The sequence below is a fragment of the Oreochromis niloticus genome, linkage group LG7 (assembly GCF_001858045.2).
Source record: "Oreochromis niloticus isolate F11D_XX linkage group LG7, O_niloticus_UMD_NMBU, whole genome shotgun sequence".
Lineage (NCBI taxonomy): Eukaryota > Metazoa > Chordata > Actinopteri > Cichliformes > Cichlidae > Oreochromis > Oreochromis niloticus.
In genome coordinates, this window is record NC_031972.2 from 6,623,936 (window position 1) to 6,766,939 (window position 143,004).

At 40.6% G+C, this 143,004-nt stretch overlaps 8 protein-coding genes and 1 long non-coding RNA gene across 10 annotated transcripts in view; 5 read left to right on the top strand and 4 right to left on the bottom strand.

The window, feature by feature from the left end:
• Positions 1-5,139, bottom strand: part of znf319b (zinc finger protein 319b) — a 5,734-nt gene extending 595 nt beyond the window's left edge. Inside the window, exons 1-2 of the mRNA XM_013265057.3 lie at positions 4,998-5,139; positions 1-4,909 (exon numbers count right to left, since the gene is read on the bottom strand). The exon at positions 1-4,909 is cut by the window's left edge and continues 595 nt beyond it. Of these exons, the coding sequence (XP_013120511.1) occupies positions 3,037-4,909; positions 4,998-5,002 (1,878 nt within the window). The 5' untranslated portion in view covers positions 5,003-5,139 and the 3' untranslated portion in view covers positions 1-3,036. The remainder of the gene's footprint in view (positions 4,910-4,997) is intronic.
• A 2,145-nt stretch (positions 5,140-7,284) lies between these two features.
• On the top strand, positions 7,285-13,106 carry usb1 (U6 snRNA biogenesis 1). The gene is made up of 7 exons (XM_003439587.5): positions 7,285-7,601; positions 8,281-8,420; positions 8,514-8,697; positions 9,792-9,845; positions 10,433-10,538; positions 10,857-10,937; positions 11,945-13,106. Exons 1-7 carry the CDS (start codon positions 7,435-7,437, stop codon positions 12,050-12,052), a joined length of 840 nt encoding a protein of 279 aa, XP_003439635.1. The 5' UTR covers positions 7,285-7,434; the 3' UTR covers positions 12,053-13,106.
• A 969-nt stretch (positions 13,107-14,075) lies between these two features.
• Positions 14,076-22,582, bottom strand: pla2g15 (phospholipase A2, group XV). Its single transcript, XM_003439433.5, has 7 exons — positions 22,240-22,582; positions 19,733-19,889; positions 18,472-18,590; positions 18,255-18,353; positions 16,877-17,101; positions 15,577-15,689; positions 14,076-14,759 (listed from the first exon to the last, which is right to left on the bottom strand). The coding sequence occupies exons 1-7, from the start codon at positions 22,376-22,378 to the stop codon at positions 14,358-14,360; spliced, it is 1,254 nt and encodes a 417-aa protein (XP_003439481.1). The 5' UTR covers positions 22,379-22,582; the 3' UTR covers positions 14,076-14,357.
• A 5,054-nt stretch (positions 22,583-27,636) lies between these two features.
• lcat (lecithin-cholesterol acyltransferase) lies at positions 27,637-35,934 on the bottom strand. Its single transcript, XM_003439588.5, has 7 exons — positions 35,539-35,934; positions 31,747-31,903; positions 31,405-31,520; positions 31,091-31,186; positions 29,080-29,304; positions 28,808-29,003; positions 27,637-28,516 (listed from the first exon to the last, which is right to left on the bottom strand). The coding sequence occupies exons 1-7, from the start codon at positions 35,687-35,689 to the stop codon at positions 28,153-28,155; spliced, it is 1,305 nt and encodes a 434-aa protein (XP_003439636.1). The 5' UTR covers positions 35,690-35,934; the 3' UTR covers positions 27,637-28,152.
• Positions 35,935-41,442: 5,508 nt separating this feature from the next.
• On the top strand, positions 41,443-53,918 carry uba2 (ubiquitin-like modifier activating enzyme 2). Its single transcript, XM_003439434.5, has 17 exons — positions 41,443-41,583; positions 44,170-44,253; positions 44,364-44,434; positions 44,535-44,599; positions 44,690-44,790; positions 45,012-45,133; positions 45,950-46,017; positions 46,177-46,298; positions 46,679-46,778; positions 47,256-47,407; positions 48,251-48,344; positions 48,458-48,570; positions 48,998-49,153; positions 49,846-49,942; positions 50,652-50,757; positions 50,862-51,004; positions 52,593-53,918. Exons 1-17 carry the CDS (start codon positions 41,443-41,445, stop codon positions 52,793-52,795), a joined length of 1,938 nt encoding a protein of 645 aa, XP_003439482.1. The 3' UTR covers positions 52,796-53,918.
• Positions 53,919-57,382: 3,464 nt separating this feature from the next.
• On the top strand, positions 57,383-78,190 carry ca5a (carbonic anhydrase Va). Of its 2 annotated transcripts, none has more exons than XM_003439589.5 (7): positions 57,383-57,862; positions 64,016-64,213; positions 65,130-65,248; positions 69,849-69,944; positions 70,108-70,170; positions 71,751-71,909; positions 74,614-78,190. In XM_003439589.5, exons 1-7 carry the CDS (start codon positions 57,721-57,723, stop codon positions 74,782-74,784), a joined length of 948 nt encoding a protein of 315 aa, XP_003439637.1. In that variant the 5' UTR covers positions 57,383-57,720; the 3' UTR covers positions 74,785-78,190. The 2 variants fall into 2 exon arrangements, with proteins under 2 accessions (XP_003439637.1, XP_005449439.1); XM_005449382.4 differs by lacking the exon at positions 57,383-57,862 and adding an exon at positions 63,688-63,842.
• Positions 78,191-86,429: 8,239 nt separating this feature from the next.
• On the top strand, positions 86,430-103,047 carry slc7a5 (solute carrier family 7 member 5). Its single transcript, XM_003439435.5, has 10 exons — positions 86,430-87,229; positions 88,707-88,832; positions 95,317-95,422; positions 95,745-95,789; positions 95,890-96,013; positions 97,100-97,203; positions 97,360-97,456; positions 97,871-98,020; positions 100,202-100,379; positions 101,172-103,047. Exons 1-10 carry the CDS (start codon positions 86,635-86,637, stop codon positions 101,225-101,227), a joined length of 1,581 nt encoding a protein of 526 aa, XP_003439483.1. The 5' UTR covers positions 86,430-86,634; the 3' UTR covers positions 101,228-103,047.
• On the bottom strand, positions 93,730-95,917 carry LOC112847581 (uncharacterized). Its single transcript, XR_003221209.1, has 2 exons — positions 95,817-95,917; positions 93,730-94,762 (listed from the first exon to the last, which is right to left on the bottom strand). It is a non-coding gene; the product is annotated as an uncharacterized LOC112847581 (long non-coding RNA).
• Positions 103,048-137,082: 34,035 nt separating the features above from the next.
• Positions 137,083-143,004, top strand: part of klhdc4 (kelch domain containing 4) — a 9,009-nt gene continuing 3,087 nt past the window's right edge. The window contains exons 1-10 of the mRNA XM_005449383.4: positions 137,083-137,351; positions 137,530-137,621; positions 138,438-138,516; positions 139,282-139,380; positions 139,759-139,895; positions 140,021-140,113; positions 141,015-141,177; positions 141,263-141,341; positions 141,440-141,648; positions 142,739-142,952. Coding sequence (XP_005449440.1) covers positions 137,253-137,351; positions 137,530-137,621; positions 138,438-138,516; positions 139,282-139,380; positions 139,759-139,895; positions 140,021-140,113; positions 141,015-141,177; positions 141,263-141,341; positions 141,440-141,648; positions 142,739-142,952 — 1,264 coding nt within the window. The 5' untranslated portion in view covers positions 137,083-137,252. The remainder of the gene's footprint in view (positions 137,352-137,529; positions 137,622-138,437; positions 138,517-139,281; positions 139,381-139,758; positions 139,896-140,020; positions 140,114-141,014; positions 141,178-141,262; positions 141,342-141,439; positions 141,649-142,738; positions 142,953-143,004) is intronic.

The window sequence follows — 143,004 nt, forward strand, 5'->3', positions numbered from 1 at the left end:
GTCAGAGTGCTAATCACTGTAACAGTGCTGCCTGGCTGGCATTAGGTTAATCTTTGGCTTTGAACATACATTTGTACGTTGTTGTTGTTGTTATTATTATTAATAATACACATAAGTGAGGTCCTTATTCTGCAACTTGAGCAACTATATTCTATTATACACATCTAATGATGTGTCAGCACCGATTAACAAGTCCTTGCGTACTTGCGTTTCTTGGCAAAATATGAACCCAGCCCCAGTGATTCCTGATGTGTGTGTGTGTCATAGTAATTCTGCATTTCCAAAGCTGTGGCACACCTACCCCAAGGCCCTGGTCTCTCCCTCCAGGAATACAGATATTCATATCAATTCAAATAACATTAATTAAAAAAAAACAAAAACAAACAACTTACAGTACTTTTGTTATTTAAACCTCAAATCCACCTTGTTCTGAACATCGTTCAATGCCAGATTCATAAAATTAAAAAAATACTTAATGATAAAATTAATGATAATAATAATAATAATAATAATGATGGTGGATAGAAACAGAAAGGAGTAGAGGAGGCAGAGGCGGCCCCACTTTTAAGGCGAAAACAAAAAGAAAAGAACTGCAAGCTAGAATTTAAAAAAATAAAGTTACTTCTGTCTCCTCAGTGTGTACTCTGTTCTTTTCAATACTGCACTCAAACCATGAATCGAGCATTCACAGCGTTCACAGCCAACATGTAAACTAACTGGTGTTCCAGGACACTTTAGCACAACTACAATCTCATAGCTTTCAGAGGAGAGGAAGGAGCCATTCTCTCTGGTAATAAACCCACCCTGACAGACACGACGTCATACGTAGCAGGACAAACAGATTTAACAGGTCTTTCAAACCATGGAAATTATTCAACACATGCTGCAGGACAGTCCTGCAGAAACAGCTCTCACAAAGACCAGTACAGTTAGTAATAACAACAGTAATAACAAAAAAATTAGAAAAAGGCAGGTTGGTTGAAAGAATTCTACTACAATTCACTTCAGTCTGAATTTCCCTGTTTGACAGAACACCGTTTACATTCACGCATTCAGACTCATGTGCGGGTTTCTCTTTGAGACTCCTCGCGACGCACTGGCACAGTCACTACATGGACTACAAAAATGACAATGAAATACAAAAAAAAAGAAAAAAAAAAAGAGCATTTTTCATAACATTTCACGTGGTAAAAAGTAGCAAGAATACAAAAACAGCTCTTCAATACCTATTTTCATAAGAAAGACATTTCCAACTCATCTGGCTAAGCACACCCACACATCCAGAGTTATATACAGGATGAGGATGAGAGACTTTGACGTTTTTAAATGCACGACAGCACTGACCTCTGCAGGAATAGTACATTAGTGTGAAATATATTTTTCTGTATTGAAGGATTAGAACAGCTGGAGCTTTTACAGACTTAAATCTGGGCTGGTTGATTAGCCTACACACCACAGGGTGTAGCTTTTTACTGTCCACACATAGAATTATTTAACCGTAGGACCATGCATTCCTAAATCCCCAATGCCGTTTCACTTCACATACACCGATCAGCCATAACATTAAAACTGCCAGCCTAATACTGCATTGGAGCCTCTCGTGGTGCCAAAAAAAGCTCTGACTTTGGCAGCAGATCTTTGGGGGCCTGTGGGGCCTCTGTGGATTGAAACTGTTCCAATACACTGGGTCAACACCTTTGGCTGCTGTGTTATTGCTAATTGGTGTAAAATGAGGCTTTCCCGGCCACTTCTTTAATAAGAAGAGTAAAAATAAAAATGGAGGTTAAGGATACCCAAAGCATTTCAGACCACTCTTTACCCAAAGATATTAAAGTGAGTGCATGTGTGTCTTGGAGGGCGGTATGGAAAGTCACACTTTGCAAACCTCTGATACTAAACAGTGACAGGCTGAGTCAGGAAGCGCAGGAAGCAGAGGAAAGATGTAGGGAATAATGAGAGAGGGAGAAACTGAAGAGAGGCCAAGAGCAGTCATCACAAACCCATTTCAGACATGCAGCTTTTTTCCATTAAACTGACACCGTCGAAATGAGTAGACTTCATGTAAACGAGCACTCGGGTCACTTTTATGTAAAAATCGCAATGGCAATCCTACAAGATCAGACCTCGTAAACTCTTAAGTATCAGTTTTGATACAAGACAAGTGCACACGTTAACTGAGATTACACACGTGACTTCTTGAATTCCTCAGTTCATTGTGTACAAAACATTTGATCTCTTTAAGTCGGATTCTAGTTTCTAGAATTACAGTTAAATAATTCCTCTGTGATGCTCTTCTGCTTTTCCAATTTCAGAAGAAACATCTCTCTGCTGCAGCACACAGAGAGAAGAATCAAAAGTCTGGAGTCAATACTGATGACACTCAAGCTTTTTTTTCTCGAGGTATGAAAAGATTTTGCACGAGTACCATAGGTCTGATGCATGTCTGAATGAGACCATGGGCGCCAATAACGTAAATATGACCTATGCCTGAATGACAATCTGCTATCACCTTGTCACATTAATGAAATGCTTTGCATCCCATGTTTGAAAAGGGCTATAGTAGCAAGAGGGGAGAAGAAGAAGAAAAACAAGAGGACTCCACTTTAGTGGATACTAAAGGTGATGACTCAGCCTGATGAATTCACTCACTACTCTTTTAAACATCCTACCAAACTGTTTTAAAAACAACAAATGCTGTCTGACTTTTTACCGATGTAACGGGGATGCTTCTTATTCTGATTCTGCTCATTTCTGAGGGGAGGAAATTAGGGTGGATCTGCTAGATCAACCTGTGATATGGCACTTGTTCCTGGGAGTTAAGCGGTTGTGGTAAGGGTTGGGTTTATAAAAATAAGGACCAGATTTAAGAAGATGTTCATTTTTTTTGGAATGACAAGACTTGGAGTAACATTAACTGATGTAGCACTATTGGAATGAATACAACAATTCAGGACTCTCCTGAAAGTGTGGTTAACGTTAGGCTGAATAAATAGCCCAGAAGGGACAGACAAAAGTTCAAACTAAGAAGTCACGGGTTTATATGCACTGGGGCACAGGGTAACCCCCTCCATCTGCCGTGTGCTGCACCGTGTGGTCCTGCAAAGAGCCCAAATCACTGAAACGCTCTCCGCACCAAACACACTTGAACTGACCCTCTCTGGAGTGCGTGCTCTGGTGTTTGGTCAAGTGCTCGCGCTGTTTGAAGCCCTTATTGCAATGACCACACTTGTACGGTTTCTCGCCTGTATGCACGCGCCGGTGTCGGTTCAGGTCCGATGAGTACTTGAAACGTTTCTCACAGTCAGGGCACTTCAGTGGCTTTTCCCGTGATGGGTCGCAGCGATGCTGCACAAACTCTGAAGAGGACAGGAAGCGGCGGTCGCAGAGCGAGCACTTGAGGGGCTTCTCCTGGCAGTGCGAGTTCTGATGACGCTGTAACGTGGAACTCTTCTTGTAGCCTTTGCCGCAAACGTCACACTTGTATGGCTTGTCAGGCGAGTTGTTGGACGACTCCCCGCACTTGTGCCTGAGCAGCTCTCCTGACTGGCTGAACTCCTTCTGGCATGAGGCGCACTTGAACAAGTTGTCCATGCCGTGGACGTGCTGGTGGTAAAGGAGGTGAGAGGGCTGCATGAAACCCTTGTCACACAGATTGCATTTGAATGGGCGGTCTGTGGGGTCTTTATGAGTGCGGCTGTGGCGCACCAGTGCATACTGCTGCTTGAAACTCATCTGACACTCGTCACAGTGGAACGGACGCTCCTCTGAGTGCGTGCGCTCGTGCTGGCGAAGGTCAGATGGCCGCTTGAAACCCTTACCACAGGTGGCACAGCGAAACGGCCGAGAACCCTGCGGGTGGCAAGGGTGGTGAAGGAGCTCTGAAGACTCTTTGAAGTGCAGTTCACATAAGTTGCATTTGAACAAGTGCTCACCCGAGTGCACGTACATGTGGCGCACCAAGTGGGAGCGGTGCTTGAAGCTCTTTTCACAGACAGCACACTTGAATGGACGTTCGTTGCTGTGTGTTCGCTGGTGGTGCTGCAGGTGTGACGATTGGCTGAAGGCTTTGTCACATGTGTCACATTTGAAGGGCTTTTCCCCTGTGTGAACCCTCTCGTGCCGGGTGAGTTCTGAGAGGTGTTTGAAGCCTTTCTGGCACACAGAACATTTGTAGGGCCGGTCTCGGGCCGAGGGGAATGGCAGAATGGACGAGCTGCTGCTGGCTGACGCCCCGTCACTGCTGGGCTGCTGGGAGCTGCTTGAGGAGTTTGGTGTAGCGCTGCCAGAAGAGCCGGGCCGGTAGGTCTTCTCGCATATCGAACACTTCATTGGGTTGGTGCTGTTGTGCGATGTGTGGTGCTGGGCAAGAGAAGTGAGCAGGGAGAAGCCCATCTTACACACCCCGCACACAAACGGCTTCTGCTCCACCTGAACACACTGGTGCTCCAGCAAGTCTGTTGCCTGGTGGAAAATCTTCATGCACTGAGTGCACTGGAATGACCTGTCCTGAGTCACCATGCACTGATGTTCATGTGGGTTTGCCAGGTGGGAGATATCATGTCCACAAGCCCCACACTTGTGCCCTCCCTCTGTCCCAACCTGAAGGGACGTCTGCTGGGCCTGGGCAGGGTGCTGCTGCTGACTGTGCTGCCCACCTCCATGCTGCTGACTCCCACTGTGTTGCTGTCCATGCTGGCTGTGCTGTCCATGCTGGCTCTGCTGTTGCTGCTGCTGTAGCGACGTAGTGTCTGGCTGCAGTACGATACCATACACAGCACAGCCCAATGCGTTCTCAGCGCCCGGAGGGATGGTGTGGACAACCTGAGGTGGTGCAACTGCATGCTGCTGCCAGGCTTCTGTCATGCGGGCTCGAGTGTAAGGATTGAGCTTGGCAGCTGGTGTGGCCCAACTGCAGGAAGAGAGGAGAGCAACAGGTATTTCAAAGTACAAGCTAAAAGCTTCTGTGTTTGTGAAGGAGAAATGAAACATAAACTCACTCCATGTCTGCAGCTGGCACCGGAATGCAAAGGCTGCTTGGTGAAGATGCAGGTGAGAAAACAGCCAGGTGCCAAGGAGAAAAGATGACCAGGTGTGTGAAGAAGTAAAGGTAAATCAACTACTTTCACTTTATTCTTTGCCTTCAGGTGGTATCTGTATAAAAACAGAATTAAAGTGGGTTATAACAAACACTGCAACTGACATTCAGTAATGATAATAATGTTTTTAAGCTAATGATTCCAGCCCTACACCCAGACTGAACAATCTGTTCAGTCTTTATATGTTTAACCAAAATTTAAAGCCAGACCTACACCAGTACATCATCAGAGTACATCAGAGGGACGGGTAGGGTTGAGCGGTTTGGAGAGAGAAGTTAGAGAGGCAAGGCTAAGATGGTTTGGACATCTGCAGAGAAGGGATAGAGGATGTACTGGGCATTGATGATGGAGCTGCAGGCAGGAAGAAAGGAAGAACTCAAAGGAGGTTCATTTAGTGAAGGAGAACACGCAGAGGGTTGTTGTGACAGAGGAGGGTGAGATGGAGGCAAATGAAAGGGAGTAAACAAAAGGAGGAGGAGAAGGGCTCAAATATGAGACTTTACAGGTCTGCTTGAATTGGTTTTCATATTTAACTAGTGAGACATTTTTTATACCACTGTCCCAAATTACAGTTCCTGTTTTTCTTTTATGGTAAGAAAGGCTGGAAAAATATCAGGCTTTTATCTTCAATAGTTTTTAGCTATTTATGTTCAAACATTGCCTCAGATTTCAAAGTGTGAAAATCTTAAAGTATTTGCTATATGAAGCTAAAAATTTACAGCAATCATTAGATATGTCCAAACTTTGGATCGTGAAATCCTTTGGCAAACTGTAGATGTTCAAGCAGAAAATGGGATGAGCTTTATGAGTCCATCTGTGATGGGGCAATATCTGCTCAGTAAAAACTGCTCATTTGCTTGTGTGAGCTTCTTGCACTAGCTTCAGCAATCACTGTAGATTTAAGAGAAGCAAAGCTGTTGATGTGAGGTTTAAAACAGGTGAATGCCAGACTGTGCGGGTAGACCTCTAAACTACACATGTGGGCACTTTCTTTCATTGCAGTCATCATTAGACCATCACTCACATTTATTCTTCAGAAAGCATATATTCATGGAAATGACAACGAGATCAATGATACTGGTCAAGGTGAGGGAAAGGCCAGCGCAATTAGGAGGGTGCTTGAAGATATGCAACGTCTGTGAAAGCAGCAGCAAGTGAACTCATTAACATACACACTTAGATCGCAAAGATTAAAGCCGGCTTATATATAAATGGTATTATAGTGGCGGTGAAGTCCCCTCCCCTCTCTATGTACGAAACTAAATGCCCAGCGACTCGCGGTAAAAAGTGGAAAGCAGCGTCTGCGCATTATAATGTTTCTCGTCTCCAGGCAAAGATCACTGTAACCAGGTTAGCTTAGCTACCTAGCCTAGCCACTTGCTAACGCATCCACAGGAGATGGAGATTAGCAGGCTAGCCACAGCAAAATAAGAGCCAGGCAGCAGCAACAGCGACACGCTTGTTATACGAGCCCTGCATGTAAACAACGATGGGAAAATGCCAGGTTTACATACCCGGAGCGTCCAGTCAAGCCTGCTGAGTATTCTCTGTATGGTCGTAGGTTAGCTGCTCCCCATAAATAGCGCTGGGTCCCTTCCTCACATCCGCAAAAAGGTGCTCGGATGCTCTCTTGTTCAAGCGCTGTGGCTCCGAGGGGGCGAAAAAATTGTGATTTGCGGCTCATTAAAACACGCGGAAATTCTCCCGCGATTTCACCATCAGCCCCGCAAACAGCATCATTTCACGTAAACGTGCGTCCGACTCCTAGGGCATCCTCGCGGCTCACGGAAAGATGTGCATTTTGTTAGAAGTTGCTAGCCTGCTATCGACTAGCTACTGAGCCTCTGCCCGCGCGCACGGGAACATGAATAAAGCAAGAGTTAATTGGCATGCTCGCTCGCACACACACAAGCATAGAGCCCAGTGTGTAAAGGCTTTAATGTAAGATTTAGCAAAAACTGTTCTCCCTGTTCCGCATCTATGCTTTAAAGAATAGAAAAAATGTGATATTTTATAAATGGCTCTTTTAAACTTGGTATATTTTGTTCCGAATAGCTCACAGTGCATTAATACACATAACACACACAGCTGATACACTACATACCTACACATTTTCTTTAATCCACGAACCATCGAAAGGGGGAACTGATTTACAGCAGGCGTTATGTTACACCGGAACCTAATTTATGGTTACAACAGGTTGTTTATATCGGAAGTGAAGCGCAGAAGGCGCTGGAAGGCAGGCACCTTCCTTATGTGCATGGTTTAAAAGTTATATGTGCTGCCGTGAGTTGATCTTTTATTTCAAATAATGTGGCGGAATATCAGGTAGTTTAAAATGTTGGTTGGCTACAGCAGCAGCTCGGAGGACGACGGTGAGGCTGGCGGTGAAGCTGAAGGAGACAAAAATCAGAGTGAAACTACCTGCCGAAAGTGCCAAGAGGAAGATGATGGTTTGCCAACGAGGAAGAAACCCAAAACTGAGGAAGAGGGCCCCAAATCAAGGTGTGTCTCGTGGCTGTGTAACCCTCTCTCGGGTGTTAGCGTTGGTGATATAGCTAAGCTACGGAAGACCAAACCTGCCCAAACTATAAATAAATACGTAACACAATAAATCAGTATAGGCATGTTCTTTCATACCTCTCCTATCCACCTGCCTCTTTGTTTGCCTCCAAGACATCAAAACCTGGTTTTCCTGCAACTTTCTCAAATTGAATAGTCATAAAAACTGAGGTTCTCGTCACTGGCACGAAACTGACCTAACTACATAAACTGTGAAGGTCAATAATATCTATAGAAATCATAAACGGTGAACAAAAACCAAAACGATTTTATAATTGAAGACTATGAACTTTTTAAAATAATTACGTAACTGTTATTTTCCCACTTTTTAATTGTGAGGATTTGATGCTTTCCTTTGTCAAGCATGATTTTAAGGTGCCTCTCTTTGGATTTTTCACGCAGACAAAAGATCAAAAAACATAACTTTGCATCATTATAAGGCACAATTTTCAGATAAAATAACTTAAAATGGAGCAAGTAATTGTTCAATCAAGCAATAACAAAAGTGACCGTTTTTCCCAGGACACCCAGAATTCTTTACGTCACAGCTGAGGAAAATATAAATTATATTAAAGCGTGTTGGGTAAAAAGAATTACTCCATCCTGGCTGTGCTTTCTGCAGACTGCCTCTCCCTGGCTGTGTGTTGGCCATGTTTCCAGACGAGGTGGACTCACAGACTGAAGACAGCTCTCTTCATGGTGGACGCATCCGCTCCTTCAAGCATGAAAGAGGAAACTGGGCTAGCTACATTTATTTCCCATGTAAGGCAGTCACTGTGTACAGCAGATGACCGATCAACGAAGATGACGTCCTGATTTCTCACCTCGTGTCTGCTTTGCTCTCTGTCTCCTCAGATCATCCTGAGGAAGAGTTTGGGGAGCTGTTGGATGGGATTCTCTCGGCAGCAGGTGCCCGGGGTGTGGTTTTGACTGCGCAGGATGAGTTCCACCTCAGCCTGTCCCAGACAGTGGTGCTCAGACACCACTGGATCCAGCCGTTCACACAGAGCCTCAAGTCAAGCCTTACAGGCTGCAAAAGGTTGTTTTTTGTTTGTTTGTTTTATTTCTTTTAATGACATGGATTAATTATTTACTTCAGTGATGTCAAAAAGAGGGCTTCTTTTTTAATGTGTAGAGTCCAGCTCTGCTTTTTCTCAAAGCCTCCAGTTTAGTTTTTGTCAAACTCTTAACTTTAAACCTTAACAAAAACCCAGATGAATGACTTATTAAATACATTGAAAATATAATTTATAGAGTCAAAAACATTTTGTGTACCAGGCTGTAAACATCTAGATTTGATCTCTGAAGTTGGGCATTTTAACATGGGACTCAGTGGGTGTTGGTTTGCTTTTGTAGCCACCCTCAAGTGGCCATTGGAGGAACTGCAGCTTCTGGTACCTCTGTGTTGGCTTCATCCCCCAGAAGCTTCTGTGTGAATTTGATCACAGATGGTAAAACAAACAAACAAACAAACATGGATGCACTTCTGTGTAGGAAAAGTGAAGGCAGAGTGCCTAAAAAGCTGCATTCAATCTTTAGGCCACTAGATGGCGATAACTGTGGGGAAAAAAAGACTCAGGTCCTATAGAAGTGTATGGGAAAACATACTTCTGTAAACACTTCCCTGCTGAGTTTATGGACTCAGTCACTCATTTTGGTTCAGATTGAATAAGAAATTGTTGATTTTGTAAATCTAGGTCAATCTAGGTTTCAAATACAGGATTATCAGCTGTATTAAATAAGCCCACTCATGGGTTAGTGACTTGTGACTGCCAAATTTTTAGTTTAATAGCAGTTTGTTATCTTGGTGCTAATACATTAAAATGCACCTTGTCGTCATGGCACAGCTATATTAAATTTAATTTTAATAAAAATCTGAAGTATTATTGCATTTTTCCTGCTTCAAATGTCAAGCTTTCAAAGTGAGAAGTTCTGCTATTGTGACAACACTAATGTAGTGGTAAGTAAGGTGGCAGTATTTTATAAGATGCAAAAGAGTTTTAACATTTAAAAAGCTAAAATCAAAAGACCAGATGGTAAAAAGAGAAAAAATAAAAGAAACAGCGTGCAGAAAAATGCAGTTATCTATAACTCTGGTGACGCACTCATTTTGGTTGTATTGCTCATCGCCAGGTTCGTGTGCTCGGCAGGGAGACTGCGCGTGTACTCTAATGCAGAGAAAACGAGGTACAGTTGAGTTTTTAATCCGAACTCAGGTCGAACTGTAAGTATTTGGACCGTTACGCAGCTTCAGCACATTGACACCAGCTCACTGTCATGTGTCCTGATAAAACATGCTGGCTGAGCTTTGTTCGAGACGAAGCCACAAAATTGCACAGAAGCGCTTCCACGTGGTTCGATGTTGATTGTGAGATCATCTAGATTTTAGGATAAACGTTTAGATGTCTGTGAACATTAGAAGTAAAGAGGTGACCATGCAACTAAAGAAGATTAGAATGTGAAAGCAAATGTTCAAAGAAGCGTTCCTTCACCTAAACTTGAAGGTGGATAGACATCGATCCTGGACAGCTGAAAGTCAAATATGTGACTTAGCGGCACTTTTGCTGCAGCTCACAGCTGCATTCCTCAACAAGGAAATAAAAACCACCCCAGATCAGCCAACTAGGGGAAAACATAACATTTAGCATATCATCAAACTGGATGTGTAACGGTCCTCATACTTTACACATACTGTCATTGTTGCACAGAATGTTCAGATCTGCTGCCAAAAAGTATGCTGCTCCAGTTTCTGTGTGTGTGTGTTTTGCCTGCAGGACATTCCTGGGGATGGAAGTGTCAACTGGGCATGCTCAGTTGTTGGATCTGATCCGAACTGTTGACAGGACGATGACAGAGTTTCGCCTGGAGACTTTCTATAAGGTCAGTTAAACACACACACATACAAATCTGCAGCTTTACCAGCTATCGTGTGATGATTTTGAATGTAGTAGAACTAGTAATGCCACATTAAATGCAGCATCCTGATTACTGAGCGCAATGTTCCTCATTTGCACCGGCCTTTTCATTCTGATCGAAGGGCAGGCGTGGTGTTAAACACAGATACCGAGCAGAAATTTTAATATGACACATCAGAGAACAAACAGCCAATTTAAAAAAATAATAATAATAATTTTATAATCTCATCTTTAGAAAAAAAGCACTGAAAGAGCCTATAATGTTCTTTAATGTGTTTCATAGGATCCATCCTTCCACGTGAGTCTGGCCTGGTGTGTGGGAGACCAGACAGTGCAGATGGAGGAGTGCATGCAGGAGCTGCAGGTACTCGGACAACTTGTGATTTTTCCTAAATCCCACCACTGACATCTGTTTATGTTATCTTTATAGGATTTCTTTGTCCCTCCTAATTTGTTAGATCTTTTGTAGTAGTCTTTAGTTGATTTTAAGGGCCCAGACTGCTTGTCATAGCAAGGCGAGTCCAGGTGTGATTAATAAACTCAGTATATCTCAGATAAGAACCAGTCTGACTGAAATGTGTTTGAATTATTCTTAAAAATATGATAATAGTGGGTCACACATCAGTGCTGATATACCGCATTCATTTCCTGTCTGTGAGAAATGGCACTTTATACCCAGACAGGGAAATGAAAACCTGTAGTGGCCAAGCAGTAATTACACAAAATCAGTTTCTCTTCATTTTTGTTACTTTATTGTCAGCTCGTTGCCTTTCACTGTAAAGGATCTACTAAACAAGGATTGGTCAGCAGTCTGGCTTTTCACAAGTTATCAGTGAAGCTCGGATAAAAGGAGCATTCACAGTTACTTATTGATAAGATAAAACTGGATATACTGTAGTGTAATCCTGTATTTCACATATGCTTCATTTAAACAGGGAATATTTTAGTTATGTATTGTAATTGTTTGAGCTGCCGTAATGCCACAGAGTTTTGGAAAATTAATCCAAACGTGTCCAAAGATCTGTGTGTCCTTGGTCATGCGTGAAATAAGGTGTTCTGGTATGTGCTTTAGTATCAACATACGAATGAAAAGGTGTTACACTTTAGTCAGCTGCTTCAGGCTCGATGAGAGGGGAGCTCAGAGAGACTCAGGTTGAAGAAAACCCGACAGCGAGCAGGTTAGGTTAACAGATTCCCGAGTTAACTGACTGAATTTAAGTTAAAGTTAACCCTCTTTCTGGAGCAGAAGACCCAGAGTTTCCTTCATTTTGGAGTTATCAAACTCTGTTTTAACAAAATTAGAGCACAGGTTCTTTAGCCCAGCTGCAGTAGATGTAACTGAATTTGTTTTATTTTTTTAATATGTTGTAGAGTCTAGTAGACGACCATGAAGACGGACCATTTGTGTTGAGGCTGGACTGCTCGGAGCTTCGCTGCAGGACGGGAAACAAGACTTTCCGCTTTCCTCTGGAATCCTAAAACATCAAGTGACTAATGGAGTAAAGCTGATATTGTCTTTGCACAGCTATGAGGAAGACTCGTTACCTCAGCTCTGACTCCAGTGTTCACTGAAATGCTAACATTTTAAAGTCCTTTAAAAACTCCTGGAACACCCCAACAAACACAATCACGGCTAACTGCAAAAGTATTGAAATGTTTTATGTATTTAAATAAAGCTGTTACTTCTTTCGTACTTTTCCATTACGTATGGGACAGCGGTGAGAGCTCTGAAGAATTATGGCATATGCATTACTGCGTCGCTGCAGGGAAGTTGTGGATTTAGTCAGCATAGAAACCTCAAGTGTCACAGCTGTAAGTTTTAAATTTTAGCTCCATGTTTTTGTACATTTTTGATTGGCTCCCCCTGGCAAACAGAAATAATGGGGCTTCCTGTGGTTAGAGCAAAGGTTGTGTGGGCGCCTGACTTGATCATATAAATCACATAGTCCTAATCTTCCTATACAACATCCATACATGGAGAAAATAAAACAGAGCTTTAGAGTAAGGTATACAAGAGGGATTCACTGCAAATATTTGAAAGAATTTAATGAATAGAAGGCAGCACGTGAATAAGTAGATCATCTTGGTCTGGTCCGGTGAGGGGCAGCATGGCACAATACAGTCACGTCAGAACAGATTATTTGATTTTTAACTTTTCACATCCACAAAAGAAAAACCCATCTCATGGTCTTGAGTCATCCCCTGGTGGCTGTAATTAAGCTTCAGAGCATGAAATCCAGTGTCAAGAACTAATTTATTGAATCATTCTGTCCTGATGTATACAAAAGTCGTAGGATTTATTAAAATCAAATCTTTGTCCTGAACAAACCATCTTAGATTTTCAAAAAGCATCAGCTCTTTAAATGATGGCATTCAGTGTGATCAGTACCAGACACAGTCAGAAGGGGGCCCTCTTCCCCAGACTGGCCAGCCCAGGTTGGGCTCACCCTCTGAGAGAAACCCAAAACAGACCTTTTGATACGTCTGCACAGAGTAAAGTTTAAACCCACAAATGTAAACAATCAGTTGTAAAGTCAGTGTCATGTGTGGGAGACCTCTAGTGTTTGTCTGAGGAAACGAAGGTTAAACAAAAAAAAAAAAAAAAAAGTTTTAAGCCAAATCATGGCTTTTGCAAACCTAACCTGAAGCCTTCTTCCTGTTAAACAGGGCTTTCTTCCTCTCCACTGTCATCCAATGCTTGCTTATCAAGGATTGTCTGATTATTGGACTTCTATTTTACTGACTTTCCAGTGTGAAGTGCCTTGAGGTACAAACTCCTCTGATTCATATGAATTTAAAGTTTAAACCAGAAAAGCTTCCAGTATTAGGCAGAAGTGCCACCTTTAAATGATGAAACAGTCCCATACTAGCAGGACGACAAGAGCAACATGTGTCCTACGAGCACACGGGCTGGTCTCTAGACTGCACTGATCCCTCAGTTCACTTTCTGCCTTACATGCAGCCTCACAAAGAGTTTTTTGATTGGTAAATCTGAGCCTTAGGGTAGATTTTATGTTGCTTTGGCCACTTTATGAGTTTTGTAAGCCAATAAAGTTGTCCTCATGAGACCCAATTGGAAAAGTTTCACTGATAAAACAATTTTTTAAATCACTAATCAGTTAAAAAGTTTAAAAACACCAAAGTACATTTGGTAGATTTTAACTCTGTCTTATGACCAATAGTGTGTCATCTTTCCTCAGGAACAGTTTGAAGGCTTAAATTGGAGAAAGGAGAAGTCTTTACTCCAAGAACACATCAAATTCAACCATCTTTGAAAACGAAAAGTCGGATGAGTATTGTTCTAATCCTTCAGCATGCACTTTTTGTAACATGAATACTAACAACCAGCGATATACAGCTAAGATGAAATTTTGAAAAAGGCAGGATTTATAAAAAATAAAAATAAAAAAAAATAATCAGCTGGAATGAAAAGGCTATAAATACAGTATATGCTTTAGTTAGTTACAATTGTACCACAATACAGTCAAACGGAGGTCAGAAATCTCATTCAAGATCAAAACATCGCTCATTTATTAAAGCACATGTGAATCTAGTTAAAATCTTTGCATGTAGAGTTACAACTTTAGAGTAACAGCTATAAAAATCAATTTGAAAAAAAATATCATCCTGCATTTGTCCTAAAGAACCTTAATACTTTCCTTGAGCATTGCGGCATAACCGGAGAATATTTGGCAATCATTGTTCAGACAGGTGAGACGTCAGTTCCCGTCTGGCTCCGCGCGTCAGTGTAAGGCGAACAGAGCCGTCTGCCTGCCAGCCAGCATCACGGAGAAAACACCACTTTCTTAATATAGTCCACAGTTGTCACATTGAGCAGCATGTTAACGTGCTCATTTTGTGGAAGTTCGACCAACATCACAGGCTGCTTCTGCTTTCCTATCCAGCGTTTGCACTGGAGGGCGCTGTGCAGGTTTACCGTCCCGTCCCCCTCGCCGTTCACCACTGTGGGGTCCACGTCTGGGAACTTTTCGGAGTACTGAAATGCTTCAGGGGTGGGAATGCCTACACCATACAGACAGTGGACAGGCACGCCGGGGGGTGTAAAGTCAGCCACCAGCGATTCTGTGTCCTGCTGCATCATCCAGCCGTCCTCAAAATTGATGTCAGAGTAGAGTCGATGGTAGTCCTGCACAGTGTAGTTGGCGGTAGGTGTCTGGACCAAGACCTGGAGGTGGAAACACTTGATTTGGTCACCTCTGATGATTACAACAAAGTCATCATACTCAGTCTGTTAGCAATGCCAGCTTAATGGTGCCAAAAGTCCAATAAAACCACCAACAGTATTCCTGGAGCAATTTTTAGTTTTAATTTACCCCATTTTTGATCTGATAGTCACCACTCCCTCTTGGCTCGCTGCAAAAAAAATGTACACAGAGGCTTCTGATGCATCTCTTGACAAATCCCTTTGTTTAATGTGGACTTATATTCATGTCTGCTTCATATTTACTCTTGGACTCTGCTCAAATACCTTATATACATTTATATTTACACTGGTGCAACCCATCAGCTCATGCATGACCTGAAACAAGCCCTTTACCTCATCTACCTTTTAAACCAAAGGCTTTGTAGAGGTGTCACTACTGGGCAGCCATCGTGTAATACCTCTGGGCACTTTTGATACGTCTGTGCACATTATCTAAAGTAAAGTCATGTTCAGTGGTCACCAGCACAAATAAGACAAACTAGACTTTGGGATGAGCGGTAGTGCGTGTTGAAACTGAAACTGCTTTTCTGCATCAGACTGTCTGGCTTCCCTGTACCAATACAATGGTGAAGCCGCCACAATGCTGCAGCAAACAGAAGTGTTTACTGTGTGGGTACAGACGTACAGCTCGGCATGAAGTGACAGCTTACTGTTCAACAGCTTTCTTAAATCTAAAGCTACATCACCAACTGTTACTGTAAAGCTGCTCTAACGTGTCAGGAAAACCTTTATGTTGACATAGAAGGAAAAATTAATTCCCATTTAAACAAACACACACCTTATCTTTGGGCCAGGAGCGAACAAAGGGAAACAGCCAATTGGTGGAGACAGCAGAACGTTGCTGGGAGCGAATCTTGAGCGGGCTGATCACTGGGATGTGGTCATTATCACCTAGAAAGTGGAACAGAAATAAAGGATGGAGAATTGAAAGACAGCTAAAGCTTTTGTTGAGTGGTGACTTAGAAAAAGGAAGCATGTCCTGGCAAACACCTGATATACACCGCAGTCCTCAGTCTCTTGGTCGGGATGCTCTTGCAGAAGATATTTTATTTCAAATATTTGTTGTCAGTTTCAGGTTTAGTTTGGTGAACATTTCTCGAGTAGGCTAGCAGGAGAGCAAAGAGTGGAAGACTGCCGTTGCAGAGAATTTTAAATTCCTGTAAACTCCAGTGTAGATTTTAGACTTGGACTGGCATTAATAAACCAATACACTGGCCTGTAAAATTCAGTTACAACCTAATATCCTTTGTAAAACCAGACATTTCTTTGACAAATAAATGTTTGAAGTTTACACGAAGAGGGTCTTAACTGATTTATTTCTAGCTGATTATTGAATTTCCAGAAATGCAAAAAACATCTAGATTAACATGCAAAAACAAATGTTATCCATCTTTATTTTTCACACATTTTTAGTTTGAAGACCTCTAACTGCATCTGCTCTTTGAACTATTGTGGTTTAGTGACTGCATTGTGCTTGTAAATGATTAAACTATTAGAAAGAAACCAGTCAAACTACATTTTGCTGATGTAGTTTTGAGGGCCCTCAATTTGGTGCACAGCAGGGATTCTCATTCTGAATCTTTGGCCGATTACAGCAGCAAATGTCTGATAATTGTGATTAAGATGCTACAGTTCAGCATTAATTATACATATTATATAGTTTGCATAGAACTAACTATGAATGAGGAAGTTGGTTCAATTAGTAGGACAGTTGTTACAGTAACATATCTAAATATATAGTCAAATATATCTAATATGTCTGAATATTCCCATCTGTAAATGTTTAATCTTTAGTGGCCAACTGTGAGCTGGTTGAACAACCTCTCTATATTAGACATTACCAACGTACAGCATTTTAACTGGAGACGACTGATTTTACATTGTGAACCTCAGTTTTAATTTTATGCACAAATAAGCCAATTATGAGACTTTTTTTTTTTTTTTTTTTTAAAGCATTTCTGATCCAGAAATGTTCTGTTCACAGTATTCTGGTGCCGAGGCACAGAGTTTGCGATTGTGCTGGGTAATCACCAACATGTACATCAGTACTGTTTTTGCAATGCCGGTTCGTCTCTTACCAGAGATGACCACACGCAAGGTCTTCACTACGCCGGCCCATGGCGCTCCGAGAGAGACGAAAGCCTTGATGTACCGATCCTTCCAAGCCTGTGGCTGCTGGTTGAGGAAATACAGAGTGTACAGGTTGCCCATGCTGTGCGCTATGAGCACCACAGGCTCACCGGCCTTCTCCACCATCTCTTCAATCATATTTTGCAGCTTCAAGAAATAATCTTTATTCTCATCTGACGAAGAGACGAGAGCAGATGATGACACACACAAAATGTTCTGACACTCACTGGCTGTAAAACAAACAAAATTCTTGCTGTTTTAATTAGACGGCAAATCTTTAGTATGAGAAGAAATTTGACACACTGCAGAAATCCCAGTCAGGCCTCCCGGTTTAAACCATTTTCTCACATCCACTTCTACACAAGTCTACTTTTTCAAGAGACGAAGCCATCCTGGAAGACTTAAACCTTCCAAGGCTTTTTTTATGCGCAGGGCATGAAAGCAGAAATGCAGTGCATGACAAATGTGTCAGCTGCTTTATAGCACGAACATGTTCTTCAAAATACTGGCTACTGTGCTTTATATGTCCTTCTGTTCCAGTAAAGAGACGTATGTCAAGAGTTATGCAATCACCTCATAAGACTAGTTAATTAGAAAACTAAGGAAAGTCCCGGCCAACCAAATGTTGAGGAGTCACTCATGTGTTGCCGCAAAACAGCTGGCTGCATATAGATCTTTAATGCTTGTGTAATAAGCTAGTTGAAATATCACATGTCCAAGACACCACAGGTCATCACGCCTGAACAGTCTTGTTTCTAACAGACTGTGGACTGAAATACGAATGAGCTGGTGGTGGCTTCACTCCATTCTGGTACAGTTAGACTTAGAATATAAGAAGGCAGACTGCAGTTGCCAATTTGGAAATCGAGAGCGCCAGTCGACCTGGGGTGAATGCTTGGCCTGTTCTTATATCACAATGGTCTACAACCACAAAAGTGGTCTATGGAGGAATGACAGAAATGAGGCACCTTTTTTTAAAGACACCTGCTCAAAAATAAACAGTGGACGTGGGTCTGCATGACACGCTCACTTCAAGCACTCTGGGCATGGATGCAAAAGGAAATTTGACCCCGTTTAAGGGCAGAAAATATACAACTAATAATGTTAATCCCCATCATTATCTTCACAACTGCTGGAAACCAAAACTCAAGTGGTTTCTGGTAGAAGAATCAACTTTTGAAAGGCGAACTGGAGCAAAGCAGTTCCAGTAAATATATGAAATACACCTGTTACCCTTGTCAGTTTTGCGATTTTTAATTTTATTTATTTATATATGCACTACTTCTGGCCATGTTTCCGCCTGGTTTTGCAAGTGTGGTAGCTTACTGGGCGCTTTCCTCCAATCATAGGGTGCTCCTCTGACATCATCATCTCTGGTGTAACCCCAGTCTACCAGTGCCTGCACTATACTGAAGAAATACATTCCTGCAACACACATACGAGAAAACATTAAGCATTAAATATGGTATTAGAGTAAATTTGATCAGCAACAAAATCTGGTCCCAGTGAGAGCACATCAAAAAAATGTGGGCGTTTAACCCACCCACACTGCGTTTGCTGGGATCCAGGTACTCCAATGAGAAGGTCTTCCCGAACCCAGGGACGCGGATGTCCACACCTGGTGGGGAAGAGGTGGTGTGTGTGGTCTGGTTGTAGATCAGCCTGCACACACAAGTTTGCAATATTCAATTTATCTCAGTTCTGCATCTGCGGTCAATCAAAGACACACACGCACGCACTTTACGAGGCAACAGAAACACTTCCCGTTTTAGGTCTCCGTTATGTGTGCGGTTTGTAGATATACAACGCAGATGAAAGTAAAGATGTTTGGTGTGAAAAGCAGAAATGAGCATCTGGGAACATGCCAAGCTTTAAATGCTATAGCTACATTTGGTCATGTTCCTTATTCGAGTGAAATCCGCCATTACATTGTACTATAGAGGCTACAAGTGGAGGTACCCTGCTATAACCCCAACTGTCATTTTACTTTCCAGTTAATAATTCTGTTATGTGTCTGTAGGGCTGACTCCTTCAGCACTTTCCATCCCTTTTTGGAAATGTGGGTAAATAAGGAATGCTTTCCAACAAAACTGGAATGACAGTAAGTGAAGATCACTAACAACATTGGCAAATATAAGCACTTGTTCTCCAGGGATCTCTACAGCAGAGATGGAAAGTGGTATTGGCATGATCTGAAGTCACAGAGCCACAATAATGGGATACAATCACCCCTTGAAAACTTGGTAACCTGGTCAAGCTGCAGTACAAATGTGCTGCTTGGAGAAAATCATTCAGTCACGTGAGAACCGATTGAAGCTTACATCATCTATTCCCATTGCTTTGATTTCAAAATAAAAGCTCATGCTTTGTGAAAATAAATTTCAGCACAAATAAAGTCAGGTTAAAATTCCCATGATCGATTTAACCAACCCGGATTAGTTAATCTGAGTCCAAAGTAGGACTAGAGTAAGAATTTTTCTTACACCGTCTCTCTCCAGATGTTTTACTTTAGTACAGTCATAAGAATGATAAAGTACAAGTTTACTCAATTCCTGATATTTTTGAGCAGATTGCACTTTGTTATCCTAGAGACCTTGCTGATAAAGCCGAGGACTATCTTATCCAGGTATTGGCACCTCAGCATTTCTCCACCAAAAAACAGCACATTAAGATTTTATATTTTTTACAATCAATGAAGACAAACAGCAATAAAAGGGGCAACTTGGTTAATGGTAATTAATTCAGCGACTGACAAACAGTACTTTTCTCTTCTTCATGTGACAAATTCAGGCATCGACACCCACCTAATGTTGTCTATCCAGCAGTCTATGGCTACAGGCACCAGCAGCTCCAGGTTGAGCCACAGTGTGAAGTATGTGTTAGTCTTCTTGTAGCAGATGTAATGGACCACAGTGGGTTTGTCCAGCTTTGCCTCCAGCTGGTTTCCCAGATCTCCTGGAACTGCAACGAGCAACATTAGCAATGATTCACTTATCAGGGACATTGATCAGCACTTAGCCTCTAGACTATTAACATGCACTTATGTAACCATATAGAAGCTGTGCAAATTACTCTAAATCAGAAGACCTTGTTCAGTGGAGTGGATGAACTACAGAAATTTAATCTGGCATTAGGCATCAGTTAGTAAGCCATGGATCCAGCAGAGTAGTCAGTCTCATCATGCATGCATCACATCTGACTGTACAATCATTTTAAAAACATGCTTTAGACATTCAGCTGCAATTCAGCCTTTGGTCTGAAGCAATTGAGGAGTTTGTATTACTGTTCCCATACTCCAAAAACCTTCCCAGAACTTCCCCAGTGACACTTTAATCAAAACTATAGGTGGACATCATGGGAACTGTACTTTTATTCTAGTTCATTACTAGTCCATGAAGTAGAATACAAATATATCCTTTAAAGACTTATGTCAAAGGGACACTGAGTCTCCGCACACAGGTTCCACACGGGTGGACGTTAAGAGGGAAAACTGCAGTCTGTGTGAAGCAAGCCACAACTGACCAAGGCGGATGACCCACTGGTTAAATAAATGAGGAAAAATACAATCTAAAAACAGAGTTGCAAAAAAACAAAAAACAAAAAAAAACAACTCATGGCTTCAGCCAGATGTCAGCAGTTGTCAGCTAGGACATATGATCTGTCGGGAGAAGTCCCCAAAACGCCAATACGGTGCTTGCAGTAAGTGATTTTGTAAACCACACAGATCCTGGGACTACTTCAAATTAGCACAAAATCTGAATCAGAAACAGCAAAGCTGAGTGATCATGTGAAACTGTAATACATATGGTGAAGGAACAAAAATTCCCTTCTGACAAAAATCCGAACAAGAACTACTGGGGTGCCAGAGGCTGCAGATACAGATGTGTCTTGAAAATCCCTCGTCCTTGGGACCGTCATCAGCTCGTGACGGCATGGCCGGCCTCTGGAGGAGTCAACTCCCAGTTACCTCCGATAGTGTGGGGCTCTTGCCCCTTGGCATCAGGGCGAGGAGGGGGGAACAAATGGCCCCGGTCTTCTGGGCCTCTCTGCCTCTGGCATTGTGGTTTTTTCTCTTCCTCATAAAATGTGTTTCATGACACTCACACGATCATATCTATTTTTATTTTTCCCCCCTTCTGTCTTTCAAGTGCCATTTGTGTTTTTAAATCAAAAATGCAGCAGTTGGCACTCATCTTTCTCCTTTTCCCACTGCACTCTTTTCTTTCTAATCTACCCCTGCCTGTCTGTCAGCTGTGGCATTTTAATGCCAGACATAGTACTTGTAATGTGTACAGGTGTAATTACAACTCTTAACAAGCTATGCTTAAATTCAGAAGACAGGGAAGGTTTCAGCTGAATAAAACACAAGTCACTACACCTGTGCTTTCCCTTCTGTAAGCTGTATAAAAAAAGAAGAAATCTACAGTACAGCCAAACATGTACAAAACATGAAATGAAAAAAAAAAAAAGATTTTGAAGTAAAACCATTTCGTTTTTTATTCTTATTTATTTCAAAGTCACTCCTAAAGGTTACATGGCCCAGAAAGGTATGAGGAGAGACTCCCTCAGCGTCTGGAGGAGCTGATTGGCTGTTGAGATGAAGAGTCGCGTTCAGTCATATGACCTGATGACTGAGCTGTAAACAATTACACTTTAACACACACGCACAGACACACAGCTGGCAGGTTTAAATCTTTCCTCAAATAACGTTAATCAGTCAGTCTTGTCCACAGCAGTGCAGTTATATGTGTTTTTTTGTTTTCAGATAGATGAAGATAGCCGCTTTCTTATTTCTTAAGTAAATCGAACCAACCCTCGTTAAAGAATCCAACAATTTAAGGACGCCTCGCTTGAAAGCAAATTTTAACTCGGCATTTATTGTGGGAACGTGTTTTAGAGTTTATTTTGATAATGCACAGCTATAATAATGAAACGTCATATTATCTGATCATAAGAGTCTTGAACACCGAGATGCACACACGAGGATTTCTCTGTTTTGGCAGATGATGACAACCACAACAACAGGCCAATCATTTACAAAAGTTCAAAATGAATTGACTTATGTGTAATATGTTGTAGCCGAATTGAAGACTTGCCAAGTAGTATAATGATAAATACAGAATTATTTTTAAGTTAACATGATGGCTGATAAACATCAGGAGAACTTAAATTTGACCCCCTTTAAATGGAGTTTGGTCTCCTTTCGAAATCGCCAGCTGCCGATTAGCTAACTGACAGATGACAGCAAGTTGTGCAACTATTTGGCAACAGAAGACAAACTAAGAAATAAACTGATGAAGGAAACACTTACTGAGGACGACCGGGGGTTTGGGGGGTGAACGAGGCTTTTCGCCGAGACATTTCCCCGCCGGTTTCTCGGAGCTGGGTGCCGACAGCAGCATTAATAAAAGCCCGACACAGAAGGCAGTTACCCGGTGCCAACCCGCCATGACTCCTGATATCTCATAGCCTGAAGAGCATAATACCTCCGCGGTGTGTGGAGCCGGCTGCGGTTTGCTGCTAAAGCCCACAGCTGCGGGTAAACTACCTCTGTCGACGAGCACTCAACGGGAATGATCACGAGTTCCGGATTTTAAGAGCAAACGGTGTCCAGCAAAAAACAGTTACGCCTTTAAGAAAGTGCCCCCCCGCCATCCTCAGGAGGGGTAGGAGGAGCCACCTCTTTCAAAGTAAAAGCTTCCACTGTTCTGCAAGCTTCTTATTTCTGATATGCCTACAAGTAGAGGAAATAATAATATTAATATCAATATATTAATTGTACCGTTTGGATGATTATTTACCTTAAACTATACACTACCAAAATGTGTCCCCTCTTTCTATCCATATAATCCATCCTCTCTTTTCTACCACAATGTGTTTTATTTAGCAAATACATTAAAAAAAAACAACTTAAAAATAAAAATAAAGATCTTTTTCCTTAACAAGTCAGTCCAACTCCAACCTCTTAGATCACGTGGTTGTACCTGTCAGTTATTCAAATTAGCTGAGGTTTTGAAAAACCTATGTTTTATGCCACAATAAGTGGCACTGTTGTTGTTCTGTTTCTCTCGTCTTCCAGGTGTAGAGCTTCCACCTATTGGCCCATTCAAATTTAATTGGCATACATCTATTAGCTGATCTGGGCACAGTAAGCCCAATCCCTGGCGAGTAAGCCAACTCGCCAGGGATCATTACAAAAGGGCACCTCCCTGGCCAGCTGAGGCTGCTTCTGGCTCTCTGTGACTTAGTAGTTTTTGTGTGTGAATAGAATGTTTGTGTTAGGAGGCTGGACAGGTAAGCTTGGGGGTACCCTGTAGATATGTAACAGAGCAACAGTTATTAGAAACACTAGGTTGTGCGGTTGATACCTCTCGTGTAGTTTTGACTGACCCCTTGTGTAGATGGGCCTTTTTGTTTGAGCATTGGTTGACTTGACCTTTAGAGAAGCTGTAGGCACTATTAATTTCTTTGATTTGGCTCAACCACCTGGTCCTCCTCCCCCACATTTTTCTTTTGTTAACTTCATTATTTTTAACACATTATAAATCGCAAATAAACATTGCATGACTTTTACACCTGCCCATACCCTCTCTTTCATAAATTGTACCCTCCCCCCAAGCATTTTAGAGCTCGATCCAGAACACAAGAGAGACATATGCCAAGCTGGAGTTTGTGACACAAACATCCCACACAAGTGGAGTCTTTGCCACAAGTGTCCTCACCCTGATACATTCTACTTTTAATTATTGTAGGAACCACAAGTAAAGTAAACCAGCAGTCTGAGAGTAAACTTATCTGTTGAAGTGATATGATAATGTGGGGTCTTGAGTAAAGTAATAAGTGCAGTATACAGTATAAACTGTTTTTTTAAAAACATGTGAAACATGTGACAAGACAAATCAATGTCCCTCTGCAGGGAAAAACAGTGTGATGCTGGCATCAAGTTATTTAGAGTTCCTTTGAAATCTTATTTTAACTCTAAACTATTATTTTACAGATTCAGTGTGACATCAGTGTAAAATATCCACCAGCAGAGGAAGCTTTTATTTGTACTGCTTGTACATAATAGATGCACGATGACTCCTGAAAACAAAGAATAATAATATATATTTGTCTATGAATCTTAGCTTTGTCTAAAGATTAGAATTATGTGATCCTTACAAAATTCTGCAGTTGCAGGATGGGAAGGCACTTTCTGACGGGGGCAACTATTTTGGCACAACACCTGGTTGTTATGGAGGACCACAAGAGCCACGCACATCGAAATAAAGATTTCTGTGCTTAAATAATGAATTGTAGAATAAATTCTGCATTTGTAAATTCATTTTTGAATTCCAATTTAATAAACTGCATTTCAAAATCCTTTTTACAATTGCACTTTAATAAACTGCATTTCAAAATCCATTTCCCTTTCCTGTTCGCTCAGGGATTAACTTCTGGATTAGCTGCTAGATTAGCTGTTGGATTAACAACTTCATTTTAAAAATCGTGCGGCTATTCAAATTAGCCACACCGTGGGATGTAAGGAGCTCTCTGATTGGTTGGACAGACACAGGCTGTCTGCTTGGATTTTTCTAGCTCATAGCTTCACCTTGCTACGAAGCGTGTGTGATGGCCCAAAACTGACTCAGAGATGTAACACCATCCATGGCTGCAGTATGGAACAGATGTGGGTGTGTCCTCATCTCCCAGAGGAGTCCAAATCGTCATCAAACAGCCCTACAGACACAAAAACGTGAAAATATAAACAACCAGACTATCAGCAGTGATTTAAGTACTTTAAGACTTCTGTGAAAATCATTTACAGTATATATCGCAGAATTTAACGCCTTTATAATCACAGAGCATACAGAGAAAAGTACTAAACTGAATCAATTTCAGCTTTCATTTTTCATGATGTATATTGCATTAATAATTAAACTTCATTATCTGTGTCTTTACCACACATTTGCCACACAGGTATGGATACTGTAGGTTCAGTGAATGCTTAAATTGCACTGATTAGAATATACTGGACATTCAAAGCTAAGATTCAGCGCACTGTGCTAGAGGCTGGGATTTGATGAATTCATCATATATACAACCTTTGATCAAATTCTTGAGAAAATAGTTGCCACACAACTCCACTCACATTTAACTAATAATAATCTGTATGAACAGTTCAGTCTGGTTTTCGCCCCTCCCATAGCACTGAAACAGCACTTATAAAAATAACCAATGATCTTCTTATGGCAGCTGACTCCGGTTTACTTTCCATTCTTATCCTCCTTGATCTGAGCGCTGCCTTCAACACTATTTCTCACTCCATTCTTCTCAGTAGGCTAGCCTCCATCGGTCTCTCCCATACTCCACTAGCCTGGTTTAAATCATACCTGTCTGATCGCACTCAGTTCATTCAACTCAAATCCTTTACTTCTCAGCCCTTTCCTCTGACCACTGGCGTGCCCCAGGGATCTGTCCTGGGGCTCCTTCTTTTCATTATCTACCTTCTACCGCTTGGACATATTTTCCGTAAATACAATATCCATTTTCACTGTTATGCCGATGACACCCAGCTTTATCTGTCCACTAAACCTGATTCTGCTCTTCCCCCATCCTCCCTCACCCTCTGCTTAGCTGAACTAAATTCATGGTTCTCTTCTAATTTTCTTAAACTCAATAGTAATAAATCCGAGCTCCTCTTAGTAGGCACTAAATCAACATTATCCAGAACCAACAGTTTCTCTATTACTATCAATAACTCGCCGGTCTCCGTTTCTTCCTCTGTGAGAAGTTTGGGTGTCATCCTCGACAGTACTCTATCTTTCAATTCACACATTAATAATGTCACTCGGTCTGCATATTTTCAATTGCGCAACATTAATCGTCTCCGTCCTTTTCTCACCCCACATGCCACTGCCATTCTTGTCCATAGCCTTGTTACTTCCCGGATTGATTATTGTAATTCACTTCTTTTTGGTCTTACTCAAAAATCCATCCACAAGCTTCAACGCATCCAGAATTCTGCTGCCCGTATCATCACCATGACCCCTTCTATCCAGCACATCACTCCTGTTCTGCAGCAGCTTCATTGGCTCCCGGTCAAGTATCGTATCAATTTCAAAATACTCTTGTACGCATTTAAAGCTATTCATCATCTCTCTCCTCCATATCTCTCTGATCTGGTTAACATCACCGCCCCATCTCGTTGTCTCAGATCTTCTTCTTCCCTTTCACTCTCCGTCCCCTCTCCCCGTCTTGTCACCATGGGGAGCAGGGCTTTCAGCTGCTCTGCTCCTTGACTCTGGAATTCCCTACCTCCTGATTTAAGAAATATCTCTACCTTCCTTCTCTCTCTTTAAGTCCCAACTCAAAACCCACTTGTTCAAAATAGCTTATCCCACATAACCTCTCCATTCGGCTATTTTAAATTTGTTTATGTTTTATGATTGTGTAAACTCTTTGCTTTTATGTTGCTTTTTACTCTACTGTGTACAGTGACCTTGAGTGTTTTGAAAGGCGCTTTCAAATAAAATGTATTATTATTATTATTATTATTATCATTTATGTCCAGTTGAGAATGAATCTGTGCACTCACATATTAAATGAACTGAAATCAGTAGTGTGATCTCCAGTCTTTATATGTTGAATGAGATAACTGACAGCTGTTATTTTAATCAGCCTGTCTCAGTTGTTTTAACTCTAAGTATCATAAAGTAATGTAGTAACATCTGGACTGACGAATTTACTGTCAGCATTTTAATCGCTAGTTTAAAGGCTGTAGGTTGCAGCCATTGCTCTAACACTGTATAAATGTAACAGGCCTCAGTGCTGGTTCTAACAGTCTGAGCTGCTTCCAGCTTTATTTGTGAAGAGCACAGCAGTTTACAGAACACGTAGCTAACGTAGCTAGCTCGTACAGCTGCGACGTAAAACTTTCATAAGCTAAGATGACCCTAGAATAACGGGGCTACGTGTGGTGATGCTAGCGTTAGCCATGTTAGCACGTTACCTTCAACAGGTGGTCAGACTGTGAAAACAGGCACTCAGTCAGAGGTTAACTCTCCGTTTCGCTGTAGGGTCCCTTCATTCATCACATATCCGTGTCGAGCCGAGTGTAAATCCCGAGGCTGAACGGCCTTTGTACAAGCACACATGCTTCGTAGCAGGGCGAAGCTATGAGCTAGAAAAATCCAAGCAGACAGCCTGTGTCTGTCCAACCAATCAGAGAGCTCCTTACATCCCACGGTGTGGCTAATTTGAATGGCCGCACGAGTTTTTAAAATGAAGTTGTTAATCCAACAGCTAATCCAGCAGCTAATCCAGAAATTAATCCCTGAGCGAACAGGAAAGGGAAATGGATTTTGAAATGCAGTTTATTAAAGTGCAATTGTAAAAAGGATTTTGAAATGCAGTTTATTAAATTGGAATTCAAAAATGAATTTACAAATGCAGAATTTATTCTACAATTCATTATTTAAGCACAGAAATCTTTATTTCGATGTGCGTGGCTCTTGTGGTCCTCCATATGCTGTAACGCAACTTCAGCGAGTCAAAAGTCCTCAGCAGCAGATGCTGTCGAACAGATGAGATAAAGGCTTGACTTTTGTACTGGAACCAAACAAGTGACCCACACAGGTGGACTTTTGTGACCTTAAATGCTGTAATTTTAAGGTGAACCATTCAGACGGCCGCTTACTCAACAGCACTTCAAAAATATTCATGATCATTGCTCATAACTTATCAAAAATAAATTTTCTGAGGGAATAATCCAATAATCTCACACAACAAAATGTCTCATATTTATTGGGTCTTTATGCATGAAAATAATAAAATGATAATGATGATGTAACAGGAGGACATAGATGAAAACAAGAAAACTAAAACCATCATAAAAATTTCTTACTACATTTTTAATTACTGTGATTATTATATTTCCATAATTCCCACCAAGTTTCAGACGTAAGGTAACTAAATACATGACCTCAGTGTAGTAATAATCAGGTCAGGGTTAAAACCCACATTGTTGAGTCAGCAGCGTTTAGTTAAGATAAAGTGGTCAGGACTATTTGCAGGGGGGGTCAGGGATAGATTCTCTCCAAGTCCAGATTGGTTTTGAGCTGTTGTACCTACTTGAGATAAGAGAAGGTACTGATATTTGTTTTAAGCTTGATGTTTGATCTGGCTCAAAAGTCACCTATGTGAGAATCCAGCACTGTAAATGGCTTCAAACTTGTGAATGCCTCTATTCAGTGTCAGTTCTGACATCAACCTCTGTGGGTGTGTCCGATTTGCCCTCCAGGATGTCCTGGATTTGGTCGAGCACCTTTTCATGAAACACCATATCCAGATGGAACAGCCCTCTGAACTCTGTGATATGGACGGGCTTCTCCTGCTTCCCCACCCAGCGTTTACATAGACTCATGCTGAACGTGTCCACCGTGCCATCTCCATCGGCATAAACAAAGTCCACTGGGTCCCCATTGGGAAAGACCTCGTCGTAAATGTTTGTTACAGCAGTTGGAAGGCCCATGCCATACATACACCACACCTCAACGCCAGGAGGGTGGAGATCACTAGTGAGGTTCTTGGTGTCCTCCCACATATACCTGGAGCCAACAAGAGGGCATGATCATTGTTTGCTATTAGAAAAAATACACCAAAAAGATAAATATTTGATCTATATGCTAAAAAGGTATAGTTCAAGAAAAAGCAAGATGCTACAATTTATATAGAAATAGAAGTAGAGGACAAATAGCCCAGAAATTTCACACTTTCTGCTCTCAAAGGAGAGGTAAAGCAGTAAATACAGATGACCACTGATACTATACAATCTCTGGTCTGCTTTTTTAACTTTTGGCAATCAAGACTCTCTAAAAACCAACCAAACTGTTTCTTACCATCCTTCCTCGTTATCAATGTCTTTGAAAAACCGTTGGTAGTCCTTTGTAGTGTAGTTAAAGGTCGGCGTGGAGATGAAAACATGGTCACTTGGCCAGATGCCCTCTACAGGAAGCATCCACGCATTGGTGGTTACCATCCTCTGCTCCTCCCGGATCTTTAGGTTCGAAATCATCGAGAGGCCATCATTTACTCCTGTAAAAAGTTTCAGGTTCACATCCACTTTCTAGCCCCTTCATCTGTATTCTGTTCTGTGCGTTTTTATCATTACCTGAAGCCAGGACCCTGAGTACTTTTACTGCACCCCCCCATGGCGCTCCTAGGGAAATGAAGCCTCTGATGTATTTGTCCTTCCAGGCTTGAGACTGCTGGTTGAGGAAGTAGAGGACATAGTGGCATCCCATGCTGTGTCCCAGCAGGTAGACAGGCTCCTGGTACTGGTTGTACATCTCCTCAACCAGGTTTTGCAGCTTTGCTAAGTACTCCGCATTCTCATCTGTGGGGGGACGAGGGGAAACAAAAACATTACAGGCTCACAGCAAGAACTTTAAGAAGTGCATGTGATTAAGTGCACATCAAACGTCATTATGTAGTATAATTACAGTTTGCCCGCATGTGGTCAAAATACCTTGAGAACCTGCTGCCACAATCAGGACATGCAACACCAAATTTACTCACAGCCAGTGTGTGAATAAAAACTAGTGAGTTTGTTTTAGAGTTTTGGTGTCCTAAAAGCAAATCCATGCCCCTCCTAGGATTAGCTCTAAGAACCAGCTGGTAAATAAAAATCACCTGGTCCTTAGCGGGTATTAAAATGAGGTAACTGCAACCTCAGATGAAAAGCAACCCGTCAATATATATTTTTAAAAAGCTAAACCAAAAAACAAAATACACTCATTCTACTTCCAGAGGAATTAATAGGATAAGTAGCAGCCAGGTGCTGCTAATCAGAGCATTTGATTATTGAGATTTTGGCAGTTTGCTGGTCTGCAGCATTCACATGCGTGTTAACACAACGACAAGGAGGAAATATATCAGCAATAATCAATAAGGCCATTTCCATACAGTCTGAAGTCCATCAGGAAAACATTCATGATATCTACATGCCAGCAAATTTACCCCAAGAGCTACATCTCAGACTCTACAGGTCTCAGTCAGCATGTTAAAAAAAGGCTGTTCAAGTGTGGCTTGATTGCCAATAGAAAGCCTCTTCTTAGGTTTGCAAAGTTGCATCTGAGCAAAGACCTCAGGAACAATGTCCTTTAGACAAATAAGACCAAAGTGGAGATATGGACCATAATGCACAGCATCACATGTAGCATAAACCAAATACAACAGATCAGCACAAATCCCTCATATCAAATGTGTACAACTGAATCCAGTGGTGGTGGAGAGGTGATGATTTGGACTTGTTTTGCAGCCATAGCACCTGGGTACCTTTCAGTAGTTGGGTCAACCATGAACTCTGTATATAGAAGTATTCTAGAGTCAAATGTGAAGCCATTTGTCTGACCTCAACCTGATTAAAATGTGGCAGGACATCAAAAACAATTGCCCAAAAACTTCAAGAAGAGTTGTTATAATGTGAAGAGTGCGCCAAACTTCCTCTACAACAATGTAAGAATCTAACAAAGTCACACAGAAAACAAATACTTGAAGTTATTGTTGCTACACGCTACCAAATCATGGGGTGTACAATACTGTAGCATCAGCATATACTAGTATTTATAATGTAACTCGACCCACAACTTCATCACTTGGTTCAATCCAGCTTCTCCCACCGACATAACACCTTTCCAGCACCTTTCCAGCACTAAAGTCAGCAACTTGCTGATGAACATAGTGAAGCATATAGTTGTTAAAGTTTCTAGTGAAGAGTTTTCTTCTCAGAAGTTGGGAGACATCAAAAGTCGGAGTAATTATCACAATTATCTGTACTATACTAGGAAGCACATCTCAAAATTGGTCCTATCGTATTAAAAACAAAGAAAGTAAAGTGACTTCAATATATAATTAAATAAAAGCATAAGTTAATCTTCTTTAGTAATGTAGATTTTTATCATTGAAGCCCATAATTAGTAAAAAAAAAAAAAAAAACAGCATAAGCTGAGCTGCTCAGCAAACATCTTTTGAATACTCATAAGCAAACACATGCAAAGCACCATGCTTTCTCTCTTAACATAAAAATAACACAGTTATTAAATGTGTGCTGGGTATAATCTCAAAAAGGCTCTATTATTAACCAGTGACACTGAAGAGGAGTGTACAGTTTCCAGACTTACTAGGAGCTAATCTCCAATCATACGGTGCTCCGCGGACGGTCTCGTTTCGGATGTAGCCCACGTTGACCAGATGTTCCACCATGGTGTAAAAGTAACCTTCAGAGAACAGCAGCAGACTCAGTCAGTTTAAGAGTCCAAATCTAGTGTGGAAATAAAGCACTGGGCTACACAGCATGTTGAGTATGTTCTTTTATATTTTTGCCTTCATGACCATTAAACATTTCTCTGTTACTCAGTGTAGAAATACATGAAAAGATGTCAGAAACTAGTCCCCCAAATTTACCAGTTTACCAACACAGATGTATTTTTCTCACCAGCCAGTCTGTTATAGTCAAGATATTCAATGGAATAGGTCTGCCCAAATCCAGGCACTCGCACCTGCACCCCGGGTGAGTTGGATGACCGCCGAGTTGTCCTGTTGTAAGCGAGTCTGGAGCACGCACAAATGTGAAGACACATGACTAAGTTTTCAAATTCTGCAAAAAATGTATTCAGTGATGCAAAAATCTGACTAAAGATAAACAAAACCGACAAGCGTAAACATAAAGCATGAGAGTCTGTTCCTCAGCTGTCACCTACAATAAGTCAAAGTCGTAGATCAAAGGTGTTGTTAAGCTGCTTGAAAGTGGGACGTGAGAGCAGACAGCAGGTCTCACCTGATGTTATCGATCCAGCAGTCCACACCTATGGGTATGAACATGTTGAGGTCGATCCACAGCGGGAACCATTTCTCAGTTTTCTTGTAGCACAGCCAGTGGACCAGCGTTGGCTTGTCTATTTTGGCTTCCAGACGGTTCCCCAGGTTCCCCGGTACTGAGCACGAGGGCACATGCAAACACAACATTGTGTCAAATGTTAATTATGCTGCAGGAAAAAGTGGGACCAATACATAGCTCTGCAAACTGCTGCCAAAGTTCAGCAAACTTCTATCAAACGTGCATCAAGGAACTGATGAACTGATGGACTTCCCAGACAGCTGTCATAAATGAGTGAGTGTCACCAGAGGGAGTCAGAAGCTCTATGGTGGGATACAATATGAAACCGAGGAATCATTTCATTAAACTGAAAGAAATCAGATTAGAGAGATTATTCATCAATTAAAGCTGTGATAAGAGTTTGCAAAGTGACTTTTTGTATTATGAAGAGTCACCAGCTGAGACAGCTGGGAACCACTGCTATAGATCACTGGTCATTGGAAATAAAAAATAAAAACTACACTTTTAAAAAAGGATTTTGTAAACTTGGAAAACTCAGAAAACTCAGTCTGGAAACCATCTGAAACTAACCAGAATTCAAAACAAAAGGTCAAAATAAAATAAAAAATAAAAACTAATTAGAAAATACAAAGCTATAATAACTCCTAGCTACACTCTGTCTTATTGTGTTTTTCTGTTTCTCCTTGATATCCTGTAAATGTTCTGTCTCCTGTTTTGCAATTAAAAAATGTGCGCAGCTGCTTTGCTCTGGAGGATCCTGAGACCAGATGTTGATAAGCGAATTTCCTGCCACATTAAAGAGTTGTATAATTTAAGTTGGAAATAAAAACCACACTACAATTTAGAAAACAAAACAAAAACAAACAGTGTAATCCAATTTATCTAATGTTGTTATATTAATGATCTCATTTTCACTTTAAGAAGGAAACATCTGCAGTTGGGAAGGTCTGAGGTTTATTCTTTGGTTGCTCTCAGACTTTTAAACATCACCAGGGCTGCAGCGGAAAATAATAAAAACTAAAACTATCTTTTGCTTATCTAAATATTAGCAATAACAATTATAATACATCTGATTCTTTTATGACTTAATGAAAGAGCACTTATAGCACGAACACATACTTTAGGTGTTTTCAGTGCTGTAATTTACTGTCTGATTCTGACGCTCACATCGCTGCTTTTAGTCTGTATTATGTGTTTAACCTCTTATAATAACATAGTTTTGCCTGATTTTGTAAAATCAGTTGCTGTGCTCCCAGATATCGCCCCTTTCATAGGAACACACTCATACTTAGATCAATAAATCCTGGGTTAACTTATCAAGCTCATAATCACCTTTGATCGACAGCTTAGCCTGATTGCTAATGCTGAAGCCAGAGAAAGAAAAGTTACCCTGGGTATGTTGAACTTGCTTCATAGTACAGGGCCCATGTCATGACGCTCCCTCCACCATGCCTTAGAGTTGCGATGATGTGTTGCCGTTATTCCTTCAAACTTAGCATCTTTGCACACAAGACACTGCTAAATAGGTGATGTGAAACATCGAGGTGGCATTTTGCAAACTTTAAAATTTCAGCAATAGTTTTTTGTTTTTGTTTGTTTGTTTGTTTGTTTTTGTTTTTATTTTGAGTGGTTGCTTCCTTATGTGTCCTTCCATAACCACCATTCTTTTTCAGTGTTAAAGATATATTTCAGGAAGTTGCAGAGATTTCTCCAGGTGTTTCAGTTTGACTCTTTGGTACTTCTACTCTCGCTGAACACTTTTAAGGTCTTGTCAAAACTGTCGGTTGACACCTACCAGTCTTTCTTGAAACGAGCTGACAGTAATCTGCCTTTTTTATAGGTAGGGACATCTCTACAACCATCTCTTTCACTTCTTTCACTTACTATTTTCACAAAATCATATTGAAGTCATGGGTAAAACTGTTAGTGCTTGGATCTCCTCCATACCTGCTTCATGCCCTGGGGGATGGGGCTATGGCTCCCCACACTCCCTAGCAGATCATTACATGGAGATACCTTTTGAATACAAGCGCACCTGTCCACACAGGTGTGCACACGGGTGTACACACGAGTTTTCACAGACACAAGCTACACCTTTCTTGGCTGCTACCTCAAAGCACATTGTGCACTGTCGATCCTGCTTACTGCACAATAACATGTAATATTTAGTATCTACTGTTATCTACTGTTAGCTGGTTTATTGTGATGGTGTTGTATTTATTATGTTGCTCTGTTTTGTTTGTTTTCTCATCTGTTTTTTCTTATCCCCATACAGGTGATCCAGGTGTTTTGTTTGTTTTTCTTTCTTTTTTTCTCTCTTCCCCCCTTTCTCACCATCTCTTCTCTCCTCTATTTTTCTGTCTCTCCCTCTCTTTCTTTCATTTTTTCCTCCCTGTCCTATCCCCCAGTCATGTCTGTCCCGTCTGTAACAACCGAAAAATCAAATCAAATAAATACATAATTATAATAAAGGTCAATCAAATGGACCAATATGGCAAGGCCATGATGATCCAATTGGTAAAGTAAATCCGCTTGGCATCTTTCTTGGCCTTCAGACAATAAATTCTGATGGCTAAAGATCCAAACGGGACAGGCAAAAAAACAAACAAACAAAAAAAAACTGTTAGTGCTGTTTAGTCACATTGCTTTTTGAGTCAGTCGATTGTTTCATTTAAAGCAATCGATGTAGAACTCAAAGCATTTTCTTTATCTCTTTTTAGTCAAAATCTCCTCATTTTGTTTGCCTGTCCTTTACTGGGAGTTCCTGTGCAGTAAACTGCACAAATCCCTGATTGGACCATGACCTTTTGACTAACTGTGAGTCACAAGCAGCGGGAAGGGGAAAATGGTACAGTGTAAGCCTAAAAGGGATAACATCATCTGATTTCTAATAGCCCAAAACCTACCAAAATGGCAACATTTTATCCCAGGGTGATTTACGATGATTACCTTGATGTGGTCACATGTTCTCTTTTAGCCTTAATTTACCCAGAATTCACACAAATAAGGTGTATTTGACATAGCAGACAGTTTTGTGAAATGCAAATATTTGGATCTGTTTCTGAATTTGCGAAACTGACCCCTGACCCACAGGAGGAGCAGCTACACTATTTGCACGGCATACACGGCAGTTCTTCCGCGATCTGGTCAGTCCAGTGTTTAAACATCATCATATCAAAGACAATAAGAATACCACTTCTTCAAATGCAGAGGCCAAAATGTCTCTCTCTGGATGTTTGAGATTTCATAAAAAGGCAAGCTGAATTTTAAAAGAAATTTGTAAATAGTGGATGGGCTTGAGGGTTCTGGTTGGAAACTGAGAATTTTTAATGAGAAAAAAAAAAGATGGAGAACTCTTGAGGTAGAGAGGACGTTTTATTTTAAATTATATGTAGGAAAATAACAGGTTTAATAGTCTTTCAGCTGGAGCGTGGAGGTTTATCCAAAACACAGTCACTAAATCACGTTTTGTGTCCCTAAAGCTTTCCTGATGAGGAAACAGTGAAATAGCCTGCAGGGTCAAATGTACAGAGTGCTGTGTGTGGCCTGAAAACACAGCAACCCCCCCCCCCCCCCCCCCCCAATCTCCCCACCCCCCGACTGTACTGGACCTTCGTGCTGCATGTTCCCGCATAGATGTCCAGCTAAATCAACAATAATTCTCGGGAATATGTCACAGCAGTATATTTTAATCTTCCATACATCTTACAAACAGACAGACCCTGTACTTACCGATAATAAGCGGAGGAGTGCTGTTGCTGGGTACTTTAGGTTTGGCTGGGGGAGGAAAGACAACGTTGACGATCCAGAAACCTGAGGAGTGATGAAGCCCCAGCAGAAATGCAAGCAGCAGCACTGAGCTCAAGTGTCCTGCGGATCCCATCTTTTCCTTCGGGCAGCTGTGGCGCTCTGGACGGAGCTCAGTCTGTGCGCTGCAGCAGGAGGCGGAGGCAGAGGCGGGCCAGCCGGGAAGAAAACACGCGAGGTCACACCAGAGGAAACCCTGTGTTTACCATCTCTGAAGTAAAAGTGCATCCACACGTCCTGGACTGCTGAGTGCTGCGGGGACCACGTTTAATTCTCTCAAGGTCTACACTAAGAGTGTCTGGTCAGAGTGGCATGCAGGAGCAAATAAAACGTGTACAGTACGGGTACACTGCCCTATCGATCCCTCCTACGTGTGTTTATTTACGCCTCAGAAGGCAAATGATTGACAAAGAATTTTTTTTTTTTTAATGAAAATGTTCTGAAATCTTTTTTTTTTTTCAAATTAAAATAATTAAAGCAAACAAAGCCAAATGTGAAGTCTGCAACGTGAAGCTGAAGTGAGCGTATCCCACTTCTCTTCACAGACCAGCTTTGAGTGTATGCACAGAGAGATTTCCAAAAGACTTTAATATAAAAATGATCATCTGCCCCCAAAAGGTTATTCCTGATGTTTTACATTTTTAAAATGTCCAGTATCCTTATTTATTTTAGGTAATTATCTTATAGTCTACAGGATTTAAGAAGGAGTTATTTTTAAAATAATGAAATCACTTATTCTGTGTCCTCCAATTTCTGCTACCCTCTTGGCCAGATCTCTCTTCAAAAAAACACAGTTTTACTGTCAACGAGCCGTTTAACCTGGATAAATAAATCATAAGTCGTTCTGAGCCAGAAAGAACATTTTAGTCTTAAGGTAGATCCCCAATAGGTGTAAAGTCCCAATGACCCGAAAAATGTCATTTTTGACAGAAATTGCAACAAATATGACATCACAATTCTATAAAAATATTTTAATTGGAAAAAAGGACTGCAAATGATAATAGCTGATAATAATTTAGATAGAATAACGTCAAACATACTTACAAAAAAGGTAACTTCCCTTCGCAAATCCTGCTGAGTATGTCTATTTATCAGTATGAGCCATGATATTAGATGTCGGTGTAAAAGAACAAACAAAAAAACAACAACCCAGAAAAAAATTTTCAGCTACTGCTTCCTTCGCATTCCTTGTAAAATCCAGTATTTGGAGGAACAAATGGACGTTTGTGTGGAAATATTTCTTGTTCACAGGCTTGTCCAGATGTCAGTGGTGTTCCCCAGGGTTCTGTCTTAGGCCCCCAAATATTTATTATTTATCGTTTACCTTGAGGTAACATTTTTAGGAATTTTGGTATTCATTTTTGGTATTCAATTTTGGTATTTTCATTCCTATGCTGATGACATCCAGCTTTATCCACTAAGCCTAGTTTGACCCTTCTGACTTCTTTTCTCACTGACTGCTTACTTGACATTAAATCGTGGTTGTCTGCTAATTTTCTTAAATTAAACAGACACAAAACAGAAGTTATTCGGGTAGAAACCAAAACTGTCCTGGATAAATTCTCTCTGTATGATGTTCTAAAATCTCGCCTTCCTCCCATGTTAAGAGCTTAGGTATTGTTTTTTATGCGTCTTAAGTTTTGAAACACATATCAATAATATCACTTGATATGTATATTATGTATATTGTATATATATCGGCTACATCCTTGCCTTACAGGTAACAGTATTGCTGTTCTTGTACGTCCTCTGGTTACATCCAGTATTGATTATTGACATTCTATCATCTCTGGCTTACCACACAAACTTCTTCATAACTTTAGCTGCTTGTGTCATTACCAGAATCCCTTCCACAGAATATACTACTCCTGTCCTTCAACAGCTTCACTGGCTTCGTCTAAAATATTGCATTAATTTGAAGATCTTGATTCTTACTTTAAAATCTCTCCATAATCACTTAAGTTACAAACTTCTTTAGCCTGACAGCTGAGTTGATTGTTCAGTCATAAGCTGGAGATGTTTAAAATAAATTACAAAAAAATATTTGTTTTAGCAAAAATTTGGTCTGAGCATCACAACATCCTGGTCACAATACATTCTGTCCACCTAACTGTGCTTCAGTCAGTTACACAATCCACTCATAGGCTGCACCCCACTGTTAAGCTGTCCATGTCAGGTCACCACAGAAGGTACATTATTGTAAATGTTTGTGCACGTTAAGTAGGACACTGGTCATATCCTCATATGTCCTTCCACCTGGAATTTCCCTGACACCAACATAAACATGAGAATTTGAGCAAACAAAAAAAGAGAAAAAACTGCGAAGACATAAATATGTCTGTAGTTAAACAGGTTATTCTGAACATTGCTAGTCCCTTAACATATATCTGTAATTTATCATTTCAGTCCGGTTGTTTTCCGAAAAAAATGAAAATTGCAAAAGTAATACCACTATACAAAAGTAATGACAAACACAGTTTTACCAATTATAGGCCTATTTCACTACTGCCTCAATTCTCAAAAATTTTAGAAAAACTTTTTAATTCAAGATCAGAAAAATTCCTTGAAAAACATAAAATAATAAATGTTGGTCAGTATGGTTTCAGAACGCAAAGAACCACTTCTATGGCGATAATTGAGGCAGTAGAAGAAATTACCAATGCACTGGATAAAAATAAATATGCAGTTGGTATTTTTGTTGATCTCAAAAAGGCCTTCGACACAATCAATCACTCAATTTTATTGGATAAATTGGAAAGATATGGTGTTCGAGGGAAAGCTGGAAACTGGTTAAAAAGTTACCTAACGGGTCGGGAACAATATGTTAGCATAGGGCATTACCATTCAGAGAAACTTGGTATAACATGTGGTGTTCCCCAAGGGTCAGTGTTGGGACCAAAACTTTTCAGTGTTTACATAAATGATATTTTTGATGTCTCTCAAGTACTTAAACTCATACTGTTCGCAGATGATACTAACATATTTTTCAGTAGCGATGATTATACTGATCTTGTAATGACCGTAAACAGGGAGTTAAAATTAATAAAAAAAATGGATGGATATAAATAAATTATCATTAAATATAAATAAAACTAAAGCAATGCTTTTTGGTAATTTAAAATATAATATAGAATTACCAATTACTATAGAAGGTGTACCCATTGATAATGTGAGTGAAAACAAATTTTTGGGAGTCATAATTGATAACAAAATTTCATGGAAACCCCACGTCAGACACATAAAAACCAAAATTTCCAGAAGCCTCGCAGTTTTGAACAAAGTGAAACCATACCTTGATAAAGATGCACTTCGTACTCTGTACTGTACTCTGGTTCTTCCATATTTTACATATTGTGTGGAAGTGTGGGGAAACACATATAAAAACACAACTAATCCATTAGTCACAGTACAGAAACGAGCACTGCGTATTATTCACAAGGCTGGTTATCTAGATCATACTCACAAACTCTTTCTTCAGGCAAAGTTACTTAAATTCCAGGATCTGGTTAATTACAATACATCCATAATCTTATACAAAGCCTTTAATAAACTTCTACCTGCAAATTTACAATCTATATTTGAAATTCGAGAAAGGGCTTATAATGTGAGAGGCTTTGGACAATTCAAATTACCCAGAACTCGAACAACCCGTAAAGGTTTTTGTGTGTCTGTATGTGGTGTGAAAATCTGGAACAGTCTGAGTTTACAACTGAAACAATGCAAAAATATTCATAGATTTAAATTTCTCTACAAACAGTTGGTCTGGTCACAGTATAATCAATGATGGTTTTAGTGTGCTCTGAAATGTCTGTTCTCTTACCATTGCTGGTATGGATTCAAAAAAAAAAAGAAAAAAAAAAAAGTTTGTGTGTATGTATGTATATATATGTACATGTGTGTGTAGATATATAGGTATGTATGTATATGTATGTGTGTTTGTTACTTGTAATTATTATTGCCTGTTACCTGTGGTAACGCAATTTATAATTAATATATTCTGTATTCAGTTATGAAGGTTCTATTTGTTTTGCTTGGGCGTAGCTGCGGGAAGTTTATTATTTTTGTTGATAAGTGAATATAGGGATGGGATTTAATAAGTTTTCTTCATCCCACTCCTTTTCAGGTACATTTTGTTGTTTGTTTTTGTTTTTGTGCACTTTATGTTCAACTTTATTGTTGTGCCTGAAATGAACAAATAAAAAAAAAAAAAAAAAAAAAATAAAAAAAAGTAGGAATGGATCTACTAATTCATTCCTAACACAAAGTCATTACAGATTTTTGTAAAACAAATTGTGTCATGGTCCCTGTATATTCGACCCAGCATTAGTTTTTCTTTTTTTAGTTAATACTATCTTTAGATCATATTTCTGGGTTCTGGATTAATTATATTTTAGCTTGGGTAAAAGACCGAAACTGGAGGCACACAACGATGTGTGCCGCTGGTAAAGTTTCTGGGCTGCCTTTCCTCATAACAGCCGTCCCTCACGATTTTCTCCATTTAAAGCAATGCAGGGATTGTAACATCTAGCCCTTTTACTGAATCAGGATTTAGTTTCATGTCTAGTTCTGTTCTTGGTGTTTTGGTTTCCGCTTTATTCCTTGGGTCCCTGTTTATTCCCACCTCTCTTATCTCTGACTTAGTCTTCGTCTCTGTGTTTATCTTGTGTCATGTTAGTCTTGTCTCCCTATTCAGTTGTGACTCACTGACTGTTCTATTTTAGTGACTGTTTTTGTCTGTATCATGTGTCTACTTTAACTTCTTCCACAGTCATTTTGTTATTTGGCTGTGTGTGTTCCCACCTGTTTCCCATCTCCTTGTTATCCTGTGTGTGTGTGTGTGTGTGTGTGTGTGTGTGTGTGTGTGTGTGTGTGTGTGTTATCAAAGTCTTCCTTGTCCTTAGTCGTGTCATGCGTTACACCAGCACCTCTCTAGTCTCTAAGACAAGTTAGTTCCACTTTTCTTTGACCGCAAAGTTTTATATCAATTTATCTTGATAACATTTTGTCCCATAAAGTTGAATTGGTTTGAATTACACTTTTAATTAGTAGTATATCCATTTTAATGGATTCAATTCTGGAGTCTGAAAAAGCTATAGCACCATTTCACAACCACAGTCATTTCAGAGTGTTTTATATTGTAAAGACCCTACAATATTAGAAAGAAACTCTAACAATCAAACAACCCCCTATGAATAAGTATTTGGCAACAGTAGAGAGGAAAAAACTCCCTTTGGATAGGAAAAAACCACTGGCACAACTAGTCTCAGTGAGGGGCAGCCACCTGCAGTGAGCAGTTGGGGTTGAGGGGAAAGAGAAGATAATTGCTGTTAAGTATAAATAATAATGAAATGACAAGAAATTAGATTTAGACAATGCTATTCAAGGAGCTTTATCTTATATATATCTTATATAATAGGGATGGGCAACTCCACGCCTCAAGGGCTGATATCCTGCAGGTTTTAGATATCACCCTGGAACTACCAGGCCTCTGGGTCTCCAGAGGCCTGGTAGTTCATTACCAGGCCTCTGCAGAACTTCAAGACATGTTAAGGAGGTAATTTAGCCATTTAAATCAACTGTGTTGGATCAAGGACACATCTAAAACCTGCAGGACACCGGCTCTTGAGGCCTGGAATTGCAAACCAAGCTTTATCTTATATATCGTAAATACTAGTGGCGTTTGGAAGAGGGCGCTAAAATGACACACTACTACTTTTTCTCACAAAAGAAAAAGTGTGTGACCCGGAAGTGGGTGGGTCTTGGGTTGTGTAGAAGAAGAAGCTAACCGCTAGCCTCCGGGAGCTGCAGGTTCTGTCTTTAGCCATCAACATGGTCCAACTGGTGGGTTCCCTCCGAAAAGAGCTGGCTGATTCCATTTCCACCTGCAAGATCCTGGTAGTGGGAGCAGGAGGGATCGGCTGCGAGCTGCTGAAGAACCTTGTACTCACCGGCTTCAAAAACATCGAAGTGGTCCGTCCCGTTCACGCTGTTTGTTTGTGTGGCTGTGTCTTTGGTAGCTAGCCGGCTAGCATGCTAACTGGTTCTTTGTGCTGCAATGAGGGTGTCAAGAGGAGACGTGTGGGCTCAGGCTAATTCCTGAGACGTGGCATTCAAAGATGAGCTGTATTACTATCTCGCTGGTGGTTTGTTAACACCGCGTGGACAGGGTCAAGTGGACCGGCAAGGATATCTATCTGTGAGGGTGGAAAAAAGTCGAACGAGATCGTAGCGATGTTGCCGGGATGTTTGGCGCCATTATCACTGCTAAGTTAGCCAGTCAACTTCTTTGTAAGGACACCGCTGGCTGTGTGCTACCATGGAGGTGCTTGGACATCTCCGTGCTTAGCCATGGAGGGTGTATTATAGGAAAAAAACAAAACAAAACAACATCATCACTGTATCTATCAACGCAGAACGCTCAGTTTCTTTATTCATTTATTCATAGAATGTGTGTGTCTGCTGGTTGGGAGCTGAGCGTGAGGAGTTCACGGGTGCTCAAAAAGTGCTGTTAAATTGTGCATTAAATTCTCCCTTACGTACTCTGTGGTTTAGGGCAAAGGACCCCCTTCAAAAGTGTCTGTACCAAGTTTTGAACTGCAAAATGCAGAAATGGCCTATCTGACATTAATAAATAGAGGCTTTAAATTTCCCAACACCGGTAGGAGAAAAACACTAAGCACACTGTATCGTCATCACACTGTTGTACCTAAGATGTGAAAACACGACCGCCACATTGATTTAATAAATATGTGTTACTGAAAGTGGAAATGGCAAGAGCACTTTGGAACTGTTGGGATTTATTATATCATTATGTATAACAATTAGAGCTTACTTCTATATCAACTACCAGTTAATAATCTCATATTAATTGATTATATTATCAAGTTGTTATTAATTAACACTTAGGGCACTTAACCATGCATTCTTTGGGCATCATAATCTATACACTTAAAACTCTTTACCAACCTCAAATCAACGGGCAGTTTAGAATAATAAATTAACATAATGTGCATATCTTTTCACTGTGAAGCCAGAGTAAACAGGAAGAGCATGCAAACTTAACACAGTCACCTCAGCCAGAAGCCTGCATGCTGTGAGGGGACATTTCTAACTACTGCATTACTGTGCCTATTACAGATCTTGTCTGTGTCAGGGCACCCTCTGACCTCTGTTTCTTTTGTCACGGTCCATAGAATAGTAGTTTACACATTTGCCTGACAAGCGATAGATCTGATCAAACGATGTGGATTGACCCACTGTGGCAACCCTTTGTGAATAAGAGAGTACCCAAAAGTAGGTTTCGGTGTTTTGAGAGTCCTCCATGACCTCGGCAAGTGCCTTTCTTTTCAGGAAGCTGGGTAAATGTGGTGGGAACGCAGACATTTCCTTTTCACAGTGACAAGGTCTGCCTTGAACTTTGTCACCATTGAGGACCTGTGAGGCTTCTGGACTGATGTCTCAAGTTTGCTCCCACTCCTTATTCTGTTCTTGTTAGAAGCAGTTTGCACTGGTTACACTATTGTATTTTTTTATTTAATTATTATATTTTTGGTAACATTATAATTGATACAACCAAATAAGAACCTGCAGATTGATTTCAGGTTTGCTTACCTCTCTCTTGAGTGTGGAGTCCTGTATTTGAGGTATTTGGGGGACATTTGAGAATGACATTGACATGGTAAACTAGAAAAGCCAGGAGTGTCTAGTTTGTCTCAGGAAACTCTGGATGACATTGTTTGAGCCTGTGCTCGCCTTCTCTCTTATCTGCTGGTATCAGTCTCCCAGAGTCAAACATGAGACTGAGTGCTTTTAATGTCTGCAGCCAACATAACCGGCGCTGCAGTATTTTATTTATGAAAGTAGAATCCATCCTTTCTGTCCTTGCTCGTCACATAAACAGTTTCATTTTTTTGTTATCTGGCATCCACCACAGACTTCACACCCTGTGTGAAGTTTTTATGCTGCTTGTGCCTGTAATCCTGTAGTAGTTAACCAGCTACTATTTAAATAATTCAATTAATCTCTTGGGTAGAATTGAGATAACATTGTGAGACTTTTATTTGTCACCGACTGAATTGGCAGCAGTGCTATACACACACACAGCACACTCTGTCTCACCCTCTCCCTATCATCCTCTTCTCTCACACCAACCTTGTGCAGAACCTCTGCAGTCTTCCTCTTCCTCTCACCTGCCTGGCAGCTCAATATTCAGCATCCTTTGTCCAGTATATTCATATCTATCTATCCCCTGCATACGTCCAAACTATCTCAGTCTTGCTTCTCTAACTTTGTATCCAAACGCAGCACATACAAAACAAATTAATGGAAATCTAAAACAATTAAAATGCAGGAAAATAGTTATATGAAAAGACAGACATTCAGCAGAGAATTACTTGTTTCTCTTAGTGTTTAAAATGCTTGTGCAGTCCTCTGATCGTCGCACTGACTCACCCCTGTTTGTTGTGACCTAGCAGGCATTTTCGTTCAAACAAATAGAAAAGTGTTTGATTGTTGGATTGGACTCGACTGACTTTACAACCCTGTTGATTTTGGCAGATTGACTTGGACACAATTGATGTCAGCAACCTGAACCGTCAGTTCCTCTTTCAGAAGAAGCATGTAGGCAAGTCTAAAGCACAGGTATGTAACTCACCTCTGGTCCTGCAGGCAGCAGAGTTCTGTCTGAGCTGCTATTTTAAACGTCCTGTATGCACTTTATACATCTGTCCCTTACTCTTGTTGTCTTGTAGGTGGCCAAAGAGAGCGCCTTGCAGTTCTGCCCCAGTGCCAACATCACCGCGTACCACGACAGCATCATGAAGCAAGTTTCTTTTCTTTTTCACAGTTTGGTCAGTCTGAGGTTCGCGCCTTCAAGAATGTACTGATATGGGACTGATCATGGTTTGTTTTTTCCTTAACAGCCCTGATTACAATGTGGAGTTCTTCAGAAAATTCATGCTTGTGATGAACGCCCTGGATAACAGAGGTACCCTCACCTTACAGCAATACAGAAATATCTTCTTTTACTGCTAACGCTTTCAAATTAGCTAAATAAAACCATGTGTTCCCTCTCCAGCTGCCCGTAACCATGTCAACAGGATGTGTTTGGCAGCTGATATCCCTCTGATAGAGAGTGGCACTGCTGGATACCTGGGACAAGTCACGGTCATTAAGAAGGTAGCACACCGATATTTTTCAACACAGAGAACCAACAAAATGACTGCATGTCTTTCAGCTCTTTTTTACATTGTGTGTAAGGTAGCCAAGAACCCAAAGGGAAATGGGGGGGGCCAGACTAAAATTCATGAAGGGCCTTGATTTTGATATGGGCTGCAGATTTTTGAGCAAAGCATAAGGAGGGCGGTGAACATGTGTCTTCTCTGCTTCTCCTTACCCAGGGAATGACAGAGTGCTACGAGTGCCAGCCAAAACCAGCACAGAAAACCTTCCCAGGATGCACCATAAGAAACACGCCATCTGAGCCCATTCACTGCATCGTCTGGGCCAAATATCTCTTCAAGTAAGGCTTGTTCTTTTATACCTGCGTTCTTCGGCTTCAAGTTACATTTGATTGCAGTCTGCGTATTAGTTTAGCAAATATTAGTGGCTTTTGTCAGGCTTGATCTTGCAGGAAGTCGACAGGTTAGGTGAAAAACACATCATGAAACGTGATCTCACTGTGCCTCACTACCCCTAAATATTTTCTGCATGATCTGATCACTTTCTGCATGCAGTTTTTGACCCACAAGGTTTTATCTTCTTTTTTCCAGTTATGATTGGATGTAAAGTAGAGAATGATCTCGATTAAACTGTTCATGCACGTGTTTGAAAATGATTAAATTCAGTTTCATTTATATAGCACCAAATCACAACAACAGTCGCCCATAAGGTGCTTTATACTGTAAGATAAAGAGCCTACAATAATACAAAGAAAACCCAATAATCGGACGACCCACTATAAGCAAGCAGCTGGCAACAGTGTGAAGGAAAAACTAAATTTTAACAGGAAGTATCCTCCAGTGGAATCAGGCTCAAGGAGGGGCAGCCTTCTGCTGTGACCATCTGGGAGCAAGGGGATGGAGACAGAAAGCTGAAGGCTCTGCCTCCCACACAAATATCTGAGGGACCAAAAGTAAATCAGCAGTCTGAGAACAAAGTGCACTGTTGGAGTGACTTGGTGCTATGAGGTCTTATGATTAGATGGGACCTTGTCAGTTGTTAATCACTAATCTAGATATGACCATATCTAAACCATCAGATGATCTTTCAGAATCATTAGAGGATACTAGGCTGTGTGATGATGTCATCTTCTGTTGTGTGTATGTTGCCACTATAGTCAACTGTTTGGAGAAGAAGATGCAGATCAAGAGGTGTCGCCGGACACAGCGGACCCAGAGGCTGCATGTAAGTGAGAGAGAGGGTGGCATTAATGTGGATTCACAATAAGTTCAGTTTTGAATTCCCTGTTTTGGTTTTTGTGGGGATACTTTTTGATTGTTGGGTCACTCAGCAGGATGAGGTTAAAATTAATTGCTGTGTAAAAGCTGTGAATTCTGTTAAAAGGGAATCCTGAAGAGACGGCAGCTCGTGCCACTGCTTCAGATAAGGATGGGGACATCAAGCGCGTCTCCACCAAGGAATGGGCTCGATCCACCGGATACGATCCCGTCAAACTCTTCAACAAGGTAATAAATAAGCAAGAGAGTATAAATGGGATGTGCACGAGATGTTGAGTAGACTTGTGGTTGCCCTTGCTATTCAACGTATTTAAAACGTTAGATTAATGAGGAAAGGAATTAATGGTTTCATATAACACCTAAAGTACACAGTTTGTTTGGCAAACATTTGTTTGTTTTCCTTTAGACTAGTTAAATTTTCTAGTTTTTTTCCCTCTCATTTAAACAACTAGCAGATTAGTCGTCAGGAACACAACTGTTGAGGAAGCGATCATTCTGTCCTTATGTGGGCTGCAGAAAATGTTGGGAATACCAGAGTTTAGTCATTTAGCATAGCATCACCACAGACATAGAGTAGTTGTTTATGATTGCTCCTTTTTTTTTCCCAGCTGTTCAAAGATGATATCATGTACCTTCTGACCATGGACAAGTTATGGAAGAAGAGGAAAGCTCCTACACCTCTGGACTGGCACCAGCTAGAAAACAGTGGTATGTCCTCTATGCACGCAGAGCTTAACCCCATCCAGGCTTTCAGCATCACCTGGCATTACCTGTGCCTGTGCATGTGTGTTTAGGGGCCATATTTCAACTTTGTTTGAGTCAGGAAGACACAGAAAAGAACTCCAAATATTTTAAATTGTGAGTTTATTACTTGTGTATAAGTTTTACTACTGAACATGTCCAGCTTCTTTTTGTTGGGAAGATACTGAGCTGCACATTAGCTGTAAGTTTAAACGAAACAAATATTCTTTGTGTCCTCACAAACATAACAAAAGCACATGACACATGTAATAAAGAACATCTGTTTGCACAGCGTGCAGCCTGTGGAGGAATTTACTCATGTTTACAGTTCGCTTACACAAGGAAAATAACTGCGAGATGTCAGATTTATATTAATCATAAAAAGGGTCGCTGCTTTAAAGGCTTCATTAATCGCAATATTGTGTGCGTTTCTCTTGGCTTTAGAGTGTCCTAAGGAGGGGACTCCAGCTTCAGGTCTGAAGGACCAGCAGGTTCTGGATGTTTGGGGTTACTGCCAGCTGTTCCAGCACAGCGTGGAGACGCTCCGCTCACAGCTGCAGGAAAAGGGTGAGGGTGCTGAGCTGGTCTGGGATAAGGTAAAGACAAGACGTTCTTGTGAATTAGTTTTTCACTTAATTTTTCCTTATAAAAATGTTGGATGCTTGTATGAAACATGCCCAAAGCTTTGAAAATGTGGTCAGACTGCTCTGGATACTCAGTCTGGTTTTTTTTCTACTCTTAGCTCTGTGTCATGTCAATGAGAGTGACTATCCCTAATCCCAGGAACACAGTTCTGGCAGTGCACACAAAAGCCTAACAAACCTACTGTTCAAATCTATTTTTGTGTAGTGTGAGCCAGTCAGAAGTAGGTTGGCTTGAAGGAAAAGGAGATAAAATTGTTTGTTTTAGTCAATGAAGTAGATGATTATTCATGCAAAGCTACTCTAGAGTCCAAAAGTATGGCCTTGGAAATGAGCTTAACAGGACCTATGAGGATAATTGAGTGTAATGTTTTTTTGAAATGCTCAAACATACCATGTAGCCAGTGTTTTAAATAAATGACAAAGTATGACTGTATTGCAGAAACAGTAAAGACGTATTTAGACAATGAGTGAAAATTGTTGGACATAAAACAGCCCATTCACTCAGTGGAGTATGCGTTGTGAGTGTAGTGCTGCCCTCTGCTGGCTGCCATAATAAGTACACATTCTAATACTCAACCCTGGCTGCTGAGCTTCACTTGCTGGGCAGGTTTCATTCGGTATGTTAGTACAGTAATTGTACTTTGTACATTCATCTGAATAGCTTTGCAAACTGACAGCCAGCAGATACGATTTACTTTAAGCAGCTGACTGTGCTCCAGTAGAAAGTTGCTGCAGATGTAATGAAATGTTGCACACTGATAATGAATACCTGCCTCCCTCTCCTCTTCCTGTCAGGATGACCCTCCAGCCATGGACTTTGTTACTGCAGCAGCCAACCTGCGTATGCACATCTTCAGCATGAGCATGAAAAGTCGCTTTGATGTCAAGTGTAAGTCGCGCACAAAGGAAGTAGCTTCCTTTGTGCTACAAAACAGTCATGTCAGAGTTTTTATTCACAAATCAGTACCAAAAATGTAAATGTGTTTGTAAATTTCTCTTCAGCAATGGCAGGTAACATCATCCCAGCTATTGCCACAACCAATGCTGTTATCGCTGGACTCATCGTGCTGGAGGGGCTCAAGATTTTATCTGGGGAACTGGAATCCTGTCGCACGGTCAGTTAGCTGTTATGTTTTTTAGCAGTGGATCATATATGACTCTTGACACTTGTGTACGCACTGCCTTTAGCTTTAGATGCCAAATCTATTGCACACTCTTGGATGGAAATGTCTTTTAGCATTTTGTCCAACCCACAGGTGGTAATAGACCAGTGTGTTCACCCTCCTAAAAGATGTGATTTGCTAAAGTAGCCTAGAATGGGGAGCATATTTAAGTGTAATGTTGAAAAAATTGTTGAATATTTGTTGTGACTTTATGCCTGCATATTTTTGTTATTGTCCTGTGCAACTTTCATACACAAGCGACAAAGAGCAGCCTATTTTTTTTGTGTTAAGAGCCACTACACCAGAGTTTGTCATAACTAGAGCACGGCTCCTATAGTAAGCCTCTTTTTATGTCCATCTTATTTTTTTCTTGCGTCAGATCTTCCTGAACAAGTGCCCCAATCTCAGGAAGAAGCTGCTGGTTCCCTGCGTGCTAGACCCGCCCAGTGCTAACTGTTACGTCTGCGCCAGCAAACCTGAAGTCACGGTCAAACTCAACGTGCACAAAACCATGGTGCTCACTCTGCAAGACAAGGTAATGTTACTGCACGTCCAGTATCGAAGATGATGTCATTAATTGATAACATTCCAGAGCATTGCTTATCCTGTTAGACACCTTTCCTTTCCCTTGTTCAGACTGCACCAGATTCCAGTATCGACTGTGTCAGTTTATGCTTTTGTAGAATCGTAAAATCTTGCCGTGACAGATTACACCTTGTCCCACTGATGAATCTTTCCTGGTGCTTAAAGTTTTTGGTCCCAGAAATCTGATTAGAGTCTGTTCAGTTACATCTAACAGGTTAAGTGCATTTGTAGGTAATGGGGAAAAAGCCTCTAACTAAAGAGCTCCAGAACCTTAATTCACTGCCTCCATTGTAATTCAATGGCCCATAGAAATGTGACATATGGAATATGACATCTCTTTGTGATATCTTAAAACGATCAACTGTTGAGCAAGACTCAAATTTTTATTCCTGAACTGAAGCTCATATATGTGGTAGTAAGAAGGTATTACTGCTCAGTAAACACTGCTGTCAATAATCAATTAAGTGCATATGATTATCAGCGCTTGGCTGCTACTATACTCTAATTCCTATGAAAGCAGTAAGGATGTATTTAGTTTTACATGGGATTGTAAAGTGTCACAAAAATGTCATTTTTTTTTCATGACTGGATGTCGTTTTACTTTTTTACTTATTACTTTGTGTTCCTCGTCTTTCTGTGCAGATTGTGAAGGAGAGGTTTGGTATGGTGGCTCCAGATGTTCAGATAGAAGATGGAAAGGGAACCATCCTCATTTCCTCAGAGGAAGGAGAGACGGAAGGTAAGGAAGAAGGGGGCGGGGGGGATGTAAGACTTTGTCACTTTAAGCCCGCGGGCTTTTAGAGGATAGATGAAAAGGCAAGACAGAGAAGAAGAGATGAAAGTGATGGTTGTAATCACATCTCAGAGGAGATCTAGAGACAGATGGTAAAAAGCAAAGACTGCATGGCCAGACCAAAAGAAGAGGAACAGGCAAGAGTAAGATCATTTAAGACAGAAATACAAAAAAAGGTATGCTAAAGAGAATATCTACCTATAGAGATACAGATGGCAGTTATTTTTCATTTAGTGTAAGTGGAAAGTGTCCATATGGACAGAGGAGGGCGCTCTAATAGCATTTGTCAGGATGTCTGTAGGTAAACGTCATTCCAGGGCAAAAACAGAAATATCTCAGTTAGTAGGCAATTTGTAACCACTTTAATGATAAAACTGATACAGTGTTTGAAAAGAGTATAATAACTTTTTAATAGTTTTATAGTAACTTGTTAATTTCATTAACAAGCTACCCTCTAACATTAAAATTAGTCTCTTCTGACTGCCACAAACAGTGTTATCCAGAAGCTACTGTTTGAATATAGTAGCTTCTGGATAACAACTTGTTAATTTCATTAACAAGTTGGTAGTTAAATTATGAAATTGTGTTATTTACTGTCTTTATAGGTTCAGGAATGCATTCTCCTTACATTTATACTTGTTCTTTCTCTTCACAGCCAACAACAGCAAATTTCTTTCTGATTTTGGGATCCGTAACGGCAGCCGGCTCCAAGCTGACGACTTCCTCCAAGACTACACACTCCTCATTAATGTCCTGCACGTGTATGTACCTGTGTGCATGAACGCATGAATGAAATTCACAGTTTATGTTCAGTCTCTCTAAGGGACCAAAGCTGAAAAGTGTGTGCATCTCTCCTTATTGGCAGTGAGGACCTGGAGCGGGATGTGGAATTCGAAGTAGTAGGTGAAGCCCCGGATAAGGCTCCACCCCCTCAGACTAACCAAGAAGAGGTTAACAGCATCACCAACGGCAACAAGGACTCCGCCCAGCCGTCAACATCCTCTAAAGGTTAGCATTGTAGTGGTCACGATGCTAAAGCCATGACTGGAGGCGTTAACATACAGTATTGTAAAAATGCTAATAAAGTGACGCCCTCTGGAAGTGCTGTGGACTTTTTCAGTACGTTTATCCTCCTACAGAAAAGCCTACAGATACAGATTTCAGAAATATTTCAGTCCAAATCAAGACAAATATTAATAGTGCGACATTTGGAGAAGCCAAAAGTTCTTTGAAGGAAACTCGGAATCTGAAGGTGGGAATTTTGACCAGTTTATTCAAAATTACTTCAGTTTGAGGATCTTTCAGGGTTTTGCTGTGCTCCGTCATCTGTATGCTTTTCTACATTTTGATGAGATTCTTGGCTTGAACTAAGTCATTGCATAAGCTTTGGTTTCCTCTTTTTGAGTCGGCCCTTGGTGGTCCATTGACTTCTGGGTGTTTGTCTCACAGCGAGGCTGCTAAGCAACCCCAAACAGTAACATTTCCACCACCATGACTCACAGTTGGCATGAGGGTGTTTTCCTGAAAACATGAATTCAGCATGCCTATCACTGTGATGGCCAAACAACTCTTGAGTTTCTTCATCCAGAGCACATCTTTGCCTACATGAACGCTATTTTTGTGCTCTAAAGGCTCACCTCACATTCAGGTTAAATTTCTGCTGTTCTTTTGTAATTATATATACATGTACTTTGACACAAGCAGTTACAAGAGACTTAGTTCTGCATCAGACGTTGAGCCTCAAGCCGACAGGTCAGTTCTTAATAAACTGGTAGTTGTGGAGGGTTTTTCTTGCAGTGGTCTTGATGACACCTCAAAGTTTCCAGGAAAGAAAACAGCTAAACCTACATGTTAGATGTTTAAAGACAGAATCTACAGTCAGCCTTTAAGGAACCATCCAATCTATTAAATGATCTGAATGGGTTACAGTATGTGTGGGATGTACAACTTAATCAGTTTTATGTAAATTACTAACATGACTTTAAATTATGATACATATACATATTTTTTAAAAATATGGAAAAAAGACCAACCAAGTGTCAGTGTCACTACCTTACTGTAAATATGTGATGGATTAGTTTTACTTTAAAATAATCAAACAGCACACACATTCTATAATTACATTATGAATAAAAATGAGCGCTGAAGTGTCCCTCTCATCAGCTCCACCAAAAGGAAAGTTAAATTTTTTTTTTTGTTTCAATACTTTTTGGGGCGTTCCAGGCCCTATTGGAGCACTGTCCACCTCCAACATTGCATAATGTGAGAGCTGTGTCCTGCTCCAGACCTTAGGTGACCACTGCAGTAATTAGTGAAGATAAGTGGACATATTGTAGCTGAACAACCAAAATGAACTGCTCGTTTTTTAAAAATAAAAATGGTTGACAGTCACACACCTTTTGGTCAGAAAAAGCTTGTGGACCTGGGTTACGTGTTGGCATGTGAAAGCAGTTATCTTTGACTCATCATCAATCTGAACTGATTGCATTTATCTTGTTTTTGAACACTACAGTCTAAAAGGGCAATTGTTGTTTGTTTTCAGTTTGTTCTCTGTTGTGCAAATAAACCTGTATCTTTTTTTCCTCTTCGATCTCAGCTCCCTCAGAGGATGACGACATCATGATAGTCGACTCTGATGAGGAGGATGGGGCAGCTTCCAGCTCAGCAGCAGCAGCAACGAGTGGCACGAAGAGGAAGCACTCAGACGCAGAAACTGGCGAGACCTCCACCAAGCGCCCACGGACAGACCAATCGGCAGCCGACAACAATGACGACGATGACATAATCGCTCTGGACTAACTCCCCTCCCCTTCTCCTGAGGGACTGCAAACTCTTTAACTGCTCGTCATTTTGACTCGAGACAGACAGTAGGTTTAAATAGAACACCTCCTTCATGAAGAACCGTTTACAACCCGGGCTTCTCTTTCAACAGTTTTCCCCTCAAATGTGTTTGTGCTTTCGTACTCCCTCCACTCTCTGACATGATGCTGTAAATAGATCCTACAATATATCCTACAAAAACAAAAAGTTTTGAGGAAAAAAAATACATAGACTTCCTGTTATGTCACTTCTGCTTATCTTGTTGGTTAAATAAACAAAAAGTGCATTTTTTTGTATTTTTTTATAAACGTACTGTATTTCTCATGCTACACAAGTCAGGGTGTTTTTGTGCTTTGATGTCAAGTTTCAAAGGAATAAGATTTAAAAAACCAAAACATTTTCTTGGGTTGTAATATTGATCTCAGTTTTTGTGAAGATGGGGACAGAGGGGTTTGGGGGGGCAGGTTGTGTTGAATCAGTCTGGGTGGGGGTGGACGGGGGCTGGCCTGTAGGTGCTGTTGGCGTCTGTCAGCGGGTCAGTAAAGCACAGAGGCACTAATAGCGAATTTGTGCCAAGGGGTGTTTGTTAGCTACCTCTTTTCTAGAACTGATATGTTTAGGCTCCAAGAAGGTAAACATGCCCTCCATCACTTCACCGCAGTGAGGCGTCCAGCTCTTAGAGAACGAGTTACTCGAACAGCCACGGAGACGAGCCAACACGCCTCCCTGGGGAAATGGCAATGACTGAACTGTACACTTTTAAAAGGCAGTAGTAGTTCAATGTTAGATATGTTACAGTTTCTTTATTTTTCTTGGCTCTGTTTGAGCAGCAAAGTCTAGAAACGGTTAAAAAACGGAGCAGCAGTTTGACCAGTTTGTCCTGTTTGATGCTGCAGAGGTTAAACTGGGTTGTCTGGCAGCAGTGTCCTGCACTTAAATAACGTGAGAGCCACGGGCACTTCGTGACCTGCTGTCTTCTCCCGTCTAACCCCTGTGTTGGTGTCCATAATTTCATGTTTTATTGTGATCTGACTTGTTGAAAAGCTATGAGAGCCCTTTGGACCAATTTGATGAAGACAATAAACTCAAAAATTGCAGATGCTTCCTGTTTTGTCTGGTCTTTGTGTCCATGTGAATCTGTTGCCTTCTGGTAATGGAAACCCTGATTGGGGAAAGTATATCTGAAACAGACCAGGAGGTTTTCTGTGGTTAAACACTTCATATGTGTAGGGTTCAGAAATATCAATAAGCCAACACAACAGCACAGAAGATGTCGGGAGGGATTTCAGGAAATGAGAGGCCAGTTTTTTTGAGACCAGGAGTGGACTCCCTGAACTGGACAAGTGTAAGATAACAGATAGATGGAGTTTGTATGACAAGGAAGATTTAGACAACTTTTTAAAGCAGCTGGCTCGCCATGTGTCAATAAACACATCCATGAAAGTCTCTGACAAGCTTTGATACAATATTGCCAAACTAAAAAATGCTAAAACTGAGGAAATTTCTTCTTTATTAAGGATATTTTTTATTTTGTTTTGGTTTACCGAGTTGATAACATTTATTTAGTTTTTTTTTTTTTTTTTTTTTTCAAAAGTCCAGTTTTTACTTTGCATTTTTCACATCTAGTTGTACTTCTTTACATCTAGTTTTTAGTTTTAGGGCAATAAAATTCAATTCAGTTTCATTTGTATAACACCTTGAGGCAACTTGTGATTTGGTGCTATATAAATAAAATTCAATTGAATTGAATCGTAGTTAACTATGATAACCATGTTGCCTGAGTTGGTTGTATTAGTGATATAACCTCTCAATAGCTTCATACAGGCCCAAGTGAAGGAAACGCTCACAGGGATGTCTGGCACATATTGTGATCATCAACTCAAACTTTGGCTGTGGTAATATGAGATCCATAATTCTAATAGTATGTATGTGACTGAAAATCTGGAAAAGCACAATAGGTCCACTACTATTTAGACCATGGGGTATGGGTGTTGAAGAGGAGCATCCCAAAGAATTATGAAAAAAAAATTAAACTAGCATTTGGAATAAAAGAAATGAAATAAAGAGACTGTAGCTTTGTACCCTTCCCTTATTCCAGGATATGTGCTAAGTACTCAGTGTCTTTAAGGAATGAGATATACATGAGCCAAATTCCTGTGATGCAAAACAGAGACTAGACTTTACTATAAACAGGTTTAAGAAAACGTAGCGTGATTAGATCAAATCACGCTACGTGATTAGATCAAAATCACGCTACGTTTTGGGGGACAAAGACTGTTATGTCTCTGTGACTGACCACAGATGTTGTTCTATGAAGACCTCGATGTGTCGATGTTTCTAGCTGTGGCTCTTGTTGGGGTTTGGACCCCAACAAGAGCCACAACCCCCTGAGCCACGGTCGCCCCCAAAGACGACCGTGGCTCAGGGGGTTGGGAAGCGCACCTGTAACCGGAAGGTCGCTGGTTCGATCCCCGGCCTTTCTGTCCTGGTCGTTGTGTCCTTGGGCAAGACACTTTACCCTACCGCCTACTGGTGTTGGCCAGAGGGGCCGATGGTGCGATATGGCAGCCTCACCTCTGTCAGTCTGCCCCAGGGCAGCTGTGGCTACAACTGTAGCTTGCCTCCACCAGTGTATGAATATGAGCGTGAATGAATAATGGCATTGTAAAGCGCTTTGGGTGCCTTGAAAAGCGCTATGTAAATCCAATCCATTATTATTAAATGTCGCTGTTTCCAGTAGAAAATGAAGATAAGGATATAAAGATGTAGGATAAAAAATAAATACTAAACAATAATATGTATTGTTTATATAGTATGATTTGTTGATAGGGATAAATTATTTTAAACTAGACTTTAAAGAAAACTATGCCTAACAAATAGAGATTGGACATTTATGTGTCTACAGGAAGATTAAGGTTCACTGCTCCATGACTCAAGAGACAGAAAATAAAGTCAATAAAATGTTCAAGTATTCTATATGAGCTGAAAGCTCAGTCCTTACACTGCTCTAAATGCTCAGTTTCAGACATCTTTTTCCACTCTTGGCTCTGTATGATGTCAGTGAGAGGACATCCCTAATCCCCAGTCACAGTCTGTATACTCCTCCAGGTTCATGAAAGCATCCCTAAAAATGTCCCACTCTGTTGTTGCAAGGAAAGCTCAAAACAACACCATTCAGGCGCACTCTGATGTTCGTGCTGAGTGGTGTGGTGCATTTTAACTGGGGTTTGTGTGCATAAACAATGAATGCAATCATACAGTCGCAGTCACTGAGGTGGTGGCACAAAAGGTCCTTGTAAGCCTCATGGACGTGCAAACACAGCAGCTTCCCCCGTTAGTATTAAAATTTACATGCGGAAAACTGTCTGCCCACACTTGATCTTTGACCTTTTAGAAGTAAAACTTCATCACTTCATTTTATTCCATTAATCATGCATTAAATGTTTTTTTCATAACTGGTGCATTAATCCTCAAGTAATGACCTAAATCATGTTTGGTCAGTGACCTTTGACTTGACTCCCACCTCATGAATGTTTGTGCCAGGTTTGAACATATTCCCCCAAAGGAGTCAGAACACTAGGTTATTATCTTGAAATAACCACTCAAAATTTTGGATAATAACTCAAAATCTTAGATTTCAAATCCAAATGTTAAAATAATAACACAAAAATTTATCTTATGGATGGCAAAAGAAACATTTTTTTTTTTTTACAACTGGTGTCAGAAACAAGCCACCATACAAAACAGTAAAAAAAAAAAAAAACCCAGCACAACTTAAAAATTCAAAGAGCTTCTTTGTTGTTTGCTGTTGTTAATATAGACTTGATGTATAGTTTGTTCGGTTTTTTACATTTAAATTACATTTTTTTAAATATAAAACTTCATCAAACAACTATCTGATGAAGGTTTGTCGTACTGAAACTCTAAGACTTGATAAATATAATAGTAGTAAGAAAGAAAGTGAATTATATTGAATTGTTTTGTAGATACAAAACTTTAAAACGTCGCGAGGCTGAAAAAAATTACACTTTTCCAAGCGCTGAATCTTAAGAAACCAAAACAATACATTTTCAAAGGGAAGCTCAAAGATATAAGTAATTTTATCCCAGAAAAAATTTCCTCACGTGGGAAATGTTATTTAATCAAAGGGGGGCTGTATGTCTGTGAAGATTCTCAGTCATCCAGGTCATCGTAGTCAAAGGAGTTTGCAAAGAAAAAAGCGTCTGGACTTCTTTAAGTTGCTTGAAGACGTTTCACCTCTCATCCGAGAAGCTTCTTCAGTTCTAAGGTCAAATGGCCGAGAGTCCCAGATTTAAACCCAGTGGGAGTATCCCCCCAAGGAGGGACAAAGGACCCCCTGGTGATCCTCTAATCACATGCGCCAAGGTGTGAAAGCGGGTGTGGGACCTAATCAGCCAGGGTTTCGGGTGAGCCCATTGTGAAACCTGGCCCCACCTTGTCATGTGAATTCCTGAGGTCAGATGGCCCAGGATGGGGGCTGTACTTCCTCTCGACGTCATCGTGCACGTTAACGCCCATCAAAGGACGTCGCTGATTGGTCCGCTCTACACCCCCTCCCCAGCCAACCTCTCTGGCGCAAACGACGACCCTGTTATCGGTTATCGAAGGTGTGCGCCGAGAACAAGTGTGTTTAATCGTGTTGTTCTGGCGCTATTGCTTCACTGTAAAGCCTAATAGAGTGTTGTTTGCTTTCTGCGGTCACAGTTTGAGTGTGTGTTGTTTTCCCCGCCTTCAGAAAAACGGTAGGAGGGCACGGGAGGAGGAGGAGGGAAGCCAGCCGATATATTGTTTTCAGCAGGCTAGCTAACTTTAGGAGAGTTTAAAAGCTAACGGCTCGACTCGTAACTGTTTGCGGGGAAGCAGGTAACATTAACTCGGTTAAAATGGTGACTTTCTCGGCTCTGGTTAGACCTCTGGGTTCACAGATTCACCGACAGCTCGCCAGACAAGCCAGGAGTCACCGGATAACGCCTGTCAGAGGATGTAACCTGACTGCGTGCTCAAGCAAATATGTGCTGTCTCAGAGTGAGTACTTTTATTTATAAGGCATGTGCGGTAACGTTAGCTGGGCATCCTGCCTGCTAGCCGGCGGTCAGCTGCTCATTGTCACACAGATGTGTGTGTGTGTGTGCGTGTGTGTGTGTGTGTGTGTCAGCTCGGCAGTGGTCGGCTTGTTTCATTCATTGCGGCTCACACACAGCACCGTTTGTTGGTCACTTTTGTTTTCATGCCCCAGCACCGCGGGGAGCTGTGCAAACCTGGAGCTGGACTTTGATCATCCCTGGATTTCGATCAGTCGCCTCTCTGGTGACTCCGCAGTGTTCAGACTCCAGGTTTTCCAAACACCTATTGATACCGCTGATCGGTGTGCCCAACACTGGGGTCCTTTGACGCCCTTTGGCCTATATACCTTCTACTTGTATGCACTTCATTACATACTAAAGAAATTTCGCCTTCATCGCCATTTCCACTATGCATATCCCTATTGAGAGCTCATAAAAATCTAAAAAATGTCACGTGTTACATTACAGTATGTACTTGTGCTCCTGGCAGATGTGTGACATGCAACATTCGCATGTTACACAACTAATGAGTCACCACCTTTTATTTTCATGAGACCACAGACTTTTTAAACCACCCAGGCTTGTCTGAGCAGTTTTAATAATTTCCTTAACACGCCCTGGTAATGTCAATATTGCCTTGTTTGCTGTCTCCAGCCAAGTACAAGAGTCAACATTTAAAAATGCAGTAAGCAAAAGTAATTGCTCGATTGCCTTAACATGCATATAAACTTGAATGACATCTCATTATTAATTCATAAGGTTTAATATTATTACCGCGGAAGCACTAGCTGGTAGTCGGGCCGTACGCGTGTCCTTGTGCAGTTGAACATAATCCACAAAGTCCGCTTGTAGTTGAAAAACAAACAGGCAAACATTTATTTCCACAGTCTTGAAACACAGTAATCCGTTTGAATGTTCAGTTACACTGCAAACACGGTAAGAAAACTGTTTGACTCCACTAGGGATGCACCGATACCGATACTGGTATCGGGTATCGGGGCCGATACTGTAAAATGTGTGCGTACTCGTACTCGTAAAAGTTAACCGATACCATGAACCGATACTAATGTAGCCCGAATTTGGGCGTAGATACTCATAATTCCCATGGACTTGAACGCCACGGTAACATAAGGTGTTCACAGTTATGTGATGTAACTGTACCCTGAATTTAATTTGCCCTGTAATATGTCACAAGGTAAATACAGGTAATTAGAGCAATCAAACTGTTATGTTAATCATAAAGTATTATTTTATGGTATGTAACTCTGAAGGGAGTTAAAATATTGTTCAGAGTTCTAATTTTCTGGAGGCCCGTGAAGGTAGCATAAAACGGGACCTGTGTATCTGTTGCAATGGAGGAGGAGAAGAGAACGGCATGGAGAGATGCACGAGGTTAGCTGAACCAAAGTGAGAGACTCGGCTAGTTTTACTGAGGTTAACTAGTACAAAAGAGTGTGTAACTAGAAAGCTAACCGTGTGGGAGCTTCGCAACAGAGTGTGGGTGAAGTGACTTTTTGTTTCAACGGTCGCACCACCGTGGAAAACTGTGTTTCCAGCTACGATCGCCGAGGCTAAAGGCTAGCCCGGACTGCTTGGCTGCGCCACGGAGGCAGCCGCTATGGACTGTCGGAGAGCTGGACAGTGACGGGCTAACGTGCTGTAGCAGAGACAGCATCGGGTCCGCAGGGAGTGGATTTAGTGTGGGACTGGTGAACGGCGATCTACCGAGCAACGGAACTGTAAGTCAGACTTTTGTGCTCTTACTGGGGAGAAGAGGATTTTTCTCCATCGTCCAGCGTGAGCAGCAAACAGGCCTGCAACAAGTGTGTATGTGAGTGTGTGGAGCCCATGTGTGAATATTGTATGTTTAGTGGATTTATATAACGTGTTTTGGAGTGTATATTAGTGAGTAACTTACCAAAAGGTGATAACATAAGTTGGGTTGTTTAATATAATTTGAAAGGGAATTATTTCATTTATACAGTGTATTTCATTTGGTTAAGGAATTGGAATATCATTTGAGTTTAAAAAAGGGATGTGTTGTACAGTATTTGTCTCTGCCCTTACGTTCAGTAAACGTTTCGTTTGTGTTAAAGAGTTGTCTGGGGTCGTTTCTTTACTACTGGTTAAGTTTAACTTGTGTGTGTGGTAGAAGTATCGGATTTTGTACTCGGTATCGGCAAGTACTCAGATCCAAGTATCGGTATCGGATCGGTTTGAAAAAATTGGTATCGTTGCATCCCTAGACTCCACAGCTAGTTAGAGCCCCGTTACTCCACACTCTCGGTCGTGAACGCTCCCCCCGTGCACAGTTATCATGTATTAAAGGAACAGTACGTAAAAATTAAATAAGGAAAGAAAATACAATTTAACTGTAAATATTACGCTAAACAAAATTATAAAGTAAAAACTGAAATTACTCATTATCTTACACTTATCCTTATCCAAAATAATTCAAATTATTAACAAATATACACTCTGTGCAATCTGAGTAAAGTAAGAGATGATTAGACCTTTATCTTATACAAATATGATGACAGCCCACCCTTGGAAGCTATAGCAGCTTAAACTCTTCTGGGTAGGCTTTCTACAACGTTTAGGAGTGTTTATTGGAATTTCTGATGTTGGCCTGATTCGCAGCCTCCACTCTATTTTCTGTTTTGTATATATTTCTCCTTTTTGTTATTTATTTCTGCTGTCTTACTTTTTATAGTTAGTAGGTGACCTGTGCTATAGTCACAAATAAAAGGTTTTCTGGGGATTTACTAAGAGAGGATATGAACATGATTTATTTTTAAATTTGTCAAAATACTTAAAAGTATTAAATATATCAAATTCACGTGACTGTACTTCTTACAGCCGTATGCCACCTTTTCTTATTTGATTGTGCAAAATTAAATTTGACATCTCAAAAATGTCTTTAAAAAAATGTATCAAAATACGAACAGGAATATGAATTATTTCGGATTAATAGATATACCTACTTTAAACCTGGGTAAGTCCGAGGCCCTCCAAGGTATGGAGGCCTATGTCCCCTCATCGCACTCCCTGCCGGTGGCTGATGCCCTCAGATGTCGGTGCGTTGGTGGTTCTTGGTGTCCAGGGCTGGGTGCTCAGGTCACCTGTACTGGCTCACTCCCGGTGGCTGCTTGGTGGGGCCTGGTGCCCGTGGCTCGGTTGGGCCAGTTCGGGGGGCCCTCAGGCCTCTGGCCCCTGGACCTGGGGCTCGGTCCCCTCTGGCGCAGCTGGCTGCTGTTATTTACTGTTAGCTAGATTATTGCGATAGTGTTGTTTATTATGTTGTTCTCCTTTTTGCTTGTTTTCTCTTCTGTTTTTTCTTCTCTCAACAGGTGAACCAGGTGATTTTTTTTTTTTTTTTTTAAGTGCCCTTTCTCACTGTCCCTCTTCCCCTGTTCCCCTCTGTCTTCCTTCCTTCCTTCCTTCCTTCCTTCCTTCCTTCCTTCCTTCCTTTCCCCAGTCATGTCTGTCCCGTCTATAACAACTGAAAATAAATACATAATGATAATAATAATAATATTAATAATAATAATAATAATAAAGATCAATCAAATGGACCAATATTGCAAGGCCATGATGATTCAAAGTATTAAAAAGTGATAGCTCTACAGCAGCCTAGTAGCTTTAAAAATAGTCAAAAGGAAAAAAATCTTAAAAGGTAAAGTTTTTACTATAATTTTGACTGAAGTCCAGCTGAAGCTCAAGGATGTATATTAAAAAATGTGCCAGGTGTGCTACACTTTTACTTATTTTGTTTGTTTTACACAATTGTTTTGTGTGTTTTTTTTGTTTTGTTTTTTTTGTGGAAAGCTGTGGTTATCTGCCGAGTCTCTTGAAGTGGAGTCTTTTGTTCCTAAAATAAAAATAAATCGGTCTCAGCTCTTTCCTTATTGGAAGAAAAATAATGTTGTTGGTCAGACTTAAATGAGTAGTTGGCTGTTTGGGAGTAGAAAAACTGTCCGTTCCAGCAAAGCTTTTATGTTCAACCATTGTAATAAACTAGAGTTTATATTTAACTTTAACCAGCTTGTTGTGTCCTCCTGCGTCTGTACAAACCATTAAGAAAAGACTTTGGGTTTTTTTTGAAGTGGGATTTTTTTTATTTCTTCGTTTTTGCTAGTTGCTTGGTCTTCAGTTTGATATCTGTGTACTTTTCTGTGTAAAGGCACATTCACTCTTTGTATACTCTTAACAAAAGTAGCAGGGAGGCATACTGATATCTTGCCAGCTTCAGAACAATGGTGCACTCTGTTCCCTCAGTAGTGCCTGTCGGGTAAAAATTTCACCTCAGTGGGTTCAGATGGTTTGCTCAGTCCAGACCTCAACCTTGAACATAAAGAGATTCTACCTGCAAGCCTCAGCTCAGGGCACAAAGTTTTCTCTGCAGAGGTTTGGAGTTACTTAGGTCTTTGGAGTATACAGAGAAAACAGTATTTTCTTACTGTTTTTGCTGAAACCATTCTCTCTTTCAGAACCATTATACATAGTAATCATTTAGTCGGCGAGGAGTATTTATGTAACATATTACTCAAATCATTCATTTCTAATTCTTTTTTAATTCCTTAATTGTAAGTTTAATTTGCCAGAACCTGTTAAAAACATTCAGATTATTATTCTCTATTATTTTCACGAGTTCGCTTATATCAGAGATTATTTGCTAATTAAGAAGAACGCCTCAGAGCGCACTCTTCTGTTTAGTAGCAGGAGTTACTGGAGCTCAGCTGTGATGGTCCCCCAGTGAGGTGCAATACACTAATTGGCTCAGAACATGTTATTAGGCTGGTTACTCAAGACTGTTGTGAAAGTCTTTGAAAAGGTTCAGGTCCCTGTGTCCAGGATGTGGAGCGACACTATCATATCACAGTTACCAGTCTTGCATATTGGATGGTATGACTTTTTTTTTCTGCATTTGTGAAGCTTTTATTGTGATGCATCTACAGGAAATGAAATGCGAGCTTGGCAGATTCGCTGATGTCTGCAAGGCAAGATATAAACATCTTGTCCTGTGCCAGGAAAACTCGAGCAATTGCTCGGTACCTCCACCCCAATTTAAATTAGGATAAATGATTTGTGATATGCTCCTGAAATGAGTCCCTTTTATGGGTTCAAGGCCAAATAAACAATAAACTTGATAATTGCAGTGTGTGAGCTTGCATGGCTTTGGAAGCAGTTATTGTCCATGCAATAACTGAGACAGGCAGCCAACTCTCCTAAGAGGAGCCGCTGAAATCCGATGAAGATGAAGGTCATGTCCCAGTCGGACCTGTTGAGCTTGGCTCTCAGCAGAAACCTTAGGCTCCGGAGAGAATGAATGATACGGAAAACAAAAGACTGAAGTGCCTTTGTGCCCTATGAACTGCGCATGTTCTTTTTCTTGTTGATCTGGGTTCAGATAAAAGAGTGAAATAGTCTTTTAAATTGTGTGTGTGCTTTTCTTCTTCTAAGGAAAAGATTTTTTAAATAGTTTTGGATGTATTTCAATGGCAAAGGCATAACACATAAATAGGGAGGCAGAGAAAATAAGCAGAGCTTTGAGTAATTAGAAGTCAGGTCTGTTGACAGATGTTGGACTGAGCGTGCAGTTTGACTGGCCAGAGGTCCTGGTCAGGTTCTCCTGCTGTGGAGGCGAGCTGAGGGCGTGCCAAGACATTCCGCGTGTCACTTTCTGTACAGCCGGCCCACTTCTCTCTTATTTAGTAATTTCCTTTAGGGAAAAAAAAAGTAAGTGGACTAAAAGGAAGTAAGATTGCTTACTTGCTGACTTTTCAGTCAGTTCCTTTTAAGAGCTCGGGGAAGAAGGATTGTACCTGTCTTTCTAATACTGTCACCATTTGAATCTTCTTTTTATGAAGCATTTTTAATATTTTTAAAAAAAATAATGGATTTTACAAAAATGCAGGAAGCAGCAGGGTGCAACATGAAAAGTAGGTTTAATGGTTTTTTGGGTAATCTTTTCTGCTGTTCCCTTTGTCAAGAATTTTTAACTCTGACTGGAAAACGATAATCTTTAATATCACTAACTTGTGTTTTTTTTTTGTTTTTGTTTTTTTTTACATTTTCCTCTTCCTCCTTCTTCTTCTCATCTCATCTCCTTCAGTGCATCCCATGTGGCAGGGACCCCTCGCGGTACCAGGAGGGGATCGTCAGTCTCCAATTGATATTGTCGTACGAAAGAGCATCTTTGATTCAAAGCTGAAGCCTCTGGTTACCAAATACGACCCGCATACTTGCCAACAAATCTGGAACAACGGTTACTCCTTTCTGGTCGAGTACGATGACACTACAGACAAGTCCAGTAAGTACTCTTTTGTAATCTGCATGTATATATTTAGTTAAAATACTCTGAACAGTACACATTAAGTTCTTCAGGTAATTACTCCCTAGAAACCTAGAAAGTAAGATTACAGTTTGTACCATGTAAGTTCCTCTTTTTTTGCCTGCTCAGATGGCAGCAGGTCTGTAGCTTCCATTAAAATCAGAAAGAATTTAAGGGAAATCTCAGCTGTAGGAATGCATGTTTTGGTCTACACAAGGGGATTATCTTTCCTCCACTCCCCCTTAAAGAGCACTCTGTATGTAGGAAAATCCAGTAAGCAATACTGCACTTAAAGGTGCCATGTGGGCTGTCATGTGACTTGTATGTTTGTGCTGACCCTTAAAAGTGCAACGTACCCTGTCCTTAAAGTGTCATTTTGGTATAATTACTGGGGTGCGCCAAAACACTAACTTTACTACCCATTAAGGTTCTAAATATAAATCATGTTTTGGTGAAATTACAACAACACACTTTATAGGGTGTCACATGCTGCCAGTCTTTGTATTAAAAGCTTTAAAGCTTAGTCTGCGAGAACAATAACAGGTTTATAAACTTCACTTTGTGAAGAACTTTAGCCTTTATTTTTTTGACAACAGAAACCTTTATGCTGCTGTATATGGAGAAAGAGAGGCCTTATCAGTGCGCAGATAGTGTGAGGACAATAAAAAAGTTATTCTTTCATAGCCTCGTTCTCACTTTAATGTTTCCTGGATGTTTGAGGTCAGATTTACTCCCTGAACAACCCGTCCCTGAACAGTCAGTCTTTGTCCGATAATTTCCACCCTTTGAAGGAGGAAACAAGTAATTAAAAATTCCCTGAAACATGAGCTATTTCCTCTGGACGAATCCGTGTTTGATGCACTGATTTTCATGTCCTTGAACTTTCTGGTTGCAGCGCTACAAGGAGGCCCCCTGGAAGACAAATTTAGGCTTTGCCAGTTCCACTTCCACTGGGGTGAGACCAACGCCTGGGGCTCTGAGCACACTGTGGACAAGAAGCTGTTCCCCGCTGAGGTACAGCAGTGCTGCCACCTCCATACACCAACACAAACACATGGAAAACATGGGGTCACATAAATGTTCACAGCCATCATTTTCACCATGAATTTATCCAAGTCCCCTTCTGATGTGCACTAATTTCCACTAATGTTGTTTGAATATGTCTCTGGTCAATGTAAGAGCTCTTAACATTTATATATTACTTTAAACTGGAAAGTATGCACAGGATTAGTGTTGTGGGATTTGTAATTTATGCTGACCATATACAAGTTGCAGTTACACAACTAAGACAGGCTCACCTGGAAACTCTAAGGTTTTAATTTAAGCAGTTGAACAATAATATTTATATGCAATAATAACAATATGTCAAAATGCAGCTATTTTTATGCACAGTTCCTTATTTTCTGGGCTTTAAATTTAATAGGATAAACTCGCACAACAATAACAGAAGTGCTTATTTTTCATGGACGTCACTAAAGACTGGCTTTCCTCCTTATTGGTGTTTTGCTAACCTTCACTGCCTTCAGTGGTTGTTTGTGGGTCTTTGTGCTTTTAGTGATGTTCAGCTCCATCTGGTTGACATCAGGGAAGTGACTGAGCCAGTGCAGATTATTCCACTTCTATACCATTAAAACGTCAGCCTGAAAGGCACTGTTTTAGTTCTCTCTTATTAAAAGTGTGTTGTACATCTATTAGTGACCAACTGAATGGACTTCAGCATCAGTGCAGTGAATTGAGATGTTAGATGCTTTTTAATAAGATTGGTTTTTTTACAGATTTTGGATTTACAAGATTTTATTTTATTTTATTTTTTTAACAAAAGCCACAAAATTAGCATCACCTGAGATAAAAACACCACCAAGTACATGAGTGTGTTCATACCTGTAACAGCAGTGTTCCCCTATGCACACACTCTGTTGACGCTTAAAATGCCCTGACCTTGCAGCTGCTGGATTAATGTAGCATGCTAAGTGCAGAAGCACTGCACACTGTATGTTATTGTTTAACGAGCCGCTGAATGGAAACTCACATAGATGTTACTTAAGGAGCAGGTAATTGAGAGAGAGGGGAGGGGGAGGGTAATTCGCTGTCAGTCATTTGCAATAACTTTCTGCATCACTGGATCTTTACATAACCCCTCACTGTACCTACTATTGTATTGATGCTTGCCTCAACTCAAGTAATATTACAACCCCAATTCCAAAAAGGTTGGAACGCTCTTTAAAATGTAAAAACAGAATAGAGGGATTTTAAAATCTTATAAACCCCTACTTTATTCACAATAGAACAATATATCATGTGTTTGAACTGAGAAAATGTACAATTTTCAGATTCCTTGTTATCCACAGGTTAAAGCTCTATCGTGCAAAGAAGAAGCCATATATGAGCATGATCTGGAAATGCTTGTCTTGTTTGGAACAAATCTCACTTAAAATGGACTGAGGCAAAGAGGAAAACTGTTCTTTGATCAGACAAATCAAATCATGAAATTGTTTTTGGAAAATTTGTTTCTAAAGAGGAGAAGGACTATCCTGCCTGTTATCAGTGCTTAGTTCCAAAGCCTCCATCTCTGATGGTATGGGGGGAGTCGTAAGTTATGATGTAGATTTCTCACAGAAAAGTGGAATTGCTCATTAGGGGTACAGTTTATTTTCAGGTTGTAGGCTGCTTATTCAGTGCATTCCTCTAAGTGTAGTACACAAGAATGTTATAACTAAAGCTAAACTCCATAACCCACATGTTTAATCGCTAATACAACACACACACACACACACACACACACACACACACACACACAGTAACAAGCCTCCTCACAGTGGCATGTGGCCAATAAGAAAAGAAGCGACTGAGATGAAGTCTCTGACATTTTTTCCCCGAGTGAAATAACAATTTTCAACTAAACCCTTGCAGGTTTTTCTTGGGTCTAAATTTACATTTATTTATTTTTTCTATTGTCATGCTCTGAGTTAGCAGTTGTCTGCACACCTGAGTCCTCTTTGCCTGACCTCTGTGGGTCTGTACCTCTGACACCTGTTAAAATGTGGACAGTGTAACAGCTCATTTAAACTTCTGCAATAAAACTTTGGGAGATTCATGCCTACGACGTAATCTACTTTTACATGTTGTCCGTTATCTTGTGCTCATGTTTCTGTGTTATGTGGTGCTACCCATGGGGGAAACAAATTTAAACCTGGGACTTCATTCCCCTCCTGGGTCCTCAGTCTTTGTTGTGCTCAGTTTATTTTATTTTTAACTTTTAGAGACGAATATATTTGTCCCACAGGTTTTTCCGCTTCATATGTTTCCTGACATCAATAGTTCCCACAACTACCTGACATTTGTTTGTCCTTATATTGAGGTGATAATTATTATGATGATTTTTAGGGGTGCAACGGATCAAAAATTTCACGGTTCGGATCGGATCACGGTTTTTAAGTCACGGATCGGATAAATTTTCGGATCAGCAAAAATAGAAAAAAAAAGACAAAAATTCTACTCGCCATTTATTTATTTAAGTATTTTTTGCCTATTAAAAAACATTCAACTGAAGACTCATTCCACGCACTTATATAAAAACAAATTAAGGTGCAATATGGACATTATGGACCATGCTGGGCAGCCTCTGCATCCTCTGCACACGGCCATAAACAACCAGAGGAGTCTGTTCAGTGACAGGTTGCTTCTCCCAAAGTCAAGGACCAGCAGACTTAAAAAGTCCTTTGTCCCACAAACTGTTTAACTCCTCGCTGGAGGGGAAACGGGGACAGAGGAGGGGGGAACAAGTAGCTGTAGTGCCTTTTCACTGTGCAATAGTTTTTGTTAATATCCAACGGTGTAATAGACTTACAATACTTAAAATGTGGCGTTCCCTTGTATTCTTATTCCTATTTATTCTATTTATCCCTTTTGTATTCTCTCTATTTATAAATGTGTGTATATATGGTATATTTCTGCTCACATTCTGCAACTTCTGTCGGTGCTGTGCTACTGGAAACTGAATTTCAGTTTGAACCCATCCGAGGGATAAATAAAGTTTCATCTAATCTAATGTAATCTATAGGGCAGTGCAGGGCTTTGTAGCTACCACTCCGCTGTGATATAACGAGGGGTCACGGTCACGTGGCTTTCCGTTGCCCTGGAGCTCCACCCATTTGTAGTTAGAGCAACAGAAGATGCCTGGGACAGTTCAGCCATAACTTTAAACTTCTCCTGCTCATACATGCTTGGAACGATCTTGTCACTGAAGTGGACGCGCAACGAGATATCATAGCGTGGCTCAAGCACGTTCATCACAGTTTAAACCCCTTGTTTTGCACAACGGAGTACGGCCTCCCGTCTGCAGCTAAACACCCCATTAGCTTTAATAATAGCTTTAGCCCGGTCGGACTGGGCAGCAAAGGGCTGCTTAAGTGCCGCAAACTCCTCTGCTCCGCTACTTGGACCGCTAGCGCTGACCATAACTACCGCTTGACAGACCCACCACGCGCACCATAGGCATACTTTTTTTTTCTTTTTCGAATCTTCGGATCACGTGCGTACCGAACCGTGGAGAGGGATCGGTTCGGATTTCGGATCAACCGTGATCCGTTGCACCCCTAATGATTTTTTTTGTTGATTGAACAACTGTTAAAAACGTGACTGCAAATGCATCAGAGACACTGACAGTACTGCAGAGGCCCGTCACGATATCTGCAGGATGTGTCGTTATATTTCCAGGGGAGGTGCGCGTTGGGTTAGGGTAGGCCACATTGCAGGTTTTCAGAGGGTTTTGTGCTTACGATGTAACTAGAACGTAGATTTAACGGAGAAGTATTAAAAAAAACATATTTGTAACAATTCCAGCTGCCCATAGCTAAAACTGAGATTAGTCATGTAGGTATTTTATGCTTACTATTGTAATCTTACATGTGCCTCCTTCAGTATAAGTCAGTTTTTAGTCCTTTAGGGGTTAACAGAGAGAAGGAGTAATGGAAAAAACAACAGTGTGCTGTTGAAACAGCGCAAATATTGCCTTAGTTTGCGGTCCTTTTATATGTACTCATGTACCCTGTTTGAATTGTTTGTTCTTCAAATGTTTAAGCATTGTGCAAAACTCGTTACACTGTTTAAGGCATACAGCTGTTGTTCTTTCACCCAGCTGTGTTTCTCTAATTCTTTTTATATCACCAAAGTCAGACTCAAACATGAAGTGTGTGTTTGTCTGTCAGCAGCTGAGTTTACAGCCTCGTACATTTGTCCGGTGTATAGGACATCTATTTTCATGTAGTTCCATTACATTCAAGCATGCTTATGTAAGAAGCTCCAGTGTGTGTGTGTGTGTGTGTGTGTGTGTGTGTGTGTTGGGAATATGTATACGTCACAGGTGTGTCTGTGTGTGTGTGTGTGTGTGTGTGTGTGTCTGTATCAAGTTGCAGTTATGAGCTACAGCTTCATGGGATCTTTTGTGTCATATTTTAATACAATTAATAAAGCTGTACATTTTGCACTAGGTCAAATGAAAATATAAGAAGGCAGGAAGGATTTAACAGGAAAACGGACAAAGAGATTATAGTTGTTACAGTTTGGGTCACATACAGACAAACTCATGATGTCTTTGCTTTGTGTGCCGCTTTAGCTCCACTTGGTCCACTGGAACTCTGACAAGTACAGTCTGTTTGAGGAGGCAGTGATGGAGGATAACGGGCTGGCGGTCATCGGAGTTTTTCTGAAGGTACATCACATACTGTCTTTCAAATCCTTAAACTAATTACCAAAATGTTTTAGTCTACTTTTGATTTGTGTTCAGCAGTGTGTTTATGTGAGAGAATGGTAACAGCCGTCCAGCTGATTTGTGCTGTGACGATAATCCAGATTAAGGTCTAATCTTTGCATAGGTGGGAAAGAGACACGAGGGGCTGCAGAAACTGGTGGACGCTCTGCCTGCAGTCAGACACAAGGTTAGTCACACACACACATGTGCGTATACCTGTTGTGTTTTTTCTCTGCTTTAATGAGAAAGTGTATTTACCTTTGACAAAGAGCATCACAGACCAACAATTCTGTAGCTGTCAGTTTATAGGGAGGTGGTGCCCTCTAGTGGTTCAGGCTTCATTCACACGGAGAATTTCAATTTTTTTTTTTCACCAAGTCAAACCGAATCAGTAGCTGTGTATTCACTGCATCTAAGGACCTGAAGATGAGGTAAATTGCACTAGCTGTGCATTAATAAATGTAGTGTATGTAAGCAACTCGCTATATGAAAAGAACGCATGCAGGAATCAACAGGGAGGAAACACAAGAGCTTAGTGCTTTTAACCTTGGATTGATTATTGATGAAGAAATTATTGATTATTAGTGAGATGCTTTTTCTGGTCTGCTTTTTTTCCATGAACAACAGTCTAGTTCAGAGAGTGGGGCAGAAAATTACAAACCTTCAATAAGCTACAGTTCTGTGGTTGGAAAGCTGTAGAGGATGGCGTGCGAAAGTGGGAGGTTGCATCAGCGCTCTGTACTCTGTTAACTTAGAACAGGAAACCAAGACTACATTGGGCACACATTTGCCACACCTAGACAGTTTTCATTTTGAAAGGAGGACATACTGTCCTGACAGATCATGATTTCTGCTCCCACATCAGATTGTCAGAATTTGGTGATAATGAGACAAATCCGTGGGCCACAATGCGTGTTAACAGTTCAAGCTGCTCATTGTGGTGGTGTGATATAGTGTTTCCCTTGATTTTAACATGTTAATCTGTCATTATAGATCTGTCCTGAGATGTGATTATATTTTCACAGTTGTGTTTGTAGTTTTTGAAGGTGACTCATTGGAGATTGTATTTTCTTCTTGTTTTGTATCGCTGCTAGTTCAGCCTATCACTAATAAGGCCTGATATCAATGTTTGTTCAACAATATAATAAGAAGTGTTTGCTAGATAACAGATGTTGTGTAACACATATTAAACAAATTTTAAAGTGGATAATGGATAGCTTGATGGTTGCAGTGTTAAGATAAGTGGAGGTACTTATTAGATATTTTGACTTATCAGTCTGTCAGTGAACTGATCCCAGCTGTCACAGGGTTAGAGAACAGGGTACACGCCAGAAAGATATCAGTGTGTCACAGAGTTAAGACGGAGAGACAGACAACATTTCACATACACATTCACATGTATGACCAATTTAGAATCATCACTTATCTGACTGTGAAATGAAGCTGGAGTAAAGAAAAGCATATTTGGATTATAATCAATGTGTAACAATTTTAAATATTTTACAATTTTCCACAGATCTGCTGTTGTGTATTTTTTTTTGTCATATACTTGTACTGTTACACTTGCGGATGCTCATATCAACATGGCTGTGAGTGGAAGCTGTGAATCTGAGATGTACCCAGAAAAATGTTGACTCACAGGGAGAGGAGCTAAAACGGCTTGTTTCAGGCAGAACTAAAGATCAATTTGAAGTGTGAATCATGCAAAGCTACTCCAGTAGAGTCCACAAGCTTTAACTGAATATTTGTTTCTTTGGTCTTCTGCAGGACAGTGTAGTAGAGTTTAACCGGTTCGACCCTGGCTGTCTGTTACCCACCAACACAGATGACTACTGGACGTACCATGGCTCTCTGACCACGCCTCCTCTGACAGAGTCTGTTACCTGGATCATTATGAAACAGCACATAGAAGTCAGCCATGACCAGGTGAATACGATGTTTTTAAGAGTTAGACCACAAAAAAGTAAAGAATGTTATTAACGCTAGACTTTTTAACAGTGGGTTGATTTTTCATGTGCAGTGTGATTGTTGGTGTCTGATTCCTTTTTTTTCAATCCTTCTTCCTCTGTTAAAATCCTAAGATGTTAAAAGGTTTAACATGTTAGGATGTGGTCCATCCTAAGACCAAATACAGACAAATAAGTGCAGAGACGTAAATGAACACTGTATTAAAACATGTTTGAGTGGGTGGGGATAAAAATAGAGGATAAGCACTGTTCCAAATGTGTGGAACTGGTTGCTAACTAGCTAGCCATGACTACTATTAACCCTTTTCCACTAGTACCGACTCAGCCAACTCAACATGGCTCAGTTTGGGATGTTTGGCATTACAATAGAGAATGACCTAATGTGCCTGAGGTTGTTATAACAACCTTGTGGGCAAAAGACCTGTGAAGTCATTTGTATGCGACACTAACACCACAACAGTGGAGGACGTTGAGGCAATGGCATACCTGCTACCAAAGTAGTGTTTTTTGTGTAGCTGTTTCCCTCGTTGCCAGGTTGAAAAAAAAAAAGGCGTTTTTGATTTTTGTGAGTGAGACACTCTAATGATTCATGATGCCACTGACTAGCCAATCGGTGGCATGCAGTCTCTTGACGTCACATTTTCGGATCACCTCAGATCGATTGGAATCCCAGCCGAGCAGCTACTAAAAAAAGTACGTACCACCTAATGGGAAACCCTGAAAACTAAGATAAGTCAAGCTGACCCAAGCAAGTACTAGTGGAGAATGGCTATACAGGGAGTGCAGAATTATTAGGCAAATGAGTATTTTGTCCACATCATCCTCTTCATGCATGTTGTCTTACTCCAAGCTGTATAGGCTCGAAAGCCTACTACCAGTTAAGCATATTAGGTGATGTGCATCTCTGTAATGAGAAGGGGTGTGGTCTAATGACATCAACACCCTATATCAGGTGTGCATAATTATTAGGCAACTTCCTTTCCTTTGGCAAAATGGGTCAAAAGAAGGACTTGACAGGCTCAGAAAAGTCAAAAATAGTGAGATATCTTGCAGAGGGATGCAGCAGTCTTAAAATTGCAAAGCTTCTGAAGCGTGATCATCGAACAATCAAGCGTTTCATTCAAAATAGTCAACAGGGTCGCAAGAAGCGTGTGGAAAAACCAAGGCGCAAAATAACTGCCCATGAACTGAGAAAAGTCAAGCGTGCAGCTGCCAAGATGCCACTTGCCACCAGTTTGGCCATATTTCAGAGCTGCAACATCACTGGAGTGCCCAAAAGCACAAGGTGTGCAATACTCAGAGACATGGCCAAGGTAAGAAAGGCTGAAAGACGACCACCACTGAACAAGACACACAAGCTGAAACGTCAAGACTGGGCCAAGAAATATCTCAAGACTGATTTTTCTAAGGTTTTATGGACTGATGAAATGAGAGTGAGTCTTGATGGGCCAGATGGATGGGCCCGTGGCTGGATTGGTAAAGGGCAGAGAGCTCCAGTCCGACTCAGACGCCAGCAAGGTGGAGGTGGAGTACTGGTTTGGGCTGGTATCATCAAAGATGAGCTTGTGGGGCCTTTTCGGGTTGAGGATGGAGTCAAGCTCAACTCCCAGTCCTACTGCCAGTTTCTGGAAGACACCTTCTTCAAGCAGTGGTACAGGAAGAAGTCTGCATCCTTCAAGAAAAACATGATTTTCATGCAGGACAATGCTCCATCACACGCGTCCAAGTACTCCACAGCGTGGCTGGCAAGAAAGGGTATAAAAGAAGAAAAACTAATGACATGGCCTCCTTGTTCACCTGATCTGAACCCCATTGAGAACCTGTGGTCCATCATCAAATGTGAGATTTACAAGGAGGGAAAACGGTACACCTCTCTGAACAGTGTCTGGGAGGCTGTGGTTGCTGCTGCACGCAATGTTGATGGTGAACAGATCAAAACACTGACAGAATCCATGGATGGCAGGCTTTTGAGTGTCCTTGCAAAGAAAGGTGGCTATATTGGTCGCTGATTTGTTTTTGTTTTGTTTTTTAATGTCAGAAATGTATATTTGTGAATGTGGAGATGTTATATTGGTTTCACTGGTAAAAATAAATAATTGAAATGGGTATATATTTGTTTTTTGTTAAGTTGCCTAATAATTATGCACAGTAATAGTCACCTGCACACACAGATATCCCCCTAAAATAGCTAAAACTAAAAACAAACTAAAAACTACTTCCAAAAACATTCAGCTTTGATATTAATGAGTTTTTTGGGTTCATTGAGAACATGGTTGTTGTTCAATAATAATAAAATTATTCCTCAAAAATACAACTTGCCTAATAATTCTGCACTCCCTGTATGAGAATTAATGCTCACCCATGGTGGGCACGAATCACTGGTGCAACTTTAAGTTGAGTTGCACACCAACCTCTGGAGATGTGCTGTTGTGTTTTGGCAACAACTGTTCTTTCAAGGTAACTTTCAGTAGTAGTTTCCGATGACAGTTGAGGTTTATGTGAAGGTGTGTTTATTTGCATCCACACCCATAAAAACCAGCACAGCAACATTTCAGCATCAGGATTTGCAGTTTGTTGAAATTGCCCAGAAGCTAAAGTGATTATCCTTTGAAGAAGTTTGATATAAATCTCTGCTGTCTACCTCTGACTCTCTCGCCCTATAGTTGGCTGTCTTCCGGAGCCTTCTTTTCACCTCAGCCGAGGAAGATATGCAGAAGAGCATGGTGAACAACTTCCGTGTGCAGCAGCCTCTCCGGGGACGTGCCGTCCGCTCCTCCTTCAGTCCCTTCCTGAAGGAGGCGCCATCCGCTGAAGGCGACAAGCACAACCACTGATGCTGCTAGACCCTTTCGTCTTCTCTTAGAGTAACTCACACAGTGACCACTGTCCACACTTCTGTTGTTTTCCTTTCTTCATGCTGTCAGAACATGTTGTTGCTCATCAACATCTGATGCTGGAAGCAGGTTTTTAGAGTGTAGCACAATGTGTGTGGGGCTGGGGGGGTGGGGTTGGGTAGGCACCTGTTTCTGATTGGTTGCGGTTTTTATTTTCTTTTACAATTTGGTTTGACTGTTGCAGACCAAAAGCCAATAAGGGATGCTTGCTGTGGGGAAAAAATAATATTAATAAGAATGGTATTTATTCTGTATTTACAGTCTTTTCAGTTACTGTATGTAAAGTTTGTAGCTACAGCTGTGTGTAGGGAGTCACACCGAGCTGCAGGTACAAACTTCATGGTCACAGCTACAGCAGAGAGTGCTCTGATCTCCTTGCTGTGATGTTTTTATCCTTATAAGGAGGCAGGAGCTGCTGTAAGTTTACAACACAATGCCCTGGAGATTTTACCAAACCGTCAGGGGGAATGTGCCTGCCCAGTAAAATACTCAACATATCTAAAATCATCAATGTTTTACCACTTAGAGAGTTTATTCTTAAAGTTGTAGGATTTACTGTTTTGTGTTTTTGTTTTTAGTTTTTTTCCCATCTACACATTTTAAACCTTTAGTGTCGTCTCCTGATACAAAGAGATACTTGTATATTATACTTTATACATCTTTGTTTGATTCGGACATCCTATAATTTAAAGAGTCTTAAAGGTAACTCTAAGCTTTGGTTCTTCTGCACAGAACCTGTGTTGCTGATACGCACAATCATGCCTGGTTACTATAGCACATACATGCATCCTGACTGACCCAGAGTGCGTGTACCTGTGTCACATTGGTGCACCCAGTTCTCTTCCTTTACTCTGGCTTACAGTGATCTCCATTAGACACTATAACCACCGTGCCTTTAAATGTTCTCTGCGTGGCTCACTGCTTTTGGCAGCTTCACCCTTACCCCTCACAGGATGGAAAGTATCTCATCCCCCCAGCTATAGCTCGGGTACAGTGGTTGGTGGTCACACTCAGAAATGGTGGAGGCTCAGCTGATATTTACTGTGATGCTCACCTCTTATCTCCCAGACAGGTGTACTATGAAACAAGGAGTTAGTTTTCAGTGTTACAAAGGAAACTCTCTTTGCTCTCTATACCTGCTTATGGCGAACTCATAACCTGGTCTGCAGCAGAGTCAGTTGTCAGCTCAGCTAATTTTGCCTTGGCCAAAAACTAAACTGATTTCCACTGATCTCTCTTTCATTACACTATGTGGCAGCATCAGACCTGCATGCACATGTAAAAGCTTTAAAGTTGCAGCTGTCATGGTAACCTAAAGATGTATTTGCATATAAAATCCCAGAATTAAAGGTTTTCTTCAGCATTGAGCTTATGACTTATTGGCAACATCACTGTTGGTTTTATTGACCTCTGAATAAAGCAGGCCAGCAGGCTGGGTTAACCAGAGTTTGAGGCTTTGTTGAGCCAGCTAACACAAAGAAAGCCTGACTATGTTGAACTTGCTTCATAGTACACCGGTCTGGTAATCTGAATGAATCGAGTTGTAATTGGGAGGAAGCTGCTGTCTTTATTAGTCTCTGTGGTGCAGTTGTTGTGTTTTAACAGAAGATTAATCGCACTAATGTGACAGAACAAATCAGTCTGCTGTTTTTGGATTGGAAGGGGTTTAAAGTTAGTTATATTTAGCATAAAATGTAATGTAGAATGCCCGATCTACATTATCATTATTATTATTATTATTATTATTATTGTTATTGATATTTTAAAGCTAAAGACCTTTTGCAGGATGTACTTGGACAGGTCACAGGAGGATAAATTACCTCTAATGTTGCAGCATGTTTTTATTTTTATATACCAGGATTCCACTATTTGAGTTTTACCTGTAACCTATCCAGAGGGGACCTATTATGCAAAAATATCTGCCATTTAGAGCAGCGATAAGCCTGTTTTTTGTCTCCCAGTGCACCATCTAAAACTGAATATGAGGATTCATGATTTTAGCATAATTATATGACAGAATATGAGCAAAAGCATAGCAGTTTCCCTTTAAAGATGTAAACTAGAATAAATTGAAATGATATGCAGATCCAGTGTAGGGACACAAAGGTTTGGAAATCGGGAACGATTTTAATGCAATGTTACATCATCTAGAAAGGTTTGGCAGTTGTCATGCTTTGGCTCATGTCCAGCAGCTGCAGTGCATGAAATTGGACTGTGCAGCAACGTTAGAAAGCTAAAAGGAAGTTTGAGGTAAAGTTGAAAGAGGAGGGTACTGATGGAACGATAGAAGGAGACACGCATGCAGAGACTTGTCTGGCTCTGAGATTGGTCTTATTTTAGGACTGCAAACACTGCCCTGCAAACTGGAACATCGCACCATATCTGGCCACTTCTAACGTCATCTGTGTGCAAAGGTTTTCTCCAATGGCATACAGTTGCACTGAAGTGGGGTGAGAGGTCATGGTTGTCTTAATGATCCCTCTGTAACAATGCAACTATCCAAACTTGCCCTCCTCCTGGCACCGAGGTTCACGTGAGGCTTTAACGCCCCGCTCCATCTCCCCAGCGGTCCTCTGTTGGCCCCCCAGTCGAGGCAGAGCACGAAGCTGCACAGCGACTGGACTTCAGTGGACGTGTATTGAAAAGATACGATGTGCACTGGGTGATGTTAATTGTTGTGACGGCTGCAGACTGGCTAGATAAACAGTGAGGGGCCCGCAGAAGACAGAAAAGATTTTAGCGTGAAGTAGAAGTGGAATTTGATGAGGTGGTGTGCTTGGAGTTTTTTCTTCTTCTTTGTTCAGTGTATTGTACTAACACGGGAGACAAGGGACCCAGTGCTGCCTTCATCGTGTACAGCTGTATTTTATTGATGTATTTGAATTGTGCACCATCATCTGCCTTGGTTTTTCATGGCTTTTTACTCATGTTGTTACTTTCTTATGCCTTTTTTAAAAAAATGCAATTGCAATATTAACATATTACAATGCACATGCTCAGTCAGTGCAGACTGATTATTTAAATGGATTGTTCTATCAAAGTTTGAGGCGCTAGAAATCTGTTTTTGGTGCTTTTCTTGATTGACTGCTAAAAATTATACGTATTTTTGCATCAATTAAATCTAATAGAATATAAAGTCTTCCTCTTTTTGTGTTTTTATCCATATCATTGCCTGCTTTTCTAATCATAGAGATACTACAGGTCCCGCTGTACAAAAATATTTTGCACCTTTACTTCATCTTTCCTAGTCTTCTGTAGCTCACTGTGATGTTTTAGCAGGTGTCTGATGTGTACACTGTATGCAGTGCATATTTTAGCTGTTTATTTGTTGAGTGTGTAGCCCACATTCCTGCCCTGCGGGGCCCTGCTAAGCCATCCAGCAGTGGATGTTGGAAGACCCTCCTGATCCTCAGGTGGCAACATGGGCATGGAAACATGATTGTAGATAGACTGATGTTAATAAATGAGGTAAAATAATAAAGTATTGTGTGATGTAAAAATGCTTCCTGTGCTACCTTTGTATTATTATTTTTTTTAATTTTTTTATTTTATGATTTCAATTATTTTTCTTTAAGTCAGCTGCATACTAAACAGTCTGTCAAAGTCACAGGACGTTCACAAGCAGCAATCTCCCGTGCAGTATAAATGAAATTCAGCTGAATTGCAAAAGTTCAAAAAGTGCAGTTCCTCCAATAGCCACTTGAGACTGACTCCATAAATGAGTCGCTTCCAACAGAACAAACTTCAGCACTGATACGGGCATGTTTACAGCATGATCCAAACAATAAATAAATAAATAAATAACTGCACAAGGTTTGGGCCTTTTTTTTTTTTTTTTTTAAATTTTTAATAAACTACTTTAATTTTTTGAGACTTAGAATTAGGAGCACAGTTGCTTTAGTTGACAAGTAGCTGTAGCTGGAAACTGTCTGCTAGACCCCATCTCTCATCCACACAGTGTTTGTAGTGTTGGTTCTAATTTTTAATGGCTATATCTGACAAGTGAAGTTTGGGGTCCAGTTTCGATTTTATTGGTCCAATATGCAACACTCACTACCAGACATTTGGCTCACTGTTGAAATTCTAAAGCTTATGGATGATGTAGTGGTTAACAGACTTGTTGTCACAGCTAATTAGTGTCTTAAGGTAAAACCCTAATAGAAAAAAAACTAAGAATAAAAATGAAGAACCATGAAAATCACCTATTGAAACAGCAATGAAACAAGATTGACAAGAATGAGACCAAATAAACTCACAAAAACACAAAGACTTTGATCTGATTCTTATATGTATTTCACAACTTGTCAACTGATCAAAACCAAAAGGAGAAAAGTGATTTCATTCAGTGCATTAGCAAGAAACGTCTCTGGAAACTGGAGACTCTGCTTTGTATTTAAGGCCCCAGTCTTTTCAGCAAACTTAAACAACCCCCATTGTTCTTTAAAAACACACCTCTTTCCTAAAACGCTGATGAACCAGGGCAGAAACGTGTTTGAGAAATGAAAACCACTTCCAACTGCCTCAAGCTGCCTTTGAAACCCTCCTGACACAGAGAGGGGATGTTTGCTGGCCCCCACCCAGCCACCTGGGGTCCTGAGGATGGATTGTTTATCCTCTTTTCTACACGGCTACCGTGGGAGGGTGTGATCAGCTTCTCCACCTGAGTTGAGTCTAAGGGGAGGCGATTGAAGGCGACCTCTGGGAGTGTTTATTGTGTTTACTGGGTCTGCAGGCTTCCCACGATTGTATGAATGTGGACAGACTGACTGGACACCCCTCTGCTTTGAACTGTACAATATGTATGCGTGTGTTTGTGTGTGTGTACTATAAGCATGCACGTGTCTTTGAAGTGGATGAATGACCAAAAGATTTCAAACCTGCTCAATGTGCATACTTCACAAGCATATACAACAACGATTATATACAGGATATATATATGTGTGTGTGTAGAGGAGAACAGGGCATGCTGAACTGACAATATCAGAAAACTCGGACAGAACCAGCTTCCACAATTTTGCATTTATAGTCCAGTTTGACACGATGTGACGACAAGGTAGGTTTGAATCTCTCGTAGTGGGGTGTACATTCAAAGTTGTGGTTAGTTCTGTGTTTTTTGGGCTGCTCTAATGAAAGAAATGCCCCAAATCAAGAAAAGGAAGAAGCATTAAACAGGCGAGAAGCTGTCTTAAAATATTCATCTATTTGTCAACTTTTAAAATGCCTCTTTTGCCGTCCACACTGAGATAGTTTTAAATGAAACTTGTAACAAAGGCAGGTTTGGTTTGCACTATAGTGACTCGCTTAATGGCCGTCAGAGAAGATGGGAGATGAAACAAAGACGAGACCTCGTCTTCCTGTCGCTCTTCTGTTCTCTGCTCGAGGGGAATTGTTTTAGGTCAACAAGCCACAATCCCCTCCACTTCTCCGTAAAGGTACAGATATAAACAGGAACCTGCATCCAGAGCCCCTTTCTTCCTGAACTCCAGGCCAGCTGCTCTTCCTCCTCATCTTCCTCCTGCTTTACTCCTCAGCCTCTCTGATGTGCCTGTTTGGTTTTTCAGATATTTGAGACAAAGGGCTTCAGTCAGTGGGATTCCTGTTTGGTTTTGAATGCGGTCTAAACTGGTTTATTGGGTATTGGTACTTTATGTTATGTCACATAGAAACTGCACTGAATCTGCAATTCCGGACAAAAAGATAACATTTTTAAGATTTCTGTTTTATCTATATAGCGCCAAATCACAACAAGAGTCGATTAAGGTGCTTTATATTTAAGGTAAACACCTTATAATAATAGAGGAAAAACCCCAACAATCAAACAAGCCCCTTTGAACTTCAGGGTGGTGACCACGAAAATGAAAAACGCCCTTTTAACAGGAAGAAGCTTTCAGCAGAACCAGGCTCAGGGAGGGTCAGTCATCTGCTACGACAGGTTGGTTTTTTAAAAGTGCAATAATTTTACTATATGTAACTAAGTAAGCAACATTTTCACCTCAAAGTACACAGGGGTGGTTTTTGGTCGCTTATAACTTATTTAGTACTTTAACTCGCAAGCTAAAATTCTCTTGCCTTAATGTTTTGCAAAGTTGCGCATCCAAAATCAACTGTACACCATCTCCACATGTCAAAATGTATATCCAAAATTTTCTCTGTTTGTGATAATACAGCAATTAATTGTAATAAATCTGGAAAATTGCAAATCTTTTGTTGTCCACATACACAGAAATTTAAACTCCTTAAGTGAAGCCAAAACTCACAGTTTTGAAAATAAAAACAACGTAGTTACTGCATGATGATAATTTAACAACATGTGCTCAATATGTAGACAATTTTGCTTTTATGTAGGAACACAACCACAATATAGCGAGGTGGCAATCAGCTGAGTCAAATCCCCCATTGCACAAAGCAGACTGACTCGGGTTGATTGCACCATGCTGGCAGTTATTTGCAAACCATTGCCAGTCTGTCTGAGTCAGTCAAGGATTGTCTTGATACAGGTTACCACCCATCAGGTGCCCTGTGCAGTCAACTTGAGCTTAAAGTGGTTGACCAGAGGTTGAGGGTGTTGCAAGATGAACCTCTGGACAACAGCTGGTTGCTGCAACTACTTGCAAACGACACAAAAATATTAATTAATTAAATCACCAGGCAACCACAGATTTTTTTTAGCTTCAAGGACGTTGGTGTCTATTTTACTTTAGTGCGATTCAGCCATACAGTGATGAATGATTTAGTTTGTCTTTATTAGTAGATATACTGATATCAGCTAAACAGGTAAAACAATTCTATTTCGTTACATTTCTTTCATTCTTTAATACTTTGTGTTTATTCTTTATATATTTTTTAAACCTTTTTTTTATTTGTGAAAATAGCTAACTTTAACAGTTAGCCATTAGCTAACTTAACAGTTCTAGTTTTTTTTTTATTAAAAAAAGTTCAGCTCTCTGGTGGACAGGATAGGATTAGCTTTCGGATAGATGGGTATCACCGTCCTGACTTTTTGAAGACAGACTGACCACATTTAAACAGGATAAGTTCAGCGTAGGTTTTCTTATTTAACATTTAATGCTAATGCTTGCTAACATTAACTAAAAATATTAGCTAATGCTAGTAAGCATGGTTACCAGGGCACTAGCAGAGTTTCTCTATAAACTTAAGTAATGGTGTTTGTCAAATAATTTTATTTAAACATGCTCCAAAGGGCACACTAGAGAAAATATGTTCAAGAAGTCTAGTTTGGTTACCTGAATTACCAGAGGGGAAGCTTCTTCTTTTTTTTTTTAACCACTGAAAGTTTCTGTTTGCTGCACACGTTCAAGAACAAGCTAAATTTTGACTCAACACCTCACAGACTCAGAGAAGTTTATGTCTCAAAGTATACATGTTCACAACTTCAACTCTAATCTTTCTGGCTGTTAGATGTTTAGCATGGATTTGCTTTTTCATAAAATTTTTCGAACTAAAACCATCCACCTCCTTCTGCTGAAAACAATTTGGCCCCCGCTGTTGAGTTGGTTAATTATTCTCTTAGGCCTCATGATTACAGTTGACTAATTTCATATCTCACAGGATCAGTTGGAAAAGTCAAATGTTGATTAATGCATGTTTAACGTGCCCAGTTCAAAGAAAAATGTAAAAGTCATTTAAATCTTAATTCAGCAAAACTGTGACCTACAACTTCAACAGCAAGGGAGGTGTATTAAATGCCACTTCTACTGCTATATCTCACAGGTTTGCAAGAAAGTATCACTGAGAATGATAGGAAGCACCGAACAGTCCTGACTTCGACTGTATATTTGATTGTATATTTGATTATTTCATTGGTCAGCCTACCCTGAAATTCCTTTGAAAAGAAACAGGAAACAGCTGCTGAACAGGCACTCGCCCACAGCGAGTGTCACGTCTTTGCTTCCCAAACCTTTTCCCATCAGTGCTGTACTCCCTCTTGAAGGGACAACTTTATGTTCCCAGACAAAAAAATCCTTTTGCTCATTTGAAGTGGGTGGTGAAATTTCTGTCTGTGACAGTTGTGGGAATGTGTTTTCATAATTGTCTTCATAATTGTAATGCAGAGTCAGCACTGTAAACCAACTCTGTGCTATGTGAAGAATTTCAACATGAATAAATAACCTCTAAATTCATTCTCAGACATTATTCATAATACATTAGTTGGTAGGATGTAAATGGAAACCTGTGGGAAATACACAAGGTCTGAAGGGGAAACGGCAATCTTCGGTCTCTAGACTGAAGAAGTCTCTTGGATGAGTGACAAATTGTTTCTCCCACTGAGAATGCTACGTCCAGATGAACAGAATCAAGTCTATTTTAATGTACTAAAAGCATAATTTTATATTCAGTTAGATGGGAAACTAAAGATTGAGACTGTAAACTGTTTCCTGAAGGTGTTAGAAAGAATGGAAGTTTAAGTCATTTTATCAATTTGTCCATCGTTTATATACTGTTCATTTTATTTAAAAAAAAATTAAGCATCCACCACTTCAGAGGTCTGTCAGCTGAACATCAGCCTCCTACAATGGCCATAATATTCTGCTACACTTGTTCCCAGGTCTCTTGGGGGTCTTGGTAACTGTTCTGCAGGGTAACTGAGACAGACAGATGTAGCTACATGAGCCAGACACAGCAGACACGGATTAAGGCGCATCTATGATACGGTATTCTGCATTCTGCAGGCTTTGAGCAGATCGACTGAGACAAATATACAAGTGCACCTTTAGGGTGGATGTGATCATTCAATTTTGAGCGTGTCTACCTGCTCTAAACACAGGAAATTGTCTGTCTGTGTTTGTTTGTGTGTCTGTGTGTATCACAAAAACACAGTTGTGTATTTTGTTTACCTCAGTAGGTATGACAGTCATCTGCTGTCAGAGTCAGTTTTCAGTGGCGGTGTTGCCCACCCTGGATCTACTCCCAGCACTTATAAAGTGATCCAGTAGACTGACTTCAGTTTCCTTGATCCTGCTATGCAACCAACCTTGAAACACCACCAAGTCCAACTCATCAGTTCCTTACTGACACTCCATGTAAAAAGATAAAAAACTTGGCACAATTTCATGCCTCGCCCTAATGCTTCTGCCTTTGTTGACTGATTGATTACCATTTTCTTTTTAGTAAATATGTGGGGCATTTAACAGGCGCTTAGCTTGTTTTGCCTCTACTTCTCACGATATGCCACTTGTATTTTAGAGCACAAACCACGTGACAAACTGAGTGAACACAGTGGTGTTGAAGATGATTCAGCTGTGGGTTTTTTTAATGATGTTGTACACTGTGTTCCCCAAATGAACCTGTGTATGAATTATAAACATTCACAGAGTCCTAACTGGTCTGTTTGGAAAGCAAACAGGGAAAATGGAGGCCAATCTATTGTATGACCTCTGGACCATGCACATCTGACCTGATTCACTCTTGCTTCAAACAGCCTTTTAAAAGCCACCCAATCAACGATGTGATGGCACTAACAAAAGAAAAAAGAGTTGGGTACTACTTGTCAACACGCTGGTATTTACTTACATCTACGTGCTTAAAGAGATAGAAACTGGCTTCTGTTGACGGAAATTCTATACTCATGATGTTTCTCATCCTCAGGCAATGAGGGCAATGAGGGCAATGAGAAAATCTAGCAAGACAGGTCTTTGACTATGTCTGTAAATTACACAACATGTCCTCATTCCGGTGGGACCAACTCCACTTGTGCTATTTTCTCTCAGAGTGAGTACAAGACCATAAAACCAGTGCAACTGGTTTCTGTGCTGGCTGGAGGGTAACCAGATATTATGATTTTTCACTACTGTGGTGCACTTGACTTCCTTGTTTTATGTAGTGTGTGCACACTGTGTGGATACCTGGTTAATAAAAGTGCCCACTAAGGACAGGCCAAGGCCCAATTTCAAAAAACCTCATTTTTTTTGAAATTGAGATTAACATATCCCATTCCAAAGTAGCAACAACAAGACACTAAACAACAACACAGAGACTAAGAAGGCTAGAAAGAGGCACAGAACATAATGCGAAACAATATTAAAAAAAGGAAAAGATCCTTGGAGTATTTTATAACTAACTTCATCACTCTCAGCACAATTAGCAGAGCAAGCAGAGCAATCACAGTGTGTGTAAGTGTTCTGTTTCATGGTAGGTCATCAACAACAGTGATAATAAATAAAACAAACAGAAAAAAAGAAGAAATCCTATGGAAACCTGGATAAAATAACAGCTATGGGGCACAAAAGGCCATCACAGAGACAGAACACCCACGGAATATAAACTGAAGACAAATAGATACAAATCGAGACAAAGTGACTGATAAGAAGCACTAGATCAGATCATGTCAAGCTCAATTTACATTGTGGTTCACATACATACTGATCAGTTTGATCTTCAGTGTGCCAGGTCAGTTTTATGGTATTTAATGGTTTATCTTTTAATTAATTGCTTTGGTGTAGTATTAAAAAGAAGGTAGTGGCTGGGGCAGATCTAGAGACATTTTCTTAGGGCGGCATCAGGGTGGCATGGAAATCAAATGGGGTGGCAAAATCAAAGCCTTTTTTTAAACACATATGCAGGTGTGGTTAAAATGATTCAAGTGCAGCAAGTATACACGTTTCATATAACTATAGTCTATAACTTAATTATTTTCTGTAGCCCACATAATTAAACTTTTCAGTTACATATCACATGTGAATTTTTTATGTTATGTATTGTATGGCCTGTATAATAAATAAATACATATAAAATATACATTTTTTAATCATAACTCTGGATTTAGTGACCTTAAATTAAAATTTAAAAACTGATGTATACTTTGAAGTCCAAACTTTTAACACAAGCTGAAATAGAGGCTCAGCGTGGCTGCAGCTTGTTGCTATGTCAGCTTAATCACATACCGATCATGCGATTTGGAGGTGCGGCACACAGTGTTAATAACGCTCACCATCATTCCACCTTCAAAGTGTTAATCTTAAATCTGTCTTAATAAACTACACTGTCATATTCAAAACTAGGGTGGTACTCGGGGTGGCAAGAGATCATTTTAGGGTGGCACGTGCCATCCCATGCCACCCCTCTAGATCTGCCCCTGGGAGATCTTCATCAACAGGAAATGCTGTAAAACTTACGAAAATACAGTTAAAAGGAAAAAAATGCCCTCAATAACATCTTCCCTAGCCATCCAACGAGCCAGATTAGGGTCTTTTCTGGGCTAATTCCAGCCCGGGCCATGTGTTTGAAACCCCTGCACCATATATATATATGTGTGTGTGTGTGTGTGTGTGTGTGTGTGTGTGTGTATATATATGTAAAAAGCCTTCAAACAAATGCAAAAGATTCACACGATCAAAACACCGAGACACAAAAGGGGCAGAAAACATTGTAATTGTTCAGTGTCTCCTTAAACTTTGGTTGTGTTGCTTTCACGCAGAACGGTACCCGGGGGTGGCCTTGTCCCATGATCTCTCTGTCCCTGAAAGCCGCGGGTGCAGCGGAGCAGTAGCAGATCTCCGACGCTAGGGAGTGTAAAGAATAAAGGAGGGCTTTATGGAGGATAGGCTCTGACGTAAGGGGCGTCGTAATTTCCACGATTCTTTCGTTCAGAGAGTAGAGAAGAGAAAGCACGCCGCTCTGAATCAAACCAAAAGACACGCCGTAGACTCCTCGTGGCTGAGGCCGGCCTGAGCATCAGAGCGACCGGCACATCAGACCGGCGACAGAGGGGGCAGAGGCGGAGTGAGGGAAAGCTTTGTGCGGCAGACAGAAGAGGAACCAGCTCAGCCAGCGATGTCAGGGCTGAAGAAGAGAAACTCCAACTCGTCCGTGGACAGGGAGGAGGACAAGCAGGTCACTGAGAGGATGCTGTCCCCGGGTAGCGGCGGTGATAGGGGGGGCTTCGGTCAGGATGGAGCACCGGGAAGCGACCTCAGCAGCCCCGGCAATGTCACAGCAGGAGACGGAGCAGAGGAAGGGGTCGCCCTCAAGAGGACCATCACGCTGTTGAACGGCGTGGCCATCATCGTGGGCACCATCATCGGCTCGGGCATCTTCGTCACGCCAACAGGCGTAGTGAGGGAAGCTGGCTCTGTGGGTCTGTCCCTCATAGTGTGGGCGGTGTGCGGGGTCTTCTCCACAGTGGGCGCCCTCTGCTACGCGGAGCTGGGGACCACCATCACCAAGTCCGGCGGCGACTATGCCTACATCTTGGAAGTGTACGGCTCCCTGCCGGCATTCCTCAAACTCTGGATCGAGCTGCTTATCATCCGGCCGTCCTCCCAGTATATCGTCGCCTACGTCTTCGCCACCTACCTCCTGAAGCCGCTGTTCCCCGTGTGCTCGGTGCCGGAGACCGGGGCCAAGCTAGTGGCCTGCCTCTGCATCAGTGAGTATCCGAGCTCAGGCACCGGCCGAGATGATGCAACTTTAGGCGTTTGTGTGTGTGTGTCCCTATGCAGGCGGTTGTGGTTGCACTTCCTGTATACTATAAAAACACCTGTGCCTCGTGGGCACCTCATGGACACCTCCTGAGATAATAATGAACGACTTTGCTCACACACACGATACATAAAGCCTCATCCTATGGAGCGTGTGCGATACCATCAGCACTTGCACACGCGCGCGTGAAACCGCTTCCGAGGTAGTAGTGAAAAAATGCGGCGATATTACATCAGCTGCCGGGATGGTGTAGGATGCTCACAGGTTATAGGTCTTAAAAATAACCCAATTGATTGCTTTGAAATAATTCCTGGTGTTTATCATAAATATTTTCTGTAACGCGAGAAGCAGCAAAGATTTAAAATAAATGCCTTCATTTTAATTTCTTTAAACTTAGATATGATAACTTAATGCAAGTTGGTTTAATTAAATCAAATGCAAGCAAATATACACCGATAAATTATTTAACTCCAGTTTTAGTGGTGTGGTTTAAAAACAAGTAATTTATCATCAGTTTTCCATGTTGCAGATCTAAGTTAATAAACAGCCACACATTTATGATGGATGTGCAGAGAGTTTTCTATGTGCACTGGGCTGTTTTACACCTTATTTAGGTGTAACTGAGGGGCTCAGTTATATTTGTGTGTGTGTGTGTGTGTGTGTGTGTGTGTGTGTGTGTGTGTGTGTGATGTAGGTGGTGGTGAAGTGGTCAGGGTCGCTCTACATTCATAGCTCCTAAAGTCTGTTTTAGTACCAGGTATTGTTTTATTTGACTGCTGCTGGAATCTGTATAATTCAGATCAGCGTGTCTCTGTTCCCTTCAGGTTTGTGAATACACGTGTACGCTACATGCCCAAGTATTAGCTATTAGTGTGTGTGTGTGTGTGTGTTTGTGGGTCTGGACGCCAAAGTGTGTCTACCCCTGTACTGTACTTGGCCTCCTCCTTTGTCCTGGTCTCTCAAATACAGAGCCTCATTGTGCCGTCTCGTCTTTCTATTGTGGCCCCGACCTGATTTAGGAGCTTTGAACAGGCCTGCTGCTTTAGTTAATCACTTCTAACAGGCTACTGCAGCAACTCTGCATGTGTGTGTGTGTGCATGCTTATGGAGGATAGGGTAGGCACCAGCCGGTACTTGGGCATTTAAAAGACAGATGGGTACAGGAGAAAAGACTTTATTCTCTTAAAAATGTGTCACCCCTGTAACTTCTTCCCTTGCTCGTGTCATGTTGACAGCAGAACGTACACCCACAGACACTCACTGTTAGGTCCCACAAGTGGAGCAGAAGAAACACATTATGGGGTAAAGTTGTGCAATTTGACTGGTTACAAGATTTCCTATACGCATAACACACCTGTAAGGTTTATGTGTCAGTGGCCTCTTTTACTCTGTGGTCTTATTCTCTGCCTCCTTTTCTTTCACAGTGTTGTTAACCTTTGTGAACTGCTACAGCGTGAAGGCGGCCACCAGAGTGCAAGACTTCTTCGCGGCAGCCAAGCTTCTAGCGCTCGCGCTCATCATAATCATCGGATTTGTCAAGATCGGACAAGGTACCTCGCACAAGCACACAAATGCACACGTCACCTCTTTGCTCTTATGCCGGCTTTATTTGCCCAATCCCCATTTTGTAAACTTTCCCTCCATCCCTCCAGACACACCTTTAACAAGTTAAAATGTAAATGACCGACATGGCTGAAGACAGGCTGAAGTAGCCACAAATATGCAAATGGACATGTGCTGACAGTTTCTCTGTTTGGACATGTGCATCTCCATGAGTTATAGTTCAAAGCACTCTTTTTATAATATACTCAGGCTTGATGAAGCCACTCAGTCCGTTTTTCCTCCCTCTCCTTTTCACTGACTGTTCCTAAAAAGCAGGAGGTTTGAACATCAGGTGGGTGTGGCTTCCGTGCTCGCCGTCTGAGCTGCCCACATTAAGGATTTCTGCTCTCGGTGACACCATACTGATCCATTAGCTCTTATTTAACATTGTCCATGTTAAATAAGAGCATAGACCATCGTGACAGTGTATCAGAAAGTAATTAAAAAGCATAAAAAGTTTCCTTTAAGAGCCTGACACACATTACAAAAGTTAAACAGTAAATAACCTCCATGGTAAAATATGTGGATTTTATGAACTGTGGATTTTAATGTTCCGTTTATATTGTTATTAGATTCCCTTAAATGATTTAGGCAGTGTAGAAAGTCTTTACAGTTTGAGTTGACACGTGATTGCATCAGCAGTCGAGGAAGTTGACGGAGGACTTTGTGTGCCACGCGACATAAAACAGGAAGTTTCAGCTGCATTTACTCCAGCTGTGTATTCCATTCACACAGTAGCTCGCCTGCTGGCACAATCACCCCTTACATAAGCAGGTAATCTCAGTTTCAAGGGGGAAATCCTTAAATTAGATTACTCAACTTAATGGATTTGTGTCTCCTTCACAAAGAGATTTGAAGAAGTGTTGTCGTGTACCTGTTTCCTCAAAGTCAGTCTAAGATTAAAACCGGCAAACTGACTGTGACTGTGAGGATAATTGTGTTAAAAAAAGTCGTGATGGTCCAGACGTATAAAGCTTTCATGTCTTTCATCGTTTGCGACTCCTAAATTGTGTTTGGATCGCCTCTCTTTCAGCTGCTGTGTTCCCATCCCGAGTAAATCCTCACACACGTGATTTGTAGATATTTGATTTCATGGAGTGACTTCTGAATTTTATTACAACCAACAGGATCTGGTGAAGCATTGTGTAAAGATAGGACAGATAAACCATATAATGGCTCTTATGTAGGACACATTTGGGAGTGTGCTCATTGACTGCTACAAGTCTGAGTCACAAATAACTTCTGTTTGAACAAGCACAAACATGTGCTCGGCTCACTATAAACCCCTGAAGAGTGTGCTTTTAATCAGACAGGAAGTGCGCTTAGGCGATCAAACTGCCCTCTAGAGGAAGGGTTTGGCACTCTCAGCCAAGACTGACTACCACGGTCTGCATATCAAAGCTGACACAAGACCCCTCTGCTTCTTTTGTGAGGTTAAAGCTTCTACCAGGTGACTGGAGGCTTGTACCCAATCTGCTGCCTGTGTTGGCTCCTAACTGTGCTCTCATGGCTGGCTTTCTTCCTGCACGCAATGAAGCTGTCGTCCATCGTAGTCCTCTGAGAGAGACGGAGGAAAATAGAAAACGAGGGTACATTAGATCATTAGCATTAGATCAGAGTAGCTCTCCTGGACAGAAATAGTAAGAAAGAAATGCAATAAAAGAGAATACAGCAAGCACTGTGTGTTGAATGAGGATGAGCTGGTACATCTGAGTATAAGGAGAGTGACCACAGGGCTTATTTTGGCTCTAGACTCTGTACAGAACCTGTGTATTTTCACTGTATTCACTGACGTCAGTGTAAACACACTAACACCTTATATTCCGTTGATATTTTGAAATTCAGTAGATTTTGTGGCAGTACTGGTTTACTTAAAGCTGCACTGCCAAGTTGATGCAGTTGCACATGTGTCTACATTCAAAATAACAACAACAAAAAAAGGAAATAAGCTAAAATATTATGAAGGAAATGCATCAAAACACAACACCGAAAGCAGACCGGGTTTAGTCTGGCTTTACTTCAGCCTGTTTCTTTAGTGATAAATGTGTATCTAAAACTACGTTAACAGCGCACTGCAGCACCAGCAAGTCTCTGCTGCTTTTTGTTTTCATATCAAATCCAAATCCTACCAGAATCTTTAGTTTTACTCTCCTCTGAAGGACACTGTTTATGTTCTGATCCCTTATTAGTTGCCGCTACTGCCAAATTGTTGGTGTAAAACTTCAGCTAACTGTTGCACACAGAAGTAAGTGAGCAAGTGTATCCTGTTTTGGACTAAGATTACTTAATCGGAACCAAACTGGAATAATTTTAACAAGTTCAGCTGGAGCTGTGAGGTGCACTGGAGCCACAGATGCACAGGCTTAGCGGGTAAAATGACAGGTCCGAGATCACCTGAGTGGTGGTCGATTAAACCCGAGCTGCGTCTGGTTCAGCATGCATGTCTCCTTGTCAGACTTTTAAAGCCAATATTTTTGACTCATATACCGATGTTCTGTGCCGCACTCGTTAAATCTTTGTAAAGTTGAGGTGACTTCCCAGTTTGTTAGTTTAAGGTGCTCGACCAAAATCATGCCGTATGGATCCAGTATTGAATATCCAAGGTAAAAAAGTTGCAGTGACTCACAACATTCGATAAAAGTTGACAAAATATCAATTTCTGCTGTTTTTGTTCATGTCAGCAAACCTGTGTCAGCCTTGTGTCAGTAACTTTGGGGAATTCATAGCAAACTGTGGAATCTGTAATATCAGCAGCTGCAGGGAGCAGCCTCTGACCTTTGTGCTCTGTTTGCTCTCACAATACTGTTAATTACATTAATTCTTTTGAAAGTAATTCTTCCCCCAGTAGCGTGAGAAAACTTCATCAAAGTGTTCTCAAGTAAATAACAAGCATGAGCTCTACCTGCTTTTACTCTTCAGCCTCATTCATCTTTCCTTCCTGATCCGTTCCCTGTAAGCTGAATGCTAAGTTCACCTATCTAGTGGCTGTTTTGGTTTGTAAATGAAACACGAGGAGGGATTCTACCAATTTGCTATTCTAGTCCTTTTCTAAGTGTCATTTCTGGTTTGGTGTCTACTCTGAATCCATTTTAAGATCTTTAATCATCACTCTGCTTCTAATAACTGTTTACATGGGACGCCTCACATTACATAGACTTACAGAAAGACTAGGCATGTGCCTGTGATTATATCAACAAACGAAAGTATAATCCCTCTTTCTATTGTAGCTCTCCCTGGCTCGTGACTGGTTGAGTGTGCCTCGAAAGCACCTCATGCACTAATGGGTTCACTTTAGATTCAACAATTCCAAATATTTCTAGCTTTCTGAAGCATTTAGTGAGTGCATGGGAATTGTTAAACCACGGCTCTGAAGCTTTACACATGGGGCCCTGTTCATGAGGCCTGCTGGAGTGTCAGATTAGAAGGCAGTGTAATCTGATTAGCTCCAATAAAGCCTCTGCCTTCTTAGTTTGACTGCCGCCCACGCTGTTTGTAAGAGAAGCAAACAGAGAGACACTTGACCATCTATCTGTAAGAATGAGTTCTCCCTCCCATCGTCTTCATTTACTTGACTGTAACAGGAATTATTCAACACAGCCGCTCACACCCAAAGTTACACTCACAAACCAGTGTTCTCTGACCTCATGTGAAAATCCACTGCTGGGTCACACTTCAGCACGGCTCTCCCTGCCCCAAGGTGTCCAAAAAGTAAAGGCGTGTTTGCTAGAAACCCTGTTTACCATACCTGATTCACAGGTGGTTACCTCCCACCTATGTGCAAATACTTCATCTCATTTCATTACTAATCCATGTGCTACGACTAACTGTGAGTCTGAACCACATCAAGAAACATTTTCTGATGTAAAACCAGCCTATTCATTGTATTGATGTGAAGAAACAAGAATAGTTGAGAAACTTTAAAGCTTACACCACAGCAGCTTCTAATAAAGGCACAAAAGCGTTGATTAGCAGGGGGCTGTTGAGAAAGCCAGGAAATGAAGGGAAAGAAAGCAGGGGAATGACAAGTAGAAAGGCCTTGTATTTGGAATCAGGCTCGGGGTTAAGGCATCTGTGCCAATTTGATCTGCTCAACAACAACATGCATTGGTACTGGGTCTCACTGAAATGTAGAGAACTCTTTGGGTGAGGAAGTGACTGTAAATGATTGTAAGGTAAGCAGGTTAGTATTTCTTACAATAAATAAGTGGATTAAAACCCTTGTCATAGCTGTGTGCTGAAGACCTTGACCGATTTTTGCCATTTGATGATCTGTCAATATTTGCGGTTGTAAAGAGTGTGACTGAGAGAACTAATATGAACTTGAAATAAAGTGTGCTTATCAAAAAACTAAAGAGGTGTCTGAGTGCATTGTCAGAGTTGTGCTTTGTGCCCTGATTCTACACACAGAATGAACAAAAGGCAGGAATTTAGTTCATTCAGGCGTTGCTGGCAAGTTATCGGCTGCGTGTGTGTTCTCTGTCGTTCATGCATATTTGGTTTTTATTGTGTGTGTGTCACTTTCACTGTCTGGTGCATGTATCATGAGACTAGCTGGTGGTGGGTCAGCGTGCCCAGACCGATATGGTGGAAGGTGATGAGAGGTAGAAAAAGAACTGTGAGGAAAGTCCCCCACTCTGACTTTAGGCAAAGATTTAAAGGTTTCACCATACTCGTGCCTAAAAATAGGAGGTCTAAGTGTTATCAGTTCAAATAAAACGCATCATCTAGCTATTATTTGGTTGCTTTTCTGTTGGCTCATTCACACAAATGGCTTGCATGAATGATCCAACTGAAATCTGCCTTAATTTGGTTGCTTTTCTTAAAGATTAAGTTTCTGTGCTGTTCTTTTTTTCTCCCCCTTTAAATATCAAAGGTCACTAAGTCCTGTAAAAATGTCATATCATATCAGAAAAGAAAAACAAAAGGAGCTGTGATGAGTCAGACTTCGCTGTCATAGGAATCTGTAAAGGTTACTATCAAATTGGGCGTTCCACTGATTTTTAAGCCTGATCAGAAGAGTTTAACAGGAATTCTGTCGAGTTGAGACACGGGTCAACATAAGGCCTGAGGTGGATGACATGACTTGTGCAATGTGTGGCTACTCACATGGTTTAAAAAAAATAAATCTATTCTTCTTCATAGAAATGTCAAACCAGCATGAGCAAGCTGCTTTGTGATGTTTAACTGATGCTGGAATATGCAGCAGAATATTTAAAGGCAAACTCAGATGCCAACTGTCTCAAATATTAAAAGCAATCCATCTTAAAGGGGACCCATCATGTAGATTATCAGATCCATAGTTTTATTCTTGCAATAGATATTTTTGCATGATTCACAGTTCAAAATAATCAAACTTCTTCTTCAAACGGGCATTGCTACAACCTCTCACTTTAGCTGTTTAAAAAAACGCTGTTTTAGGTTGTTGCCTAGGTCTAGTTTAAATGCATCAAAGCTACAGGAATATTAACAGCAGACAAGAAAGTATGCACATGTAATTGTTGTCATGTTCTGTATTATTGGCAGTACTGAGTTATTAAGCATAAAGAGCCGTTTAATGCTGTTTAACAAGTGAGCGCCCCCCAGCTGGCCAGCGAGAATGGTCAGCTGGGGGGGGTGCCATGGTCACTTGACACTGTGGCCACACATCTGTCTGCCTCATCACAGGTGGAGCAATGCGTGAGGCTGTCCGTCGGACCAGGCTGCACAGTAATCGGGCGTTTCCCACGCTGCACATTGGCTTAGGGCTAACCCTCCCAGTACCAACACTGCCAGGGGCTGTTGGTTTAGCAACCGTCGCCATGTCTGAGAATGAGAATGCATGTCGTGGAGAGCAGGAATGTGGACACAGATCCCCTCCAACCAGTAGAAACCTGAAGGACTGGGAAAAGAGGCAGTGATCAGAATGTGATAAATCCCCACAAGGGCTCAGGATTTGAAGAGAAATACGAATGCTGTCTGCTGGAACAAGTTGCATTTATATCAGCGTTAGCATCTCGTATGCCATAGGATGGAGGGCACGATCCATAGAGCTATGATAATTAGAAAAAATGCAAATGTTAAAAAGTTGAACTATCCTTAACCACAGACTTTCCTCTGCCCCTCTCCCTCGTCTTTTACCTCTGCCTCTTTTATAGGCTGCATGAGCCTTGAGTCGACCCGCATAGCCTCGCCACTGTCTGGGTCACTTATTGACTGTCTCAGCCAGGTCTTAACTCCAGTAATTCTGCAGTCCTTCACTGATCCGCATAGTGGGACGGATTTAAGCATGATATTACACTTTTTCTCTTTCAAAGGCTCTTTGGCTTGTGGATTCACTGGTTAGTGTTTTATGTATTGTGCCAGAATGACTGGTCAACCTGCCCGTGGCCCAATAGTGCAGACGGTGAACTGGGGCTTTAAAAAAAAAAATCCTAATCCTTTTGTCTTCTCCAGGTGATACAGCCGGACTTCTTCCAGAGAATTCCTTCAAGGGGTCCAAATATGAGTTTGGAAGTATTGGCCTGGCACTCTACAGTGGCCTGTTTGCTTACGGTGGCTGGTGAGTTAACACATCGGCCTAGCTGTGCAATTAGTTTGCTGTCCACTGTCTGCCTGTTCAGTATCCAGTTTCCCTCAATTCAAATGTTAAACCTGGTGCCTGGAGACAGTGTGGAAATGGATCAAACGCTGGGGTATTTTGTCAGTAACATATCATCTGATAAGTCCAATGAATGGCTATTACAAATAACACTGAACATACTGTACATTACTAAGGTTTCTTTTAAATAATAAATATCAGAAAAATAAAGGTTCAGTACACCTTCATTGCTTTTTTTTTTTTTTCCGGTTCAACACCTGTTTGTTGTCTCTTTTGTTTCCAGGAACTACTTGAATTTTGTTACAGAGGAGATGATTGAACCTTACAAGTAAGTTGATCACAATTGTGATTTTACCTTTAAAATTCATGTGGAGCAGTCAAAAGTCTGCAGTTGTAATCAGCCTGCCGTTGTTGTACGTTTTCCTCAGAAATCTTCCTCGAGCCATCATCATCTCCCTGCCGATAGTGACAGCAGTGTATGTTCTAACAAACTTGGCCTATTTCACCACACTGTCCCCCGATCAGATGCTTAACTCAGAGGCTGTGGCTGTGGTGAGTGCTTGGAGCTGCAGTAATGTACAAAAGTCTTGAGCCATCCCTCATTTCTTTATATTTTGCTAGGAAAATGGGAAAATGTGTTCAGTGATTTATTAAAAGATACATGGAAATAGAACATATAAGACAAAAACAGAGTTTGTACAGTTCTAGCAAGCTTGAAAGTCAGTATTTGGTATGACCACATTTATTCCTCAGCACAGTCTGAACTTTATTAGGAAAATGGACTGGTTCTTATATAGCGCTCTTTCTTTAAAAAAACAAACAAACTTAAATCGCTTCATACAAGCACTTATTTTGGTATGCTTTAAGTGCTTCCTATCTAACATTCACACACATTCATACTCCAGTAAATGCTTCAGAGAGCAACTTGGGGTCTTTCCGAAGGATATTTGACATGCAGACTGGAGTAGACTGAACCAGCAACCTTCCGATTAGTATATGACCTGCTCTACTCTACCTCCTGAGTTAAAGCCAATCCGAAACCACCCGTGGAGCGGAAGGGAAATTTTCTTGTAATTCCTCTAAGTCGTCTTAGGGAATAGTTCTCCAGGCTTCTTCAAGGACATTTGAAGCTCTTCTTTAGATGCTGGCTGGCTTTTGTTCCATTCTTTATCAGGATGATCGCATACTACTTTAATAATGTTGAAGCCCGGCCTCTGGGGAGGCCAGTTCATGAGTGATACTGTGTTTTTCTATCCAGGTATGCTTTTACTGCATAGTGTTTGGGATCATAGCCAATTTGAAAAAATGAAGCCATTGCCCAACACTGCCTGCAATGTAACCCCAAACCCTGACAGAGCCTCCACCATGTTTTACAGCAGTATTTTAAAGCAGCCAGTGTCCAAAGAAAAACTTTAAGACACCTTCAGGAAGCCTGGAAAACTACTGCCCGGCACCATTTTATGTTTAGCTTTCAAGAAGTCGGTCTTGATTGTTATTGTCTTAAAGAAATTAGCAGTGGCTCAAGGCTTTTGCACAGCACTGTATATTTGGGTGGGGGGTGGAGGGTTTAACAGGTCCAAAGATGTGAATACTTGCCGCTGAATGCTGAATATATGTTGCTGATGTTGTTGCCTACAGGATTTTGGTAACTACCACCTGGGTCCCATGGCGTGGATCATCCCGGTGTTTGTAGGTCTGTCCTGCTTCGGATCAGTCAATGGCTCACTGTTCACATCATCCAGGTAACACTCTCACACCAACCATGTTAAAAAAAAAATAACCATGCACACACACACAATTAGCAAGTGTTAAGAGTCAGGATTAGAAACACCCAGAGCCTCTTCATCTTTCTTTTCACAGTGATTAATCACATATCTGTGTCTTTCTATTCATCTCAGGTTATTCTTTGTGGGTTCTCGGGAGGGTCACCTGCCCAGTCTGCTGTCAATGATCCACCCCACTCTGCTGACCCCACTCCCCTCACTTATATTCACTGTATGTTTTTGGTTTTTTAACTGTCTTTATTGCCACACAAGAGAGCACATCTTCTGAAACCATAGCTAAAATAATAGTGTGCGTGTCTTTTGAGTATTTTAATTTGTGGAATCTCACTTCACTTCACTGCATAATAGGTTATTATATACAGTTACAGAATATTTTTAATTAAGTTTGAATAAAAGGACAAAGGTGAACTTTTCTGGAAACAAAGACTTTTTGCTGCTCTCTCTTACACAGCTGAGAAGCACACCATACCAACATGCTAGCAACTTTTACACCTGCTCAGTTGAACTTCAACGAGTTACTTTATACTAGTATTGCATGCAGAAAATCTCATACTTGGTATCAAAGATGGATGCAGTGTCACCAGACTTAGAGAGGTAATGTGTTCCCTTCTCTCCGTCTGTCCAGTGTTTAATGACGCTGCTCTACGCCTTCTCCAACGACATCTTCTCCGTCATAAACTTCTTCAGCTTCTTCAACTGGCTCTGCATCGCCATGGCAATCATAGGAATGATGTGGCTCCGCTATAAGAAGCCTGAGCTGGATCGACCAATAAAGGTGAGTCAGCCTCGAGAACTATTTTCAAGAGGTTTCAGCAAAAAATGTGGCTGGTGGTGGAGAGAACTAGTCTGTCAGGCAGGCAAAAACAAGGGAGCATTAGATCTTCTCTTGGTCTTTGTCATCATTGACTCCCACTGAAGTTGGCTTTGGCATCAGGAAATCTTCCTTCTTTGTGTAACGCGACAGACAAAGATCCATTCAGTGCAGATGAACAGATACTGATCGCAGATTAAAAGACAGGAGGGGAGCTGGATGCTAGTCAGCTGGTGCTGAGGCTGGCTGCGTGCTTGTGTGTGTGTGTGTGTGTGCAGTGTACTCGTGTTACCCATGCTGTGGGGACCTGAATCTGTTCATACAGTCAGTGTGGGAAAAGCAAAAAAAAGTCTTTGAGTGTTACATTTGAGGTTGAAAGCTTTCACAATTAGGGTCCAGATTTGGAAAGTTAGCCATGGTTTGGGTAGGTTTGCATGATCTCAGTGATGTCCTCTGAGGTGATGGAAACACAAACGTGTGTGTGTGAGTAAGAGGAAGAGCACTATCGCCGCACTCTCCGCATCACAGAGGACCGTTGTTACAATTAGAGTGTGTGTCTGTGTGTGTTTGATGGTCAGAGGCGGAAAAGTAAAAAGGGGCAAATAGATGTACTGGTCCAGTCCTGTGTGAAAGCGGGTGGCTGGGACAGGAGCAGCACTGTCCCTGCTGACCTCCATCTCTCTTTCACTCTCCCACTCTTTTCCTTTCTCCTTTCTTTGTCTGTCACATTCCTGCTGTTCAGCCAATGAGAGTAGTGGAGAATCACACAGTTAGATTTATTAATGAGTCCTTTTTGTGCCTCAAGAACAGCTCGGTTATTGACAGTGTCCGCGTACATTGACGCTACATGGTCAAACGTATCTGGATGCATGTGCATCGCATATATGATTGTTGAGCACAGACGCTATCAAACATAACCCGGTAATAAGGATTACTACAGTGGCGCTGGGAGGTCAAATACACTGCAGCTTAAACTTAAGAAAGCATGAGCGAATGTAAAAATACTGCAAAAGCTTTCAAAACACAACAGTTTAAATTTTTCTGGGAGAGGAATTCATAGCTTATGTATCTGTGTTGTGAGGGAGCAAAAGATGCAGGTAATTTTAATTTTAATTGGATAATCCAAAAGATACTGTCGATGCAAGTTTGCTATTAACCATTTACACTTCTGTTGTGTTTTGTGAGCTTTTGCTCTGTTTTTTCTATTTACTGGTGTTTTCTTAAGTTGCAGTGCATTTGGCCTCTCAGGGCCACCATAGATCATAAGGACAATCCTTATATCTGTGAAAGATTTAGACTTTATTGAATCGTGTCACCTGCCACATCCTGGCATCCCCTTTTATCACCTCAGCTAACCAGAGCTGTGAGGGTGGCGGTGATTCGATATTTTACTTGGCTGATGATTTTTACAACTGAAAGGTGCTAATGGAAGAGTAATGACTCACCAGCACAAACGGACCTGTAAGTACCAACTGCTTTGAGAGCAGTTTTCTGGGGCTCCAGAATGATTATATGCATGAGGCTTTTTCTACAGGTGTGCACATTCTGCCAACTTTGACCTTGAAGATTCCACCTTTTGCTCTTTGAAGCCCCATTTTGTGAGTCTATCTAGCATAGGTACTAGGGAACATCTTGTCTTAATGGATCCAGCTTGGTGGAGTTAAATATCTCAAAGACTGTATATAAAAGATGGCTGTAGCTTCTGCGCAAGTATAAATGATGGCTGTAGCTACCATGATGTCCCCCATTGGTTTTGGATTGGATTTTCAGCCTTCCTTGTTAGCATTTCCGCTGCCACCTTATGTGGATGAAATGGTGGAGTGCTAATGTTGTTGCTGCCATAGGTGCAATGCAGACATACACATATTGGCTAAGTGGTGCCACGCCCCTAGCTCAGTTATCCAGGTGGATAAGTTGTATAAGTTTTTTGTACCATACTGCAAATATTGTTTTTCCTGCTACAAATTTGGGTATTTTAGGAGGTTTTGACTCCTTTTGTGAGCCTGCCTCAAGTGGCTCCTGGAGGAACTGTAGCTTTGGTCACTTTGCGCTGACTCAAAAAATCGAGCCAATGCAGAGGTGGCTTACAGCGGCGTTATTTCTCAGCAAACACTCAGTTAAGAGTTGTTGTGCTTTTCCCTGCAGGTGAACATTCTGCTACCAGTGAGCTTTGTGTTAGCTTGCCTCTTCCTTATCATCGTCTCCTTCTGGAAGACTCCAGTCGAGTGCGCCATCGGCTTTGGGATCATTGGCACCGGACTGCCCGTCTATTTTATTGGTGTGTGGTGGCAGACTAAACCCAAGTGGCTGGTAAATGGAATCCGTAAGTAAAACAAACACCTCTCCTTGTCTATGAATATGTTACTCGGAGCATTTTATTCCACCGTTTTTGTGTGCACTTTTAATTTGTGCATTAATATAAGCTCAGTTGAGTTTTTACAGCGAAAATTCAGTTATCTCAAAGTTCTGCATAAAAGTTTCAACGCTAGGTTCAATAAAAACATGACAAGTTTTTCTTCTTGAAACTTTTAAAATTGTCCTCCCCTCTGCTGCTGATTAATATTTTAGGTTTATACCTACGGTGTGTTGATCCTTATTTCTCTCTTCAGCTGCTGTATTTTGTCCTTGTCAGTTTCCAGCTAAATAATAACATTTAACTATCAAATGTAAAATTTAGTAGGATTTCAGATCTCAAGGCTTTAAGTTGGGTAAATGAAAGATACGGTGTTAGTCCACACTGATAGGCATATTTCAGCTCCATTCATTTAAATGTTTGCTTTGCTCTTGATTTGTATCCATGCTTTTTTTTTTTTTCATCGCTGAGTCAAACGTTTAACTCCAGGTGACCTCAGCTGTTCTGGCCCCAGAAACCCATTTCAGGGTTCAGGGTTAGACTCGGTTTGTTAAAGCTGAAGGAGGTCCCTGTTAAAGGTTTTTATTAGTGGTGATCTCATGTTTTCCTCACTCATAGCTCTCCTTAGTGGAAATAAGAACGCCACTGTGGCCTTTAAGGACAGATAAATGGGACTTGGGATGCAGTTGTTGTATTTGAGCTCTGTTTGGGTGGAAACTTAGGCGACGTGATGATTAACCGTCTCCGATGTGTGTTTTTCAGACTCGACCACAGCTCTGTGTCAGAAGTTGATGGAAGTTGTGCCTCAGCAGTCCTAAAACCAAGTCGCCCTTTTACTTCAGCCAGAGGCCAATCAGATTGCAGCAGATTGGGCTAAGACATCAGAACTGATGATGTTTGAACTCCGTTAACGCTTTTCACACACACTCACTTTCACACGCACACACACACCTCATAAGAACTTGATGAAGAAGTCTGAAGTTTAACACCCATCATCATTCTTTTGGGGTTATTTGACCCTTTTAGTGTCAATAATTTGTAGTTTCTTTTGTTTCTTTTCTTTTTATAAAACAAGAACTGTTTTTGTTTTGTTTTTTTAATTTTCACTAATTGTTCTGTGAATACGTCGAATCTGCTGTCACCAGAAACCTGTTGTATTTAGCAGTGCCTTTACGTTGCAGATGAAGGTGAGCGTAGCTGTAGGTTTTGTTCGCAATGATGCAGAACCAGCTGTCAAAATCCACAAAAAAAACAAACAACAACTTTTCCCTTCAAGAAGTTGTTGCTGGATATCACTGACCAATCCGTTTTGCTCCTGCAGTCTTTACAATTTCAGTGTTGTGTTGTTGTCTGTGCTGCTGTGCGTTTGACAGTCAGCATCTGTCTGCCTCTCACTGTTGGTTATTTGACCTGGCATGTTGTGCGTATGTGCACAAAGCTGAACAGAGGCTGTCCTCTTACATGTAGGCCTGCTGCTGTGGTTTAATATCGGGTCAGCGGGCAGTAAATTAAACCTAATGTATGTTTCGTTTGTCTGGCTAACCAAGGCCCGACTTAAATTTCTGTCTGAGTGTAAAAAAATGTGCAGTCTACTGATTCCTCATAGGACTTCTGTGTCTAAAGTGTGGTTAAGCTTGACAGAGGTGCACATGGGAAATAGTATTTTCTGAAAAGTGGGTCAAAATGTGCAACCTTTCTGCTGTTCTTTTTGTGTTTTTATTTTTTAGGGGGTGGGGGGGTGTCACCGATGTCAGTGATGTTAACTTTGGGGATCAATATGTTGGATAACTGAGCCTGGCAATGTTTCCGACTACACGCTGCAGTAAAGCCATGTAACACTCACAGCATGAGGTTAGAGTGGAAAGACAGAAACAATGCAGTTTTGTTTTTTTTTTTCTGTAGTGTGTGTGTGTGTGTGTGTGTGTGTGTGTGTGTGTGTGTGTGTGTGTGTGTGTGTGTGTGTGTGTGTGTGTGTGTGTGTGTGTGTGTGTGTGTGTGTGTGTGTGTGTGATTGTATAACATAGTTGTTTTTCTGGGCACAGACAGATGAAGCTTAAACGCCCCCCTCTAAATTATTCCATGCAAACTTTTCCCCTTTTTTTCAACAATCCCATTCCGTTTTGTATTTTTGTGTTTTGGGACCGTTAAAGTGAAGTGACACAGGAGTTTCAGTCTAGTTATACGCAGACTGTCAGAGAGGAAGTTTGGTTTTTATTTTTGTAATGGGTCGGGAGGGTTCGTTGAAGGTCAGATGGAGCACGTTTTCACATCACAGTATAACTGTTAGTTTTTCATTTTTCATCCTCGTCTTTTGTTTTTATTTCACGCACAGTAAAAGTTAAAAACAGAAAACTAGAGCTGCATTATTAGTGTCCACCCCGCTCCTCCTGGAAAAATGACCAAAAGTACAGGTTACCATGGCAGCGATGGATCCAGGAGGAGTGACGTGTATGTTATAGAGTTAGAGCCTTGTAACACTCCAGCCATCGCTCAGAGCTGATGGAGAAACTAACCTAAATGCGACTGTAGGAACTTTATTTATTTGTAGCAAACCTTTGATGTGTATTATTAGTCGCTCTAATTTGTTTACAGGGCATTTTGTGAAAAGTGCTTGTAAAAATAAATCTTGAGGTTTTTTCCAGTCTTGTGTTCTGTTTTGTTTGGTTTTCATCGTTTGCTCCTCTCAGCTTTCTTTGCATTTATTTATTTGAAATATTCACTTTGTAAGGAGTATAAAGTACAAGTATTTGTGTTAAAATGTTGAGTGGGGGAAAAAAAAAAACTACTTTTAAACTACTACTTTAAGTACAGATAACTAAAAATTATACTTAAGTACAGTAATGAAGTATTTGTAGTTTGCTATTTGCCACTTCTGCTGACAGTTAAAAGCATTTCTTCCTTTATGGTTGCTCCTCTTCTGTAGCCATAGCTAAATCCCAACGTACCAAGGCTACACCTCTGCTCGTTCCAGCCAACTTTACAACCCTAATATGACCCTGATAAAATATAAAGACTATAAAGTACACATACTGTAAAAAAAATAAATAAAAATAAATATTTAAGTAAAGGAAAGATACCCGAAAATTGTACCTAAGTACAGTCATGGACTATTTGTGCTTCATTACTTCCCACCCCTGCATTTAACCCTTAAACTTCCAGTTTACATGATCAAACCCCGTGTTTTAGGACGTCCATGTGCAGCGGGCTTGCGGCATGATTTGTTGTTGTTATTAAACCATCACTGGAGTTGCATTAAAATTACATTAGGTCCTTACTGTATTTTGATACAATAAATGTATTTCCCGAAACGTAGTAAAACATTAACTAGAGGAACGCTGACACAATCATAAAATCCCATTGCCAGCACCTGAGGGCTTCCATGCAGGACTTGTGCAAACCAGCCACACAGACATCAGCGTGCTTCCTCCTGTGTCTGACGTTAGCAGGTGTAACATCAACAGCATCTGTATAAACTTTGAAAAGAGGCGAGCGTAACAACAGAAAGTTTGATTTTTTTATTTTCTTGAGGAAACAAGAGCAACTTCAGCCTGTTGATATTTCCATGGAAAACCCCCCCCCAAATTGGTGGATGACTAGCATGTTGCAAACATGGTTAAAATATAACCTTTGAAGAGCTACATCTTTAAACCCTCCACTAATAATAGTAATGCTGTTTATTGATAAAGTTATTTATCCAGGTTGTACCCTTAAGCTTGCTGCCTTTGTTTATCACTTGAATAGCCTCTCATTCAGCTCGGTAGGAGTAGATGGGCAGGAAGTAAGAGGCTGCCATGTTTGGTCTCCCTGCTGCTTGTTGGATATCTGCAAAGTGCCTCTTCAGGCTTCACTCTGCTTCTTTTCAAACTCTTGACCGGTCCATGTTCACGTGCTCCAGCATCCGTCAAAGATCTTCAAGAAGTCGGAAATTCCTTCCCCCCACTTTTGGCCCCATGTGCAGACTACAGCTGAAAGGATGTTGGACGTTTAATTAGTTGAATTAATTACATTTACTTTGAAAGCTAGTCTGAAAGGCATGTTTTGAGCACGAGGGGTTAAAAAGCAACATTAACCGCTGTGCTGCTGTTTCAAGTTTTTCTTTTCTATTTTTGTAAGAATTTGTGTTTTTTGTTTTTATTCAGGACAATAAAGTAAAAAGAGACTTCACAAGACTACAAAATACTACACAATCATATTAACAGACACTCACTGAAACATTTAGATGGAGTTAAAAAGCTAATCGTGCAAAACAATGTGTTATGTAGGTGTTAAATAACTGTTGCTGTGGATAGTTCTGTGAATGTGTACTGACAGTAAACTGTTGTGCTAGATTACAGCAGGATGTTTGGTCATTAAGGTTAACATGACACACAGCTGATGAATGTTCAAACAAACATAATCCTCTCAAGCATTCAGAACATGCAATGCAGCCAGGAGTGGAAGTGGATGACTGCTCCGAGCTCACTTTACAGGCTTGTGGTAAAGGTAAGGCATGGATATCTGAACCTCTGAACCCTGTACAACACCACAAAGAAGTAATATTTATGTCCTGATACGTAATTTATTTTGAAATCTTAAACTTTCATTTAAATTTAGCCTTTTGTATTGTCTATATTGGTACCTAACGTTCTGTTTATTTTAGCCTTTTGTGTACAGGGCTTTGTGACTGCCTATGAAAAGCGCTTAATAAATAAACTTTACTTACTTACTAGAGCAGTATTCTACAGTTGTACATATCTGGAGATAATAAAGGTCATCTCTTGCAGGTCTTAAAATTAGATATATACATTGTGTCATTTTTAAAACAAATGTTAAGACAAAATGCAGAAGCAGTGTGTCAAAAACGAAGTACACCCTCAGTGGTTCTATAGGAATTAAAAGGGTAAATAGAAACTAGCTGCTGCTGATCAAATACACTTGAGTGACGGATTATCAGCAAGATCTATAAAAGACACGTTCAGTGAAAACCAAACAAAGGTTATTACACAGGTTGTCTCATAGCAACTGTCAGCACGGTGGTGGAGGGGTCATCTTTGCAGTCACAGAGTTGAACAAGAACTTCTCTACATACTAAAAGATTTGAGTGTTAAATATAGGGAATAGGAATTGACAAGAATTTAGCAATTCCGATTCCATTATCAATATCGCTTATTCTCTTTGGGTACAGTCACCACCATCGCTACGCAGCACAGACATTACATTCCTGCAAATCAGTTGCATGCTGTATGATCAAATGTTTGTGCCGATCAGAGATGGGCAGTAACGTGTTACAAGTAACGCGTTACTGCAATCCGATTACTTTTTCAAGTAACGAGTAAAGTAAGGGATTACTATTGCAAAAACGGCAATTAGATTACCGTTACTTTCCCGTAGGAACGCTGCGTTACTGCGTTACTAAAACCGTATTTTTTTTTGCGAGAGTGTCTCATGACAATGACGTAAGCGAGTGCGATGTTCGTGGCAACAGCTGTGTGCAGATCAACAATGGATAATATATCGAGTGTGGGAGAGAGTATGAGCATGCAGCGTTTAAAGCGTGGAAGTACTGACCTTACTTTGAGTCTGATTCCGTAAAAAGTGACGAAAACATTAGCGTCCGCTGTTCACTGCTTGGGAAGAAAACTTCTTTTTACAGCGAAAAAATATGGGCTCAAAATGTGGTCATAAATATTTTGTACTTGTAAATCAGGATTTGTATGTGTAAAAAGAATTTGTGCGTGCGTAAAAAAGATTTGTATGTGTAAAAAAGATTTGTGCGTGCGTAAAAAAGATTTGTATGTGTAAAAAAGAATTTGTGCGTGCGTAAAAAAGATTTGTGTGTGGACTTAGCCAAAAACCCCCCTGCAAGTTACAAGTACGAATTTTGGATGTCAGTGGTTAGAAATACCATTATTACTTTAGGATTAGTTTAACACAAAGTCAGGGCTGACCCAGGACCATTGCTGTGATACACATCACTGTTGTGAAAATAGTGGGTGAACACCCGATCAGAGCCACCTCCTCCCTAATGAGTACGCCTGTGTCACATAAATGACATGCAATCACCTTAGGGAAAATCTAAACACCTGTGCCACCAAAATAAATAAACAAAACATAAACATTCACTTAGGCTCTTACACACTTTTTAAAACCCTTTTTGTATTTATTTATTTTATATGTTAAATGTTTCTAAACCGCACTTTTCTAAACACTATATGATGTAAGGTTTCATTACTCATTCCCAAACCTAACTGACAATCTAAGACCAAAGACCTTGCTTAATAATGATCATACAAAATAAATAAATAAATAAATAAATAATCGTTGATCAACAATTTTTATCCCTCATTTATGCAAACAGATTGTAAATTGGACCCATGCAAATCGTTTCCCATGTACAGTCACGTTGTGTACAAGTACTAAGTACTAAGCTGAAAATATATACACAGTCTAAAGACAAAGGAAAGCACAAAATCAGGATTTTTTAATTTTAATTATTTATTATTTGTTATAAATAATTTCATGTGGTGAAATGATTATTACCCAGGTTGGTTAGATTGCCCATTATTTTCTTGCCGGTTATAATTGAGAATTTCCAGATTTAAGAGTTTTGCCACACAATCAGATGCAGCTGTCAGGTAAAGCATGCACATGAAAACATCCTAGAGAAGATATTTGGTCTCTTCAATGGTGCATTTCTTATGAAACTTTTGACAATCTCTTTGTCAACATTTCGGTGGCCAATTTTCATTAACTGCATGACAGTGTTTGGATATTTCCACTTTTCCCGGAGTTCATTGTATACTGTCACGCTGACTTCTTCAATGTCCTCTAAGGAGATTTTAAGCTTTTGGGACATAATTTTAGCCCAGACTTTTTGGGCAAGCCTCTCTTTAATGGCTTCATCAGCCCCTAGAGGCAATTTCCCTGCCTCATTTGTATTGCTCATTGCGTGCATAACCAGATCTTTAGCAAAGCGTTCCACAAGTTCTCTGTACTCGTCTCGGTTTTTAGATAAAGTGAGTACTCTTTTGGGTAATGCCAGCAGATGTTTGGTGAATGTTGGGACAGTAATATCATCCTCAAGCTCTTCCTTCAGACTTGAAATCAAATGTTTTTCCTTGCACCTATGTGCTTTACAAAGATTGGTGAAAATGGCTTTCTCGATACTGGTCAGCCTCTTTGGAGATAGATCCAAATGTTTTCCCTCAATTTCAGGCCAGATTTTTTCAAGCAGACGATGACAGTTGGATTTAGGAGTGAGAATCCATGTGGAGTCTTTGTGTTTAGAGGAGACTTTCTTTAAGGCCCGTGAAACTACCAGCTGAATAACTGCATAAACATACATTTTTTCTGCAGACAGATCATCAGATGCCAGACTGATGACAGAAGAAGAATCAACTTCTGACTCATGTACAGCTGGAATCACAGGCTTTTCCACGGGACAAGCTTCTATTTTGTCCCAGTCTTTTGTATCAGCTGGGGGCTTTTTCTTCATACAGCTTTTCTTTGGTTCTGCTGTGGCTTGGGATTGTGTGTCCACATGCTGAAGACATTTGCCGGCCTCTGTCTCCAGTTCTGGAGTATCTGTTATTTTATTATCGCCGCAGTTGTCTACAGATATTTCTTTCAGGATGCTGTCTTTTGCTCCTTTTGCCTCCGTTTCCTTGCGGTTATCAACGTCTGACTCATATGCAGCTGGCATTGCAGGCTTTTTCATGGCACAAGGTTCTATTTTGTCCAAGTCTTTTGTATCAGCTGTGGACTTTTTCTTCATACAGCTCTTTCTTGGTTCTGCTGTGGCTGTGGTTTGGGATTGTGTGTCCACATGCTCAAGACATGCACTGGCCTCTGTCTCCAGTTCTGGAGTTTCTGTTTTTTTATTATCACCACAGTTGTCTACAGATATTTCTGTTACAATGCCTTCCTTTGCTCCTGTTACCTCTGTTTTCTCATGGGAATCAGCGTCCACTGACTGAAGACACTCCTCTTTCTGTGTCGGCACCGGAGCTCCCTTCTCCATGGTTGTCTCTGTTGCATCCACTAACATGGAGCAAAGTTTCAACATGTCCTTTAACAAAGTGGAAGGCAGCTTAGTGTTGCAGGACTCTGGGTTTAACTGCAGAGATCGCCACTGTGGTACAACTGCACCAAAAAAGTAGTCGCTTAAGGACTTCCATGTTTCCACTGAGGAGTAACTGTGTGGAGTTGTCATGATTAAGGTTGTATTTCTACTTCTTTGACTCTGAATTGGAGAAATGGAAACAAATTGCTGGGGGATTGATGTTGTGGCAGGTATGTCTGCTCTTTGTGAACTAAATGTGTTTGAATGTTGCTCGCTGTTCTGACGCATGAATGCACTCTGAACTAAATCGTGGATGTTTATGGAGTTCTGGAGGTATATTTATGGGCTCGTGTCCTAAAGGCCTCGCCCACCTCCCTTTGATAATTGCCAAGCCCCGCCCACGTTCGAATGACTTTGGGCGTGATGTCACAGAGGTGGGCGTGGAAAGGATTTTGGCCCGATCCGCCATTTTGGGGGTCTAAACAAAGCGCAAGCGAAAAGGGAGCAAGGCTGTGTGGTCGGCTGCAATGTTCGATCACACGACCGGCAAGAGAATAAGCTTGAAAAGGGTTTGTCTTTTCATTCTTTCCCAACCTGGAAGCAACATGAGGCAGCTCGTGTATCGGATGTTACCAAACGAAGGCGTCTAGCCTGGATAGCAGCTGTGAGACGAGCTGATATCCACTTCTCTTCCATCTCCAGATATCTGTTGGTGCTCCAGACATTTTCATTCCGGTAAGTTCTAAATATGTTCATATCACTCTTTATAGCCTATTGACTATGTGCACGAGAAAATGCTAACTTCCTGGTTTGAGGCCGGATGTGGGGTTGTACATTTCCGGTAGCTTTACTTTGCTAAATCGCTACTGCGAAGATATACTCCAAAATCATGTCCAAAACTCGAAAACGGAAAGATTGCGTTAAGTTCCAAAGAGCAGAAGGTGGGAACACTCACCACTGTTGTGTCACAAAAAATCTAATGATAGATTTTGACCTTTAAACCACTTAAGCCCCACGCCCCCATACGGGGGCAAAAAGGAGGAGATCACGTTTAATCGGTTATAATGCGGGTTGAGAAATATAATAATAATAATAATAGTCCAGACATGTGTGGTATCCACAGAAACCTCAGAATCTCAGCTAAAATGTCATATAAACCATTTCTACAAGCACCAAACACACCGAAAATAAGCCGCGATTAAACGAGCAGTTACGTAAATGCGCAGAAGTCCGCTAAACAAACAAAACCGAACCAGAAATTCTTCAGACTTCATGTAGCTGGTTAAAGATAGGCTGGTTAGCTCCCAGAGCTATCACTGACTCCACATATCAAGTTTCACCACGTTCAGGCCAAAATTCACTGAATTAGCTGCAAAAGAAGACCACAAAAACACACAGCTGCGCAAATGCGCTAAGACAGAAATTGGCTTACCGTTGGGATTTCCTCCATTATTTTCGCAGGTAGCCGGTAACCACGTGATTGACGTTTAAAGAGTTAAGATCGATCGGTTGTTTGCATCACTCAACACAAGCAGAACTGCATCACTGCAGCATAAGACACATCGTCCACATTCAGAAGCACATCTCTGTATAGTGACTGGTCTTATTCTTTAAACAGGCAAATGTTGAGCATTCAAACTACAGATGAACAACAGTCACAGATGTTTCCCGTTATGTCCACACCTACGCAGCATGTTAACAAACCGTGAAAAAAGCCACACAAAAAATGAACGATTGCTGGTGAGGGTTTCTATACATTAGTATGTATGAAGGGTATGTTGTGACTTACCTTCAAAATTACAGTGGTCCCTCGTTATAACGTGGTTCACCTTTCACCTCGCTGTTTTGCGGATTTTTTAGTGCAAGTTTTCATGCTTATTTTTACGTCACATTGTGTCCTGCATCCTGATCGCTGCAGACGATCTCCTCCGTGACGTCTCTCCTGTACAGTACAGAATCGCTGCATCGATTGCTAGCAGTGTGACTCTGAAGTGCAGTACTGGATGTCCACGATGTCCATGCATCAAAAAACAAAATTGGCTACTTGATTTCACCTATCGCTGGTTATTTTTAGAACATAACACCCGCAATAAACGAGGGACAGCTGAGAAATATAACATTTGAATCCCTTTTCTCTTTTGCTCTGAGGCGTGGGGGAAAAATATCGACAAGTCCATGAACATCATTTACAGATATATTGCGTTAATGCCCAAGACATCTATAGAAATGTAAATCGCTGCTTGATTCATTCATTTGCTTAACTTGTTTTGGACCGTAAACAAGGCGCGAATAGGACACCGGAAACAAAGCTCCACACAGGAGTTTTTGCACCGGAAGTAGCATATGCTAACGTGCACATAGTCAATTAGTTTTGTTTTCGACGCACTCTGAGGTCATAGCAAATTAGAACAAACATCCTAATGAGTGATTTTGCAGAACTATCTTCTATTTATAGAGTTGCTAATTATTTGGCATTATTGCAGCAAACCAGCCTATGAAATGGATGAAACATCGTGACTGGGTTCCAGCGCTACACAAGGGACCTGCTTCAAACATACCACCATGCCAATCAGATTACTTCTTCATGTGGGGGTGAAGAGGTGACCCTTCAGGATAAGATGGTGAAGGTTTGCTGTGTTTGGTGAACAGTGTGGTAGTAAAACCAGGGAAAAATGAAACTTGCTCCTGTTAAATATTCTTAAGTCTTGTGCTGTATAAATAGTGGTATTTTTTTTCCAAAAGATACAGTAAATAATGTTAGTAGTGGGTGATATCATGTAAACACTGTCATGATTTGGTGTAAACATTTTGTCATTTGTAAACTATAAATGACATGGATTCTACATTGTAACTGATGTGATGTTCTATAAAGTGGTTTTAATATAAAAAAAAAAAAAGAGGCAAAAATTAGTTTGTTTCTTTATTCAACTTTTGAACAGTGGGACTCAGTCAGTACATATTCAGTAAATGCAAATTATTTACATGGCAGTGCACTTAAACGGCATAAATCTAGACCCCTTGATAAAACATTATGGCATTATAGCAGTGACAACTCCTCCACAGTAGCAGGTGGGATTTTTCTTTTTTGAGGACAGCTCCTTTTACCTTTCAATACGGATGGTCTGTTTATGTTTTGATCAAGAGCCTTTTTTTGGGCAGCTGAAGAGGAGAAGTCTATCTTATGGCCAACCTCTGGCTGTATCTTGGTCACATTACCCAGCAAAACCCAGTATGCAGGTTCATCTGTAACAGTCCTTGTGCCACGGATCCGCACTGTTGCTTCTACATTAAACAGAAGAGCAGCGACATGGGTGCAGGTCTCCATGACTCCGGCCATACAGGTGCAGTGGGCGGCTTCAACCTTCCCTGTGATGCTCACAGTGACCCATGGCTGCAATCCTGGTTCATTCAGTCTTTGAGAGTGCAGCACCTGAAACACACACAAAGTTCATTTAAAGACAAGAACTAATGAGCCAAGGCCGACACAAATGTGTTTTATCTACTTTATCATAAATCATCTAGCAACCGCTAGATGATAGTAGCATGGATGGGCGCAGCCACTGTGACGTCATCCAGTGTTCTTTGGTCAAAGAGAAGTTTTTCAAAGTAAGTGTTGGCTTTCTTGTCGCTCAGCAATTGATAACAAAGAACCTTAAAATGTGTTTTTAGCTAAACTTTGACACAGCTGCAGGACATTAATAATAATGAGAAACTACTTAATGAGTCCCAACTGCGATTGAACCCAGTTCTTTTTATTCTTCTACTGGACAGGGAAGACGCAGACTCAGAGTGGTCAAAGTATTTACAACCATTTTATTCAATCATTACTTTTCGGAAAGGGGATGTGCACGCTGCTAAGCATCGGCAGATCTGAAGCATTAGAAGCCAAATTTGTATAATATAGTCAGTTATTTTGGTACTCTGCTCGACTTATACGTCACACACAGTTTCGATCAAAACAACTTCTGTACATCTGCATCCTGTTCTTCTGCGGCTCTGCACAAAGTGTCCTGTTCTGCACAGTTTCCTGTCTTGCTCAGCAACCTATGACCTTTAACACACTTTATGACTGAAAGATGGCCTGTTTTAATACACTGGCCTACATAAAACAATATAATCATAAAATAAGCACATAAGAATATATATATATATATTCCTTAACAAGAACTAATACCAATGATATTTTGAGAAGCACTCCAAGGTGAACAAATGTGGATATTTTTTTAATTCTGCCTTGTTTTCACTCAGTTGAATGTTACTTTTAAAGTCTTGGATTTGTTAACATGGCTAATAACTGGTTGGCTATTTTGCTACATAAGCGGGGTGTGTTAAGTTGCATCCAGCCAAAAGTACTTTCAGGTTTGTCTTAGGGAGAAACGAGCAGACAGTGCACTTGTTAAGCTCAAAGAAAGGTGGCTTATTAACAGGGGCCAAACATGACTTTTTAAGCACAGGAGTGTATGTCTGTCCATCCATGTCCAGCAGCACCACCAGGTAATCACTGCTCAGTTAGATAAATAAAATGTATGATTAAAAAATACTTTCATTTTCACCTGACCTATTTTCTTTGTAACTAATTATTTCTTGTTCCCTGTTATAGTTTGTGTTAGAAATATTTGAAAACATTTGTAAATACGGGAAACTATAATACATTCACAGAGAGAACAACCTCTCTATCTTCCCTCATTGTCTATTCCATCTCTCGGTTGGTGCTCCCAGGCCCCACTTCCCCCTCCTCTTACTCACACACTGGTGTTATTGTCCTTGCTTGTCAGAGGTGGAAAGCTTCAAGAATGAACAAAAATCATCAGAAACCAACAATTCCAGTCTGGTTCATTAAAGTGACGGCCTGTTTCTGTGCTGATATACTGTTCAGTGTCCATTGCTCCCTCCTTTTAATTCCTGTTTATCAGTTTTAAATTAGATCATCAATCTGAGGGTAAGCTCAATCTTCAGCATGCCTGAGCTGAGGAAACAAGGTACATTTGCATATTTTGTCCAGAATATTGCAACAACGTTATGTTATACTGAGCAACCAGCTGCCAACATTAATACATTTCACACTAAAGAGGTAAGATACTGAAGTTTTATTCAGTAACGGTCAGTCAGCCTGCATGTGGTCTTTGACTTAACTTTATTTTGTTGCCAGGTCATCCAGGGTTAGGATACAAAATGCATTCCACACCATGGAGTGTAGTTACTAAAGAACAAGTGTGGAAGAAAGAAAGAATTCAAAAATAGTTACTAGGGCTGAATTGTTATGTAATCATTCGTTCATAATTGTCTCTTTCTTCTTAAATCTAATTCAAACACTTAGAAAAAAAGAAAACTATCGAGTCTGAAGTTATTACTGAAGTACTTACAAAAGATCCAATAACTATCAACACGTTCCTAATTCATTCGTCTTCTTTAGTAACTGCACATTTAATGCACATTGTAACGTGTAAGTTAATGTTCCTTTGTCCAGTGTTTTTATACAGCTGGGTTTGGGGAATAGTTTCTTCAGATGTTTTAAACTTTGTTCTGTGTATTAGATTTATGTATATAAGTTTACTTTTTACATTACCACTTGATTATAGTACACCTGAACTATCCAGTGCTGGCTCTGCACTTAGGATGTATCATGATTTAATAGTTTGTTTGTTTTTATTTTCATGTGCTATGAAACAAGTGTGTATTTCACTTTACATGTTTGAACCTTAGTGGTGACACAGGACTTTGTATTGCTAGAAAAACTTTTTAATTGTGGACCCTTTGCTGTCAACTATTTTAATGTTTGATATTGACAGACCTTAAACAAATCATAGTTTTGTTTTGTGTATGGTAATGTACAAAGTCTTTGGCCCCTCCACATATATTTTGCTGGGCAAAATTGGTAACAGGAATAGTAATTTCTTGACAAATGTGCAATCATACAGGTGTGGTGAGAAGTTTAGATTCACTCTTTATGGGTATGAGTGTTATGGGAATTTGGGTTTTTAATGATTTAGCCGAACTGTTTTTTTTGTTTTTTTTTAACTGAATGGTATGATTGTACAGTATTGTATCTTTAATGACTTTAAAAAGCAAGAATTGGGTGCACAAGTTTTTAATTTATGGAGGAGAACAAAAGGCCTAAACTGAAAATGTATACACAATCTGAAGACAAATAAAACAAAGCTCAAAATGAAGATCTTTTTTTTTATTTTTTTGTTTTTTATTATTTGTTGGTAATAATTTCATGTTGTAAAATGATTATTATCCAGGCTGGTCTGATTGCCAATTATGTTGTTGCCAGTCTGTTGTAGTTTAGAATCCCCAATTTTAACAGTCAGTCAGATTAAGACTCAGATACCCGACACCTGCACAATCAGATGCAGGTGTCAGGTAAACTTCAGCATGCACATCAAAAAAAACATTGAGGCAATTTTGCTGCCTAATTTGTGTTGCTTATATCTGGTATAACCAGATCTTTAGTGAACAGTTCCACAAGTCCTTGTTACTCTTCTGGGCTTTTAAATAAAGTGAGTAATCTTCTTGGTAACGCCACCATGTGTCAGGTAAACTTTAGCGTACACATGAAAACATCCTAGAGAAGATATTTGGTCTTCTCAATGGGGCCTTACTTTTGAAAATTCTGACAATCATTTTGTCAAGTCTTGGATTTCCATTATTCATAAACCCCAGGACATTGTCAGCACCTCTCCACTTTTCCCGGAGTTCATTGTATACTGTCACAGTGAGATCTTCCATGTTCTCCAAGGAGATTTCAAGATTTTGGGACACAATTTTAGCCCAGAATTTTTCGGTAAGCCTCTGTATAACTTCTTCAGCTGGACGCCATTTCTTCAACCCCTTTATGTTGCTCATTGCGTGCATAACCAGATCTCTAGCAAAGCGTTCCACAAGTTCTCTGTACTCGTCTCGGTTTTTAGATAAAGTGAGTACTCTTTTGGGTAATGCCAGCAGATGTTTGGTGAATGTTGGGACAGTAATATCATCCTCAAGCTCTTCCTTCAGACTTGAAATCAAATGTTTTTCCTTGCACTTATGTGCTTTACAAAGATTGGTGAAAATGGCTTTCTCAGTACTGGTCAGCCTCTTTGGAGATAGATCCAAATGTTTTCCCTCAATTTCAGGCCAGATTTTTTCAAGCAGACGATGACAGTTGGATTTAGGAGTGAGAATCCATGTGGAGTCTTTGTGTTTAGAGGAGACTTTCTTTAAGGCCCGTGAAACTACCAACTGAATAACTGCATAAACATACATTTTTTCTGCAGACAGATCATCAGATGCCAGACTGATGACAGAAGAAGAATCAACTTCTGACTCATGTACAGCTGGAATCACAGGCTTTTCCACGGGACAAGCTTCTATTTTGTCCCAGTCTTTTGTATCAGCTGGGGGCATTTTCTTCATACAGCTTTTCTTTGGTTCTGCTGTGGCTTGGGATTGTGTGTCCACATGCTGAAGACATTTGCCGGCCTCTGTCTCCAGTTCTGGAGTATCTGTTATTTTATTATCGCCGCAGTTGTCTACAGATATTTCTTTCAGGATGCTGTCTTTTGCTCCTTTTGCCTCCGTTTCCTTGCGGTTATCAACGTCTGACTCATATGCAGCTGGCATTGCAGGCTTTTTCATGGGACAAGGTTCTATTTTGTCCAAGTCTTTTGTATCAGCTGTGGACTTTTTCTTCATACAGCTCTTTCTTGGTTCTGCTGTGGCTGTGGTTTGGGATTGTGTGTCCTCATGCTGAAGACATGCACTGGCCTCTGTCTCCAGTTCTGGAGTTTCTGTTTTTTTATTATCACCGCAGTTGTCTACAGATATTTCTGTTACAATGCCTTCCTTTGCTCCTGTTACCTCTGTTTTCTCATGGGAATCAGCGTCCACTGTCTGAAGACACTCCTCTGTCTGTGTGGACACCGGAGCTCCCTTCTCCATGGTTGTCTCTGTTGCATCCACTAACATGGAGCAAAGTTTCAACATGTCCTTTAACAAAGTGGAAGGCAGCTTAGTGTTGCAGGACTCTGGGTTTAACTGCAGAGATCGCCACTGTGGTACAATTGCACCAAAAAAGTAGTCGCTTAAGGACTTCCATGTTTCCACTGAGGAGTAACTGTGTGGAGTTGTCATGATTAAGGTTGTATTTCTACTTCTTTGACTCTGAATTGGAGAAGTGGAAACAAATTGCTGGGGGATTGATGTTGTGGCAGGTATGTCTGCTCTTTGTGAACTAAATGTGTTTGAATGTTGCTCGCTGTTGTGATGCATGAATGTACTCTGAACTAAATCGCAGATGTTTATGGAGTTCTGGAGGTATATTTATGGGCTCGTGTTCTATAGGCCCCGCCCACCTCCCTTTGATAATTGCCAAGCCCCGCCGACGTTTGAATGACTGTTGCCTAGCAACCGCTAGATGATAGTAGCATGGATGGGCTCAGCCACTGTGACGTCATCCAGTGTACAGGTCTGGTGAGAAGTTTAGATTCACTCTTTATGGGTATGAGTGTTATGGGAATTTGGGTTTTTAATGATTTCTCTTAACTGTTCTTTTACTGAGTGGTATGATTGTACAGTATGTATCTTTAAAGTCATTAAAAAGCAAGAATTGGGTGCACAAGTTTTTAATTTACTGAAGAGAAGAACGGCTATATAGGAGCTGTGCCACTGACCAACACGTTCTCATTCCCAACTCGTCAAATGTGTGACGCATGGTCAGGCTCCCTCTGCTTCACGCGCAGGGTACCCCCCTCGCCTCCAGAATTGACGTGCAGGGTCCTCCTATTGAATACTATAGATCTCCTTAAACGTTGTTTATTGACGACAAGAGATTGCCGCGGAAGAGCCTGTTGTCCATATATTTATACATTTCCGAAATCACATTGTAGTGACATATACTGAACACAATATATTTTATAATGTAAGCAACTATCTGAGAAACAGCAGATACAGCAGATAAATTAATTATAGGCCATTACTTTTGTATCGTTTATTGCATTTATGGAGGGAGTGGTGTATGCTGGGTAATGGCACAGCTAGCGACTGGGTGACTTTATTCACCCGCTTCGGATGTTATCAGTCCATCAGGCGTTATCAGCAGACATCAGTCCCATAGATATGGGCCATCTCCACCTGCTAGATTGTTCAGAAGGTTGTTATCATCCATCCAGATGGAGGATCACTAACAGGAGCGTGGGAAGACTCCAGAATCCACTCTGACTGGAATCCGGTGGATACAGCAGTGTTACAGGTAAGGCCATTTAAACGGACAGCGTTTATAGAATGACTATTAAACGTCAGCGACTGTCAATAATATTAATGTGGTTATGTTAGTAATACACCGAGTGCTAATATAACAGCTTTAAGATGCATTTGTAGATATTATTACGTGTTTTACCGTCTTTATGGTGCTAGCTTAAAGTTACGGTGTAAACGTTAGCTTATATTGTAGGAAAGCTATTATGTTAGGACAGAAATATTAGCTTCTGTCATGACTGATGAAGTTACTAGTTAATAAAGTTTCCAGTAAAGTGAATCGCAGCCACAGACTGACAGTAAATATCTCGATTAGCTTCAATGTATCTGTAATAAATATGTGCAAGTTTCAGTGCTTCGTTTAAACTGTATGATACTTATACTGACCCAGGGTCAGTGTAAAATACAATCCTAGCTGTGTGAACAAAGCCTGGCTCCTTTAAAATTAGTTTCACATAAATGTTAGTGTTTCCTTTATGATCTTTTAATGCAACACTACACTGTACATGTCTACATTACAGACATTTCTGTTACCTATTTATGAGACTGGGCTGCTTGACTACGATTTGGAAGTGGATGCAAAATCACACGGATCGTGCTATTGTTTGTTTTTTAATACTATGGACAGGAGGTGTCTGACTAAGCAAAGATTAATCTGATCCCATTTCTACCTGTCTCTGCTGTTTCAACATTTCACTGAAGTTTGCTCAACTGTAATTGTCAGGATATATATTTATTCCAGCTCTCATAGGGCAAAGGAATGACTCAGACTTGTCAAATGTTCTTTGATTAGATACACAATATGGAGTTCACAATTTTCTTACAAATAAAACTATAATGACAAACATGAAAAGCTGTGCTTATTTGTGAGACATGATTTTTTTTTAATGTGTTCATATTTAGACAGTGTGCATTTGTATGCTGAAACTGTAATGGTGAACCTGAGGTGATGGTCAGCAGAAGGCAAATATACATAAATATAAAACAGTATTGAAGTAATGTCTTTACCCTGTGCAGCGTGTGGACGCTGTGCATGCAATCACCTTATTCACTGTAGTAAACGTGCACCGGTGTGAGTCACAGGTCGTGTCCAAATTCATGGGCTGCATCCTCCTGAGGCCGCATTTGTAGACCGATTACGTCACAGCGACGCGCCGAAGGCTGTCCAAATTCATAGGCTGCTCCGAACCCCCAAGAGCCGAATGCAGCCGACAAATGCGTCCTCCTTTTCCCCGAATTTGAAGGATGGGTCGGGTGTGTCCTTCGTGGCCCACCATATCCCATAATTCATAGCGCGGCCCAGCCAAACTCCAGTTTCCGGCAATGGCGGCCGCTACTAAGTTTTAAAATTACTCTTATTACTCTTTCTGGGTCACAAAATAAACTTTTAACATATTTTCAGGCGAGAATGTAGCTGTGTAAACTTCAAATATCTGCTTGGTTTATCAAGGTATTGCATATTTGCAAAAGTGCTTCGACGTTTTCGGAGACGTCTGTTACCCATCCACTCGCCGAGAGCTCGAGGGTCACTGAAGCCGCCGAGAACGGCACAACTCCCGGCACATCATTTTCAGATCACCGCGGACTTTCGCTACTCAGGTTAAACGTAATACATAAGTCACTTAGACAACCTAAAAAGGATATTGTTTGGCTTTTTTCAGTGTTTTATTTGTTCGTGAGTAAATCGGTTTGGCTGAGATTAAAGATATTAGATTAGATAAAATAAAACTTTATTAATCCCCCCGGTGGTTTTCACACAGCTGAATAAACGTCAAACAGAAAACTGATTAAACAGAAGTGTGAGATGGTCGAGAATTTATGCCAGTGTCCTGTTATATTTTACATAGCAAGGAGCAGACGGCTGAGTTTATTAAACTCCACCGAGACAGCGGTGACGTTAATCAGAAGGCTAGACCGTCCAATTTCACAGCCGTTTACTTCCGGCCTACCCGACCTTCTGAGGACCCGGCCCACGTAGACCGCGAAGGCCGGGTCCTCAGGAGGATGCAGCCCATGAATTTGGACACGACCACAGTGCGCAGCATAAAGGTCCTTTCACATCTGACGCAGGATGTGCTGCTAATGCTAACTGCTAACTAAAAGCAAAGGATCCAGAATTTGTTGCGCTGGCTGCTGAGCTCTGTGGGTTTTTGCAGCAGCTCTACCTGTACTAGATGCACCTGCTCCTTGTCATTTCTATCTCTGACTTTATGTCCTCTACAACAGTTTCTGTTTTTTTTGCTAGTTCTTCAAATGTTCAATAAAAACATGTATGCTAATTCATAACGAAGAAAGCTTTGTAATGAAGACTGTCATTTCCAAAACACTGCCCCCCCCCCCGCGGTCTGCAGCGCTGTTGAAAAGGCTGTGGAAGTCCCTGTATAAAGCACGTAGACCTGTGACACAAAAATCACCAAACTCGGACGACCACAGACTGTTTTCCTTCGTGGTGATGAAGGAAAACGCTGGGTTGGCATGTAAAAGGGCATTTATTCCCTTCAAGGACCTGCAGTTCAAAAAAGTGCCCCTCCGACAGCCAAACCCATCTGTTCTCTGATTGGATTGTTACATTTGTGATTGACATGACATTGACCAATCAGATGACAGGAAGAAAAATAGGGTCAAAATTCGTACTTGTAACTTGCAGGGTTTTTTTGGCTAAGTCCACACACAAATCTTTTTTACACATACAAATCTTTTTTACGCACGCACAAATTCTTTTTACACATACAAATCTTTTTTACACACACACAAATCTTTTTTACACATACAAATCTTTTTTACGCACGCACAAATTCTTTTTACACATACAAATCTTTTTTACACACACACAAATTCTTTTTACACATACAAATCCTGATTTACAAGTACAAAACTGATTTACAAGTACAAAATATTTATGACCACATTTTGAGCCCATAAAAAAACCCCTTAACTTCCGATCAAGTGCCGAGTACGCTACCACGGAATGAGAAATTCACAGAGAAACTCGCGGATTCTTCCACTGACCGCTGCGGCACCTGCACCAGGGCAAACATCCGCCTGCTTTACAGGTGAAAATAGAGCAACAGGACCGCTGAGTCTTTGATTTTATTTATTTTCTGCTGTGTTTCACTTGCATTTATTTGAAAGACTGAGTGTAAACACAAAAAAATATTTTATTTTATGTGGTGGAATGTGCAGAAAATAGGTTTAAATGTTAAACAAATTTCTTCCAGTCAGAGAATGTTGCATATAATTTAATTTTTGCTTGATGCATAAAGTTAAAAGATTAAAACTAATAAAACCAAGTTTTAAAAAGAGATTTTTCCATTTGATTACATTTTGTATGATGGATTATGCAGAAAAAGTACAATTGGGCTGAAAGATCTATCGCTTTATCACCTATTCAGGTTGTAAATCGTGTTTTTAAAAAGTAACTAAGTAACTAGGTAATTAATTACTTTTGAAAATAAGTAATCAGTAGAGTAACGGGATTACTTTTTTGGGGAAGTAATCAGTAATTAGTTACTGATTACTTTTTTCAAGTAACTTGACCAACACTGGTGCCGATCACTGTTTTGGTCATTACTCAATAAAAATAATGTATTACACATATTACCCAGAACACTGACCTAAACTAATGCAGTATGTTACTCAGTTACTCCCAGGAGAAAGTAATCCATTATACTACTTGTTACATTACTTTCAGATTTCTCTTTAAAATGACCTGAAACACAATGTCTCATAATTACCATTTAACATTATAAACTGACAGACTACAATCCTACAGCAAAAATGAAAACCAGTACAAAGAGACTAAAGCGCTCGTCACAGTGATTCTACTTTAAAAACATGAACAGGTAGAAACGGGAGCTGCACACTGACTGCTCATTAGTTTTGTTACCTGTTGGATCTCAGGGTCTGGTTGCTGGGGTGGGGTCAGCATTCACTCAGCTTTATCACCGCTCTGGGTTCTTAGCTAGCTTAGTGTTAGCATGCTACCTGTGCAGGTGCTTGCAAAGAGCCAAAGTTGTGTTAGCAGCATAATGCAGTTGTTTCTGTCCTGGATGCAGTTTTCACTTCACCATTGCACTCTTGGCTTTATGTGCAATAAAAAATAAAATGTCCACATCAATGCTGCAGAATATGCCACTATTTTACACTATTGTATTTCACATACAAACTGAAATCAGCTGATTGTAGCATAAGTGAGTGATAAGTGGGATAACTGAACTCAGCTTCCTGAATGGTTTTTACAAGTTTGTGTTCTGAGTCTTAAAGGAGAAGAGCTACAAAACCTGAAATAATAACCTGCTGTTATTTTTCTCACCTCCTCATTCTTTAATATGTTCCTACTAATCTTGTTGCCTTTATTCTGCCTGTATGAATGCAGAAACGCATCCACTGCATGTTGGACTAATCCTGAAATTCAAACATAAACGTACAAGTGGTTTTAAAAAATAATCACAAAATAATTTTTCCAGCAGAATCTATAAAGCAGATCTCATCTATTGTGCAATATTTTGCAGAGACGCCTCAGTTCACCTTGTGTATCCATGCCTGAGAAAGGGAGCGAGAGCGAGAGACCCAGCTGACAGGGTCGTCTTCAAACAGCCTGAGAGGTGTTTGTGTCAGAGCTGATCATGGCACACCTGCTCAAACACCAGTGTGTGTGTGTGTGTGTGTGTGTGTGTGTGTGTGTGTGTGTGTGTGTGTGTGTGTGTGTGTGTGTGTGTGTGTGTGTGTGAGGGTGAAAACAAGCGTTCAGTTACTCTGGTTGCAATAAAATTTACTGCCACTTTAGTCGATCGAGGTCTTGTTGTTACTGTTTCCTATAAATGACCGTCTGTTGTCTTTGTTAAAGAAGCATGTTAACATTTCCTGTGAGTAAACTCCTTCTATATTTTTAATGCAAGTTGGAACCACAATCAGGTCCATAAGTTTTTGAAAAATGACACAGTTTTTGTATTTTTACCTGAACCACCACAGTGGATTTTTATTTTCATGCTAAGTTCCAGTTTCAGTTTATTGGTAAGCCCATGACCTTCCACACATTAAGAACTGTATTGTACATTGTACAGTTTAAATAATTAGTCTCTGAAGTGAGATTATTATTGTGTGTATCTGTTGTCCACCTCATATACTCAGATGTAATGATCTCCATTCATGAGGTGCCATGGTCTTTTTCATGGTTCTTGATTATTGTTGTAAAGCTGCATCTGAAAGCTGGGGTTTTACTCTATTCCCCCTTTTCAGTGTACCACAGCTCCTTTTTTCTGTTTTTATTTCCCTTCATATTCTGCCCGTGTTACTGTATTGACTGATTTCCCCAGTGCCATTTAAGGACTTTTATTTTGTGTTAATATTTTGGACCCACCCTTCTACTTAGGTATTTTTCAGTCAACAGCACCTTCAGTTTGGTTTTTAGTCTTTTTAGTCTGCTTTTGGTTCCTCTTTGTAAACATATGGCCAGCCTGACATGAGGTTTATTAAGGTTTGAATATATTCCATTACAAAATGTAAAATGTAGGCTCATTGGCACTCCTGTTATGTTTTTCCTTTTTGCTGTAACTGCTGCTATAATGGTGGATGTACATATTAAACATAAACATAGCTAAAAGTTCAAATAATGTCTAAACCTTTGGTTTCAGGGAATTTTTTCTTAGCTTTTTTTTGTAGTGTTGCATTGATTACAGCTGTGTGGAAAATAAATTAATGATAGATGGAGTTTAGTTCAACAGGATCACGTATTAACCCTCCTGTTATGTTCGTTTCTCAGGTACAGCAGTGATGTTCCTGGGTAAGTTTGACTTGGGGAATATTTACTTATCCAAATGTGTCAGAAAACAAAAAATTCAAATAATGTTTATATTTCATTATTAAATCCATTACTAACCGTTTCAATCGATATTTAGTTCAGTGGTGTTCTGTACCTCTCACAGATCATTGTTCAATGAAGCAATATTGCTTGTTTTTAATAAAATATGTAAATTGGAACATTTTTTTCAAATCTTTTTATTTGGTTTTCCAGTTTTCTTTTTCCATAAAGATGACACAGGTTCAAATATAACCGATTACATATATATGGAAAAAGTTAAACAGAATAAAATACAACAAACAACAAAAGAAAGTTGGAGAGAGGATGATATTTATCGGACTACACATGGAGCTCAGTAGTCATTTATATCTGTGCTGTATTAAAAAGATCTATAAAAGGCTGCCAGGTTGAATGGAATTCTTCCAGCTTTCCCCTTAGTAGGAATTTAATTTCTTCCAGTTGCAAATGTCTCATTAAATCTTGTATTAACGCTGATTTGGTAGGAGGCACTCTTTGCTTCCAGTTTAGTAAAAGTAAACGGCGTACTAGCAAAACGTATTACATTATTTTGGGTGGCTAACAAATCTACAACAACCGGCTTCACTCCAAATAAAGCACAGATTGGATCTGGCTTAAGTGTTTTTTTAGAATCTTAGACAAGGTTTGAAAGACATTATTCCAATATGTTGTTATATAGCGACAATTCCAAAACATATGTGCCAGTGAAGCAGGTTGCTGCTTACATCTTTCACAGGACGAGTTTACATCGGGGAACATTTTTGACAGTTGGAGTCTATGTAGCACTTTAAACTGTAAGAGTCCGTGACGGATACATACAGAGGAAGAATGTACATTTTCTTGGGCTTTTGTCCATTGTGATTTTCACACCAAGGTCCTTCTGCCAGGCATCTTTCAGATGATCAAGCCAAGTAGTTCCGTCTAGTTGTGACAATATTTTGTGAACTTTTGGTATTAGTCCTTTTTTGAGTGGATCAAACTGGACTAAGTTATCTAAGGTAGAGTCTGGGGGTCGATCTGGAAAGGATGGAAATAGACTCATTACAAAGCTTCTGATCTGTAAATATTTGAAGAAGTCGTTACTATGCAAGTTAAAGTTTTCTTGCAATTGCTGGAATGTGGGAGAAACCTTACTAATGAATAAATCCTTTATTGAGTAATCCCTTGAGGTTCCACTGGAGAAATAAAAATGTTTGAGAGTGATGGGGTGAATGTTGCGTTATTCATGAGTGGAGTTAGTATGGAAGCTTCTTTCCTTCCATAATGTTTCCTTATTTGAGTCCAGAGTTTAATTGTATGAGAGACTACCGGATTCTTAAAATCATGTCTAGGGATAGGGAGAGCCGAATAGATCATAGCTTCTAATTTGGTGGGATAGCAACTTTCACTTTCCAATCGGAACATTTTTTAATGCACATTGGAACATCCTACATAAACAATATAATATTTTTTCATGACATTGATTTTTTAAAATGTATTTTACATTATGAATGTTTTTTTTATGGAGTAATTATAGCTGCCAGCTTGTCTACCTCTCATCTGACAGCGTTCGTCTTTCAATTATCAGGTCGATTACTCTGGAGAAAAAAGTAAGTCTCCAGAATATTTTGGCACAATATATATATATATATATCTGCATCCCAGAGATTTGCTGTTGATTCGTCCTTTGACTTATAGACCCCAGCCAGGATGAGGACCCCCAAACATCCATCCTTCCAATTCTTCGTCCTTTTACATTACTCATTTCACGAATGACTTTCTGTACTGAGTTGGGCATGACCAGCTCAAAGGCTGACTTTTAAAATGAGTCAATTTGACCCGCAGCGTAACAGGAGGGTCAAAACAAAAACATGGTGAGGTATACTGGTATACTGTCTTTGAGAACTCCCTTGCATCCTTGAAAATGCACTGAAATCACCGCTGATGACTGAGCATATTCTTATCTATGACCACATAAGTCATAAACAACCCTAGATATTTTGTCTCACTGGTAAGGACATGATATCCCCAAACGTACTCACTCTCTCTCAAAACATGATAGTATAGTAAATCACATCCATACTGCTTAATGCTAATAATAAATTCATGATTGTAGCGTACATAGCGTTCTATGTCTGAATATTAGCAGGGATGAGATAAGGCACATATATCTATATGCTTTTAACAAGGATCTATTATAAATCCCAACCCTTTTGTCAGGATCTGGGTCTGTGACCCATCATTTTGAGTTTATTTTTGTATTTTTGATTTCTTATGTTATATTGAAGGGTTGTTAAGTTCTAGTGTTATCATTAGTTTGCCTTGTTTTAGTCTAGTCCTTTTTTACCAGTCTTTTCTTGTCCTCAGTGTTTTATTTCCAAATGAGAGTGAGCTTGTCTCTCCGCATGTTCTAATTGTCTAGCTTGTGTGGTTATGTCTACATCTCTCCATGTTTCATGTTTTATTTTGAAGAGTCCGGTGTTTCCATGTTTAATGTGTTTAGTTTTACTTCCCCTGTGGCGTCATTATGTTTATTCCAGTCAGCTGTTTCCCCCGTGTGTTTCCACAGACTGAATACCTCCTGTGTGTTTTTAGTCTGTGTTTTCATTCAGTCTTTGTCAGGTCGTCTGTTTTTCTCCTTCCACGTTACTTCAGGTTTAAATTCTTTCATGATTCTGTTCAGGGCATGTTCATTTTCCATGTTCATGTTACCTCTTCATAGTTCCTCGCATGCACCTGTTTAGAATCATGTTCATGTCACTTTTGTTGTAGTCGTCACAATTTAGTTTTTCCCAGTTTAGGTTTTAGTTTTAGTTCTCGCCCCCTGTTCGCCTTGCTTTGTTTTTGTATTTATGTTTTTTTAGCCTAATAAACAGCTCGCCTTTTGTTTAAACTCAGTTCCGTCTCCTTGTCTGCACCCGAGTCCTCCTTCTCACTCACACACAGTCAGCTTCAGCCAGACTGTGACACCTTTTCACTTTCCTATTCATCGTCTTCCTGCGAATACAACAACATGTTCTGTGCTTGCATTTATTTGATGTATCACGTACATCGCCCGCATGTAACTTCACAGTTATCAAAAGTTGTATCTGCAACAGTAATTAGCTTATGGGAAACAGTCAGATTGCCTCAAGTTTTCCTGCATGTTTTAATTACCTTGTGATTTTGTGTTGAATGATTTCATGCTTGTTTTTTGACCACTTTATCTCTATAAGTTCAGCTTGTTGGTGTTTTGGATTTTTTTTTCTACTTTTGTACCTTTTTTACCCTTTTTTTGTCAAGTTTGTGTAAGTTACAAACTTTAATCCTACTTTGAATCAGCTGTCTGGTTCGGCCATTATAGTCGCCTCTTAGAGTCAGGAAGTATGTTTGTTTAAGGTGGGCTGTTTGCTAACTTGTTTATTTTCAAAGGGTTTTATGGTCTCACCTTACATCTTTTAGAAACTTAATTTTGACTTGCAGCAAAGCAAAGTTAGTTTGGTTGCAGTACTGCAAAGTAAAACTAATTAACCAGTTTTACTTAGCAACTACAACTTATGCCGTCCATGTGGTGCAGTGGGCCTAAGTGTATGGCTGGTTAAGGAAGATTTAATCATTTTTCTGTGTCTTATAGAATTTAAGCTCTACTTAGATTATTTTATTCAACTAAATTCAAATCTCTTTAATTTCAGGCTACATTAAGTTTTTTGTATTTATTTTTCATATAATCAATGTTGATTCACCAAATCCAAATGTGTACAGTTTAATGGTATTTAAATTTGCTATAAATTTGAATAGTTATATGCATTTGTGGACTTTTTGTGTTTATTTATCTAAATATTTCATTAAAAATCTCACAAGCCGGTCCCAACAGATGGCTGCCCCTTCTTGAGCCTGGTTCTTCCAGAGGCTTCTTCCTTTAAAGAGGAGTTTTTCCTTCCCACTGTCGCCAAGTGCTTGCTCATAGAGGTCCTTGTGATTGTTGGGTTTTCTTTCTCGTGACAGAGAGAGTCCGACTTACTGCTGTGCCCTGAATGGTCGTACAAGGACCAAATCTCTCGTAGCAATGGACCAGACACCCCATTATCCTGAAGCATCCCCCGCCCCAATATAAATCTTTAAAGTATTAAAAAGTGTTGCCAGTGCTTCTTGTGTCTTATACTGGTTTCCCTTTTTTTCTAATTGTCTAATTCACCAAAGCCTGAAAAAGCCAACACAGATGCCAAAAAACTGCAGTTCCTCTAATATCCACTTGAATCTCTAAACATGAGTCAATCACAATACGTTCCAATGTTAAAATAGCCAGATTTACAACATTAATAGGCATTGATCAGTTTTATACTGCTTGGTACAACCAAACAACTGTGGTACTTTGAACTGACAAAAATGGCACCACTCAGTTGTTATCATTCCCTTCGTTGACCAGCCTAGATGTTGTAGCCAACATAAGATGACATTTCTTGTTCTTTTGTGAGTCCAGCTCATTATGTTTAACTGCTGTTTATGTATTTACTGAATGCTGTACTCCATGTGTGTGTTGTTGAGTGATATGAACCTTTTGATGCCTTTTGATGATAAAAATATTTGGTATTATGAAGAAATTTGAATAAATGAAGGTTCTGCGTTGAAGTTACCACGACAGCTGTGTAGTAACCTTTATTTTCACAGTTGCTTTTGATAAAAAATTGTACAGTACATTGTGTAAAGCAACACACTTTTATTTAGAACTACAAGAGTACATCAAGTCCACAATGAGACCAGGCCACGGCATCTGATAAAGGGTGTGAGAGGAAACCCAATAGAGCAGCGACTGAAGTACAACAAACAGTCTGAGTCCACACAACAGGGGAACACTCACAGGTGTGAGCTCTGATTTTCACTTCCCCGTATAAACAGTCACACACAAGCTGAAATGTCCGCAGACAGTGGATTATACACAGACACACCCACTGGGTGGAACACTGGGATCAAATACTCACTTGTGTTTGTCTTTCTCTATTGTTTCTGAAGTTTAAAGGAACACAGAGGAAGAAGAATTTAGCTGCAAGTGCAGACTAAATGTATTTTTTGACTACAGAATTATTTTGACAAAAAAATGTGGAAATGTAGATGAAATATGAAATTCCAAAGTTTTGGTAGAAAAATGTGATTAAGATCAGCAGATAGTGAAAGATGTCAAATTAAAACTGTTTATATAAAATGAGAAAAATATGTTTTATGTATTAGATAAAGAAAGGCAGGGAAAGAGGAAATAAGCAGAGTAACATGTAAGACATCTATCAGGTTTTACATCTCACTAACTTGTCTGAAGGTACAATTTGATCCTCAGAGAGCTCGATAATTTAAGGAATACATTCATAAATGTGACGGTGTGACAGTGTGTAGCCACCTTACTTGTCACACCACTGATTACACTTAAATATGTAACTGTACATTTCCTCATAAAGAATTACAGAGAACGTTACAGAGTTACAAATAACTGAAAAACAACTACAAATGGAGGGAATCTAGTGGGAAAAGGGACAAAATGGACACAAAGAGAATAGTTCAAACCAACGACCCTGAGTGGATGCAAACAACTAGAAAGCTGGTGAGAAGGGGGATGACCCAGTAACAGAGTGATTATAGCTCATCCCACATGGGTGCAAATGCCATTACAAATGAGTTCCTAGTTTGTTTTGCGAGCGAGCTGACCTTTACTGCAGCTCATTAGCCTGCACTCTTTCCTCAAATTTCCCTTCTTTGCCCGCTGCCTTCACATTATCTCTGATAAATAAAAAACCACATATGTAAAATTGCCACAACACAGGCACAAAAAGACTCTAAATGATGAAAAACATTCAAAAGAACCATAAATAATGTCATGTTTCACCAAGGTAGACAAAGGAGGCAGGAATGCTGAATAAAAGTTAAACATTTAACACTAACCTGATTAAAAAAATACATAGAAAACACCAAGTCTCATAGGCTTGTTCTGGCAATACAAACAAAAGAAGAATAAGGACGGGCATGAGGTGCACAGATGCACTGACAAAGCATGAGGAGAAAGGCAGGGGTACAAACACTATCATGGGAAAATAGACAAATGAAGACCAACTGCCAAAATAAACCAGGAAGTAACAATTAAGACAAATAAGAGTACATGCAGACTGCACACAAGAACAAGAAGGAAACAAAAACAATCACGAGGAACTCATTTATTTATTTACCACTGCAAAAAGAACTATAAGTAAAATCTATAACCAGTGTGAACTGAGACAAAGAAACTACACAGAGGCACAGAACATACGACGGTGTTCACCATCCCTTTGTATCTCTTTCATTCTGAGAATCCTGCCTGTACACCAGCGGTGTCCAACTCCAGGCCTCAAGGGCCGGTGTCCTGCAGGTTTTAGATCTCACCCTGGGTCAACACACCTGAATCAAATGATTAGTTCATTACCAGGCCTGTCTCTCTGGAGAACTTCAAGACAAGTTGAGGATGTAGTTTAGCCATTTAAATCAGCTTGTTGGCTCAAGGATCAATATAATCTCACTCTCAAAGTGTAACAAATTACGCTATGTGACAAATCGTCGGTATGTTACGCGTTCAGAAAGAGGAGGAAACATGAGAACCGTTTGGACTGAAACTACACATGTACATTTATTTTACTTTCTCATCATGAATCGCTTTGGAAAACACTATCTAACATGATTAAGGTTGTGGTTAAGGTTAGGGATAAGGTTATGGTTAGGGCTGGAATACACGGCTGGAACGTGTGTTACCACCGGGAGGTTCATTCTACTGGATTTCATCCACAATCTGGCGTGTACCATAGGGACGCGGAAGGTTACTTTTCGCGACACCCCTGCTCTACGCAGAGTGAGGCATCCTGCCATCAGATGCTCTTCTGTCCTTGCATTCAAAGTGGCCACACTACATTATTTAAATCTTTCTTATAAAGAAAGAAAATAACAAGATTAACAAAAATTAACAGCTGTGAGAATATTATTTCCACAGGTGAAGTTGAGGAATTTAAAATATGGACATTGATGGAACCAATCTCAACTGGTCAAAGTCAAAGTAAACTTTACTGTCATCTCTACCATATCCAGTGCAGCATACAGAGAGACGAGACGACGAGGCGCCGCTTACATCAGTGCAAAAACAAGCTAATAAATAGATATAAAAATGAGAATAAAATAAATAAATATACGCTTGAGAGTTACAATTAGAATTTACAGTTTACACTTTACGGTTTGGTGTGGTTTAAAGTGACAAGTATAGCAGCTTGTAAACCCGGAGTGAAGAAGATCATTCGAGGAACTGCAGTTTTTGTAAAACAAACAAACAAACAAGCTATTGTTTTGTGTGCAGTTTGCTGCATTCAGTGATATTATTCAGATCTGGCATATATTGATTGTGCTTGGTTTAAATGTTCACACCTGAACTGAGGGATGAAACATCAGCAACAAAGGAGACAATTTATTGCCGTCTCCAGTCGTGGAGCAAATCAGAGGTGCTGTCGGGTTAAAATACCAATTGAACAAATGTTTCATAGGGCAAACAGTGACAAACAGCCAGAACAAGGGGCTCAGAATAAAACTTGATTCTATCTGTGATTAGGTTAGGGTTAGAAACTGAGATATATGAGATGAATGCTTTGTTTGATTCGCTTTGTTTCAGGAGAATGATATCAGTTTTCCATGACGCGTCGTAAATCATGTTCGTGTGCGCGGCAGCAGCAGCGTCTATTTGAAGCCTCCTTTATAATCACAGCAGGGGTCATTTCCTATCTTTTCAGCTGTCAACATTTTGGATCATCTCATCACAGCTCTCCTTTATTACCTCCCCGCAGCTTCAGTCACGGCCAGACTCTCAGATTAACAGGCAAACAGTGCCATGCCGCTGGCAGTATTGACGTAATGATGCTGAGTCACAGCGGTGTTTGTGTGTTTGTGCATGTGTGTGTGAGGGACACAGGTGCAACCCAGCCATCTGTTCTTATCTGTTCATCAGAGTAAAGAGAAGATGTCCATGTTCCCATGTGACTCATCGCCCAGAGCCTGGAAACTACCTGCGTTAAGAAGTTATGTTAAATCATCCCGAATCAAGCAGAATTAGATCCAGTGATTCTCAGAAAGGATGTGCCAATATATTAAATTCAATGTAGTCAGGTCGCATTAAATGAGTTAAGGAGAAGGGTAAAAGTTCATGGTTGATGAAGTCCTGTTGTGAAGTCTGTGCTCGTTACTGTTGCCATCTCGGTGTTTGAGTGAGGGGTACGCTCTTTTCAACTTGTCAATCACATTATTTACTTATCCTGTAGCATTCCCGGCTTTATTGGGGTTTTTTTCACTCTAACTGGAAACATAATTTACAAATTGAAGATTATGTTGTTTTAAACAAGATGTGAAACTAGAGACTGAGACCATAAACCTCTCAGAAAATTGTTTAATGATGTCACAGATCGAGGGAGGAGTAGGTTCATTTTCTCAAACAGTTCAATTTCGTTTTGCAACCAGCAGAGTCGCCCCCTGCTGGCCTTTAGAAAGAATGCTCGCTTAAGGCATTTCCAATTGTCCATCTTTTAGATACAGTCTATGCCCAAGATACGCTAAGACAGTCAATGTTAGCTCAAATAAAACAAATCCAAACCAAGTCAGTGTAAGTCAAGTCAATGCTAGTTACGTAAACTTGACCCAACAATAAAACATTAAGTCAAAAAAAGAAATTCTGATGGATTCAAGTAAAGTTAAAGAAATTAAAGACAACTCACATCAAGTTAGTTGGGTTAAGTCAAATCAACTAAATGCAAACAAGTTCAACCCAGTTAAATCAAATCAGTTTGATTTAAGTCGGAGAGCTTTCGCTTTATTGGGTGAAGCCTGTGTTGCTGCTTAAAAGGTGGAGAAGCCTGCAGAGGAATCGGTCATCTGTGCCATCCATCCAATTTCTTTGCTCCTTATACTTTCACAGGGAGGCTGGAACCGACCAGTCTGCATTTATTCATCACTTATTATTAATCTGCAGCATCTTCTGTCCTGTCTTCCTTCTCTCATCAGAAACTGGTCCCAACAGATTCCTCTCCCTGAGCCTGGTTCTGCTGGAAGTTTCTTCTGGTTAAAAGGAAATTTTTCCTTCCAACTATCACCAAGTGCTTGCTGGGACAGGGGTTATTTGATTGTGGGGGTTTCTTTCCAATATTGTTGTGTCTTTACCTTGCAATATAAACTGGTGATATATAAAGCCAACCCTGTTTCAGAGGCTGGGTACACACCTAGACAAACATTCACACTCACATCACCACCTACAGCCGCTTTAGAATCACCAGTCACCAATCACCACCTCAAAAATTTAGTAAACGATTAAGCAAATACAAGTAAACGGCAATAAATTACAGGTAGTAATAAAATATACTACTAATTCTTTTACGCTACGTCCACACCTACACGGGTATTTTTGAAAACTCAGCTGTTTCTATGCGTTTGGGCTTTTCGTCCACACGTAAACGGCGTTGCGATTCACCGAAAACGGAGATTATTTAAAACTCTTTTTTTGCGTTCATGTGTGGACGAGGATTACAGAGTTCGTCACGCAACGACAAAGGTATGTGCCTCTTTTCACGTCGCTGTGCGCCACGTTATTGTTTACATGAGATGAATTGCAGAATGGCAGATAGACAAAATACTGTTACTGTTAATCTGACTATCTTCAGGTTTTACACGCTTACATATACACACGCAGTTACTGTCCCTCCATTTAGAAAGGCTGAGGCGTCACGGTGTAATTATTTTACGTGTAGTTGTTTTTTTTTCCTGTGTAATAATATTCAACATTGCTGTCAATACATTTTTCAAAAAATGCCTCTCTGTGCAAAATGGGTTCAAAAACATAAACAGCTGTGGGATACTGTTTGTCCGTGATTTGAACCGGGGAGAACAAATTACGGCAGGATCAGCCTGATATTATTTGTATCCCACTGTAACTTTACTGTTTAAAGAGCTAACATGTCCAAAATGTCAGGAGTAGTTAGTCATTACAAGAAGTGTTTGTGAACTAAAAATCAAGAACGTGGGATACTGTTTGTCCGTGATTTGGAGAGCCCAGCGCTGCTCCCGACGCAGGGAAACTAATTTTGCAGGGAGACCTACCTTGGCACTTGTGCAGGTGAAGCCAAAGGGAAGATATGCTTCACCATATTTTCTAGTCTTTGGCTTGGAAGGAAGTTGGTTTGGAAACATATTTGACGATGCTTCATCTCCTGCTTTGCGTTTGTGTGGGAGCCCCGTCAAAAACCTGTCCATTATGCTGGCAGTGTCCAAGCTTTCTTTTTTCTTTTTTTTTTTCTTTTCATACCGCGCCCCCCCTGCAATGGCTTTGCGCCCCCCCTAGGGGGCGGGCCCCACACTTTGGGAACCTCTGAGTTAACCTGACATGTTTTTGGATCATGTGAAGCCTGGAAGGAACCCACACAGGCACTGAAAGATCTCCCCTTAAACATGATTTGTGATGTTTGTCTTTTCATTAGTTTATATTTGTTAAACTATTTTTTTACCACTACCACTTATTGTCACCCACTTTGAGCCAGTTTGAGACAAGATTTAATATTTTTTAATCAATAACCAGCAAATTACAGTAAACTCGACAGATCCCATTTTCAGCAGTGGACGCGTGCATCAGTTTCAGACATCCACCTGCACATGACACAGCCAGTAATTTTCTCAATGGCATTTATGTGGAGATTCTCACAATGCATTACCCTGTTTATCCTCATCATCCTGATCACACCACCACTTACAGACCTCTAAGGCACATCTTTGGCTGCTGGGTGCTGAAATGCATCCTGCCTACAAAGGCCTGGAAGCCAGTACTGCTCAGAGGCCCAGTCTCATGGAGCCTCACATGACTCCTGTGAAAAGTTTCAGTAGTGAGTGTGTAGCGAGTGTGACGTAAAAACATTTTGAGTTTAAGTTAATTAGTTTGTTGTAAAATGTGTGATATTATGTGTGATGCTCTCCTGCGATGGCCCGAGGTGGAGATGATTAAGACGTGGTCCCTCAGGTTTTCTGCTAACCTTTCCCTCTGAACAGACTGCTCTCTGTGTCTTTTACTATTTACAACAAAGGCACACAAGACAGATTGTATCCAGTGTGCCTGTTAGTGGCATCGTTTGTTCACATTTGAACCTCAGTAAAACACCCCGGCTGCTCACAAAAGTAACAAAGACTATCAGTCAGGAGAGAGTGGTGGGCAGAGAAGTCATGTGCTGTGTGTCTTTGTAGTCAGCTGATACTAGTGAGTATATGTGTGTGTGTGTGTATGTGTGGGTGCAAATGAGCTTTTGTGAGTGTTTGTAGATGCTGGGAAGGAAAACGAATATCATAATATGCCGACAGATGGTTGGAAAGTGCTGATAGCTGCAGCAGAAACTGGCCTTGATAAATAAATATGTCGCTTCTATCAGTCGTGTCTTCTATTTTTAATCACCATGAATAGATAGGAAATTATTAGAAGGGATGGAGATGAGAGATAAAAATTCCATTTAATCAGAGTGGGAGTGGAAGGTATACGTGGGAGCAAAGAAACACACAGCTGCCCCCTTCTGATCACAGTTTGCGGTGCTTTCCACTTTTAAATTGTCTCTGTCACAGTGTCATTTAAAAAAAAATTCTCTAATAAAAAATTATTATTTTTTACTTAAAATAGAAATGTAGTTACTTTTACTTTTTATGAAAAACAATCAATACGAATTTCTGGTTTTACATCTCTGTAATGTTAAATAACGTTAAACTTGCCCCCACCCTTCCTACAGCTTTTGTTTTATATTAAATGAATAAATATCACATTAGAAACTGCTGCCTGAGTCAAAGCCAGGTCAGAGGTGTTTAACTGACAAATAACTGGTCGTTAGTTTCTCTCTGTGACATTCCACACAAAGTAAAGACAAACAGACACGTGAAGTTAAACAGGTGACTGTCTACACGTGTCCCTCAAAAACTTTCTGCCACTGATTCACATTTACGTTTGTTTATTTTATATTTTATCTTTATCTAAAGGAGACAGCAAGGAGCCTACAAGGAGTCCACAAAGGCCTCAACCAAACCTACCTCAGGACTCCATGAGAGGTGCCCTGTCCAGACTTTGAGGAAGACCTACACAGTATTAGCAAGTAGAGTTTGGAGTAGAGAAGCTCTCTGTCTTGAGCCATCCATCGTATTAATTTACTTTGCTTCCAAGGAGCCAGACTTTTGAGGTGGTTTTGAATAATAGTTCTCCAGGCTTTCTGATGATCTTTTAAAGTTTTCCTTTGGATATTGGCTGTTTTCCCCCCCACTAATATTCAGTTATATGATCTTTACATGATCATTTTCAGGAGTTTTTTTTTTGTTTCAAGCATAAAAAGACACCTAGGTAAAGGGATGAAGCAGCGTTGTGTCTACACATAACAGACAACTTTCCAAAGGAACAATTTTAAAGTGCATCTTCAGATGCTTTACTTTGTGTGTGTCACAAAAACAAATACAAAATTTCCATGTCTTTAGTTACAAAAACTGTCAAAAATACCAGTTTGACAGGCATTAAATAGTATTCCTGCACCAACTAAGTGATTCCTAAATAGCTCTTAGCCAAACAAATCTGGCATACCTCAGCAATGTGTGTATTGTTTTATTTATTTATTTATTTATTTTGAGGAAACTAGATATTTGGAGAACAAAAGAAGTAGCATGTCATGTCCTTAAAAAATAGGAAAAGAAATCCACAAAGACTGATCCAGGGCTTGAGGCCTTTCGCTGAACAGTGACCAGAAATCGTCTCAGTGGAAGTGAAGTCATTCTTAGAAAAGAAAACAGGGAGAAAGCTGAAGTATGTCAAACTGCACAAGAACTGGACTGAAAATGAATGGCACTTAGTCTTATGGAGTATGAATACAACTTTGAAATACAGTGTGTGTCTACACTCACTGTAAAACATGGTGGAGGCTCTGTCGTGGTTTGGGGCTTCATTTTAGCCAGTGCATTTCAGAGTCCTTTCAAGATTGATAGAGCAATAAATACAGAAAAGTAGTGTGAGATTTAAAACCACGAAGTTACAATCATTTTTATTATCATTGTTATTAATTACTAACTGTTACAATGGTTGGTATATAGGATATTAAGGGTGGAATTTCAACCATAGACAAATCTTTGCATCAAACATGTTTAAATGACGGCATTTCTGTTATTGTTACAGACTCGATACTCATTAAACAGGTCCCCCCCATCCAGTGAACTTAATAAGGGTCCATAGCTCTTCATCAATCACAAAAAACCCCCTAAACTTTTGTCACTGCTGCCAAATGAAATAATCTTTCTAGGTTTTCTGGAGCTTTCTGGTGTAGTAAATGAATTAAATGTATACATCATTAAATAATTAATTAAATGTGTCATTCATTCATTAAATTGGAGATAATTAATTAAATGTCAATTAATTTCATTTTAAGCGTTTGATATATTACTTATTAATGAATTAATTAAACATTTAATCAATTAATTAATGTCACATTTCATTATTTATTTAATGCTGCGTTTATTTGATTCATTTTGGCAGGGAATGAGCGCTTTATCGGTTATCTAGTCCTCCTCCGCGACTGAGGGCGCTGTTACATCCCAACAACGTGCTGACGTCAGGTTTGTTGCCGGAAGTACGTCTCAGTTGTCAGAGGAAAAGCATCGAAATCCGGCGTGAGAGGCTGTTTGGGCTTCCATGTGGCACTGAAGTCAAAAGAACTGAAGATTTTACGAGTAACTGTCCACTTATAGAGCAGCCATGGGGAAAAAAGGAAAGAAGGAGAAGAAGGTTAAGGGAGCCGAGAAGACAGCTGCCAAAATGGAGAAAAAGGTTTCAAAAAGGTCCAAACGAGAAGAGGTAACAATTAAATCAAAGTAAAATAGGATGAATGGGAAAGCCCTGTAACTCCTGTTGCAAACCTTTTAAGGTTTTGTAAATTATCTATTTATTTAATCAAATTATCTTTAATATGAGGTGAGCACATAAAGGCGTTCTTGATTTCTTCTCCTTACCTTTTAACCTTTTATGCCTGCAGGAGGATTTGGAGGCTCTGATCGCTGAGTTTCAGAGTCTGGACGCAAAGAAAACCCAGGTTGTCGAGACGACGTGTCCGCCTCCATCACCGAGGTGAAAAACATAGAGTCAGGCTCAATATTTGGAAAATATAAATAAAATTCAGTGTCATAAGCAACATCACAGTGACCCACAAACAAAGATGCAAAACGAGAGATGCAAATTAGCACAAATAACACCTCAAAATCACCAAATCATCATCAACAAGGAATGCACAGTGACAAAATTTCACAAGAAATCACCAAAATAATGCAAAAGAAAGTGTGTAGAGGGATAGAAAACAACCACAGATCCCAACCTTTGATTTTTCTAAAGATACCAGACAAGAGAAATGCCAACTCAGTTTTTTTGGTCCCTGTCGTGAGTGAACAAATCCATTATTTATTCAGTTAAATGCAAAGAAATTAAAAGATTTAGTAAATTATAACATAATTCAAAAGATGTAAAAAGCAGGAGGATTTACTCCTGTTTAGCACCAGTGAGGACATTTTTCTGCCTCTTTCCACTTGTTTTCATTATTACCAGTGCTGTCTACATCATCATAAGTCTTCTACACAGTACAAAGGATGTGCTAGTTAGCTGTGCACATAGTCTGCAGTAAAAAAACCCAAGAAGTTTAATTTAGATTTTGATGCTGGTCCAAAAGCAGAACTTCAGGGATCATGAAAAAAGGCTGTGAATCATCCTTTGACGGGGTCGTTATTGAGTGCACTGAGTGCAATTTCATGAGAGTCCATCCAGTATAAGTTCAGAGATTGTATTCAAAACAACACATTTCAGCCAGACTGTGGTGCTAAAGAAAAGAGTCAGGGACTATTGAAGTGAACAGGAACAGAATCTCTTGATGATTTAACTCTTCATGCTTTTTAGATTGAATGGATCCCTCTCTGCACATCCTGAGAAAGATGAACTCATCCTGTTTGGAGGAGAATTCTTCAATGGAAAGAAGGTAGTAGATTAATCTAATAAATGATATTGTGCATTAGTGCTCACTCGTGTGTACTGACCTTCAGTATATGTCTCGCAGTGTGAATGAGCAGCTAATTACATGGTGAAACAGTTCATCTAACACTCTTTTCACAGAACCTGATATTTTTTTCTTGCAGTGTTGGTTTGTTATTTCTTTGGTAATTTTTGTAGTCCACTTTTGCACCTTTTTCAATGTATTTTTCTCCCTGTTGCATGGGCTGCACTTTATTTTTTATTACAACATCATCAAATGTCATCTCACCGACCTGTGTCACTAAAGAGCCTGAGCCGCCATCTGTTTAAAGTCTGCCGTACCTTTCAGGACAGCCAATGCTAGTTTGAACCTGCTGTCTGTTTCAGTTGACCCTAACAACCAATCACAGTAGAGACTGAACATTTTCAACAGACGTTACCGATGTGATTTCTGACAGGTTAAGAGAGAGCGTCTTTGTGATGCTCAAAGCTCAGGCTTTAGCTCAGCAGACCTCACTCAGCAGTTATTTTTACTTCATAGTACAACGCTCTGCTTTCTGATTGTTTATTGTTTGTTTGTTTGTTTGTTTTACAGTGTGTTGGTTTAGAATTAAAAACTTGATAATTATTTGCAAGCATCACAAGCTTAAATCTCTCTAACCTATGGTTAATATGAGCCTAAGGCTTCCGTGGCTGATTTTGCCACCCTGCAGTGTGTTAGCTACACAGTGGACAGTTTCAAAAACCCTGCTGTTGTTTTCTTTTTTTGCAGACGTATCTGTACAACGATCTGTTCTTCTACAACATCAGGAAGAATACCTGGGTTAAATCAGAAATCCCCAACCCTCCTCCACCACGCTGCTCTCATCAGGTACACAACATCCCAGATGAAGACTCTTAAGTGTCTCTTGGTTCACAGTTTACAACTAAACATCTCAGGGGTTTCTTAGCGTTTGATAAACCAGCAAACACCACACTTTTTCACCACACAGCCAGTACCTGGGTCAAATTTGTGCTGTCATAGTGTTGTGATTTATCATTTCAGCCACAAGGGGGCAGTCTGCTGTAGCACAGATCAGAGGGCAACTTTAAAACTTATCAGCAATCGCACATCATCACAGGAGACAGCCTTTTACAAGCGAACCAGTTAAATCTGAGGACATCAAACTGTCTTATCTCGTGCTGCTTTTGCAGCCGTCTTTCTCCCCCCGCCTCACTCCTCCCTCTCTCCTTTCTTTCCTCCACTCAGGCGGTGGTAGTTCCTCAGGGCGGGGGACAGCTCTGGGTGTTTGGTGGAGAGTTTGCCTCTCCAAATGGGGAACAGTTCTATCACTACAAGGACCTTTGGGTACTGCATCTGGCTACACACACCTGGGAGAACATCAAGTGCGTACAAAGGCTGCTAAACATAGATGTACTAATTAGAAGTGGTTACTGACAGACGGATTGTGTAAATACAGAGTCTCGAGTCCAGCTGTTGTACAGATGTTATGTTGCCTTTTATTTTTCAGGGCACCGGGTGGTCCATCGGGCCGCAGCGGACATCGGATGGTCCTCAGCAAGAAGCAGCTGCTGGTGTTTGGAGGTTTCCACGAGAGCACCAGGTAAACAGGCTCACTGAACAGGTGTCATGGTGGTCACGGTCTGTTTGATATCAGGAATGGATGAAGTGACAAAGAAACTGAATCCACTGAAAATCAATAATTTTTTAATGTATTATTTTAAATTATATGGAAAAAATCTAATTAATTTGTGAAGATGTATGCAAGAGATTGCGTATATACCATTCACTTTTACAGGGGGGACTACCTGCAATGACAAACGCACAGAGAAATCTGAGGACATAAAGCCTCCTTATCTCACTCTGTCTTATAATGGATGTTTAATCAGGCTGAGAAATGTCAGCTGGCTCAAAACTGTGTCTGAAATTTACTTTTTGATTCGTCGACCATGGGGACTGGTAAATGAAAATCACTTCAAGCAACTCAGAACGTATTGCTCTTAGAGTTCTACTGCGCTCCTTTACTATTAAATAAATGGATAAGGTGCATGACAGTAAATTAGAAGATTTTCTGTTTGAATCTCAGATTTAACATCTGAGATTCAAACAGAAATGAGCACAGCAGCAAATCTGCTACTGAATAACTTGAGTAGAATAGAATAGAGGTGCTGCAATGACCCAGTCAAAGACGGGCGTTAAGAGAGGACCTCTATTTGTACACACATTCCCACAAACCTCAATAAACTGAAGCAATGTTGCAGAAACCAGTGGGCCAGAATTCCTTCGCAGTCATGTGAGAGATTGATGAAGTCATACAGAAAATAGTTACTTCAAATTGTTGCTGCCCTGGGTGGCACCACAAGCTATTGAATTAAACATCCACCACTGCTGACGACAGTAGTGACGCTGGCTGATGCATCTGTGGATCCCTACAGTTTTTCAGTGTAAAAGCGCAGTGTCAGTTTCAGCTCTTTATGCTCCCCCTCTGCCTCCTCACCCTGCAGGGATTTTATCTACTACAATGATGTCTACTCTTTCTCCCTGGACACCTTTTCTTGGTCACGCCTCTCTACATCAGGCTCCGCCCCCTCCCCGCGCTCTGCCTGTCAGATGACCTCCACTCCAGACGGCATGGGCGTCATCATCTATGGAGGATACTCCAAAGTGGTGCGTGTGTCATCTGACAGCCTCCCCCGTATTGTTGTCATTTTTTGTTGTACAGCCTGATTAAACTGTGTGTGCGTTCATGCAGAGGGTCAAGAAGGATGTCGAGAAGGGGACCATCCACTCTGACATGTTTCTTTTGAAGCGAGAGGGTAAAGATGGTCAAGGTACACAACACTCAGTTGTTAACGACAAAATCATTCAAGTCTAACGATGTTGCTCCTGTCCTCGTGGTATATGTTGTGACTTTTCCTCTGTCCTGCAGAGAAGTGGTCGTGGTCCAGACTGAACCCTTCTGGCAATAAGCCCCCTCCTCGTTCTGGTTTCTCCTTGGCTGTGGGCCCAGCTGGGCGGGCGGTGCTGTTTGGTGGGGTTTGTGACGAGGAAGAGGAAGAGTCGCTGGAGGGCGACTTCTACAATGACCTGTACTTGTATGACACAGTGAAAAACCGCTGGTTCCCCGGTATGCTCAGGGTAAGCTATGATCGATGTCTGTCCTGATGAGAGTGGTCCCTTCCAGGATGAAATTACCTCCATCTATAGATCTGAGTGGTTTGAGTGTGGAAACTCTGTGACTGATACACTGTGGTGTCATTCATAATTGCTGTGTGTGCATAAAACAAGGAGTACCCCACTTCCCCAGGAAAATTGAGATCTATAAAAGCAAACAGTGGAAAGTGAGTACGCAGTGGTAAGGCTCTGAATTATAGCTCAGCATAAGCAATACGTCAAGCCACAGTTTCATACTTTCCTTCTAGATCACAAACATTCAGCAGCATCAGCTCATCTGGTCTATAGTTTGTATCGCATATATATGTAGCCCCCCTCTGAAGTGCAGAGGAGGGGGTCTGATGGCGTGCTGCTGTGTGTTCAGTTATAAAGCATCGCTGCTGATGCAATGCAGAATTCAGAAGGTAGGAAAAAAAGATAACATCAAAGAGGAATAAAGGAATGCAGACTGTATCGGGGCAGGATGACGGTGCAGTGTTCAGCTGTCACAGCAGGAAGCTCCTGAGTTCAAACCTGCCAGCCAGCTGGCATCTTTCTGTGTGGAGTTTGCATGTTCTCCCTCTCTGTGTGGGTTCTCTGTCTTCCTCCCACAGTCCACATGCATGCTTTACATGGCCATCAATTTAGTTTTATATATGTAGCTCAAAATCACAACAACATTTGCCTCAAGGCGGCCATCCACCGCAACCAGTTGGGGCTGAGGGGGGTGGAAGACGGGACAAAATGCACCCTGTGGAAGAGAGCAGAGATTAGTAATAACTAATGACTCCCTGCGCATTGTTAGATCCAAACCCAACCCAGCTCGGTGGATGAATTTGGACTGATGTGTTAGTTTCTCATCACTTCACCAGCTGTAGTACAACATCTGTCTTCAGTGGACATTTGGAGATTTTACAGGATTTATGTCACATCTGACACTTCCTGCTCCGATATACGTTATTTTGCACATCTCCATGAAGCAGAAGTTAAAAAAAAAAGAGCATTGATATTCGCAGTACTGTTTTTACTTTCTATGCTTCGTTTTACTTGATTTCTTCTTTGTATATCTGTTCAGGGAAACAAGACAGAGAAGAAGAAACGGCGGAGGGTGAAGAAGGGTGGGGCAGAGGGGGAGGAAGCGGAGAGGGAGGAAGAGGAGGCAGCGGCACCTCAAGGACCCACTGAGATCATCAAAGAGATCGTCACTGAGGACGGAACAGTGATGACCATTAAGGAAGTGATTCCTGGTCCTGAGGTGGAGGAGGAGGAGGAAGAGGAGGAAGAAGATGGCAAGATTACACACACTCATGCTAAACTAAAGGAAAGAAGTTCTCAATATCT

Bases quoted from the DNA above. Each gene is read 5' to 3' on its own strand.
- usb1 (XM_003439587.5), top strand. From the start codon at position 7,435: ATGTTGGTTGGCTACAGCAGCAGCTCGGAGGACGACGGTGAGGCTGGC. The intron at 8,421-8,513 runs GTAAGGCAGTCA...CTGTCTCCTCAG, and splicing joins TAGCTACATTTATTTCCCAT to ATCATCCTGAGGAAGAGTTT. The intron at 10,938-11,944 runs GTACTCGGACAA...AATATGTTGTAG, and splicing joins AGTGCATGCAGGAGCTGCAG to AGTCTAGTAGACGACCATGA.
- pla2g15 (XM_003439433.5), bottom strand. From the start codon at position 22,378: ATGGCGGGTTGGCACCGGGTAACTGCCTTCTGTGTCGGGCTTTTATTA. The intron at 15,690-16,876 runs GTAAGAGACGAA...TCCACTTTCTAG, and splicing joins CTTGCGTGTGGTCATCTCTG to GTGATAATGACCACATCCCA. The intron at 14,760-15,576 runs GTGTGTGTTTGT...TTCCACCTCCAG, and splicing joins GCTCCTGGCCCAAAGATAAG to GTCTTGGTCCAGACACCTAC.
- lcat (XM_003439588.5), bottom strand. From the start codon at position 35,689: ATGGGATCCGCAGGACACTTGAGCTCAGTGCTGCTGCTTGCATTTCTG. The intron at 31,521-31,746 runs GTGAGACCTGCT...TGCGTGCTCCAG, and splicing joins TGCTGGATCGATAACATCAG to ACTCGCTTACAACAGGACAA. The intron at 29,004-29,079 runs GTAATGATAAAA...AACTTTTTACAG, and splicing joins ACTCAGGGTCCTGGCTTCAG to GAGTAAATGATGGCCTCTCG.
- uba2 (XM_003439434.5), top strand. From the start codon at position 41,443: ATGGTCCAACTGGTGGGTTCCCTCCGAAAAGAGCTGGCTGATTCCATT. The intron at 48,345-48,457 runs GTAAGTCGCGCA...ATTTCTCTTCAG, and splicing joins AAGTCGCTTTGATGTCAAGT to CAATGGCAGGTAACATCATC. The intron at 51,005-52,592 runs GTTAGCATTGTA...CTTCGATCTCAG, and splicing joins GCCGTCAACATCCTCTAAAG to CTCCCTCAGAGGATGACGAC.
- ca5a (XM_003439589.5), top strand. From the start codon at position 57,721: ATGGTGACTTTCTCGGCTCTGGTTAGACCTCTGGGTTCACAGATTCAC. The intron at 65,249-69,848 runs GTACAGCAGTGC...GTGCCGCTTTAG, and splicing joins AGAAGCTGTTCCCCGCTGAG to CTCCACTTGGTCCACTGGAA. The intron at 70,171-71,750 runs GTTAGTCACACA...GGTCTTCTGCAG, and splicing joins TGCCTGCAGTCAGACACAAG to GACAGTGTAGTAGAGTTTAA.
- slc7a5 (XM_003439435.5), top strand. From the start codon at position 86,635: ATGTCAGGGCTGAAGAAGAGAAACTCCAACTCGTCCGTGGACAGGGAG. The intron at 95,790-95,889 runs GTAAGTTGATCA...CGTTTTCCTCAG, and splicing joins GAGATGATTGAACCTTACAA to AAATCTTCCTCGAGCCATCA. The intron at 96,014-97,099 runs GTGAGTGCTTGG...TGTTGCCTACAG, and splicing joins ACTCAGAGGCTGTGGCTGTG to GATTTTGGTAACTACCACCT.